This window comes from Bos javanicus, chromosome 26 (genome assembly GCF_032452875.1).
Source record: "Bos javanicus breed banteng chromosome 26, ARS-OSU_banteng_1.0, whole genome shotgun sequence".
Lineage (NCBI taxonomy): Eukaryota > Metazoa > Chordata > Mammalia > Artiodactyla > Bovidae > Bos > Bos javanicus.
This window is the reverse complement of record NC_083893.1, coordinates 31,416,538-31,560,716: the sequence shown is the minus strand read 5'-3', so window position 1 is coordinate 31,560,716 and position 144,179 is coordinate 31,416,538. Positions and strand designations below refer to the sequence as shown.

Genomic DNA, 144,179 nt, shown 5'->3' with positions numbered 1-144,179 from the left:
TACTTAATTACTTAAAAACACATTAAGTATATTCTTATAGTATATCCCAAGGAGGTAAGGTGAGGTATACCCTATATTCTAAAGAGTATATCCCTATTAATTCCATTTTATAGAATAGAATTGAGTCCAATATATATATTTTTATCACTCTGTTGTTCTACCTCTCAAGGCACATGGCAGTACAGTTCTTGGGGACTATGTGATGTTTGGACTCCATTTGAGGAAATGTGTAGACTGTTATCGATCAAGTATTGTTTCTGCCCCTTTCTCTCTCCTCTCTTCTGGGTCTTCCATTATGTATAAGGTGATACACTTTATGGATTTCCCAAAGATTCCTGAGAATCTGTTAAAAATTTTTTTTTCCTTACTGGAATAACTTTTCTTACCCCCCCCCTTTTTTTTTAAAATTTTATTTTTAAACTTTACAACATTGTATTGGTTTTGCCAAACATCGAAATGAATCCGCCACAGGTATACATGTGTTCCCCATCCTGAACCCTCCTCCCTCCTCCCTCCCCATACCATCCCTCTGGGTCGTCCCAGTGCACCAGCCCCAAGCATCCAGTATCGTGCATCGAACCTGGACTGGCGACTCGTTCCATATATGATATTATACGTATTTTAATGCCATTCTCCCAAATCATCCCACCCTCTCCCTCTCCCACAGAGTCCAAAAGACTGTTTTATGTATCAGTGTCTCTTTTGCTGTCTCGTATACAGGGTTATTGTTATCATCTTTCTAAATTCCATATATATTTGTTAGTATACTGTATTGGTGTTTTTCTTTCTGGCTTACTTCACTCTGTATAATAGGCTCCAGTTTCATCCACCTCATTAGAACTGATTCAAATGTATTCTTTTTAATGGCTGAGTAATACTCCATTGTGTATATGTACCACAGCTTTCTTATCCATTCATCTGCTGATGGACATCTAGGTTGCTTCCATGTCCTGGCTATTATAAACAGTGCTGCGATGAACATTGGGGTACATGTGTCTCTTTCAATTCTGGTTTCCTCAGTGTGTATGTCCAGCAGTGGGATTGCTGGATCATAAGGCAGTTCTATTTCCAGTTTTTTAAGGAATCTCCACACTGTTCTCTATAGTGGCTGTACTAGTTTGCATTCCCACCAGCAGTGTAAGAGGGTTCTCTTTTCTCCACACCCTCTCTAGCATTTATTGCTTGTAGACTTTTGGATAGCAGCCATTCTGACTGGCATGAAATGGTACCTCATAGTGGTTTTGATTTGCATTTCTCTGATAATGAGTGATGTTGAGCATCTTTTCATGTGTTTGTTAGCCATCTATATGTCTTCTTTGGAGAAATGTCTATTTAGTTCTTTGGCCCATTTTTTGATTGGGTCATTTATTTTTCTGGAATTGAGCTGTAGGAGTTGCTTGTATATTTTAAAATAATTCCCTTTTTATTTTTCAGAATAGATATCTCAATGGACCTATCTTCAGGTGTGCCAATTTTTAATCATGCCTGCTCAAATTTGCTGTTGAATCTGTCTAGCAATTTCTAAAATTTCAATTGTTATACTTTTCAACTTCAGAATTTCTATTTGACTTATTTTCTTCCTAAAATTTGCATCACTTACTTGCTATTAGCAGAATAATTCCTCTTTCCCCCAATGATGTTCATGTCCTATTTTATGGTACTTTATATGGCAAAAGAGACTTTGGCAGGTATGATTAAGGATTTTGTGATAGGGAGAATATCCTGGATTATCCAAGTGGGTCCAATGAAGTCACAAGAGTCCTTATCAGAAGGAGGTAGGAGGTCACAGTCAGAGATGGAGATGGGACTATGGAAAGAAAGGTCAGATGCTAGATACAAGGCCATGAGCCAAAGAATGTGGGCAGCCTCTAGAAGCTGGAAAAGACAAAGATTCTCCCCTACCACCTTTAGAAGTTCTGTTGACCTGTTTTAGATTTCTGACTTCTAGTGCTGTAAAATGATGTTTTTCTTGTTTTAAGCCTCTAAGATTTTGATAATTTGTTATAGAAGCAGTAGGAAACAAATACATTATTGATGTTCTCTATTTGGTTGGACATCATCCTTATACTTTGATCGTTAGAGATAATAAAAATTTGTTCTATGAACATATTTATAATAGGTGATTTAAAGTCTATGTAAGCCCAGCATCTGGCTTTTCTTCAAGGTAATGTCTATTGACTGCTTTTGTTCCTGTGTTTAAAAATATTTTTCTGTTTCTTTGTACATTTCATAATTATTTTGTTGAAAACTTGACATTTTAAATAATGTGCAACCCTAGAAATTATATTTCCCCCCATTTCATTGTTGTTGTTCTTGCTGATGTTTGTTTTGTGTGCTTATTTAGTGACATCCTTGGACTAATTCTGGGAAGTCTGTTTTCTTTACATGTGTGTCCACTGAAGTCTCTGCTTAGTGACTGGTAATGACTGGACAGAGATTTCCTTAAATGCCTTTAACCAATAAGTCTGCCATCTTCCATCCTCTTTTGAGTGTGTGTGTGTGTGTGAGAGAGAGAGAGAGAGAGAGAGATGTGTGGTGTGCTGAGATGTGTCTTCACTGCTCTGGCAGTTTACAACTCTGCCTCAGCCTTCACTTCTGCTTACACTGGGACAGAGAGGGTACATCTCTCTCCACTGTTTCCTGGGCATGCAGACAGCCCAGCTCATGTGCATAGCCTTCCAGATCCTAAGATTTTTCAGAGCTTTTTCAAATCCCTCTAGGGACATCTCATTCCTCCAATTTTCCTTTTAAGTTTTTTCACCACCTCTTGTTTATCACAAGCTGATATTGACTCCTCATGTAGATTCCAGTGTTAAGCCATTGATGCTGACCATTTTTGACAAACACCCTGAGATTGAAAAGCTTTCCTCACTAAATGACCTCTGATTCAAATCACATAAAAATTAGCCCATGGCATGGGACTTTCCTGAAGAGCTGTCAGGTAGGTCAAGTAGTGACAGTGCTGTGAGGAGGGACTTTTTGAGGGGCCCTATTCAGCCCTGGGATTTCTTTGGAAGGACTGATGCTAAAGCTGAAACTCCAGTACTTTGGCCACCTCATGCGAAGGGTTGACTCATTGGAAAAGACTCTGATGCTGGGAGGGATTGGGGGCAGGAGAAGAAGGGGACGACAGAGGATGAGATGGCTGGATGGCATCACTGACTCAATGGACGTGAGTCTGGGTGAACTCCGGGAGTTGGTGATGGACAGGGAGGCCTGGCATCCTGCGATTCATGGGGTCACAAAGAGTTGGACACAACTGAGCAATTGAACTGAACTGAAATGAACTGAAACCTGATATGCCTCCTCCTATGGTTACAAGGCTATTGGTCTTCAAGGCTAACATGGAACTGAGGAGAGAGAGAGAGAGGTGGAAATAAGGTAAGGTAAAATGTCACAAAGCTCATTGTTCTTAATGAGATCCAGTCATTTTTCTTAGATGAACATTCCTTGTATGTTTGAAAGTCCTTTATTAATTTCCAGAGTTTTGAACATTTTGATCTTCATCATTTTTGTCAGTGTTCCTATTGCTTTGTGGAAGAGCCAATTTCTGGAGTTCCTTACTCTGCCAGATTCCAAAAGAGCTTCTCAAGGCTTTATTTTGGTAACAGATTTTTCCCTCCCTATTCCTGATGAGAGTTGAATCTAGACCCTTTAATTTCATTGTAAAAAATGCCTCACTAGATATATAAAACTGCATATAATTAGAGATAATCTATTCCCTATCCAAGCCATTTTTTTTTTATTCTTTATAGAATAATGCTGTATGTATTTGATCACCAAAGTGAGACAATTTGAGACCATAGATGGTTTTGCAATCACCTAAGTGAGACTATAGATGATGTTCTATCCCCAAAACAGTCTATTCCTGGGACCTAATATTCTGTTCCTATTTGTTTTGATTAAATATTGTTGAATCTTCCCCTCAATCTAATATAGAGATAAAAACTTCCCTAAAAGGCTGCATTTACAACTGAATAGATTTGGGGGAATGATCTCTGAACTATAAGAAGATACAAATTGGGACTCTAGATGAACAAAGTGGTTGGAAGAACTTAAGAGAGGCTAAAGGAACAGAAACCAGTGTACTTACTTCACAAATTTGATTGGGTATACACTTTGCAATTTTACTGGGACCATGGATCTAACAGAAAATATGGTTCTTGGATCCCATTTTTTCTTTCCTCTTTTCCATTTCAATCTGAGACCATGTTATTTCTTTGGGGGCAACAACTTACATTTTAATAAAAAACAACGTGGCCTGAAGCAATACTTTGACAATCAAGGTCTAAGAGGGCATTGAAAATCCATCATTCACGTTTCCTTATCCAGAAACCTGCCTTTTTCTCAGAAATTCAGAGAAAATGATTACAGAAATGCCATGTACTTCATATTCTTTAAATGTTGATGAAACTATCACCTCTCATTTTCCTGCCTGCCCTCCCCACCCCTCATCCACCCCCTCCACTTCCGTTTAACAGTTCAGTCAACACACTGCTGTCATGGTCAGTCAGTCAGTCAGTTCAGTCGCTCAGTCGAGTCCGATTTTTTGCGACCCCATGAATCGCAGCACGCCAGGCCTCCCTGTCCATCACCAACTCCCGGAGTCCCCTCAAACTCATGTCCATCTAGTCAGTGATGCCATCCAGCTATCTCATCCTCTGTCTTCCCCTTCTCCTCTTGCCCCCAATCCCTCTCAGCATCAGAGTCTTTTCCAATGAGTCAACTCTTCGCATGAGGTGGCCAAAGTATTGGAGTTTCAGCTTTAGCATCAGTCGTTCCAAAGAACACCCAGGACTGATCTCCTTTAGAATGGACTGGTTGGATCTCCTTGCAGTCCAAGGGACTCTCAAGAGTCTTCTCCAACACCACAGTTCAAAACCATCAATTCTTCGGCCCTCAGCTTTCTTCACAGTCCAACTCTCACATCCCTACATGACCACTGGAAAAACCATAGCCTTGACTAGACAGACCTTTGTTGGCAAAGTAATGTCTCTGCTTTTGAATATGCTGTCTAGGTTGGTCATAACTTTCCTTCCAAGGAGTAAGCATCTTTTAATTTCATGGCTGCAATCACCATCCACAGTGATTTTGGAGCCCCCCCAAATAAAGTCTGACACTGTTTCCACTGTTTCCCCATCTATTTCCCATGAAGTGGTGGGACCAGATGCCATGATCTAAGTTTTCTGAATCTTGAGCTATAAGCCAACTTTTTCACTCTCCACTTTCACTTTCATCAAGAGGCTGGTTAGTTCTTCTTCACTTTCTGCCATAAGGGTGGTGTCATCTGCATATCTGAGGTTATTATTTCTCCTGGTAATCTTGATTCCAGCTTGTGCTTCTTCCAGCCCAGCGTTTCTCATGATGTACTCTGCATAGAAGTTAAATAAGCAGGGTGACAATATACAGCCTTGACATACTCCTTTTCCTATTTGGTGCCAGTCTGTTATTCCATGTCCAGTTCTAACTGTTGCTTCCTGACCTGCATACAAATTTCTAAAGAGGCAGGTCAGGTGGTCTGGTATTCCCATCTCTTTCAGAATTTTCCACAGTTTATTGTGAACCACACGGTCAAAGGCTTTGGCATAGTCAATAAAGCAGAAATAGATGTTTTTCTGGAACTCTCTTGCTTTTTCCATGATACAGAGGATGTTGGCAATTTGATCTCTGGTTCCTCTGCCTTTTCTAAAACCAGCTTGAACATCTGGATGTTCATGGTTCACATACTGCTGAAGCCTGGCTTGGAGAATTTTGAGCATTACTTTACTACCGTGTGAGATAAGTGCAATTGTGAGGTATTTTGAGCATTCTTTGGCATTGCCTTTCTTTGGGATTGGAATGCAAACTGACCTCTTCCAGTCCTGCGGCCACTGCTGAGTTTTCCAAATTTGCTGGCATATTGAGTGCAGCACTTTCACAGCATCATCTCTCAGGATTTGGAATAGCTCAACTGGAATTCCATCACCTCCACTAGCTTTGTTCGTAGTGATGCTTTCTAAGGCCCACTTGACTTCACATTCCAGGATGTCTGGCTCTAGGTCAGTGATCACACCATCATGATTATGTTGGTCATGAAGATCTATTTTGTACAGTTCTGTGTATTCTTGCCACCTCTCTTAATATCTTCTGCTTCTGTTAGGTCCATACAATTTCTGTCCTTTATCAAGCCCATCTTTGCATGAAATGTTCCCTTGGTATCTCTAATTTTCTTGAAGAGATCTCTAGTCTTTCCCATTCTGTTGTTTTCCTCTATTTCTTTGCACCGATCGCTGAAGAAGGCTTTCTTATGGCTCCTTGCTATTCTTTGGAACTCTGCATTCAGATGCTTATAGCTTTCCTTTTCTCCTTTGCTTTTCACTTCTCTTCTTTTCACAGCTATTTGTAAAGCCTCCCCAGACAGCCATTTTGCTTTTTTGCATTTCCTTTCCATGGGGATGGTCCTGATCCCTGTCTCCTGTATAATGTCATGAACCTCAGTCCATAGTTCATCAGGCACTCTATCTATCAGATCTAGTCTCTTAAATCTATTTCTCATTTCAACTGTATAATCATAAGGGATTTGATTTAGGTCATACTTGAATGGTCTAGTGGTTTCCCCTACTTTCTTCAATTTAAGTCTGAATTTGGCAATAAGTTAATGATCTGAGCCACAGTCAGCTCCCAGTCTTGTTTTTGCTGACTGTATAGAGCTTCTCCATCTTTGGCTGCAAAGAATATAATCAATCTGATTTCTGTGTTGACCATCTGGTGATGTCCATGTGTAGAGTCTTCTCTTGTGTTGTTGGAAGAGAGTGTTTGCTATGGCCAGTGCATTCTCTTGGCAAAACTCTATTAGCTTTTGCCCTGCTTCATTCTGTATTCCAAGGCCAAATTTGCCTGTTACCCCAGGTATCTCTTGACTTCCTACTTTTGCATTCCAGTCCCCTATAATGAAAAGGACATCTTTTTTGGGTGTTAGTTCCAAAAGGTCTTGTAAGTCTTCATAGAACCATTCAACTTCAGCTTCTTCAGCTTTACTGGTTGGGGCATAGACTTGGATTACTGTGATATTGAATGATTTGCCTTGGAAATGAGGCTGAGATTGTCTTACACTTACCATACCATAACAGAATTCTATGCATGGAAGGGGCTTAATAGGATTAACAGATAAAGTGATTTCTGGTTGTTGATCACAATTCTTGAACAGTGGGGAGGCCCTTGTGACAACTGCCATGAGTTTACCATTCAACTCCAAGTCTAGACCAAGTCAAGCAGCATAGAAGCTTCCCAGACTGTCACAACTTATGAATATCTTGAATCTGTGGACAGAATAGGTATGATGGCCTCTGGTCTCTCTTCTATTATTCTCCCCTCACTGCCTCTGTTCCAGGCACACTCACCTCCTTAAGTGAAAAAAGTGAAAGTGTGCTCACTCCTGTCCAACTCTTATGGCTCCATGGACTGTGGCCCACCAGGCTCCTCTGTCTATGAGATTTCCCAGGCAAGAATACTGGAGTGAGTAGCCATTCCCCTCTCCAGGGGATCTTCCAGACCCAGGGAGCAAACCTGGGTCTCCTGCATTGCAGGCAGATTGTTTACCTTCTGAGACATTAGGAAACATTCTTAACTCTTCATGTAAAACTGCTTCTGGGTTTATGCTGTTCCTTCTGCCTGGAATGCTCTTCCTCACACATCCATATAGCTCCTTCCCTTTCTTTATTCAAGTCTTTGATCAAATTTCACCTTCTCCCTGACTGTCCTATTTAAAATGGTGAGCCTTTCTCCTCCCCTTATCAGCATTTTCAAGCTCTAATTTTTGTTCTCCCAACTCTATTTTTTCCTATTACTTTTATTGCCTTCTAACATGTAATATAATTGGTATATTTAAAATGTCTTTTTTCTTTCCTGCCCCACTAGAAGGTAAATACCAACAGCACAAACATCTTGTCAGATTTTATTCACTGATATATCCTCCATAATTAAACAATGCTTGGCACATAGTAAGTAATCAGTAAATTTTTGATGAATGGAGAAACTTTGAATGAGGGCTCTGTGACAGTTAATTTTACCTGTTAACTTGGATACCTGGACATTTGGTGAAATATTATTCTGGCTGTGCCAATGAGGGTGTTTCTGGGTGAGGTTCACATTTGAATCAGTAGATTGAGTAAAACAGATTTCCCTCCCTATCGTGAGTGAGCCCCATCCAACCCATTGAAGTAATGGACTAAGACTTTAATTTCCTTTTGTCTCAAAGTCCTCATCTGTAAAATGGAGACAGTGAAATCATAGCACCAACTGCTAGGATATTGTGAAGATTAAATGAGTTATTGTAGGAACTGAAGTATCAATATTAAATGATGTATGATTATATGCAGAATGGTATGAATAGGGCCCAGAATATAATGAGCCCTTCATTTTAGCTTCTATTATTCCGGTCTCATCACTTCAGTTTCCTGGACCATATATGGGAAAGTTGGACTACAAGAGCTCTGGGTGTCCCGCCCACTTTGAACACTCTAGGATTCAATGACTCCATTTTTTCTTGGTATATCTCCTGCAGAATTGGCAGTGCCCTGTCTCCCTAGAAAGCCGTCTATTTCCACCAAGGCAGGCAGCCTTTCTGAGCCCTCTGTTCTCACTGGTATTTCCTTCCCAGGTGCTGACTCACTGCATTGATTAAACAGGCTGCCACAGCTCAGTCCTTCCCTGGGACTGGATGTCCTAGTGGAAGGTATCTTTGTTCTCTTGGGCTACAAGCCCCCCTTTCTCTCTTTTCACCAGGAGAGATTTTAATATAAAGTATAATGCGTGCTGTTTATGCTTTCATTGATGCGTGCATTTATTCCAAGACGATGCTTCCTTTGGTTAACGGTTGCAAAACCGTGATGTTATAGAAGGTGATTTTTTGACTGTGCCTACTTAAAGGTACAGAAAAGCCACTCTCCATAATTACCTTCAAATTCAGAAGAGAATTCTACCTTATGAAAAACTGAAAAAAGTGAGTGCCTTTATTTATCTCCATCTGGCTTTGAATGGGCTCTATAAAAATTGTATTGGTTCATGCTCAGAACCAAAAGGAACAAAACGGTTCCTCATGGGCTTCCTACTTTTCTTTTTTTTTAGAACATGCAATACAGTTCTACCTCTAGATGTACTCCCTTTGTTCAGCATTATTGCCTCTGCCACCTGCCTTGAAATGGCTCCTCAAGGGTTTTGATAAATCAGTTGCAAAGGTGTCTGATTTCACTGGAACATCTATAAGTGCCTTTTCTGAAAGGCTCCTTTTATGCCACCTAGAGAAATTCACCTCTGTGAGTCCTAGGAGAACCCTCAAATCAGTTATAATATATCAGAAAGAAGAGAAAATTATTTTTCTCTATCTATGCTTTGGAAAGACATTGAGGGCATTTCCAAGGAAGGAAAGCAAGTAATGAAAGGAAAAATGATCATTTTGAGAGAGACTTCTGCAAATGTCTTTTTCTTTTCTTTTCGATACTGTGAAGCTAAGAAATTTACATGGGACCTTGGGGACCTAGCCCAGCATTCATTCATTCAACCCTGCTGAAGTGTTTCCCCTTTTCACTTAAGACAGCTGAGTGAGGAGACTGAACAGACACTGACCCCCCAACCCCAGCAACTGATGCTGACATTTCTTCTTTGTCAGGTCACCTCCAGGAGCACAGGGCAGAGCTCCAGGACAGATGCCCCTGGCAAGGTTGGAAGGAACTAAGGGTACCATCTTACTGTCTAGGGTTCTCAGGGCATAATGGTATGCATAGGTCCACCAGATCATTCAGATCAACTTACAGATTACTGGTGTCCAGCAGAGACCCACAGAACTTTAACCAAGTGGCTGTTTGTTATTGTTCAGTTGCTCAGTCATATCAGACTTTTTGCGACCCCATGAACTACAGCATGCCAAGCTTCCCTGTCCCTCACCATCTCCCGGAGCTTGCTCAAACTCATCTCCATTGAGCCAGTGATGTCAGCCAACCATTTCATCCTCTGTCATTCCCTTCTCCTCCTGCCCTCAATCTTTCCCAGCATCAGGGTCTTTTCTAAGGAGTTCAGCTCTTTCCATCAGGTGGCCAAAGTATTGGATCTTCAGCTTCAGCATCAGCCCTTCTGGTGAATGTTCAGGATTGAATTCCTTGATTGATTGATTTCCAGGATTGACTTGTTTGATCTCCTTGCAGCCCAAGGGACTCTCAAGAGTCTTCTCCAACACCACAGTTCAAAAGCATCAGTTCTTCAGTTCTCAGCCTTTGGTCCAACTCTCACATCCATAGGTGACTATTAAAAAAACCATAGCTTTGATTAGATGGACTTTTATTGACAAAGTCATGTCTCTGCTTTTTAATATGCTGTCTAGGTTTGTCATAGCTTTTCTTCCAAGGAGCAAGTGTCTTTTTAATTTTATGGCTGCAGTCACCATCTGCAGTGATTTTGGAGCCCAAGAACATAAAAGTCTCTCACTGTTTCTATTGTTTCCCCATCTATTTGCCATGAAGTGATGGGACCAGATGCCATGATCTTCCTTTTTTGAATGTTGAGTTTTAAACCAGTTTTTTCACTCTCCTCTTTAACTTTCTACTATAAGGGTGGTGTCATCTGCATATCTGAGGTTATTGATATTTCTCCCGGCAATCTTGATTCCAGCTTGCGCTTCATCTGGCCTGGCATTTCTCATGATGTTCTCTACAAGGATTATACCAAACTATCTAGACATTAAAAAACCAGCTAATCCTGGCTGGTCTGTGATTTTCCAACTGATGAGTCCCTGAGGGTAAGACCAGAAAAATAGGGAGAGATGGCATTTTCTCCCTGAAGGAAACAGAGATCAACTATACTGAAAAGCTAATAATTTAGGGCCAGGAAATTAGGCAGTCCATGAGACTAGAATATGGAGAGACTGTCTTCTTTCTCAGCCCGGGCTTCTGAGGTAGGGAGAGAGCTAGGCCACATAGGCACATCACGGCCTTCATACACAAAGTACAACTAGATAGCACCTCAGCACTAAGCTTGTGTTAAGCTTCATTCATTGATTAACCAAATAGCTAATCTATTTGTCAGGAATTAGCACAGCATTCGGAGAAGGCAATGGCACCCCACTCCAGTACTCTTGCCTGGAAAATCCCATGGACAGAGGAGCCTGGTAGGCTGCAGTCCATGGGGTCGCTGAGCGTCGGACATGACTGAGCGACTTCACTTTCAACTTTTCACTTTCATGCATTGGAGAAGGAAATGGCAACCCACTCCAGTGTTCTTGCCTGGAGAATCCTAGGGACAGGGGAGCCTGGTGGGCTGCCGTCTATGGGGTCGCACAGGGTCGGACACGACTGAAGCGACTTAGCAGAAGCACAGCATTAATGAAGTAAAGGTATAAGATGGTTGTGCGCATACATATATATATATATGTATATATACACACACATATACATATCAGATTATAATCTGAAAAAATAAATTAATACTTAATGAATCTAAATTTTAATAGTAAAAATTCTAATGAAAAGAGGAAATAGCCCTTGAGTTAAAGAAGCCACAGAGACAAATTAGAAGTCAATGGATAAGAACGTATAAAAAGGCAACACTGTGGCTCTACTATGTAGGCTTGACTTAAATAGCTGTGGTAGGAGTTGTACAATCAGGCAGATATCCCCAGGGAATGTTCCACCACCACCACCACCACCCCCTCCCCCGACTCCCCGCCACCCCGCCCCTGCTCCACCTAGCAGAAAGTCACACTCTCCTTTACATCTACCCACACTGTATTTCTTCATGGGCCAGAGGATCAAAATTTGGACTCACCACAAAGAATATGTTCAAATACTTGAGAATAATCACAGCTCTTTTCCAAGAAAAAGATACACTTTTTTCCAGCAAGTCTGTGCTGAAATAAGACGGTCTCTGGACAAGACAACAATTCCACATCTTAACCTCCTACCCTAGAGGGCCAACCCAGCCTTTCATGACTGGCCATTCAGAGTACATTTTGACTAATAGTCTCCACTCTCTGCGTTCTCTGAGATTTGTACTTTCTGAAATTGACTGCAAGTCAATGCCTACCAAAAGCTCGCTTTAAGGAGTTGTAATTTGCTAGAAAGGATCTAATGGGCATAAGAAATGTCTTCTTTCTTCCAAGTCCTTTAAGTGGATTCCCTATCATAAAGCAAAGTACGTTCCCTATCATAAAGCAAAGTACGGGGACCACAATATCTCGGCTTCCTACAAAAATGGCATTGTGGATTTATACAGCTCTTAACTTCTGCAGATAGCAGGCCCAAGAAACATTTCTTAAACTACATCTCTGTCTTTCCTTTAATATTTTTACAGATCACATTGTCCATTAGATAACCAATGTCTCTTATACAAAAATCTACAGCATAAATTCCTCTTTCAGTGGGGTTCAAAGCAAAAGGTTTGTCTCTACAGAGTGATTCTGATATTTTCTTGTTATCAGATAATAAGCATCACACCACTCCCCTTCTTTCCTCAGTTCCCAGGAAATTCAGGGACAGAATTCAGTCAATGAATTTGTCTATTGTAAAGTCATTTCCTTCTGAGGGATAAAGAGATTTGTACCCTCTTTTCCCTTCCCTTTATTGCTTTATTTTGTGCAGTATTTAATTTTTGAAGTGGTCTCAAATGCCTCTGTAATATGTGGGGGATAAACTTTAAACCAAAACAGATACAATTTCTGATCCTTCTTGCATTAATTCAAGCTTCTGTAAAGATCCAACATCAGGGGTAGTATCTCCTTGAGTGCTTATTCAAACACTATTTGGCATTGGGGAAAAGTAAACTGTGTTTTACTTTCTTGGAGATGCAGCCAATAAAACCATTTGTGCATCAATAACAATTAGATCTTAACTGTAAAGATATGTGCCAAGAAACCTTCTGCTCCCAAAGGACAAGGGTAATTTAAACCTCAGATTCTTTTTGTCATTTTCCATGAAAGTCATGCTGAAATGGATTCTAACATTCAAAGTGATGAGGCAAACGTATGGATCCTGAGCTTATGTCAATCCATTGAAGGCTCTTTCCATTAATTAGAACCAAACATACAGAACAGAAATGTTATGTGCTTCCTGTTTTATTATGTTCTTTTTGCATGTAATTATATGTGTAATTCAGAATTATAGAATAATTATTCTGTAAGATTAGCCATTTCGTGTAACTCAAACCATTTCAGGCTCTTTGCTCATCTCTCTTGACACTTAGAATAAAATCTGAATGAACTCTCTGTCATGGCTGACAAGTCCGTGGGACCTAGCCCCTGCCTGGCTCTCCAATGTCAGTTCTTTCCACTACCTCTGACTCACTTGGTTTATTCATACTGCAATCCCTTTCTGTTTCTTTAATTTTGTAATCTCTTTCCCATCTCAGATCCTTGTGTGTTTACTGTTCCCTGTGTTCTCAGTTGCTTATTATGTCCGACTCTTTGCGATTCCTTGGACTGTAGCCTGCCAGGCTCCTCTGTCTGTGGGATTCTCCAGGCAAGAATACTGGAGTAGGTTGCCGTGCCCTCCTCCAGGAGATCTTTCCAATGCAGAGATCAAACCTGGATCTCCTGCATTGCAGGCAGATTGTTTACTGTCTAAGCCACTAGGGAAGCCCTTACTGTTCCCTAGTCTTTCGTTTATTCTCCTATCTCTCTCTTTCAACCTCAGCTGAAACAACACTGCTGCTTCTGAGAAGATGCCTGATCATTACCTATCACAACACTGTCTTATTTCCATCCCAGCTCTCATTGCATCTGTTAATTCATCATCTCTCACTCCCAGCAGACAGTAAGCTCCATGAAGACAGTGCCTTATATACACGTATATCCTTGCACCAAGCTCAGAGCCTTGTTCCTCTCCTTTGTTTACTTTGTGGAGTGATACAATTTGATCTCTCCAACTCTCCAAGACAGAACAACCCACAAATCAGAAATTATATTAGCACTAGAACATCCCTTAGAGTAATCAGGTCCCTCACCTCAGAGGGAGAGAAATTTAGGCATCTAGAGGTGATGTCACAATGATGAAACTAGATCAGGCTCTACTTACCTTTCAATAACGTATCTATTTCCTTACTACATGCCACCTTTGGTCTTTCAATAGGTGAAACGTGGCCCATTTAGGGTGATCTGCTTGTACCAGTTGCCCAGAGCTTTCCTGGTTTTAGCTCTATGTTTCAGGACAACCCTGAGTCCTGGGCAAATTACATGCTTGGCCACCCTAAAGAGGCCAGGGTGTGTGTTGATATATCCTCCCTTCTCCCAGGTGTATGTGTTACTACAAGTAGGATAATAAAAAGCCTAAGACATATGTGCTCAAATTGACTGAGATGGATATGTCCTTGAGAGCCATAACTAGCAACTGATCATTGACAGATAATCAACACGTCCAGTGCCAGCAGACAAGCTTTGAATTCAAAAATGTCCCCTTTCTTATCAAGGTTCTAGTTTCCAATAGTCCATTCTCCTTGGACAAATATGTCTTAGTCTGCTTAGACTGTTATAACAAAATATCATAGATTTTGTGATTTAAGCAACAAAAATTAATTTCCTTAGTGTTTTGGAGGCTGGAAGTCCAAGATCAAGGTTCAGTGGGATCAGATTCTAGTGAGCACTCTATTCCTGGCTTGCAGATAGCTGCCTTCTCACTGAGTCCTCACCTGCCTTTGCTCAGTGCACATGTGTGCTGCTGCTAAGTCGCTTCAGTCATGTTTGACTCTGTGAGACCCCATAGAGGGCAACCCACTAGGCTCCTCTGTCCCTGGGATTCTCCAGGCAAGAACACTGGAGTGGGTTGCCATTTTCTTCTCCAATGCATGAAAGTGAAAAGTGAAAGTGAAATCGTTCAGTCGTGCCCTGACTCTTAGCGACCCCATGGACTGCAGCCTACCAGGCTCCTCCGTCCATGGGATTTTCCAGGCAAGAGTACTGGAGTGGGGTGCTGTTGCCTTCTCCGTTGCTGTTGCCTTCTCCACACATGTGTAGAGAGATCCATCTCTCTCTTCCTCTTCTTATAAAGCCACCAATCCTATCAGATTAAGACCCCATCCTTATGACTTCATTTAACCTTAATTATCTCCTTAAAGATCTGATCTCCAAATACAGTTACATGGAGGTGAGTAGGGCTTCAACATACAGCAAAACGCTACCATATTTCTAAGTGGTGATCACATCAAGTCTGCAGCCTGTGAGTTTATGTGGCAGTGTTAGCTTCTGGCTTCAGGTTCCCCAGCACCAGGAATGGTTGCCCTGCAGCAGTGGGTTGGAGCCCACCTCTTACAGGCCAGAGAAGTCGGATGAACAGCGTTGGAAGGGAGAGCAGGGGACTTCAACGGAGCCTGCCCCAGAGTGGCATATTTCTGACAATAGCAGCAGTGGCAGCCCTGGCAACCTTTTCCACCTGCAGTCCAGACACAGTTTACAACCACAGTGGGTACTGTCTACTGTTGCTAGTGAAGGGTGAGGGTGAGGTCTGTGACAAGCCCAAACCTCTTTCTGTTGTCTGTATCCTTTCCCCTTGGCTTTATTATTCATGAGGGAAATGAAGCCCCAAGTGTAGACTCAAGCCCTGGCACAATGTTTTCATCCTCCTTAAACATCCATCTGGCTTAAGCAATGTTTATGAGAAGCACATCTCAAAATTTCTTGGGCATGGAAATTACCTGGGGGTCTTGTTAAGATGTAGCTTCTGATTCATTGAGTCTGGATGTCTGATGAGCTCCCAGGTTTGCTGACGCTGCTGGTCTGAGACCCCACTCTGAGTGGCAGGGCTTCCAAAGATGTTAACAAATCGCCGCACAGACTCTCCCTAGATTGGTTTCTGGAGCTGGAAGTGGCCTGATAATTGTGCGCATAGATTTCTCTTCCCTGCAAGCCTTGCTACTGTTCTCTCCTTTGCTTACTCTTAAGATGACCTTCACCTGCAAACCCAACTTCTCTTCCCTAGATAGCCCCTGACCCTTTCTCCGCCTCCCTGTCTGATTCTCCAGGGAAGAGCATATTTTTGGAATTCAATTATGACTCATAGGATTTGGGCAGGACTCTGGGAAAAAACGTGAAAACAGTTAATCCCAAGCCGATCCCAGATTGCTGCCCAGGCTCCAGAAGGACCCAAGGGCAATGCCAATCCCAGAATATCTTCAAAGTGTTTTGCCCAAAACCAATCACACAGCAGCTCTTGGGATCCCACACTGGAATGGCATACCTGAGCACGTGGGGCTTATTTGAACTTCATTTTAATGTCTTCAATGAAACAATACACCCATAATTAAACTGACACAGAATTCTTAGGTCTTGATGAGTCAAGGACTTTAAGGAAATGCATCCAAATTAGACAGTTTTAATAATTTCCTAAGCACAGTGGTCTGGAGAAACATTCAAAAATTAGATTTTCCAGCTTCTATATATGGCATTGGATATTTTCTGAAAATCAGATTTTAAGAGGAAATAAATCTTTCAGCAGGACTTCAGCCAACCAAGTCTTAAAATTTGGAAAACATCACCTTCAGTGCTCCAGGTCCCTCCCCCGACCATACACCTCTTCAGAATCCCTTCTGTTACCAACACTCAGTTCCTCATTCTTTTTCCCATTGCTTACAGCTTGCTCTCAAGAAAATCATTTATACCTGCATATGAATTTGAACTATTGCTCTTTGTTTTTCTGCTGCGGGTGTGTGTTTAAACCTCACCTCTGACTATAGAAAGGACATGATTCCCAGAGATTATCATACTGAGTGAAATCAGACAAAGAAGGAGAAATATTGTATGATACTCCTTATCTGCAGAATCTAAAAAGAAATTATATAAATGAACTTATTTACAAATCAGAATTAGACTTACAGACTTAGAGAACAAACTTATGGCTCCAGGGGGGAAGACTGGGGGAAAGGGACAGTTAGGGAGTCTGGGATGGGTATTTTAAATGGATAACAAGGACCTACTGTGTAGTACAGGGAACTCTTCTCAATGCTGGGGATGGGGGGAGTTGTGGAGTTTAGGGCAGAATGGATACTTGTGTATGTATGGCTGAGTCCTTTTGCTGTCCACCTGAAACAATCACAACACTGTTAATAGGCCATACTCCAATATAAAACAAAAAAAAGTTTGTTTTAAAAAGGACTTGGTTGCTTAGCAAATAATTTCAGGGAGTAGGCAGCTCATAGCAGGTGACCTCTTGGCCGAGTCTTTGAAAGCAGCAATGAGCATTGATTCTTATTTGATATATTGTGTTGGTGCCTTGGAGTAGTGTTCTCAGGCTGCCATAACAAAATGCCACAGACCAGGTGGCTTAAACAACAGCAGCTTATTTTCTCACAGTTCTGGAGGCTCAAAGTCCAAGACCAAGGTGTGGGCAGGTTTGTTTCTCTCGAGGCATCGCTCCTTGGCTTGCAGATGGCCCCCTTCTGTGTCCTCACATGGCCTTTTCTCTGTGTACAGGCATCCCAGGCACCTCTTCCTTCTCTTATAAAAACACCAGACATATTGGATGAGGCCTTCACACTTATGACCTCACATAAAGGGCTGGGGTTTCAATATATAAATTCTGGAGACACAACTCAGTACACAATATGATTCTGTTCATGCCCTCGTCACTCATATGACTGGTTAGTGTTTCCTTTTGGAAAATAACTGTCTACTGCCTATTGTTTCCCAAACTTCTGAACTTGTTGGCTTGTGGACTCCTGGATGAGTTGGTTGATAGATTCCACCTCAATTAAATCAGCAAAAGATAAGCACCAGCTTGTTTCTATTGCTTTGACTCAAACCTCCTTTTCTCTTTAGGATAAAGAGAAGGGACAGAGAAAACACTGGAAACAGCAATGTGGTATATCACTCCCCTCAGAGAGTCTTCCTGCCAGTTGCCTCTGTTTGTTAGGGACCTGTTGAGTTGAGAGGCACAAAACCAAAGAAGTTGGTAAAGATAATTGTATAGGTCAGTGCCTGTCTGTCCTTAAATCCATTCTCTATGCTTCATCTGCCCTGTGTTTCAGGGAATCTTATTTCCCAGGGTCCCTTGCTCCCTGGCTCCTAGGTAGGTCCAGTTAATGAGATGCACTGGTGGGAGGCTGGATGGTGGGGGCTGGAGAGATGTCAAGGTATTCTCCCCCTTCTGTCTCTCCACTTCCTGTCAGATCTCTGGAAATAGCAGTATCTCTTCCAGTGTCAGTTCATAGAGGGCCCCTTCCTCTCAGAGGGCCCCACTTTTGAACTCAGTGACACCACCTTCTCTTGTGCCTCCAGCCCCACAGGGAGTAGAGAAGCAGCTTCCTGTTGTTGATAATCTCTTGAGTTGACTTCCTGCCCCCTTATTACTTTCTTAGCTCTCCCACTCTGATAGAACCAATTTCCCCAGTCAAATTCCTTCTGCTCAGAATCTTACAGTGGTTCCTGTTTCCTAGCTGATATAATGTTCATTGTACCTACTTTACATTGTAAGAGTTAAATGAGAGAGAGAGCGCTCAGCATATAAGTGCTTAAAACACAGAAAATGCTAAAAGAAACTGCAGAGCCATTAATGAAATTTGTCATTTTAGAAGAGTAATTTTAAAAATAATGAATTTCATCTATAAAATATTATTCAGAAATAGAACCATTAAATATAATTCTATGTATAATTCACCAATAATTCAAATCACCTCTGAAATAGTTTCATGCTTCTGAGTTTTGTCATTTCTAGAAAGAGAAGAATATAATACAAAAGACCCTGGATTTGGGGTTTCAAGGTGTATGATTTTGAGTTTCTCATTTTGTTTAATGGGCCTCAACCTTTACATCTGTAGACTGAGATGGTTCAGTGTGACAGTTTTTTAAGCTCCTGGAGCCCTAACTACTTATGATTCTGTAACTGGTGTGAGTTACTATTCAGCTTTGGGGAGAGTGGGGAGTGAAATAACATTTTTCCTTTACAAATAAAATGGCAGAGACTCTGAAGATTCACATGGCTAGGCTGGTAAGAAATCCAGATTTTTTCTGAGGATCTACTCATCAAATATTTCTAAGGATGACCCCCCATTCTCTAGCAGGGTTGGCTAAACTGGTCCATGCATTAATCCAGAATAGCACAAGATGTGAATTGGCAGAGAGGTAAAGGCTGAGTTGGGGAGAGGCATTCCCGACAAATGACTGTGCAATGAGGTGAATGAGAAATCAGTACATCTTCTGCTTCTGATGGGAGGACCTCAGCCTGTTAGTCCAAATGATGTATGTGGGGAAGGGAAGAAGTCAAGTTTGAATATGCAATAAAGAATATTAATTCAAGAGTTTAAAGACAAGCAAATCTAGGCTGATATCTTCACACTGTCCTTTACCAGCAAAGTACCTTTGGGCTAGTAACTGACTTCTTCAAACCTTGGGCCCCTTATCTGTAAATTCTGTCTAATGCAACAGTGTTCAACTGGGTACAGTAATGAAGCCCATCCACTCTAGGGACAGTGTCTGAAAACACTTTTGATTGTCATAACTGAGGGTAGTGAGAAGTTACTGGCATATCTGGGATGCTGCTAACCAGTCTAATGAAGAACTATCTAGCCCCCAAATGTTAATAGTACCAAGGCTAAGGCTAAGAAACCCTAGTCTAATGGTAGCACCTACTTTTTTTAATTGCGGTATAGTTGCCATACAATATTATAGAGTTTCCGGTGTACAACATACTGGTTTGACATTTATTACAAATTATTACAAATATTATATATTAAAAATATTACAAATTGATCATCATGGTTTAGTAACCATCTGTCATCATACAAAGTTATTACAATATTATTGACTGTATGCCCTATGCTATTTATTACATCCTCATGAATTATTCATTTTGTAACTAGAACTTTGTACCTCTTATTCTCCTTCACCTATTTTTTCCAACCCCATACTCCGCTCCCCTCTGGCAACCACTAGTTTGCTTTCTGCATGTAAGCGTCTATTTCTGTTTTGGTTTTTAGATCCCACATATAGGTGAAATCATATAAGTCAGAGAAAGAAAAGACCATTTCAATTAGAGTAATACCCTTTAGGTCCATCCCTTGCTGTCATAAATGGCAAAATTTTCTTCTTTTTATGGCTGAGTAATATTCCATATATAGGGCTTCCTTGGTGCTTGGTGGCTCAGTTGGTAAAGAATCTGCCTGCAAAGAAAGAGATGCAAGTCCCATCCCTGGATTGGGAAGATCCCCTGGAGAAGGAAACAGCAACCCTCTCTAATATAAATATGTGTGTGTGTGTGAGAGTGTGTGTGTGTGTGTGTTGAGCTTAGTCACTCAGTTGTGTCCAATTTGCTGCCAATGCGGGAGACCTAGGTTCAATCCATGGGTTGGGAAGATCCCCTAGAGAAGGGAAAGTCTACCCACTCCAGTATTCTAGCTTGGAGAATTCCATGGACTGAATAGTCCATGGGGTCACAAAGAGTTGGACACGACTGACCAACTTTCACTTCACTTCATATATATGTGTGTGTGTGTATATATATATATATCTCCAACCAGCCCATTCTGAAGGAGATCAGCCCTGGGATTTCTTTGGAAGGAATGATGCTAAAGCTGAAACTCCAGTACTTTGGCCACCTCATGCGAAGAGTTGACTCACTGGAAAAGACTCTGATGCTGGGAGGGATTGGGGGCAGGAGGAGAAGAAGACAACAGAGGATGAGATGGCTGGATGGCATCACTGACTTGATGGATATGAGTCTGACTGAACTCCGGGAGTTGGTGATGGACAGAGAGGCCTGGCGTGCTGTGATTCATTGGGTCGCAAAGAGCTGGACATGACTGAGCGACTGATCTGATCTGATCTGATATATATATGGATAAAGAAGATGTGGTATGTGTATATATAATATATAAAAGATGTGGTATGGGTATATATATAATATATAATTATCTATATTATACTATGCATTATATATTATATATACACCCATACTGCATCTTCTTTATCAATTTATCTACCAATGGATACTTAGGTTGGTTCCATATCTTGGCTATTAAAAATAATCTTGCAAAGAACATAGGGTGCGCATACATTTTAAATTAGTGTTTTCGTATTATTTGGATAATTACCCAGAAGTGGAATTGCTGGATCATATATTAGTGCTAATTTTATTTAAAATGGAGCCTCCATACTGTTTTCCATAGTGACTCTATCAGTTTACATTACCACCAACATTGCACAAGGGTTCCCTTTTCTCTGCATCCTCCCCAATACATTATTTGTGATCATTTTGATGACAGCAATTCTGACAGGTGTGAGATGATACCTCATCGTGGTTTTAGAATGCATATCTCTGATGATTAGTGATGTTGAACATCTTTTCATGTGTCTGGCCATCTGTATGTCTTTCTAAGAAAAATGTTTATTCAAGTCCTCTGCCCATTTTTAAATTGAATTGTTTCCTTTGATAATAAGTTACATGACTCCTTTATATATATTTTAGACATTAGCCTCTTTTAGATATATTATTTGCAAATGTATTCTCCCATTCAGTAGGTTGTCTTTTCATTTTGTTAATGATTTCCTTTACTAGGTAAAAGCTTTTCAGTTTAATGTCATCTAGTTTGCTTATTTTTGCTTTTCTTGCCTTTGGAGGCAGATCCAAAAAAATATTGTTAAGCCCAATGTCACAGAGCTCAAAGAACCCAATAGCAAAGAGCTACCTACTATTTCATGTAGTTGGAGGATTAGATAATGGGTATAATAAGCATCAGTGCGTTCTTGGCAAGAAAGCAATTCATAAGATGCCACTAGTAAGTCCTTCAGTTCAGTTCAGTTCAGTTCAGTCGCTCAGTCATGTCCGACTCTGCGACCCCATAAATCGCAGCACGACAGGCCTCCCTGTCCATCACCAACTCCCGGAGTTCACTCAGACTCACATCCATTGAGTCAGTGATGCCATCCAGCCATCTCATCCTCTGTCGTCCCCTTCTCCTCCTGCCCCCAATCCCTCTCAGCATCAGAGTCTTTTCCAATGAGTCAACTCTTCACATGAGGTGGCCAAAGTACTGGAGTTCCAGCTTTAGCATCATTCCTTCCAAAGAAATCCCAGGGCTAATCTCCTTCAGAATGGACTGGTTGGATCTCCTTGCAGTCCAAGGGACTCTCAAGAGTCTTCTCCAACACCACAGTTCAAAAGCATCAATTCTTTGGCGTTCAGCCTTCTTTCACCTGACAATAATTACTCTAAATTAACATTTCTAATCAAAAGATGCAGAGTGAACGGATGGATAAAAAATAAGAAACAACTAAATGCTGCCTATAATAGATTCACTTCAGCTTTAAAAATACACACAGGCTCAAAATGAAGAAATGGGAAAAGGTATTTCATGCAAGTGGAGACCAAAAGAAAGTGGTAGTAGGTATACTTATATCTGACCAAAAAGGCTTTAAGCCAAACATGGTAACAAGAAACCATTGTTGTATTAAAGGGGTCAGTTCATCAAGAAGATGTAACAATCATAAATATATAAACACCCAACATCAGAGTACGTGAATATATTAAGCCAAACTAATAGATCTGAGGGAGGAGACATACACAAATAAAATAAGAGTAGAAGACTTCAACAGGCTTCCCTGGTAGCTCAACTGGTAAAGAATCCTTCTGCAATGCAGGAGATCCCGGTTCAATTCCTATTCCTAGGTCAGGAAATTCCTCTGGAGAAGGGCTAGGAAACCCACTCCAGTAGTCTGGGGCTTCCCTGGTAGCTCAGATGGTAAAGAATCCACTTGCAATGCAGGAGACCTGGGTTGGATCCCTAGGTTGGGAAGATCTCCTGGAAAAGGGCATGGCAACACACTCCAGTATTCTTGCCTGGAGAATCCCCATGGACAGAGGAGCCTGGTGTGCTACAGTCCATGGGGTCACAAAGAGTGAGACATGACTAAGTGACTAAGAACAAGTAGAGGACTTCAACACCCTATTTTCAAGAGTAGACCATTCAGACTGAAAATCTATAGCAAATGTTGGACTTGAACCATTTTTGGGACCTAACAGACATGTATAGAACATTCCACTAAATAGTACCAGAATACACATTCTTCTCAAGTGCACACAGAAGATTCTCCAGGATAGATCACACAAGGGAACAAAACAAGTCTTAGCAACTTTAAGATTGAAACCCTACCAAGTATCAAAAGGAAAATCAACAAATAAATGAAAATAAAAGCACAACTTACCAAAACTTATGGGATGCTACAGAACAGTTCTAAAAGGGAAGTTTACAGCAGTAAATGCCTGAAATAAGGAAAAAGATCTCAAATAAACAACTTAACTTTACACTTTAAAAAACTAGAAAAAGAAGAACAAACTGAACCAGTTAGTAGAAGGAGGGAAATAACAAAGATTAGCGCAGAAATAAATGCAATAGAGACCAGGAAAAAAATAGAAATGGCCAATGAAACTAAGAGCTGATTATTTGAAAAGATAAATGAAATTCAGAAATCTTTAGCTAGACTAAGAAATAAAGAGAGAAGACTCAAATAAAATCAAAACTCAAAGAGGATGCATTACAACTGATACCATGGAAATACAAAGGATTGTAAAAGACTGTTATAAATGATTATACACCAACAAGTTAAATAACCTAAAAGAAGTAGACAAATTCCTTGAAGAAAAAAAAATACAATACACCATGACTAAATCACTAAATAGAAAATCTGAACACATTGGCAACAAGTAAGGAGACTGAACTGATAATCAAAAACCTCACAGCAAAGAAAGCCCAGGACCAGATGGTTTTGCTGGTGAATTTTACTAAACATTTAATGGAGAATGAATGCCAGTACTTACTAAACCCTTCCAGAATTCTGAACAGGAAGGAACACTCCTAAACTCATTTTACAAGGCCAATGTCACCCTGATACCAAAACCAAACAGGGACATCACAAGTAAATAAAATTACAGGCCAATACTTCTGATGAACATATATTCATCTTTCATGTGAAACTGCTGCTGCTAAGTCGCTTCAGTCATGTCTGACTCTGTGCGACCCCATAGACGGCAGCCTACCAGGCTCCCCCGTTCCTGGGATTCTCCAGGCAAGAACACTGGAGTGGGTTGCCATTGCCTTCTCCAATGCATGAAAGTGAAAAGTGAAAGTGAAGTCACTCAGTCATATCCAACTCTTAGTGACCCCATGGACTGCAGCCTACCACGCTCCTCTGTCCATGGGATTTTCCAGGCAAGAGTACTGGAGTGGGGTGCCATTGCCTTCTCCACATGTGAAACTGATTATCTTCAAAAGGATTGTAATAGAGGTCCAGTTGTTCTCTATCCCCTCCAACACTTGGTCCTGTCAGTTCTTCTAAATGTAACCATTCTTTTTTTTTTCTAATTTTATTTTATTTTTAAACTTTACATAATTGTATTAGTTTTGCCAAATATCAAAATGAATCCGCCACACATATAACCATTCTTAAATGTGTGTCCTGTGTCTGTTTGCCTTAGGAGGAGAAAACTGTTTCCAGAAACCTCCTAGCAGACTTGCTGGTATAGACCATGGCTAAGTCTCATGCTTACACCTTAGCAAGTCATGGTACTTTCAGTCTCTGCAGTGGGAGAGGCTTCTCCAGCAAAAGAGAAGGGGAATGGAATGAGTGTTAGTTGGACAACCAGTAACGCTTCCCTGTTATACCGTGGTTCACTGGGTTAGCTCTATTGCAAGCTGCTGAATGCAATGATAAGGACCTCATAACTAAGTTCCTTTGAAGAAAATAGGAAAAATGAAAGCAGACCTAAGTTTTGAGCTTGAGTTATTAGAGACAGGTGACACTGGTGGGAAAGGTATGGAGCCAGGTTTGTTTCTGCAAACACTCTTTGCAGAACCTGACCTCTTTGATCCACTGCCTTTTCAGTGTTTCCTAGGATTTTGAAATAGTAATACAATTCAGTCTTCCTGGGTCTTTCAAGAACTTTGCAAGTCATCTGGAGCGGACAAAATGACCCCTACCTTGGAAAAACTGGAGAAAATGTGTGGACCAGAATTGGTAGTGAAAGTGTTAGTCATTCAGTCACATCTGACTCTTTGCGACTCCGTGGACTATAGCCCACCAATCTCCTCTGTCCATGGAATTCTCCAGGCAATACTGGGGTGGGTAGTCATTCCCTTATCCAGGGGATTTCCTGACCTAGGGACCAATCCCAGGTCTCCTGTATTGCAGGCAGATTCTTTACCATCTGAGCCACCAAGGGAGTGATCACTGTGTTAATTCAAGCAAGAGATACAGCAAGATTTCATGCCCTCCCTCCCAAACCCTTTGAGTCCTGACGAACACTAGGCCTCTTTCATATAAAAGCACTGACATTTGAATGAAAACCTCAGGAAAAGCTAAGCTGAAATTCTTTCAACAATTTCCTGTGTGTTCCCCAAGTTTTAAGCCAAGGATTTGCAGAGAAAGACTGCACCTACCTTGCTACTACATTTCAAGTCAATCATCTCTCTCTTTTCAGGATGTTTCAAATGATGGTGACAGTGTAATGTAAAAAGCAATCATTAAAGTTCATGTCACATTAAAACTATGAACATAAGAGTAAATGATCTCTATTAACCAGAGTTCGATCTCTAGTTCTATTTATGCAAATACAAAGGGCTATTTGGATTAGTAATTATGTTTTTGGCATTTCTTGGTGTTTCAGATTACTTACTGGAAACAGCCTGCTAATTCAGATACTGGATTCTAAATCCCTTATTCTTCTATAAGCCATTGCTCAACATGGATAATAGAAATGCTGTTACCAGTAAGTAGCGACTTGGAATGGAAAGAGGTTCGTTGGAATTCAGCATGGATTTTAGGATTTTGGTAATAGCTTCTTGAAAAACTTAAGTGGATGTTCCCTGTGACTGAGATGGACTTGGAAGTTTTAGTTTATTTAGTTTATTTTTTCCTTCTTTTTCACTTCTGTTATTATGAAATTATTTCTGGGGAAAATCCAGGATTTTTTTTCAAGTCTTGCCAAGGATATATTTGCTGTACTTAACTTACTGCAGTATGCCCCAGTTCAGTTTTCAAGTCTCCCATCGTGCATAGTGCCCTGTCAGCTGTGTGTGTGTGCATGTGTGTGCAGAGAGAGTTTCAAAATTGCCTCGAGAAGATGCTTAATATCCAGCCAGAAATGAAGGATGAAAGCCAATTTCTTGACAGGGAAATAGATAATTATGAACATACCTATAGCACGGTGGGACTTCCTTCTCTCAAATCCCCTGGAAACTTGTTCTCAGAGCCCAGAGGGAGATTTTTGTCCCCCACTCAGCATGCCCTCTACTAACAGGCAGACTCTGGGATAAGGAAAAACATCCTTCCTCAAGCGGTCCTCTCTCTACCTCCTGTTTATGATAATGGCAGCTTGGACTCGCTTTAATAATCTACTCTGAGAGGCATGTGTGTGTGACTAGCCTCTGCACAAAATGAAAAACTGTAATGTCACTCCTTTCCTCCCATTACAACTGGGTCCAGTTTCCTGGGTGAGAGAGAGGGAGGCTTCTTAATCATTGGAGCATCAGCTCTAGGCAAAATATTAATGCCATTGCATTTTAATTGTTGTCCCTTTTTTCTGCTCCTTTCTCTTCTCCAGTGTTCTGAGCATATACATCCTCATTCTCCTTTCCCCTATTACTAGGGGTCTATTCAAGTACCCTTTCCTGTCATAGGTCCCAGTGATGACATTCCCAGATTAGACACATCCTGCTGAGGATAAGAAGGGCTATACATAATCCCCAGCCCACTAGGGAGCTGTAAGTCCTCCCTTTTATCTCAGAAGCATAAAAGAAAATCTAAATGAAAGTGAATAAGAGAAAACTATTGCAGGGGTAATGTTGAATCTGCTTTAATTTACAAAAGAAAGTAATTTGCAAACTGCTTTACTTTAAATGTGATTAGCGACAAATTACTCCTGACTCAGCCCTCCTGCTGACTAAGTCCATCTGCCTTTCCAGATCCTCTGTCCACTCTTCCCTGTCCTGTTCTGTGCTCTGGGAAGGGGCACTTTTGCATTACTTCACCCATGTAACCTTGACCTCTGGCCAATGGAGACATCAGGGTACTGGAGGGCAGGAGGAAAGAGAATGTATTTGTTGTCATTCTTTCTTTGCTGCCTGAGCTCCTCTTCCCAAAGCCTCCCAACTTCTGGCAGGCAGTCCTCTTCCATATCTGCAGCCTGAGTTGCAGCTATAACTCTCTCAGGGATCCAGGCATGGTTTCCTCCCTCCTCATTCCAGGGGAGCAAAGGGAGAACATGGAAAAGAGACCTCCCTCTTACTAAGCCCAGGGTACTTAACCAACCCTTATCATTTCCTCTTAGCTTTGCTCACACCTTTGTAATAACTCCCAGTTGAGTGTGCCATCATACTATCACTCTCTGGTCAGAATCCTCACAAACCATGTGGTTAAGAACTCATTCAATAAATTTGTTACTACTCCTAAGATTTCAGACACTTACTAGGACATTCTTGTTGATAGCATAAAGACCAAAAACCCTTGATGACCAAATGGAATAGCTTTCAAATGGAGGATCTCAGCTTTTTGCAACTAAAAGTGAGCTGCTGCTGCTGTTGCTGCTGAGGCTGCTTCAGTTGTGTCCAACTCTGTGCGACCCCATAGATGGCAGCCCACCAGGCCCTGTCCCTGGGATTCTCCAGGCAAGAACACTGGAGTGGGTTGCCATTTCCTTCTCCAATGCATGAAAGTGAAAAGTAAAAGTGAAGTCGCCCAGTCGTGTCCGACTCCCAGCGACCCCAGGGACTTCAGCCCACCAGGTTCCTCCACCCATGGGACCTTCCAGGCAAGAGTACCAGAGTGGGTTGCCATTGCCTTCTCCAAAAGTGAGCTATTTGGGTGCAAGATACACATTCTTCACTAATACTGCCTATATGGCACACTTCTTCATAAACTCTCAAGACACTCCAAGGAACACATACAAACACATAATGATTATAATTTTCACATTCTAAAAATATAACTATCACTATTTGCCAGACTTTAGGACAAGAACAGTCATGGTCTAAATTTGTATCTTATGTAAACTAGTTTCATAATCTAAAATTTAAAAGCGTGATGTGAAAGTCACTCAGTCGTGTCTGACTCTTTGCAACCCCATGGACTATATACAGTCCATGGAATTCCCTGGGCCAGAATACTGGAGTGGGTAGCTTTTTCCTTCTCCAGGGACTGAACCCATGTCTCTCACATTGGGCACAAGGGAAGCCAAAGAATACTGAAGTGGGTAGCCTATCCCTTCTCCAGTGGATCTTCCAGACCCAGGAAGTCTAGGGTCTCCTGCATCACAGATTCTTTACCAACTGAGTTATCAGGGAAGCCCCTGACAAAAGCATGATACTGACCTTAAAGTCACATGGACTTCATTCGAGGCTTAGATCTGCTGCTAGCTACTGTATATGTACACACTAGTATAGAATTTTTCCATACCTTAGTTTCCTGAAAGGAAAATGATACAGTGTTCTCATAGAACAGTTGTAAAAACTAAATGAGATATTTGTCCTGCTGTTTAAGCATGTGGTGGTGGTTTAGTTGCTAAATCATGTCATACTTTTGGCAACCGCATGGACTATAACCCGTCAGTCTCCTCTGTCCTTGGGTTTCCCAGACAAGTATACTGGAGTGGGTTGCCATTTTCTTCTCTGTGAGATCTTCCCAATCTAGGGATTGAACCTAGGTTTCCTGCATTGCAGGTGGATTCTTTACCAACTAAGCCACTAGGGAAGAGTGCCTGTTGCATAGTTAATACTAAGCATTGGGTTGGCCACAAAGTCCATTTGGCTTTTTCTGTTCCCTCTTATGTAAAAATCCAAATGAACATTTTGGCCATCCTAATAAATATTAGCTAAAACAAACCTACAAAGACCAGACTGTGGTGCTTCCATTAAGCTTCTTGAAGGTAACAGCCTGTCTTGACATCTTTGTATTCTCCTCAGTAGATGTCCAGTATATATTGAGATGGATGGATGATGGATGATGGCTAGATGGATAGGGGGATGATGGATGAATGGTGGATGGATGATGGATGAGTGGATGAGACTGACCTCAAATGAAAGTTTCTTCAGGCTACTTAGAGTTTACTTGGAAGAGAGACATTAAGATTTCCAACGAGTCCTTTGGATCTCTGGATGTGAGGGTTTTTTTCAGCTTAATTCATTCAAATCATGGAAGTACATCCCTGTGTTTGCAGATTATTTTTTCATTTTTCTTTCAGTAAGAAGTTTAAAATCTCTCCTCCACGTTGTGCAATCTTCATTTTAGTTCTTTGGGCGCTTCCACAGGTATTTGTTCCCCTTGAGAATTATTTTGTGTTCCTTTCAGAACAAGGGTTGCAGTTTCTGCCAAAGCTAACAGCAGGAGGAGATCATTAGTTGACTAAATATTTCCACAACAAAAGTTGGGAAATTTAACCTTGAGGGTATTGGTATTTCCAACCATTCTCTATGGATCAACAATTAGGCCAAGTTCATCTATCAGTTATGAAACAGCCCAGGAAGAATTTGGACTTTTATTTTTGCCATGCAGCAAAATAAATAGAAAAGTATCAAAAATACCACACAAAAGCCCAGATTGTCTGTTCCTACATCTATTACCCTCTTAACCAGTCAGAAGTTACTTAATCCAATTACATTTTTTGTTAACCACAATGTGATAGGCATGCTGTATACCTGTTAAAATAATTCTTTTGCAACAAAATTTGGTTTTAATTAAAACAATCCCTATGACTCATTTGAATTATTTGACATATGTAATTACTTTTTCCTTTTTTGACCAGAATGACATGACTGACAAAGGCTTAATCTCCAAAATATACAAACAGCCTATACAACTCAACAACAAAAAATCGAATCAAAACACTGGCAGAAGACCTTAATAGACATTTCTCCAAAGAACATATACAGATGGCAGTAGGAACATGAAAAGATACTCAACATCACTAATTATTAACATCACTAATTATTAGGGAAATGCAATCAAAACTAAATGAGATAATCACCTCACACAAGTCAAAATGGTTATCATCAAAAAATCGAGTATGAAGAGAAGGAAACCCTCCTACACTGTTGGTGAGAATGCAAGGTGCTGCAGCCCCCGTGGAGAGCAGGATGGAGGTTCCTCAGAAAACTAAACATATAGAGTTTCCATGTGATCCAGAAAATCCACTCCTGGGCAAATATGTGGAGAAAACTATAATTGAAAAAGATACATGCACCCTTATGTTTATAGTGGCACTATTTACAAAAGCCAAGACATGGAAACAACCGAAGTATCCATTGGCAGATGAATGGATAAAGAAGATGTGGTGCATATATACAATGGGATACTCAGCCATATAGTACTATGGCCATAAAAAAAGAATGAAATAATGCCATTTTCAGCAACATGGATGCAAGTAGAGATTATCATACTAAGTGAAGTAAGTCAGAAAGAAAAAGACAAATACCATATGATTTCATTTATATGTGGAATCTAACATATGGCACAAATGAATCTATTTATGAAATAGAATCATAAACATAGCAGACTTGTCATTAAGGCGAAGTGGGGAGGGAGAGGAATGGACTGGGAGTTTGGGGTTGGTAGATGCAAACTATTGCATTTAGAATGGATAAACAACAAGGTCTACTGTATAACACAAGGAACTATATCCAATCTCCTGGGATAAACCACAAGAGAATATTTTTTTAAAGAAGAATGTATATATGTTTATAACTGAGTCACTTTCACTTTGCTGCACAGCAGAGATTGGCACTACAATGTAAATTAACTACTTCAATAAAAAATGAAATTAAAATATGGCACAAATGAAACTATACAAAACAGAAGCAGGTTCACAGACATAGAGATCAGATTTGTGATTGTAAAGTGGGAGAGGGGTGGTATGTAAGGGATAGATTAGGAGTTTGAGGTTGGAAGATGCAAACTGTTGTATTTAGAATGTGTAAACAATGGTCTTACTCTGTAGCACAGGGAATTATATTCAATCATAATAGAAAAGAATATTTTAAGAAAGAATGTATATATGTGTATAACTGAGTCACCGCTGTACAGCTGAAATTAGCATAACATTGTAGATCAACTATATTTCCATTAAAAAAAAAAACACTTATACAACCATACAGTGGATTTCTATTCAAGAATAAAAAGAAATGAGCTACTTTACCTGCTCCAACATGGGTGGGTGAACATTAAGAACATTATTCTAAGTGAAAGAAACCAGATACAAAATTGCATTTATATGAAATTTTTTAAATGACAAAATTACAAGGGCAGAATCGAAGGAGAGGATACAGGATTGAGCACAAAGGTGCACGTGGAAATATTTCAGGGTGATGTTAGTTACATAAGTGATTGTCAGAGCTTATGTAACTGCACACCCCAAATTTTGAATTTTGCCTTTGTAAGTTTCATTTCAATAAATTTGACTTTATGTAAATAAAGTAAAAAAAGATAATATGTCCCTAAAAGTGAATAGTTACGAGGTTTAGAGATCATCTATTTAAAGCATTCAGCCACACTCTTGCTCTGCTTGGTCCTCTCTGCTCCTCCTCACTCATAGAAGAAAAGAGAGAAGTCAGGATAGTTACTCAAGCACAAAGCAGGAAGTTACAAGAAGCAGTTTGAGTAAAGTTAAAAGTTAGCTCTCAATGGTGAAAGAAAACATCAATGTCAAGAGGAAAGGGCAGAACTCAAGCAGAGAGGAGGCAGAGGTGTGGTATCAGCAAAATTTCTGTATTGATACTAAAGCCATTTAGCATTGGAGCCATGGGAGAGGCTAGGAAAGGGATCAAAGGCAAGAGAAGTCACTTTTTACAGCACACACACTGTGCTCTAAGCTGGATGCTTTACTCACATTATCACACTTAAACTATACAACCATCCCATGAGGTAGGGATTTATTCAGCTATTTCTTCCACTATTACCCTCACTGTGTGGAGAGTGAAACTGAGGCACAGAGAGGCAGTGAGCAGGTTTCTTCTGACCGCAATTCTTTTGCTTTCTGGATTAGGTGGCAGAAAATTACTTCATCCATCATCCCCAGAGTATATACTTCTTTCACTCAAGAAAGCAACTAGGGACTTCCCTGGTGGTCCAGTGGCTAAGACTCCTCAATCCCAACGCAGGGGGCCCAAGTTCCATCCCTGGCTGAGGAATTAGATCCCACACGCCCCAGTTAAAGATCCCACATGATGCAACTAAGACCAGTACAGCCAAATAAATAAAAGCAACCAGCCTTGGATAAGAATTATTTACTTCCATTTCAGATTTTGAGTTTGGGTCAGGTGCCAACCATGGTCCAGACAATACTGATGAGGACAGGGAGGGAGAGAATGTGGTCCATCTGAATAAACATAGATGCTCTGCTGAATCCATATAGGTGGTTGAGGGGTGGGGTGCAGCAGCAATTTCAGGAGGCCCCATTCAATTTGATTCTGTTAAGAAAAATGAACCAAAATTACTAATAGATAACTTCATGTGCCCTCAGTGTCACACTTAGGCATTGTTTCCCTGGCTATTTAATCATCTGGGTAGGAGTTGGCAAGCTATGAACATCAGCCATATGTATGTGTACATAAAATTTTACTGGAACAACCACATCCATTTGGTTATTACCTAAAGTAGTTTGGGGGCTACAGTATCCAAGGTAGTAGCTTCAGTAGAGGTTGTATGATCTAGAAAGCCAAAAATACTTGCTATCTAGACCTTTAAAATATTTGCTACATCTGTGACCTGGGAGAATCTGCCTGTGTTTGAATTTTCTATTTACTAGTATTTGATTGACTTCCCTGGTGGCTCAGACAGTAAAGCGTCTGCCTACAATGCGAGAGACCTGGGTTTACTGACTGGTCAATTTCTATAAGATAGAAAACCAGAAGGCTATAGTTTTATTGCTCTGTAAGTCATTAACCAGTTTTATAACTTATTAACAAACTCATTTCAGTATCTCCTTGACTGAGTGACTGTATAAATTCCCTTCCTGATTCTCATCTGAACCAGATTTGCCATCCTAATGATCTCCTCATGAATTAATAAGCTGAATAGATTTTTGATTCAGATTCATTCCATTTGGTGTGAGTCATGTTTTTAACTTTTGTAACATTATACTTTGACAACTCCAAGGGACACCATTGAATACAATATGAATGGTGATAATTCTCAATACAGGAATGGTAGTACCACACAGACAACTCTATTTGTACCCACTATAATAAGCTGAAGCTCCAATACTTTGACCACCTGATACTAAGAGTTGATTCATTGGGAAAGACCTTGATGCTGGGAAAGACTGAGGGCAAGAGGAGAAGGGGGCAACAGAGGATGAGTTGGTTAAATGGCATGACCAACTCAGTGGACATGAGTTTGAGCAAGCTCCAGGAGATAGTGAAAGACAGGAAAGCTTGGTGGGGTAGCAAAGAGTCATATACGACTTAACAACTGAACAACAATAACAATATTGTAGCTCATTTAATCCACACAACAGTCCAAAAAAGTATGTTACCTTACAACATGGAGAAATTAAGGCAAATAACAAAGGAGAAGAAAGTAATTGGAATAAACATCTTGAACACACAGAATCAAAAGAATAGCTAAGCAGCTGATCCCCAGGGCTCTGTCCTGTCCACAGGGACTGAGGCTCAGACATGAAAGAGCCTACCATGTCTAAATATACAAGCACCTTGGTTTTGGAGGACTGTAAACCTTGATCAGGCAGGGAGCTGGCCTCATTTCTTCTACCCTGTAAAGTGAAGCAGAGACTTCAATGTCCTCACCTTTGTGTCCCCGTGTTTCTCAGCACAGTGCCTGCTACATGGTACACGCTCGATAAAAGTTTATTGAGCTAAATTACCAGCAGGTTGATGGGGATGATAAGGAGATATGACTGGCAAAAAAAAGTCGAGATTGTCCACAGAAATAGTAATACATCTGATCTGCTAGGCCAGTTGGAGGCCAGGTTAGGAGGGAGGGGGCTTCAGTGGTAGCCTAAGGCTACATTTCCTCTTCACCAACTATAAAATAAAATGAGGATAACATTTGCCATAGTCTGAGCATGCAGAAGTCATTTTGCGCTCTCTTCTTTGTCAGTGGAATCTTCCTCTGCTTCTGGGAGGAGCTGGGAGATAAGACCTGTTCCCCTAAGCCCCTCGGGGCACAAAGCCGGCCAGCTTTATTAAGTTACAGGAGCTGTCTACCTCCATTGCACTGACAAGCCGTGCCAGGCCTGTGCATACATCCTGAGCCTTCTAATCCCTTTAGTTCCATCACCTGGACATTTTATTTGAAATTGATTTTTAAATGTCTGAGTAATTGAGGTTTATGTGTAGTTGCCTCTCTGCCACAGAGGTAAGCAGAGGCCGCTTATATCCTCATTAAAGGCTGATTAAAAGTGATTGCATTACTGGAGGCCCCAACTGATGCCATTCCTCAGGGCTCCCACCCGAGAACGGCTTCCATACTTGGCAGGTATGACAGTCTGGAGAGCAGAACTTTGCACCCGCTGTGTGTCTTCAGTAGACGACCAGCTCTAACAGGTGGAGCTTCCCCAGCAGCTGAGTGCAAAAGAATCTGCCTGTCAATGCAGGAGACCTGGATTCAATCCCTGGGTGGGGAAGATGCCCTGGAGGAGGAAATGCCACCCACTCCAGTATTCTTGCCTGGAAAGTTCCTTGGACAGAGGAGTCTGGTGGGCTACAATCCATGGGGTCACAAAGAGTCGGAAATGACTGAGCATGTAGAGAGAGCTCTAACAGGAGGTTATTTTCCAGACCTCCCATGGGTTCCATCTCCGTTGGTCAGTTGCAAAGACGTGCCTGACTCCTCTGAAACCCCATGGACTATAGCCCACCAGGCTCCCCTGTCCATGAGATTATCCAGGTGAGAATACTGGAGTGGGTTGTCATTTCCTTCTCCATCTTGCAGACCTTCCATGGGTTCCATCTCTGGGACACATATAAACCATCAGGTTCTGGGGCAGCCAAAATATCCACTTTTCCCCAGAAACATGAGACTCTCACTGAAGTCAGTCTTACAAGCAAATTTTTGAAGTAGGAAATCTAATATCCTTCGATGCTGATCTTTTAACCTTAGACAAGTCCTGGAGCCTTCTTTTCTCTCTTCCCCTCTTTCCTGTTCCATCCATCCCCCACCCCAACCAGTGTCCTACTCACCGTGTGTGTGTGTGTGTGTGTGTGTGTGTGTGTGAGTGACAATAGACTTGTTCTTTACCAAAAATATTGGCTTTCATTTTTGGCACAGACCAAGGAAAAAAGAGACTAATAGGAAGGGTTGTGATCTTAAAAATGTCCTCTGTCTTCCATGCTCTTGAGAGTAGCTTTGCCACTGACCATTCCAGGAGAAATAGAGTGCTAGGGTGGAGGTGATGACAAGCTCTGATGCCGAAGTCAGAAAGACCTGGATTTGGGACTTCCCTGGTATTCTATTCCAGTGGGTAAGACTCCTCACTGTCAATGTAGATGGTCCAGGTTCAATCCCTAGTCAGAGAACTAGATCCCAAATGCTGCAACTACAGGCTGGCACAGCCAAATCAATAAATAATTTTTTTTTTTTAAATAGAAATACTGGGTTTGAATCTTGGCTCAAACCATTAAAACATAGGTAATCGTGGGCAAAATCCTGAATCTCTCTTGGTTCATTTTCTTCATCTGTGAAATGGGTATATCAAAACCAACTTCCTAGAGTAAGCATGAAGACATAATGAAATAGTGGACAAAGGAATGGGCATAAGAAAAGAGTTCACTCAGTGTGAGTTTCTTTTTCCCTGAAGGGATTGTTCAGTTCAGTTCAGTTCAGTCGCTCAGTCGTGTCCAGCTCTTCGTGACACCATGATTTGCAGCACGCCAGGCCTCCCTGTCCTTCACCAACTCCCGGAGTTCACTCAAACTCATGTCCATCGAGTCGGTGATGCCATCCAGCCATCTCATCCTCTGTTGTCCCTTTCTCCTCCTGCCCCCAATTCCTCCCAGCATCAGACTCTTTTCCAATGAGTCAACTCTTCACATGAGGTGGCCAAAGTACTGGAGTTTCAGCTTTAGCATCATTCCTTCCAAAGAACATCCAGGGCTGATCTCCTTTAGAATGGACTGGTTGGATCTCCTTGCAGTCCAAGGGACTCTCAAGAGTCTTCTCCAACACCACAGTTCAAAAGCATCAATTCTTCGGTGCTCAGCTTTCTTCACAGTCCAACTCTCACATCCATACATGACCAATGGAAAAACCATAGCCTTGACTAGACGGACCTTTGTTGGCAAAGTAATGTCTCTGCTTTTCAATATGCTGTCTAGGTTGGTCATAACTTTCCTTCCAAGGAGTAAGCGTCTTTTAATTTCATGGCTGCAGTCACCATCTGCAGTGATTTTGGAGCCCCCCCCAAAAATAAAGTCTGACACTGTTTCCACTGTTTCCCCATCTATTTCCCATGAAGTGATGGGACCAGATGCCATGATCTTAGTTTTCTGAATGTTGAGCTTTAAGCCAACTTTTTCCCTCTCCTCTTCCACTTTCATCAAGAGGCTTTTTAGTTCCTCTTCACTTTCTGCCATAAGGGTGGTGTCATCTGCATATCTGAGGTTATTGATATTTCTCCTGGCAATCTTGATTCCAGCTTGTGCATCTTCCAGCCCAGGGTTTCTCATGATGTACCCTGCATATAAGTTAAATAAGCAGGGTGACAATATACAGCCTTGATGTACTCCCTTTCCTATTTGGAACCAGTCTGTTGTTCCACATCCAGTTCTAACTGTTGCTTCCTGACCTGTATATAGGTTTCTCAAGAGGCAGATCAGGTGGTCTGGTGTTCCCATTTCTTTCAGAACTTTCCACAGTTTATTGTGATCCACACAGTCCAAGGCTTTGGCATAGTCAATAAAGCAGAAATAGATGTTTTTCTGGAACTCTCTTGCTTTTTTGATGATCCAGCAGATGTTGGCAATTTGATCTCTGGTTCCTCTGCCTTTTCTAAAACCAGCTCGAACATCTGGAAGTTCACGGTTCATGTATTGCTGAAGCCTGGCTTGGAGAATTTTAAGCATTACTTTACTAGTGTGTGAGATGAGTGCAATTGTGCAGTAGTTTGAGCATTCTTTGGCATTGCCTTTCTTTGGGATTGGAATGCAAACTGACCTTTTCCAGTCCTGTGGCCACTGCTGAGTTTTCCAAATTTGCTGGCATACTGAGTGGACCACTTTAACAGCATCATCTTCCAGGATTTGAAATAGCTCAACTAGAAGTCATCTAAAAAAATAATAACAACCCACCACCTGGCCTTGAAGACTTTTTAAATCTTACATTTTCCACTATGGATCATGACCTCTAAATTTTATGAAAGGACATTAACAAAATTCTGAAAGAAAAAGGAGGATGAAGAGTCAGGACTCTGATATCTCCAACCTTTCCTAGAACATACACTCTCTGGAGCTGCTCACTCTTTATCCATTTATATACCAAGGTTCTATGTAACTCTTACTTCGAAAAATTCACACTACTTTGAAAAGAACTGACTATGATTATTCTATTAGAAAATTCATGAAGTCCACAAGATTCAAGTAAAATCACCATTTCCCATCACACTGCAATGTACTCTGACCATACCAGCAGGCAGAAGCTCCTCAGCATGTGTGCAGGGAAATCTCACAACCTGTCTGGACTATTGTATTACTAAAGCTTTTGCAATAGAAAAAGGAAGATGCATACAGATCCAGATAATAAGGGCTAAATCTCTAGGACTTGAAGGTCCCCCTCTTCTTTTAAGCCAAAACCTAGAGCAGCAGAGTTCTCATTGTGTTTGGTCTTTTCAAAGTTGTTCCTAACACATTGTTAGGGTCTATTCCAGCACTTTGCACTGAGCTAGGCATTTGGTAGGAATTTGAAACATGTTAGTCAAAAGACCAGTCAATCCTAAAGGAAATCAACCCTGAACATTCACTGGAAAGACTGATGCTGAAGCTCCAATATTTTGGCCACCTGACGCAAAGAGCTGACTCACTGGAAAAGACCCTGATGCTGGGAAAGACTGAGGGCAGGAGGAGAAGTGGGTGACAGAGGATGAGATGGTTGGATGTCATCACCAACTCAATGGATATGAGTTTGAGCAAACTCCAGGAGATAGTAAAGGACAGGGAAGTCTGGTGTTCTCCAGTTCATGGGTCACAAAGAGTTGGACATGACTGAGTGACTGAATAACAACAAAAGTCAATAGAAGAATCTCCAGTCCAAGTAGATCAGACCTATGTCCTCATGGCCTGTGCTGCTCTGCCCTGAAGGATCCAGGAAGTGTATGGTCTGCACTGAATGTATGCCAAAAGAACAAAATAAGTCAAGGAAATCTGCCAGAGGTGGGAAGTAGCAGGCAGGATCTCACAGAGGGGATGAGATTGAAATGGGCCCTGCCAGAGGGTTAGGTAGGACCTGGGAGGCCAGATAGAAGGTAAATGATTCTTAGTTGGATGCAGAGTCAGAGCAAAAGTAAGGAGCAGGACTAAACAGAGTATGTAAGAAAAAGATGACCAGGCTATGAGTGAATGGGATTCAAGAGAAATATAAATATGTATCTCCCTAAAAGATGCTAGAAAATATTGGGTCCCTGTCCTCACTTCTGATCAGAGAATTCATAGTTACCATTAAGAAGTGCAAATATGGATCTCCTCCTCCAGTATCTAGCCACAATCTGTGCCCCTTCCCCAGTTGAAAAGAAAGAAGTGGGCCCAGACATTTAGTCCAATAAATTTTTTGGACCTTTGTATGTAGACACTTTAAAGTGGGCTCATTGAGCCCAAAGAACAATCCTATTTATCAGTTCAGTTCAGTCACTCAGTAGGGTCCAATCTTTGCAATCCCATGCGACGCCAGGCTTCCCTGTCCATCACCAACTCCTGGAGCCTACTCAAACTCACGTCCATTGAGTCGGTGATGCCCACTAACCATCTCATTCTCTGTCATTCCCTACTCCTCATGCCTTCAATCTTTCCCAGAATCAGGGTCTTCTCAAAAGAGTCAGTTCTTCGCATCAGGGGGCCAAAGTATTGGAGTTTAAGCTTCAGCATCAGTCCTTCCAATGAATACTCAGGATTGATCTCCGTTAGGATGGACATGTTGGATCTCCTTGCAGTCCAAGGGACTCTCAAGAGTCTTTCCCAACACCACAGTTCAAAAGCATCAATTCTTCGGTGCTCAGCTTTCTTTATAGACCAACTCTCACATACATACATGAATATTGGAAAAACCATTGCTTTGACTAGATAGACCTTTGTTGGCAAAGTAATGTCTCTGCTTTTTAATATGCTGTCTAGGTTGGTCATAGCTTTTCTTCCAAGGAGCAAGCGTCTTTTAATTTCATGGCTGCAGTCACCATCTGCAGTGATTTGGGAGTCCAAAAAAATAAAGTCTGTCACTGTTTCCATTGTTTCCCCATCTATTTGCCATGAAGTGATGGGACCAGATGCCATGACCTTAGGGTTCTGAATGTTGAGTTTTAAGCCAACTGTTTCGCTTTCTTTTCTCATTTTCATCAAGTGGTTCTTTAGTTCTTCTTCACTTTCTGCCATAAGGGTGGTGTCGTCTGCATATCTGAGATTATTCATATTTCTCCTGGCTTTTCTCCTGGCAAACTTGATTCCAGCTTGAGCTTCATCCATCCAGCATTTTTCATGATGTACTCTGCATACAAGTTAAATAAGCAGGGTGACAAAACACAGCCTTGACATATTACTTTCCCAATTTGGAACCAGTCTGTTGTTCCATGTCTGGTTATAACTGTTGCCTCTTGGCCTGAATACAGATTTCTCAGGAAGCAGGTCAGGTGGTTTGGCATTCTCATCTCTCTAAGAATTTTCCACAGTTTGTTGTGATAACCCTATTTATACATTTATTTATTCATTCAACATAACTATAGGCAATGTTAAATTGTTCTGGGCTGTGGTGATACAACACTGCATAAATCACTCCAAGTCCCTGTCCTTGTGGAGCTTATATTTACAAGGGGAGAAAAATAAATAAAACTTTATAGCATTAAGACTTGTGAGGTCAGCATGTTTCTCCTTTCCTTGGGGATAGGAGACTGAGCCATGGAGCATTTATACAAAATACCCAGGGACACCCACCATCCACAGCACACCCAGATATAGATGCCTTTCAATTCTGTACTTTTAAACACATGCCTTCTCATAACTAGAAAATTTCTAGCCTTCTCCCTTGAAGGAGAGGATGAATGAATGAATGAGGAGGAATGGATGAATCCTTTCATCCATTAAGCCAAAAGAACTAGCCAACATCCACCTAACACCTGTGAGAAACATGTCAGACCCATGCCTGCCCCTAGGATGATTTTGAGTCTAGAGGTCTTACTTCTTCCTGAAGTCCTGAACACGACTTCATTTTCCCACATTAGATCAGATCACATCAATGCTTTTAACCCATCTCAGCTCAACTCCAGGTATTAATTTACAAAATTGCTGCTTCTGGCCTGCTGTGGTGTCACAGTGACTTAATGACCTGATTTCATGGTGATTCTGGTTCAGTCACTTATTTGAGCTTTTCAGTGTTCTATGCCTGACCCACTTCTTAAAGGAACATGCTCATATTCCAATACAGAAATAAACACTTTAGAGTTGAAATCTAGACAATTAGGGGATCAAGGGTTCCCCTTTGCAGGCTCTGTCCTGGGAGTGAGCTTTCCACTCAAGTATCTTTAATGAGAATTTGATTTGACTGAACTAAACTGAACTTCCAGAAAAGAGATCTTTAAAATAAACAAGAGAGCAAATCTACCCTTCTCCTTCAGTTCAGTTGATCAGTCATATCTGACTCTTCATGACCCCATGGACTGCAGCATGCCAGGCTTCCCTGTCCATCACCAACTCCTGGAGCCTATTCAAACTCATGGCCATTGTATCACTGATGCCAGCCAACCATCTCATCCTCTGTCATTCCCTTCTTCTCCCACCTTCAATCTTCCCAGCGTCAGAGTCTTTTCCAATGAGTCAGTTCTTCCCATCAGGTGGCCAAAGTATTGGAGTTTCAGCTTCAGCATCGGTCCTTCCAATGAGCACCCAAGACTGATCTCCTTTAGGATGGACTGGTTGGATCTCCTTGAAGTCCAAGGGACTCTCAAGAGTCTTCTCCAACACCACAGTTCAAAAGCATCAATTCTTCAGCGGTTAGCTTTCTTTATGGTCCAACTCTCACATCCATATATGACCACTGGAAAAACCATAGCTTTGCCTAGATGGAACTTTGTTGGCAAAGTAATGCCTCTGTTTTTTAATATGCTGTCAGGTTGGTTATAGCTTATTTTCCAAGGAGCAAGTGTCTTTTAATTTCATGCCTTCAGTCACCATCTGCAGTGATTTTGGAGCTCAAGAAAATAAAGCCTCTCACTGTTTCCACTGTTTCCCCATCTATTTGCCATGAAGTGATGGGACCAGATGCCATGATCTTCATTTTCTGAATGTTAAGCTTTAAGCCGACTTTTTCACTCTCTTCTTTCACATTCATCAAGAGGCTCTTTAGTTCTTCACTTTCTGCCATAAGGGTGGTGTCATCTGCATATCTGAGGTTATTGTTATTTCTCCTGGCAATCTTGATTCCAGCTTGTGCTTCATCCAGCCCAGCATTTCTCATGATGTACTCTGCATATATGTTAAATAAGCAGGGTAACAGTATACAGCCTTGACGTACTCCTTTCCCGATTTGGAACCAGTCTGTTGTTCCATGTCCAGTTCTAACTGTTGCTTCTTGACCTGCATACAGATTTCTCAGGAAGCAAGTAAGTATTCCCATCTCTTTCAGAATTTTCCACAGTGTGTTGTGATCCACACAGTCAAAGGCTTTGGCGTAGTCAATAAAGCAGAAGTAGGTATTTTTCCGGAACTCTTTGACTTTTTCAATGATCCAGTGGATTTTGGCAATTTGATCTCTGGTTCCTCTGCCTTTTCAAAATCCAGCTTGAACATATGGAAGTTCATGGTTCATGTACTGTTGAAGCCTGACTTGGAGAATTTTGAGCATTACTTTGCTAGCGTGTGCAATGAGTGCAAGTGTGCAGTAGTTTGAACATTCTTTGGCATTGCCTTTCTTTGGGATTGGAATGAGAACTGACCTTTTCCAGTCCTGGGGCCACTGCTGAGTTTTCCAAATTTGCTGGCATACTGAGTGCACCACTTTAACAGCATCATGTTTTTTAGGGAATTTTTTTTTTTTTTTTTTTTTAGTTAGGCAAAAATTCACAAATTTTCTAATATATATATTATACATACCAAATATGTGTATATAAAAGCTTTTGTATTATGCTTGAGAAACTCTTGAGAAAGAACATAAAAAGATAGAGAAATTGGAAAGCATAAGCTAAATGAAATGGGAAAATATATTGATAAAAGACATTGTAAGGGGCTTTCCTGATGGCTCAGTGGTAAAGAATCCATCTGCCAATGCAGGAGACATGAGTTCAATCCCTGATCTGGGAAGAAGCCACATGCCGCAGGACAACTAAGCCCAAGTACGGCAACTAATGAGCCTGTTTTCTAGAGCCCAGGAGCCGCACCTACTGAGCCCATGACTACTGATGCTGCTCACCCTAGAGCCCATGGTCCACAACAAGAGAAGCCACAGTGACAAGCCCGAGCACTGCAACTCGAGATTAGCCCCTACCATCTGCAACTAGAGAAAACCCCATGCAGCAATGACAACCCAGCACAGCCAAAAATAAATGAATAAAAATTTTTTAAAAACAAGACATGCTAAGACATGCAGTATTTTAAGAGAAAAAAACCTTGTGTTAGACTTAATGTAGAACATTCAAAAATCATTGTCTCTGTCTACAAAGACTGGCCACCTAGCAGACCAGCAAATTCTATAGAAAGTATCAAGGAAGATACTTGGGTAAAGAAACTAAAAGCATTTATTATATTGAGGTATGTTCCTTCTATTCCTGCTTTCTGGAGAGTTTTTATCATAAATGGATGTTGAATTTTGTCAAAGACTTTCTCTGCAACTATTGAGATAATCATATGACTTTTATTTTTAAATTTGTTAATGTGGTGTATTACATTGATTGATTTGCGGATATTGAAGAATCCTTGCATTCCTGTGATGACAAACCCACAGCAAACATTATCCTAAATGGTGAAAAATTGAAGGCATTTCCCCTAAAGTCAGGAATAAGACAAGGGTGCCCACTTTCACCACTACTATTCAACATAGTTTGGGAAGTTTTGGCCACAGCAGTCAGAGCAGAAAAAAAAAAAAAAATAAAAGGAATCCAAATTGGAAAAGAAGAAATAAAACTCACTGTTTGCAGATGACATGATCCTCTACGTAGAAAACCCCAAAGACTCCACCAGAAAATTACTGGAGCTAATCAATGAATATAGTAAAGTTGGAGGATAAAAAATCAACACACAGAAATCCCTTGCATTCCTATACACTAATAATGAGAAAATAGAAAGAGAAATTAAGGAAACAATTCCATTCACCATTGCAACGAAAAGAATAAAATACTTAGGAATATATCTACCTAAAGAAACTAAAGATGTATATATATAGAAAACTATAAAACACTGGTGAAAGAAATCAAAGAGGACACTAATACATGGAGAAATATACCATGTTCATGGATCGGAAGAATCAATATAGTGAAAATGAGTATACTACCCAAAGCAATCTATAGATTCAGTGCAATCCCTATCAAGCTACCAACGGTATTTTTCACAGAGCTAGAACAAATAATTTCACAATTTGTATGGAAATACAAAAAACCTCGAATAGCCAAAGCAATCTTGAGAAAGAAGAATGGAACTGGAGGAATCAACCTGCCTGACTTCAGGCTCTACTACAAAGCCACAGTCATCAAGACAGTATGGTACTGGCACAAAGACAGAAATATAGATCAATGGAACAAAATAGAAAGCCCAGAGATAAATCCATGCACCTATAGACATCTTATCTTTGACAAAGGAGGCAAGAATATACAATGGATTAAAGACAATCTCTTTAACAAGTGGTGCTGGGAAAACTGGTCAACCACTTGTAAAAGAATGAAACCAGAACACTTTCTAACACCATACACAAAAATAAACTCAAAATGGATTAAAGATCTAAACGTAAGACCAGAAACTATAAAACTCCTAGAGGAGAACATAGGCAAAACACTCTCCGACATAAATCACAGCAGGATCCTCTATGACCCACCTCCCAGGATATTGGAAATAAAAGCAAAAATAAACAAATGGGACCTAATTAAACTTAAAAGCTTCTGCATGACAAAGGAAACTCTAAGCAAGGTGAAAAGACAGCCTTCAGAATAGGAGAAAATAATAGCAAATGAAGCAACTGACAAACAACTAATCTCAAAAATATACAAGCAACTCCTGCAGCTCAATTCCAGAAAAATAAATGACCTAATTAAAAAATGGGCCAAAGAACTAAATAGACATTTCTCCAAAGAAGACATACAGATGGCTAACAAACACATGAAAAGATGCTCAACATCGCTCATTATCAGAGAAATGCAAAGCAAAACCACAATAAGGTACCATTTCGTGCCAGTCAGAATGGCTGTTATCCAAAAGGCTACAAGCAATAAATGCTGGAGAGGGTGTGGAGAAAAGGGAACCCTCTTACACTGTTGGTGGGAATGCAAACTAGTACAGCCACTATGGAGAACAGTGTGGAGATTCCTTAAAAAACTGGAAATAGAATTGCCTTATGACCCAGCAATCCCACTGCTGGGCATACACACCGAGGAAACCAGAAGGGAAAGAGACACGTGTACCCCAATGTTCATTGCAGCAGTTTATAATAGCCAGGACATGGAAGCAACCTAGATGTCCATCAGCAGATGAATGGATAAGAAAGCTGTGGTACATATACACAATGGAGTATTACTCAGCCATTAAAAAGAATACATTTGAATCAGTTCTAATGAGGTGGATGAAACTGGAGCCTATTATACACAGTGAAGTAAACCAGAAAAAAAAAAAAAAAACACCAATACAGTATACTAACGAATATATATGGAATTTAGAAAGATGGTAACGATAACCCTGTATGCGAGACAGCAAAAGAGACACAGATGTATAGAACAGTCTTTTGGACTCTGTGGGAGAGGGAGAGGGTGGAATGATTTGGGAGAATGGCATTGAAATATGTGTAATATCATATATGAAATGAATTGCCAGTCCAAGTTCAATGCATGATACTTGTTGCTTGGGGCTGGTGCACTGGGATGACCCAGAGGGATGGTACGAGGAGGGAGGAGTGAGGGGGGTTCAGGATGGGGAACACATGTATACCTGTAGCAGATTCATGTTGATATATGGCAAAACCAATACAATATTGTAAAGTAATTAACCTCCAATTAAAATAAATAAATTTATATTAAAAAATTTTAAAAAAAAAGAAACTAAAAGCAAAACAAATATCCACAGCATCTCCCAGCTACTATACACACTTGTCTTAGCATAACTGTAAGAGGTCCCAAAGAGGATATGGTCCCATCAAGACCTCCCCCTTCAAGCACCACACAGATGCACCTGGAGAGCCTCCAAAGTGGTCAACTCTGTGCCCTATAGTGATTCTCAACTGTAAATGGAATAAAAGCTCAACTCTTCCTCCCAACCTGTAAAGTTTTCAAGGTTGAAATCCTACCTCTCTTCCTCCTTAATAAACTTCTCCTTCCTGAACTGCACCTTCTGTCTATCCTGTGACTCAGGCTTCAACCACCCCACTCCCTTACCTGCCCCGAGGATATCACTGTCTTGCAGATTCTCTGTAGCTTTTCCTACCTCTACTCTACATTATTCCCACTCATGAAATACTTTCTCTCTTCAACTGTCCCCTTTTCCCACCAAACAAGTTCATACACATTCACCTTGATCCATCATTCAAACTGCCTGGAACTTTAAATAAAATCTCTCTTATTCCCCTCTGTCTGACTCTACTGTGAGCTGCCTCTGCAGCATTTAGCAAATTCTGCTCTCTCAGACTCTTATCTCCAGGGTGTGAACCCTCAAAGGACAGTCACATTTCTTACACCTCTTGACATCTCCCATAGAATCTAGCACATTTCTCACTACCTAGAAACCTAAAAGAAATTGGCTTCACTGAATTCTGGAGGCCAAGGACAAGCTCAAAAGGATAGCTGTATAATATTATTGACCCAAATGTCCATTAGCAGAAGAACAGATGAATAAACATCCTATAACCACTCAATGAAATATAATACAGCCTTGAAAAGAATGGCAATACAAAAGATTGGAAGCAGTTTGACACACTTTCTATAAAATTAAAAACCAATCAAATAAAATACATGCTTTTATGCATGCCTAAGGATTTAATAGACTGATACAGAAAGGAAAGCAAAAGAAAGGTGAACACAAAATTTGGACTACAGTGAGCCTGGCATGAACCAACCATGAGAGGGTGTCATTAGCCACAGATTCTGATGACTCCAATGAACCCAAGGTCTGTTTAAACAGTGACAACAACTGTTTAAAACTTTTTTAAACCAGAAAAACTCCTGGCTCTTAGCCGCCTATGACCATTTGGAATAGACATTTCTATCCACTTGTAGAACATCTTCGTATTTTCTCAGGAGAAAAGGAAAAGCAGATGTAGTCTTTCTCAGATTTTCTCCCAAAATGATCTCCGCTGATCCTCATATGGCATACACATACCATCCCTTCATCTACTTCAGATTTGTACATGTTCTTAAAGAACACATGGGCACAGGATTCTCAATAAGAGCAAAGAAATCAATTGAGTCACACAGGACGATATTCGTGCATTTTTTCATTCAAAAATATTTATGTATCAGGCACAGTTACTCACTGCAAGCATATGGTGTTCAGAATGGATATGAACCCTCTCTCCCAGAGCTTAGAGACCAATGGAGAAGAAGGAGGCGCACATAGAAACACACAAAATGACGACATAATTACATAATAACAGGTTCAAGAGTTCAGTAAAAAAAAAAAAAGAAGAAGAAGAAGAGAACTGGGAGCCAAGGAGAAGGCAATGGCAACCCACTCCAGTGTTCTTGCCTGGAGAATCCCAGGGACGGGGGAGCCTGGTGGGCTGCCATCTGTGGGGTCGCACAGAGTCGGACACGACAGAAGCGACTTAGCAGCAGCAGCAGCAGCAGGGAGCCAAGAGAGAACAAGAGAATTGTCTTTTTTGCTGTTTGAAACAATGCCTTTAAGAAAGGATAAAGAGAAAGATTGATGTTGCTGTGGTGACCTGCAGTTGACGATCTGTGCCCCTGCATGAATACACACATCTGTCAATTTAAAGAGTGTGTATCAGAAGGGGCTTAGCTGAAGCATCATGGTAACCTTGTGAAGTTCTCTCACCACCCTCGCCAATGCAGTTGATTTTCCTATTCTCCAATATTCTGATTCCTGCTTAGTTTGGCTGGGGAAGAGAATGATAGAATACAGGATACAAAAGTAGGTCAGAGTAATGAAAGTGAAAGTGAAGTCACTCAGTCGTGTCTGACTCTTTGCAACCCCGTGGACTGTAGCCCACCAGGCTCCTCCGTCCATGGGATTCTCCAGGCAAGAATACTGGAGTGGGTTACCATTTCCTTCTCCAGGGGATCTTCCCGACCCAGGGATCAAACCCAGGTCTCCCGCATTGCAGGCAGAGCTTTAACCTCTGAGCCACCAGAGGAGCCATTATGGGGGCGGGGAGTGAGAGGATAAGCAAGAAGATAACATGTTCTCATTTACATCCTTAAGATTTTTACCCTAGATGTTGTTGGAAAGATGGAGTGAATGGAAGAAGAAATAGAAGCAGGAAAGCCAATTGAGAATGCAGAGATAAATCTAGAGAAGAAGGGCTGGGGTATCTGTGGAAAGAGAAAAAGGAGGGCAGGGTTGGGGTATGTTTTGAAGTCAATAAATCTTACTAAAGGATTAAAAGTGAGAGTTAAGGAAAAGAAGAGAAACCAACAATGATTCCTAAAATCAAGGCTTAAGAAATTGGATAGTTTATGGTAGTAAGTACTGAAATTTGAAAGAACTGGGTGAAAGGAGGATTCATGATCAGAGAATGCTGGAAAGATGTATTCTGCTTTTGAGAAGTTAAATTGTTAGATACTTGTTAAACATTCAAATGTAAGTTCAGGCAAGAAGGTAAAATTTTAACTTGCTAACTTTGAAGAAATTAGGCCAGAAGACATAGATTTGAGAGCTAACTATGCATTTTCATTGTTGTTCAGTCACTGAGCCATGTCCGACTCTTTGCAATCCAATGGACTGCAGCATACCAGGCTCCCCTGTCCTTCACTATCTCCCTGAGTATGCATGATATTTAAAACTTGCACCTTGGAGAAAAAGTTATGACAAACCTAGACAGTGTATCAAAAAGCAGAGACATCACTTTGCTGACAAAGTTCTGTCTAGTCAAAGCTATGATTTTTCCATTAGTCATGTACGGATGTGAAAGTTGGAGCATAAAGAAGGCTGAGCACTGAAGAATTGACACTTTTGAACTATGGTGTTGGAGAAGACTCATGAGAGTCCCTTGGACTGCAAGGAGATCCAACTAGTCCATCCTAAAGGAAATCAGTTCTGAATATTCATTGGAAGAACTGATGCTGAAGCTGAAGCTCCAATATGTTGGCCACCTGATGCAAAGAGCTGACTCATTGAAAAGACCCTGATGCTGGGAAGGATTGAAGGTAGGAGGAGAAGGGGATGACAGAGGATGAGATAGTTGGATGGTAACACTGATTCAATGGACATGAGTCAAGCTCTGAGAGGTGGCAAGGACAGGGAAGCCTGGTGTGCTACAGTTCATGGGGTTACAAAGAGCCAGACATGACTGAGAAACTGAACAGCAACAAGAGATTAGGTAAGCACACAGGGAAGCAGAAGAGACCCAAGCTGAAGCTCTAAATAGTGGCCACTCCAATATGTGGAGGTCAGTCATAGCAAAAATAAAAAAGAGAGAGAGACTGAGGAAGAGCTAGGCCTGAAAGGAGAGGAAATATAGGAGAATATGGATCTCAGAGGCCAAGAGAAGACAGAATTTTAAGAAGCAGGGAAGGTCAGCTGTCAAATGATGCTGAGACACCAAGAAAAGTGAGAAAAGAGACATGCCGGTTGGCAGTGGTAACATGTACATCACAGAGTTGTTGTCACAGGATGTGGGAGCAGAAAACCCAACCAGGAGAGTTGGAGGGAAAAAGGCAGATGAGGAAGTGGGGTTATCTTAGGAATTACACTGCATGGGGCTGGAGAATCCCAAGGACAGGGGATCCTGGCATGCTATGGTCCATAGGGTCACAAAGAGTCAGACCCAACTGAAGAGACTTAGCATGCACACATGCATGGGGCATTTTACAGGACAACCAACCATAGCATAGAAAAACAATATATGTTTTTGATTGAACTTTTTTAAGACTGAATTCTGTTTAAAAGATAAAGATCAAATGCATTGTAGGAAACTTGCTTGGGTTGTTTTTCAACTAAACCAACATAAGCTATTTGGGGAATAATTGAGGAAATATGAATCTAAGCCGGATATTAGTTGACAGTAAAGAATTTTTGTTCATTCTGTTAGGTATGGTTATGTAAGAAAATGCACTTAAGAGATGCACTAAAATATTTATAAGTGAAACGTCATAAGGTCTGATATTTGCTTTAAAGTGTTAAAGCAAAAAATAATGAAGAAAATATGACCAAAAGTTTAAAATTTTTAAATATGTATGGAGAGTACACACAGGTTCATTTTGTAGTTCTTTTATATATATATCTGAAAGTTTTCATAATACAAGTTGCAAAACAGTTGTACTGTGAAAGAAAGCAAATAGACAGTAGTTAGCAGAAAATGTAGGTCAAGGAAGTTTGGGGTTTTTTTAAATGACTTTTTTACAGAGAAATTTTTGATTCACAATAAAATTAAGAAGAAGGTACAGAGGTTTTCCAAATACACCTATCCCCTCACATGCATAGCCTCCCCCATCTTCAACACTCCACCCGCCCCCCTCCCCCACTGCCAGAGTAATGCATTTGTTACAAGTGATAAGCATACAATGACATATCATAAGTGCCCAAAGTCCATAGTTTACCGTAGCGTTCACTTTTGATGTTGTACCTTCTGTAGGTATGGACAAGTATATGACATGTCTATCATCATATCATACGGAGTTTACCGTAAAAGTCCTATGTGCTCTCTGTCCTTCATCCCCCACCACCCCTGCCCAACTATGGAAACCCCTGATCTTTTTACTGCCTCCATAGTTTTGCTTTGGAATAGTATTCTATGTAGCCTTTTCAGGTTGGCTTCTTCCACTTAGTAACAAGATCCTTCCAGGTCTATTCATGGTTTGATAAGCTCACTTCTTTCTAATGCTAAACCCATTTCTGAATAAATGAGTTGTACCAGTTTTTGGTACAACCAAAAACTGATGTACCAGTTTTTATTTATCCATTCACCTACTGAAGGGTATCTTGGTTGCTTCCACTTTTTTGCCAATTATGAATAAAGCTACTATAAATATCTATGTGTAGGTTTCTTGTTTGGACATACATTTTTAACCCCTTTAGGTAAATACAAGCAGCACAATTTGCTGGATCCTATGGTAGATGTTTATTTTTCTAAGAAATCCCACACTATCTTCTACAGTGGCTTTACTAGTTTGCATTTCCACCAGCCGTGAATGGGAGTTCATGCTAATCCCTACCTTGTCAGCATTTGCTGGTGTTGGTATTTGGATTTTGGCCATTCTAATAGGTATGTAATGATATATCATTGTTGTTTCTTTTCTTCCTTTGCTTTTTTGTCTTGTCTGATTGCATTAGCAAGGGCTTCCAATATGATTTAGGGGACAAGCTTGCTTTGTACCAGATCTTAATGGGAAATCTTCAAGATTTTCACTATTAAGTATGTTGTTAGCTGTAGATTTTTTTGTAGATACTCTTTATCAGTTTGAAGTTCATCCCTATTCCTAATTTACTGAACGCCTTTTTTAATATTTTAATTTTATTCAAGTATAGTTGATCTGAAAGTGTTTATCATGAATAGGTCTGGATTTTATTTAAATACTTTTTCTGCATCTATTGATATGGCCATGTGATTCTTTGTCATTAGTCTGTTGATATGACTGGATACATTAACTGATTTTTCCAAAGTTGAAAGTCTTGTATCCCTGGGATAAATTCTACTTGGTTGTGGTGTATAATTCTTTTTACACATTGTTGGATAGGATTTGCTAATATTTTGTTGAGGATCTTTGCATCTATGTTATTGAGAGATATTAGACTGTAGTTTATTTTCTTTTAATGTCTTTTTTCAGTTTTAATATTAGTGTAATGCTGGCCTCTTAGAATGAGTTAGGAAGTGTTCCCTGTGTTCCCTGTCCTACTATCTTCTGAAAGAGAATTAGCATAATTTCTTCCTTTAATATTTAGTAGAAGTCACCAAGAAATCCATCTGGGGCTTTGAAAGAAGTTTTTTTTTAATTGTTCATTACAGAAGAAACACTAGACTATTTCCATGATGACAATGATCTGAGAGGGAGAAAGAGAAATTGATGATATAGGAAAGACAGGGAACTATTATGGTCCCAAGTGCCTAAGGAGACTAGAGGGGATTCAATCAGGCTGACACGCCTAATCGGCCTCTGAATCTTGAGAACAGAAAAGAGTCAGTGTAAGCACAGAGGCAAGTGAAGCAGGGGATTTGGTGGTGGAAAAGAAGATAAAATTCCTCCTTGTTGATTCTGCTTTCTCAGTGATCCATGAAGTGAAGTCATCAGCTAAGGAATAGTCCATGATGGCCGTGGAGGGTAAGAGGAGAGAAGAGCATGTATGAAACAGATAATTTGGAAACAAGAAAGTGCAGTTAGATTGCCAAGTGGTGTTATGGATTTGTTAGAGATGTTGATTCATGAACTGCAGCTGAATAGAGTCAGCACTCTCGGTGGTTTCCACCTGCAGTCTTCCTTGTTCACGTGAAGTCATAAAGCTGGTGTTTGGTTCTAATCAGCTTGGAGCTTTGCTACATATGTACACATATATATTAGGGATAATAGAACGAAGGGATTAAGGTGTTTGGAAAGAAATAATTATAAAGATGGACAATGCAATTTACACTATTTAAGAAGTAAACTATGGACATACAAGAGTGAGGCTGTGGAGAGTGAGAAATATTAGCTCCCTCCGTGAACTGGAGAACTTGAGGTGGCCTCCGCATTTACTGAGCAGATGACACATGCCTGGCACTGTTTGAAGCATTTTATATGAATTAACATATTGAATTGTTTCAGTAACCCTGAGAGGTAGTTGTTATTATTGTTTACCTCTTGAAAATGAAAGTGAAAGTCTCTCAGTCAGGTCCAACACTTTGCAACCTCATGGATAAACAATCCATGGAATTTTCCAGGCCAGAATACTGGAGTGGGTAGCCTTTCCCTTCTCCAGGGCATCTTCCCAACCCAGGGATTGAACCCAGATCTCCCACACTGCAGGCAGATTCTTTACCAACTAAGCCACCAGGGAAGCCCAAGGATACTGGAGTGGGTAGCCTATCCCTTCTCCAATGGATCTTCCCAACCCAGGAATCAAACCAGGGTATCCTGCATTGCAAGCGGATTCTTTACCAACTGAGCTATCAGGGAGTAAACTGAAGGAAAGAGAGACTAAGAACTTGTATACACAACCACTGCTGTTCAATGCTGGAATTTGAAGCCTAACAGACCAGGTCTCAAGCCCCCATTGTACTACTAACAATACAGCCTCATTCACAATTTTTGGAGTCAAAGCTCTGAAGCAGGCAAGTTGGGAGGCTAGGAGGTGATGGTCAGAGAACAACATGCTTGAAATAGGGAATGAAAGAGTTTAGACATAAGAAGATGAGGACAAACAGAAAAAAAAGATCACTAGAGATTGGACGGTTAAGAAACTAAAGAGCACAGATGTTTAGGTGAACAAGCATCAGAGATACTGGGGCCTTCAGGAAGGATGATAAGGGTTAAGGAAACAGATTTCTCTACTGCGGGACTTTTGAAAGAGAGTCTTCTTACCAACTTATTTTACAACAGGCCAAAAAAGAGGAGCACAAGTTGGCTTTCTCATATTTATTCACCCTGATAGCCTTCCTCTCAAAACACATAATAATATATTCATAGGAATCTGGTCCAAGAGACAATGTAGAGAAACAAGCTCCAGGGCAAAGCTCAGATCACATCTCCATACACCTAACCTTTATCCCCCTGAAAATTGACCAAGAAACAGTTATGAAAATATTCATACCCCACTGAAGGGCAATCATGTGCCTTTGAAGAATTATTCATTACAAGACTGCATTTTTTCATCTTCCTTCATCTGAGCAGCTTCTCTGTCCACATTCAGCTTTAGCCCAAATGGTGACATGAACTGCAATTCTGATTGCCAGAAAAATCTCAGCTGCAAGCCGTTCTTCTAAAGCAATCCTGGCCAGCTTTCTGGGCTTCAGAGTTTGAGATGAGGCAAATAATCTGCAAAGTCAACATCTGACATTCTCCCTTACTGAAGCCAACCTGAATCCGTGCTTTCTGAGATTCACTCAGCACCAGTCATTTATGGCTACAGAACTCTGCACTGTCTTATACTTGGGAGACCCGACCACACGTCAAATAATAAACAAAAACAACCTGCTTTTTTCTCCCCTTTCCTCTGTGAATGGACACCTTTCAAACTGAACATTTATTGGCTATTTGTTACTGTCATTTGCCATTGTCTGTTCCCAAGATGATGCATCTGTCACTAAATCCACATCTCCCTAAGCCTTGGTGGGAATTGAATTGACATTCAAGTGCAAACGGCCCAGCTGCTGACCACAGGACAATTTCAGTCACCATGATCCCACGTCCAGATTCATTTCAGTCATTTGGAAACAATAGGTGAGTGGTAAAGTTGAAGTCACTGAACAAAGAGGATAATATTGACACTATCCGGAATTGATCATTCCCTCAAGCCACTCCCAGTCTGCTCCCCTTCCTTGCTACATATCATATCACCAACTAGAATGCATTTTGTCTCCACAGTTTCTTGTGGTATCAAATTAGCTTTGAATGGCCATTCTTCATACTGCTGTGCAACAATTACAATCACAGTATAACTCTATGTTATGGCTACATTTTTATTGGAATTTCTAAAACATAATTATCTCTCTTTTATGTTTCCACCAAAGAGGAGCCATAGAAAACCTCTAATAAAAAGTATTGAACTGCATTTCATAGAACTGGGTCAATAGAAATGTCTATCAATAATTTCTAGCAAATAAATCCAATGCCGCTGGTTTCTTCACAATGTTTTTTTTCTAACAGCAAACCACTGTGAATCAGTCTATGTATCTTCCTATCTATCATTTTGTTAACAGTCATTGACAGTATATTGGGAAAACTACACTGAACACAGAATTCAGCTCAATGATCTCAATGAATTCTGCTGTCAATATAGGATGGACTTCAGTTCAGTTCAGTCGCTCAGTTGTGTCCGACTCTTTGCGACCCCATGAATCGCAGCACGCCAGGCCTCCCTGTCCATCATCAACTCCCGGAGTTCACTCAGACTCATGTCCATCGAGTCAGTGATGCCATCCAGCCATCTCATCCTCTGTCGTCCCCTTCTCCTCCTGCCCCCAATCCCTCCCAGCATCAGACTCTTTTCCAATGAGTCAACTCTTCGCATGAGGTGGCCAAAGTACTGGAGTTTCAGCTTTAGCATCATTCCTTCCAAAGAAATCCCAGGGCTGATCTCCTTCAGAATTGACTTAGAATTGTCAAAAAAGCTTTGTGGAAAGAAAGTCCTCTAATATTCCTCCACAGGAAACATTCTAAATCATATTTTGAAATCAACATTGAAAGTGTTAAGTCACTCTGTCCTAACTCTTAGCAACCCCGTGCACTGTAGTCCACCAGGCTTCTCTGTCCATGGAATTCTCCACACAAAAATATAGGAGTGGTAGCCAATCCCTTCTCCAGGGGATCTTTCCAACCCAGGGATCAAACCCAGGTCTCCTGAATTGAAAGCAGATTTTTTACCATCTATGCCACCAATTAACACTATTGAGATGCAATTGACAAACAATAAAAAGCCTATATTTGAAATATTCAATTTAGTGAGCTTTGAAAAATATGTAAATCTAAGCAACCACCAGCAAAATCAGGATAAAAATATTTCCTATCATCTCAGAAAATCCCGATGTCCTTTTCCAGTCAATGTCTACCCCCAAAGGCAACTGCTACTCTAAATTCTGTCTCCATTGAATATTTAGCCTGTTGTTTTGCTTGTGGCCCATTTTATATAAATGAAATCATATAATATATACTGTCTTATATCATGACTCACCATGATGCTTGATATTGTTGCTTAGCTTTGACTTTAAGTCCATGTTCTATTCTGAATTAATCTTTTTATATGGTGTGAGGGCATGGTTAAGGTTCATTTTCTTCCCATAGGAATAAATAACATTTTCCTTCTGTGTAGAATTATGTTAGTACCTTTGCTGAAAATCCATTAACTACATGTGTGGGTCTATTTCTGGAATATCTATTATGTTCCACTGATATAAATGTGTATTTTTTTTGTAGATCATTGCAATAATGGTTTTATTGACTTTTATAATACAAACCATTCTTTTATATTTTGTTCTGCTTTTAAAGTGCTAAAATCACAGTGGAACTTTTTTTCCTTCTTCCCTACCCATTGGTCACTCTTCTAACTTGGCTTTGCTTCGTCTCAACCCGAAAAGAGCAATCTTTTATTCCAATGATTTAACATATGGAATGCAAACCATACATTGTTAGAATTCACAAATTCTAAATATGTTCATGACATATTAGAGGATTTTCTAGATTTCTACTTATGTCTCATGAGTTGCTTGATTATCTATTTTATACTATTTTTTAAACTAAATATGTATATTTACAGAATATCACACTGCCTTGATTACTATAGATCTCTGCTGCTGCTAAGTCATTTCAGTCTTGTCTGACTCTGTGCCACCGCACAGATAGCAGCCCACCAGGCTCCCCCGTCCCTGGGATTCTCCAGGCAAGAACAGTGGAGTGGGTTGCCATTTCCTTCTCCAATGCATGAAAGTGAAAAGTGAAAACGAAGTCACTCAATCATGTATGACTCTTTGCCACCCCATGGACTAGCCTACCAGTCTCCTCCATCCATGAGATTTTCCAGGCAAGTGTACTGGAGTTGGTTGCCATTTCCTTCTCCAATAGATCTCTGCTGCTGCTGCTGCTGCTGCTGCTGCTGCTGCTGCTAAGTCGCTTCAGTCGTGTCCAACTCTGTGCGACCCCATAGACGGCAGCCCACCAGGCTCCCCCATCCCTGGGATTCTCCAGGCATCTTAAAATCAGATAACATAGGCACTCCAACTTACTTCTCAAGGTCATTTTAGCTATTCTAGATCTTTTGCATTGCTATGTAAATTAACTTGTCAATTTTAAAAAAGCTGATAGAATCATGATTGTGATTTTGTTGAATCTACATGTCACTTTGTTAAAAAAAAGAAAATATCTACTTATCCTTTAATTTTGAAGGATGATTGACAATTTTGAAGAAAAATTGACAATAATATTGTATTGTCCAATCCATGAATATGATATAATCCTCCATTTATTTACTCTTCTTTAATTTCTTTCAGCAATCTATTATATTTTTTTACTATAGGGTTTTTTGTACATATTGGGATATTTTTATGATACAATTTTTAAATTTAAAAAATTGTTATTTTGTTTATTGTGAATATATAGAAATACAGTTCATTTTTGTATTATGACTTTATGTCCTGTGGTGTCATTGAATTCCTTCATTCACATAGCTTTTTTTTTTTTTTTTTTTAGATTATTTAGGAAGATAGTGGAATGACAGCCTGAAGAGTATCTTTCAGGTTTGATGATGATCAATTCTCACAGCCTTTATTTTTGTGAAAATATCTATAGTTCACTCTTATTTATGAAGGACATTTTCTCCATATATAGAATATGTGATGTCAGGTTTTTCTATTTTCACCTTTAAAATGTGATTCATCTTCTACTTCTATTTTTCTAACGTTATCAGCTTTCATTTATTCTTATCATTCTCCTGTATGTATTTTGCTTTGTCTCCTCTCAAGATATTTTGGTTCTTTACTTTTAATTTCAGCTGTTTGAGTCTGAGTGCTTACATGTCACTTTCTATTTCTCTTGTTGCGAGTCCATCAAGCATCATAGATCTGTAACCAGTGTTTTTCAACAAATATAGAAAATCTTTGGCCATTAATTTTCAAAGTTTCTGTGCTGCTGAGGTGTTAATTACATGTTTGAAAAAGTGTCTAATATTCCAAAAGTTCCTAATGTTCTATTAATTTTGTTTTAGTCTATCCTTTTAGATTCTGCGAAGGCAGATCTAGAGTGAACCTTATTTTAAAATACAACCCTTACTTGTAAGGGAAGACTTTTCTGATGTCTTAACCAGATGCTAGAGTGTTAACAAGACTTCTGCACTCTAACTGGGCTGAAACTCCAATGTTACCCAGCACTGCTTGATATCTAGAATCTCTATTCTTTTCTCAATGCCATTAACATCCAGTTTTACATATGCCCCACCATGTAATCTCACCCTGTCTTCAATCGAGGATTCATAAGGAATGCCTATGCAAACAAACTTTCACCCCCAGCCCACACACCCACCAAGGTGCAGCTTTCTTCTCTATGATGAATACCCTGGAGAATACGGCTCTTTTAGCTGCCCTGAATTCTCACCTTAGCAGTTTCATTTTTCTCAGGGATTGTGGTTTTCCATGCCTGGCATCCAATGCTTAAAAACAATTGCCTTGTATATGTTATTCAAATTTTTTGTGTGTATCTGTGTGTGTGTGTGTGTGTGTGTGTGTGTGTGTGTGCTGGTTGTTTATGCAGACTAATTTGGTATCAAATTAGTCCATCATAGCCAAGTGTTAAGTTTCTCTCTGTGTGTATGTGTGTGTGTGGTTTTAAATCAAACTGCCTAGAGAAGAGGTCCCAAATAAAAATCTTTATTCATTTGCTATCTAGTTCTTCAAATCATCTTCATGTAAACTCAAAAGTATAAGATAAGATGGCCAAAGTGTTCTTATCATGAGAAGAGAAAAGGAAAACCAAGAAATGTTTTTAGCTTATACCCTCAAAATGACTATGTTTCTATATGTATTCCCCATCCTCTGCAGCAAAAGAATGTGTAAGTTTTCCATACAGTGACTCATTTTTTAAATTTTTGGTTGTCAGTTTTCTCTAGAAATTCTAAGAGTCTATTGGTCTAAGCAGGACAGATTTACTGCTTTTGTAGTTTCTTTTAGATTTTCAGTAGCATTTTCCCTTTTTGATAGTTCAGGGCCCTCTTCCTGGAGATGTCAGTGCTCCTTCCTAAACCTTATCCAGAATGTTGTAGGAAAAGGAATGAGTGGCTATTTCTTTTGAGCATTTTGTTTGAATAAAAAAAAAAAAAAAAAAACAATATTCTTGAGGTATCTCTTCAAACAATAAGAATAAGGACAACATTCTTGACTAATTGGAGTCCTTTCTCTTGTGGTGTTTTGTTTTGATCACAGTATCATTGGATAGATATCAGGACATTTAAGCAGGTTTCAAGTAGGAGCTAATTATGCTGACAGTCACCTACTCATCAATAGACAGTGGAGCGAAAGCCAGCAAAAGACAAGACTCATTGAGTATCTTCATCAGGCCAGATGGTCAAAGCGGAAGGTTGAGCCACCTGAATACACTGTATTATTTTATTGCCCATTAAGCAAAGTGAAATTTTGCAGTAATATTTAACAATGTGTGTGTGTGTGTGTGTGTGTGTGTTTTTTCTCTCTCATTTAAAACCACCAGGCCTAAAATGTGTCAAATGAGATTTCAACGCAGTGTAGTCTGTGTTCCAGGAAATGTCACTAAGGGTTTTGAAACAGCTGTCACCGTCATTGCAGTTTTACAAGAGCAAGATTCTAGAGTTCAAGGATTCCCTGCCTGATCAGATGAGACGCATATATGTGAAATCTCCAGTGTTGATTTTATTATTACTTCATCTCCAAGAAAGAGACCATGAAAGTACCCCCTAACATCACCCTTACTAGAAAAAGACACAAACAGAAATTCTAAGACTTTGTATCACTTGAGACTGAAATAGAACCCAAACTTCAGCCATTCCCTTTGTGCAGCTACTGCTCTCTGCCTGCACCCAAATGACAATCATGGGATTTATGTTATATATCCCAGACCTCCCTAAAGTCTCTTTCACCAGAATAGAGAATGTTTGTGTCCTTTTCATGTTGATGTTGTCAAAAGGATTGTTCCCAAGACGATGCTCGAATTGGCTTCAGAACTACCATGAAATATCAAGAGGGCTGCTAGGATCTGGATATTCTGTTTCCTGCCACTCTCCATGCCATGTGTTTTGATCGTTCTTCTTGTGCTGCCGCTTCTCTGCTTCCCCTCTTCCTCTCTGGGACGTCAGGGTCCTCACCAGCTGGTCCTCATGGTCACTTCTATCTTCAGCATGAATCCCCTTAGTCATCTTTAAGCGGCTTCAGATACTGCCTTCAGGTAAACGTCTAATGTGTATGAAAGACGGGAAAGTTTTCTATCTTTATACTTTCAGTTTACTGAGTTGGAAATTCAAATTTCTAGCCAAAGACCAAGAGGCTCCAAGTGTCAAACAATGATATGAAAAAAAAAGAAAAAAACTTTTCTGAAATTTCACCCAATTCTCCTGCCCAGAGAATGTACCCAGATTCTGTATTCCTGGGTTTGGATTCTGGATAGCATCCATTCTGGCTAGCATCCATTCTGGCTAGCCCATTATCAGGGGCTATTTTTTCTCCTACCTCATCCTCATCTGTAGAATTCCAGGCTGAAAAGAGAATAAGGAAATGAATGCCTAAGTATGAATTTTATGTGCCATGTTAAAATGCAGAACCTGATTATTCATACTGATGATAACTTCACTGACTGCATTCAAGTTTCTGGTGCAATTTCAATAAACATTCTAGCACCAGCCAGCCAGTGTGATGCTGGTGCTAGGGACACCAAGATGAATGGGATGGAGTCCTTGCCTGTAGAGTGTCCACACATAACTCACCCATTCCCTGTTTGACAATAAAAGTTCTAAAACTTTTTATTAAGTCTGTTTGAGTGTACAAGAGATAGGAATCTGCAGAAAGAAAAGCCCTCTGCTGGATCACATTATTTTTATACTGTCAGATGCCTCATGCCTCCCGCCTCCATCCTAAGAGCTTCTAGGTTCAAATTTGATATGCTACATTTGCCCTATCTCAGTTTTCCAGAGTGAAATTGCACTCATCTTTATCATCTAATACTCAGCCAATGTTGTGCTACCCGACCACTCTGCTCCAGAGCAGAAAATTGCTTCTGCTTTCTTAGAAAATATAGAGACCAACATGGCATGCTCTGAAACCATCTTAGGATTTCATAGGTTCTTTGAATAAGGAAAGCAATGCAACTTAAATGGCTGTGTAATGCCTGTGGCTGGTTAGCCAGACACCAGTGCTAGGCACCAGAGTGGATGAGGGCATGAATTTCCCATGAAGCTCATGAGGTTTACACCTCAGCAGCCCTCACTTGAGTAGTCTTGGCAGAAGTCCTAATAATATCTCAAGGTCACTATGTAATTTTCTCTCTAAAATAAGGCTATCCACAAATGTGTTTCTGTTCCTACAAAACCTGTGTCTATGATTAGGTATGTGTAAAATCAAATCAATAAGTAGTCTCCATTCTTAAGGAGACTTTTTACTTTTAGCAAGTGAAAAATAAAAACATGAATGCAACAAAATAAGGGGACCCCAAGTATAAGGCAATGCTTCCATTTTCCCACTGACAGTGTTTGATGAATTTTAATCTTTAAATGCTTAGAGGGTGGTTGAAATGATCAATATTTCATTTCTAATTTTACTTACAATAGATATTTAAATTCATGTTACCTAATACAGTGATACAGAAATAGTACTTTTTCTATGCTCAAACTTCATGGAACAATTCTATTCAAACTTTTCATATGCACCTTTGACATCACTGTCCTAATCATCACTAGTATCCCTTTTGAATCACCTAATGAAGTTTTCTCGCATGTCATACTCACTGCTGCCTAAGTTGTTCCAACTATGGCACTTTCTGATTCCATGCATAATTCTGCCACTGGAGATTTATCCTATGCCACCAAAACCATCTAGCATAATATAAGAATGTACTTTTCATTTATCCTGCGGATGTATGTTTGAGCTTTGTACAACTTATAATAATGATATTTCCTATCAAACTGATTTTTTTTAAAGCTTTTTTTTTTAAAGAAATAAGTAATGATAGCCACCATTGGCAATGATGGAGACTTTCTCCTCAGGAATACTCACTAAACCTGTGTTGAATCCCTGCTTCCATCCGATGACCTTTATAAACATCAAGCTCCAGCACTAAGTTTGTTTCAGGTTAACAGTAATTTTCAGAATTACTGCTACTGAATCACCTGCAGAGCATTTAAAAAACACTAATACCAGCCCCAGGCTTCCCAGGTAGCACAGTGGTAAAGTACCCACCTGCCAATGCAGGAGACGTGCGTTTGACCCCTGGGTCAAGAAGATATCCCTGGAGAAGGAAATGGCAACCCGCTCCAGTATTCTTGCCTGGAAAATCACATGGACAGAGGAGCCTGGAGGGCTATCATCCATGGAGTCACAAAAGAGCCGGACACGACTTAGCGAATAAAAAACAACGATGCCAGTACCATGCTGTCTTAATTACTGTAGCCCCGGCATTAGTGTTTTTTAAATGCTCTGCAGATGAAAAGACAACCCTCAAAATGGGAGAAAATGTTTGCAAAGGATTAATCTCCAAAATATACAAATAGCTCATGCAGCTCTATTAAAAACAAACAAACAAAAAAAAACAACAATCAAAAAATGGGCAGAAGACCTAAATAGACATTTCTTCAAAGAAGACATAGAGATGGCAAAACAAAGCAAACAGAGGAAAGGATACTCAATATCACTAATTATTATAAAAGTCCAAATCAAAGCTACAATCTCCTCACACCAGTCAGAATGGCCAGCATCACAAAATCTACAAACGATAAATGCTGGAGAGGGTAGGGAGAAAAGGGAACCCTCTTGCTCTGATGGTGGGAGTATAAATTGGTACAGCCGCTACAGAGAACAGTATGGGGGTTCCTTAAAAAACTAAAAATAGAACTACCACATGACCCAGCAATCCCACTACGGGACATATACCCAGAGAAAATAATTCAAAAAGACACATGCACCCCAGTGTTCATTGTAGCACTATTTCCAATAGCCTGGACATGGAAATAACCTAAACGGCCATCAATAGAAGGATGGATGAAGAAGATGTGGTGCATATACATACAATGGAATATTACTCAGCCATAAAAAGAAATGAAATTCGGTCATTTGTAGAGACCTGAATGGATCTAAGATTGTTATACAGAGTGAAGAAAGTCAAAGGGAAAAACAAATACCATATATTAATGCATATATGTGGAATCTGAAAAAAAATTAGTGTAGATGATATCTACAAAGCAAAAATAGAGACACAGATATAAAGAACAAATATTTGAATACCAAGAAGAGGGAGGTGGGATGAATTGGGAGATTAGGATTGACATATATACACTATTGATACTCTGTATAAAATAGATTGCTAATGACAATCTGTTATATATAGCACACAGGACTCTACTCAGTGCTCTGTGGTGATCTAAATGGGAAGAGAATCCAAAACAGAGGGGATATATGAATATGCATGGCTGATGCACTTTATGTTAGCAGAAACAAACATAACACTATATGCCTATAAAAATTTAAAAACAACAACAACAAAACCCACTAATGCCAGGACACACTTCCATAGATTCTGATTCAATAGCTTGCGATGCAGCCTGGACACTGCAATTTTTAAGTCCTCTGAGTGATCTGAATATGCAGCCAAGGTTGAGATGCCTTGTCTTCCCCAAACAATCCTTTGTTATTCAAAATAAAATAACTGGGAGAAGGACAAACATTCTAACATGAGACTTCATAAGGACTCAAATAGGAAATAGCTATCTCTTTTCTAAGTGATAATTCAAAGAAATATGTCACATAAAGACAAATATGTATAATATATAGAGACATATAAATATATTATGCATATACATGTATATATTATACCTTTACAGTATACACAATACTTAGGTACAATGTTTTTATATATGTGTATATATATACACAGAAATTATTTTTTAATATAGTAAAATTTTAATATTTTAAAAGTTACACATTTTCTAAATAAAATTCAGAAAAAGTCAGACTGGGAGGTGGGTCATAGAGGATCCTGCTGTGATTTATGTCAGAGAGTGTTTTGCCTATGTTCTCCTCTAGGAGTTTTATAGTTTCTGGTCTTACGTTATGACCCACCTCCCAGAATATTGGAAATAAAAGCAAAAATAAACAAATGGGACCTAATTAAACTTAAAAGCTTCTGCACGACAAAGGAAACTATTAGCAAGGTGAAAAGGCAGCCTTCAGAATAGGAGAAAATAATAGCAAATGAAGCAACTGACAAACAACTAATCTCAAAAATATACAAGCAACTCCTGCAGCTCAATTCCAGAAAAATAAACGACCCAATCAAAAAATGGGCCAAAGAACTAAATAGACATTTCTCCAAAGAAGACATACAGATGGCTAACAAACAATGAAAAGATGCTCAACATCACTCATTATCAGAGAAATGCAAAGCAAAACCACTATGAGGTACCATTTCACGCCAGTCAGAATGGCTGCGATCCAAAAGTCTACAAGCAATAAATGCTGGAGAGGGTGTGGAGAAAGGGGAACCCTCTTGCACTGTTGGTGGGAATGCAAACTAGTACAGCCACTATGGAGAACAGTGTGGAGATTCCTCAAAAAACTGGAAATAGAACTGCCTTATGACCCAGCAATCCCACTGCTGGGCATACACACCGAGGAAACCAGAATTGAAAGAGACACGTGAACCCCAATGTTCATCACAGCACTGTTTATAATAGCCAGGACACGGAAGCAACCTAGATGTCCATCAGCAGACGAGTGGATAAGAAAGCTGTGGTACATATACACAATGGAGTATTACTCAGCCATTAAAAAGAATACATTTGAATCAGTTCTAATGAGGTGGATGAAACTGGAGCCTATTATACAGAGTGAATAAGCCAGAAAGAAAAACACCAATACAGTATACTAACGCATATATATGGAATTTAGAAAGATGGTAACGATAACCCTGTATGCGAGACGGCAAAAGAGACACAGATGTATAGAACAGTTTTTGGACTCTGTGGGAGAGGGAGAGGGTGGGATGATTTGGGAGAATGGCATTGAAACATGTATAATATCATATATGAAACGAATCGCCAGTCCAAGTTTGGTGCATGATACTGGTTTCTTGGGGCTGGTGCACTGGGACGACCCAGAGGGATGGTATGGGGAGGGTGGAGGGAGGGGGGTTTGGGATGGGGAACACGTGTATACCTGTGGCGGATTCATGTTGATATATGGCAAGACCAATGCAATATTATAAAGTAATTAATCTCCAATTAAAATAAATAAATTTATATTAAAAAAAAAGAAAAAGTCAGAGTGCCTCAGTTGAGGATTCAAAGATGGAGGCAAGTATGATTTCAGTTAAAAGAATCTGACATCAGTAAATTCACCTGGATAAAGCATTAGGATTCATATAGGCAGAGATATTAAGGGGAGGCAGTTGTACCAGGCAGAGGAAATAAAAATATAATACTCAAAGTCCCCCAAACTGCAGTAGTTTTGAGGTGGTAATGAGAATTCCTTTAAAAGAATAAAGACATATGTTTTATTTATGAACAAAGTTACGTGCCAGCTTATGGAGATGACTATTACTCCAAAATGACTAATAAGTGTGGGCAAACTAACATAACATCTGGAAATGATCAACCAATCATCAAGGGTGCTATTTACTGCTTTACCCATGACATAAATGCAGTTTCCTGCCTGGACAGCTCTGAGTTCATGGGTAATGTCATCCTTTGGCCATTAGAGTATTAGAAATTTGTCTCCTTTCCTGCCTCTTTGCTTTGGTTTGTAAGACCAGTTGACAGCAAATGATAAAAAAGCGAGAACTGATCAGCCTAAATATCTAAATTGAGAAAAGTCATATCAAGCTTAGTCACTCCTAACATGACAGCAGATGTTCCCAGTTGAAATTCATTTAGAAAGAAAAAAAAAGGAGAAAATAAATGCTATGGGAGATCTATATATTGATTTTCTTTGTAAAGAGTAGAGACAAATAAGAAATAAGGATGAAAAGGGTTATAGTTCATAATGAATCAGTGTCCAACTCAATTGGCTTCATCTTCAAGAAGGAGTTAAAAGGGACAGTTTAAGCTTTAAAAAGGTAAAAACTTGAAACAGAAAGGTAATGTATGTTTGTAAATCACTTTATCATTTTCAAAGTCTTTATTCAATCTTACATGATGTACTTATTAGTTAATGAGGTGATCTGTCAAATATTGCTCTTGCCATTTCCAGGAAGAAACAAGAGATCAAAGAAGTTGAGTGAGTTTTCCAAGGTCACAGGGAAGGAGAAGACCCAAATCCCCCAACTCTCAGTTCTGTGCCTTTTCTACCACCCATAACAGATTTGTACAGTTTTTATTCTACCAGTGGGACTAATTTAATGAATACCCAGAGAGGTAACCTGTAAAAAGGATGAGAAAATGTAGGAATAATCATTTTCAATAAACTAAATGGTTTATCTTTATTGTTAAAATTTTTTATACTTATTAAAGAAATATTAATGGACTGAGAGAAAATATCTGCAAATGATGTGACCAACAAGGGCCTAATTTCCAAAATACATGAAGAGTTCCTACAATTCAATAACCAAAAACAGATAACCCAATCAAAAAATGGACAGAAGACCTGAATAGACATTTATTGAAAGAAAGAAATGAAGACATTTCTCTATGAAAAGATGCTTATCATCACTAATTATCAGAGAAGTCCAAATCAAAGTGCAATAATGTACCACCTATGCCTTTCAGGATGGCCATCACTAAAATGTCTACAAATGATACATGCTGGACAGGGTGTGGAGAAAAGGGGATCTTCCTACACTGTTAGTGGAAACGTAAATTGATTCAGTGACTAGGGAAAACGGTATGAAAGTTCCTCAAATAACTAGAGTTGCCATACAATCCAGCAATCTCATTCCTAGGCACACACCCAGACAAAACTGTAATTCAAAAAGATACTTGCACCCATATGTTCATAGCAGTAATATTTTTAAAAAAAACCAAGACATGAAAGCAATATAATCTGTCAATTCACTGAATAAAGAAGATGGATAAAGAAGATGTGGTACATCTATACAAGAGAATATTACTCAGCCATTAAAAAGAATAAAATAATGCCATTTGCAGCAATATGGATGGACCTAGAGATTATCACACTAACCAAAATAAGTCAAAGACAAATACCATATGACATCATTTATATGTGGAATCTAAAATATGACACAAATGAGCATATCTATAAAACAAAAACAACTCACAGATACAGAGGACAGACTTGGGACTACCAAGGGGGCTGAGGATGGCAGAGGGAAGGATTGGGAGTTTGGGATTGGCAGATGCAAACTATTACATACAGGATGGATAAACAATAAAGTCTTACTGCATAGTCATCAGGGAAGCCCATTGTACAGCACAGGGAACTATATTCAATATCCTGTAATAAACCATAATGGAAAAGAATAGGAAAAAATACATATATATATATGTATATATATGTATATCTGAGTCATTTTTTTGTACAGTAGAAATTAAACAGCACTGTAAATCAACTATAGCTCAATAAAATTGTAAAATTATTAGATAATATGAGAGACAAATACAAATCAGTACTACTACTACTACTAAGTCGCTTCAGTCATGTCCGACTCTGTGCGACCCCAGAGACAGCAGCCCACCAGACTCCCCCATCCCCGGGATTCTCCAGGCAAGAACACTGGAGTGAATTGCCATTTCCTTCTCCAATGCATGAAAGTGAAAAGTGAAAGGGAAGTCCCTCAGTAGTGTCCGACTCCTAGAGACCCCATGGACTGCAGCCTACCAGGCTCCTCCGTCCATGGGATTCTCCAGGCAAGAGTACTGGAGTGGGGTGCCATTGCCTTCTCCAATACAAACCACTATAGTTCTTTTAATAATACATTTTCATTTTGCATTTTTTACATATCCTTCAGTCCATTTTTCTATTTACAACTTTTTTTTTTTTTTAAGTGAAATCCTGGGCTTCCCAGGTGGCTAAGTGTTGTGAAGAATCTACCTGCCAATGCAAGAGACCTGGGTTCGATCTCTGGGTCAGGAAGATGCCCTGGAGAAGGAAATGACAACCCAATCCAGTATTCTTGCCTGGAGAATTCCATGGACAGAGGAGCCTGGAGGGTTACAGTCCATGGGGTTGCAAAGAATCAGACACAACTTAGCAACTTAACAACAACAACAAAAGTGAAATACAATATTGTTTCACTTTTACCATAGCATAAACACTTCTCCTTGCTTTTATACAGATTTCACAAATATTAATGGCACCTTACTAGCACTCATTTTTGAAATGTCCACCATATTCCAGGCACAATGCTATAGCCACAGGTAGAAACTACAATGACCTAATTAGGCAAGAGTTGTCCCATTAAAGAAATAAGACAGTCACCTCCCTGAAGGAGAGGTGTTGTAGAATTCATCCTCCAGGGTTTTGCTAACCTCACTCTCCTACATAATATAGAATCATGAGGATATTCTCTGGTCTATTCAAACATTCCCACAGAGTTTAACATTCAGATTGTTTCTAATATTACTTATTACAAATGATAGTGAAATAAATATTTTAGGACTGGTAATATTTTCTCAGTAAAGCTGAAGAAGCTGAAGTTGAACGGTTCTATGAAGACCTATAAGACCTTTTAGAACTAACACCCAAAAAAGATGTCCTTTTCATTATAGGGGACTGGAATGCAAAAGTAGGAAGTCAAGAAACACCTGGAGTAACAGACAAATTTGACCTTGGAATATGGAATGAAGCAGGGCAAAAGCTAATAGAGTTTTGCCAAGAAAACGCACTGGTAATAGCAAACACCCTCTTCCAACAACACAAGAGAAGACTCTACACATGGACATCACCAGATGGTCAACACCGAAATCAGATTGATTATATTCTTTGCAGCTAAAGATGGAGAAGCTCTATACAGTTAACAAAAACAAGACCAGGAGCTGTAAGAAGAGGTGGAAAGAATACACAGAAGAACTGTATAAAAAAGATCTTCACAACCCAGATAATCACAATGGTGTGATCACTGACCTAGAGCCAGACATCCTGGAATGTGAAGAGAAGTGGGCCTTTGAAAGCATCACTACGAACAAAGCTAGTGGAGGTGATGGAATTCCAGTTGAGCTATTTCAAATCCTGAAAGATGATGCTGTGAAAGTGCTGCACTCAATATGCCAGCAAATTTGGAAAACTCAGCAGTGGCCACAGGACTGGAAAAGGTCAGTTTTCCTTCCAATCCCAAAGAAAGGCAATGCCAAAGAATGCTCAAACTACCGCACAATTGCACTCATCTCACATGCTAGTAAAGTAATGCTCAAAATTCTCCAAGCCAGGCTTCAGCAATACGTGAACCGTGAACTTCCTGATGTTCAAGCTGGTTTTAGAAAAGGCAGAGGAACCAGAGATCAAATTGCCAACATCCGCTGGATCATGGAAAAAGCAAGAGAGTTCCAGAAAAACATCTATTTCTGCTTTATTGACTATGCCAAAGCCTTTGACTGTGTGGATCACACTAAACTGTGGAAAATTCTGAAAGAGATGGGAATACCAGACCACCTGACCTGCCTCTTGAGAAATCTGTATGCAGGTCAGGAAGCAACAGTTAGAAATGGACATGGAACAACAGACTGGTTCCAAATAGGAAAAGGAGTACATCAAGGCTGTATGTTATCACCCTGCTTATTTAACTTACATGCAGGGTACATCATGAGAAACGCTGGACTGGAAGAAACACAAGCTGGAATCAAGATTGCCGGGAGAAATATCAATAACCTCAGATATACAGATGATACCACCCTTATGGCAGAAAGTGAAGAGGAACTCAAAAGCCTCTTGATGAAAGTGAAAGTGGAGAGTGAAAAAGTTGGCTTAAAGGTCAACATTCAGAAAACAAAGATCAGGGCATCCGGTCCCATCACTCCATGGGAAATAGATGGGGAAACAGTGGAAACAGTGTCAGACTTTATTTTTGGGGGCTCCAAAATCACTGCAGATGGTGACTGCAGCCATGAAATTAAAAGACGCTTACTCCTTGGAAGGAAAGTTATGACCAACCTAGATAGAATATTCAAAAGCAGAGATATTACTTTGCCAACAAAGGTCCGTCTAGTCAAGGCCATGGTTTTTCCAGTGGTCATGTATGGATGTGAGAGTTGGACTGTGAAGAAGGCTGAGCGCTGAAGAATTGATGCTTTTGAACTGTGGTGTTGGAGAAGACCCTTGAGAGTCCCTTGGACTGCAAGGAGATCCAACCAGTCCATTCTGAAGGAGATCAGCCCTGGGATTTCTTTGGAGGGAATGATGCTGAAGCTGAAACTCCAGTACTTTGGCCACCTCATGCGAAGAGTTGACTCATTGGAAAAGACTCTGATGCTGGGAGGGACTGGGGGCAGGAGGAGAAGGGGACAACAGAGGATGAGATAGCTGGATGGCATCACTGACTCAATGGACGTGAGTCTGAGTGAACTCTGGAAGTTGGTAATGGACAGGGAGGCCTGGCGTGCTGTGATTCATGGGGTCTCGAAGAGTTGGACACGGCTGAGCAACTGAACTGAACTAAACTGAACTGAACTGAATATTTTCTCAATATGAATACTAACCAAGCATTTCCATAGGATAAATCATAGAAATAGAATTCTATGGAGATTAAAGACATAAAAAATGTAATGTGATTTGCCATTTACTTCCAAAGCATTAAAATAATACCCGTTTATATTGCCAGCTAAGAATCAGAATGCCCATTTCACAGAATGTGTGTCTACATCAGAGTTTAGGTTAATATTTCCTTACTTTTTCCCATCTGTTAAATTACTGGTTGAAAAAAAAGTAACTTTATTCATTTTTTTACAGTGGAGAGTCAACTCACTGGATAAAATCGTAATGCTGGGAAAGATTGAAAGCAAAAGGAGAAGAGAGCTGCAGAGGGTGAGATGATTAAATAGCATCATCGCCTCAATGGACATGAGTCTGAGCAAAGTCCAGGAGACAGTGAAGGACAGGGAAGCCTGGCATGCTGCAGTCCATGGGATCACAAAGAGTCAGACATGACTTAGTGATTGAACAACAATGAGGAACTGATATACAAAATATGCACATATTTTAGGTATGCAGTTTTATAAATTGGACATACACATAATCCCCATGATACCCTCACTAAAATCAAAGTAATAAACCTATACATTACCTCCAAAAATGTCCCTGCATACTTTTGCTTTTTGTGGGTTGTAAGAATACTTCCCTTGTGGCTCACCTGGTAAAGAATCCACCTGCAATGCAGGAGACCTGGCTTCGATCCCTGGGCTGGGAAGATCCCCTGGAGAAGAGAAAGGCTACCCACTCCAATATTCTGGCCTGGAGAATTCCATGGACTCTACAGTCCATAGGGTCACAGAGTTGGACACAACTGAGTGACTTTCACTTTCAAGAATACTTACCCTAAGATCTACTCCCTTAAGTTTTTAAATGCCATACTGTTAACTAGAGGCATGATGTTGGACAGCAAATCTCTAGAACTTTATTCATCTTGTAAAACTATAATTTTATACCCACAGAACAACAGTTCTCCATTTCTTGCTCCCTCCATCGCCTGGCAACCACCATTAGATTTTTTGATTCCATTTGTTTGACTATTTGAACTGCATATAGTGGAATCATGCAGTGTTTGTCCTTCTGTGATGGATTATTTCACTTAGCATATCTCCTAGGTTTGGTCACATGATTGCAAATGGGAGATTTCTGTCTTTGCTTAAGGTTGAATAATATTCCATTGTGTGAATATACCATATTTTATCTATTAACTTGTCAATGGAGGAAGAGAATGTGACATATACATACACTAGAATATTTCTTGGATTGTTTCTTTATCTTTGACTATTGTGAATAATGTTATAATGAACCTTGAAGGGCAAGTATCTCTTTGAGATCCTGATTTTGACACTTTTGACTATATACCCAGAAGACAATCACATGAAAGACAATAAAATGAGACCCCGTATCTTAAACCACACACAAAAATCAACTCAAAATGGATTAAAGACTTAAACACAAGATCCCAACATATAAAATTCCTAGAAGAGAACCTAGGGGAATATCTACATGACATGAGTCTTGGTAATAATTTCATGAAAATGACACCAAAAACACAGGCAACCCAAACGAAAATAGATAAGTAGGACCACATCAAGCTAAAAACTTTCTGCACAGCAAAGGAAACAATCAATAGACTGAAAAGGCAACCTGTGCAATGGGAGAAAATAACTGCAAATCATATTCTGATAAGCGGTTAATTTCCAAAATATATAAGGAAGTTCTACAACTCAATAGCAAAAAAAAAATCAAACAACTTTATCTTACAATGGGCAAAGGACTTGAAGAGACTTTTCTCTAAAGACACACAAATGTCCAACAAACCTATAAAAAGGTGCTCAACATTACAAATTATCAGGGGAGTACAAATCGAAACCACAAGGAGAACTTCCCTGGTGGTCCAGTGGTCAAGAATCTGCCTGCCAATGCAGGAGACAAGGATCAGGAAAATTCCACATGTTACGGGGCAACTAAGCCCATGTGCCATAATTGCTGAGCCCTGATGCCTCAAGCCTGAACTCTGCAACGAGAGAGAAGCCACCACAATAAGAAAGCTGCACACAGCAGCAAAGAGTAGCCTCTGCTGCACCAACTAGAGAAAGTCTGTGTGCAGCAAGGAAGACCCAGTGCGGCCAAAAAAAGGAAAAAGAGACTACAGTGAGATACACCTCATACTTGTTAGGATGGCTATTATAGGGGAGGAAATATCTTTTTCCTCTACCCTTCTAAATTCTTGACTGGGACCCCTGTAAAAAAAGACAGATTAACAAGAGAAAACTGTACCACTTTATAGTAAGCTTTATGTGACATGGGAAATTTCGTAAAGAAATGAAGACCTAAAGAAATGGTTAAAGGTGAGTGTTTTTCTGCTTAGGTTTGGTGAAGAGCTGTGGAAACAGATGATAAAGGATAAAGGTGAGCTCAGTATAGTAAACTCAGGAAAATTTAGCAAAGACCATTCACTCAGATTCCTCTCTGTGTCCCTTTATCTTGGAAGATAAGGATGCTGCTTCTCTGAATATAGGAGGGCAGCTGTCACATGAGGACTTTACCACCTGCTTCAGGGGAAGGTCAGAAAATCCTTTCTGTCCATGCCATTTCTCAAATTCTTTCAGCCTGAAATACTGACTCTGCCAAGGTACCATATGTTGGGGTAGTGTGTCCCGAACCCCATCACTATTAAAAACAAAAGATTCCAGTGACTGATTCATGTTGATGTTTGGCAGAAATCAACACAATTCAGTAAAGCAATTATCCTTCAATTAAAAAATAAATAAACTTTTAAAAAAAGATAGCAAGTGAGGATGTGAAGAGGCAATGTTTGTGCACTGTTGGTGGGAATGTAAATTGGTGCAGCCACTGAGGGGGAAAAAAGTTATCGAGATTATACAAATAATTAAAAATAGAACAACCATATCAACCCGCAACCCCACTTCTGGGTATTGCTATTTATTTAAAATATATATATTCTGACCTAAGTTGCCAGCATCAGCACTTGCCTTTTCCTCCCACACATACTTTTATCTCTTTTACTTAGGATTTTTTTTTTCTCTACTCTTCTTATCATTGTGAACAAAAATCGTTTGCTAATCTACTATTTGCAAGGTTTTATGGACGATGCAATTTGAGGACAGTTTGATATATAATGCAGCCACCAGCCTGGAAGAACTTAATGTTTAGTTGACATAAAGGAAGAAAACTGGGGAAATGATTGCCCAGAGAACTCATAGTGCTCCTCACTCCTCCTCTCCCTCTCTTCTCTTCTGTCAAGGGCAAATTTCCTCCCCTCCCCTCCTCCAACCTCCTTCCAAACTGCTGAGTCACGTTCCTAAATAATTATGAAGCAGATGCCAAATGCCAGGAGATTATGTATATATATATGATTACGTATTTTTCTAATTGGGAGAGGGTGAGTGTGAGAAGGGTGATTGGGAGGTCTGCTCATCATCTAAGTAAAGGTTCTGGAAAACTCCTTAGTATAATAGATGCTATTCATAATAAGAGGTTATTAGAATAAGCTCAGAAGCTTTCCCTAGTGAAGTATAGCCCTTAAGAAGTACAGATTATGCCAAACTCAATTGCAAATTGGAAAGTGTCTATAAGGCCACAGGAGAAAAGATGTTGCTGGGGGTAGGGAAAGGTTTTCCTAACTGTCTTCATTACAGAGAGCAAGGACAGTAAGTGGGGCTATTATGATGATTTAGCATCCCAGAGCAGCCTGGGGAAGATAAGCACCCTTGCTGTTACAAGGGCATGGATTGGCACACAGGAATCAGCCACTGTAAAAGAAATTACCTAAATATGGAGTGGCGTCACTTATTTCGCTCTCTTTGGATGGTGATGGGATGTGAAAGGAGGAGCAAGTCATTTAGAGTAGAAATGGGGAGACAGCAGAGTCCAGGGTCTGTGGCTGTACTGGACGAGGGAGGGAGCCTCTAGGGAACAGGCGAAGGAGTCAGGGGTGATGGTCAGAGGCAAAGGAAGGAGAACAGGCTGACGAATTCTAGTCTGAGTGGGGAACAGATGAAGACAGGGATGCACGCCTTTGTGAGGGCGGGTCTCCCAGGGGCCCATCACAGTGCTGGGCACAAGGTCATCCCCACCATTATCTGGGTACAAGGTCTCCCTCCCCTGTCTCTTGGTTTACAAACTTTTACTCATCTTTCAAGTATCTGGTTGCATGTTTTAATTCTCTTTTCCTTAAAGAAGCCTTTTCTGACCCCCAGGAATAGGCTTGTTACCCCCTTAGGATCCTACCCCCATAGGATGCTGTATGTCCAGTACCATGACAGCACGTTTCACACAGTATCTTCACGCTTTCATTGCCCTTCATCCTCTCTAGACTGTGAACTCATAAGAGTATGAGGGTCTTGTACATGTGTCCCCTAGGGCTTAGCACATTGCCTGACACATAAGGGCTTAAGAAATACGTGTTGACTAAGTGGAGTGGTTTATGCAGCTCAGTTGTTCTCTCTATAACCCACTTCTGTGACCACAAGGGTGTGAGCAGCCCAAGGGGGAGGTCTTATGGGACTCATATTCACCCCCGAGTTCCTGCTGTTCTTCCTGGGACCTGGCAGGCACTCAGCGATGTTGCTGAACCAAACTGAACTTGTGGCAGCTCAAGGATGTGATGGGGCAAACTACGACAGTTGACTACCTACTTTACTTTTCCTTTTAAAATTCAAACACCAGATTTTCCAAAGATTACAAAGCAAAGTTCTCTGGACAGTTTGCGCCTGGTTCGGCAGGTCTGGTGAAACCCACAGAAACGGAGTGAGGAGGTGCTTTAAAAGAGACAGCCATACTAAAGTGCCTCTTCCCACAGATAAGTTTTGCCATTATTGATTTTGCACAACGTTTTTGTTTTGCAAAGAAAGTGCTGAGCAAAACCAGTTTTTAGGTATGGTCATTCTGGCTTATTTGACTGTATAATTAAAAGTCCAATTATTTTGGCTGAAGGCTAGATTCTATTCAGTGATGTGATCAATATTAGAGAACTCAGGATAATGTAAAAAATCTGGTAAAAAATTAGTGTGAAATAGTAAATTCAAATCTCTGAAGAGCTGAAATTTTTTAGTAATTTTAGGAGACCTAAAAATCTTTTAAAAGATTAAAAAAATTTTTTTTAATTTAAAAAAGATAAGAAGAACTCTCCTATATCTTCATAAAAATGAATGTGAGTCAGACCTGAGTTAATGATCTACACATTAGCCAAGGTCTGGATGTGAGATGCAACATCAGCTATCCTTTCAAGTAATTGTATACTCAGAAATGTACCTAATTAACTAACAGATCAGTCTCTGGCATTGACATTTCCAAGGATAAATCCTAAAAGGGGAATAAGAAGATTGCTGGAAAGGAGGAATGCACAATTATATAATGTTAAAAAAAAATGCTTAGATCAAGCTCTTTGTAGGCATGAGCCATAATCTTGTATACTTGTGTGCTTAGATTTTTTACTTACATCTTAAGCAATTTATTATTGTTAATCATACAAGTGGGCTTCCCTGGTGGCTCCGACAATAAAGATGCTGCCTTCAATACGGGAGACTGGGTCAATTTTCTTACAAAAATCAAACAAATAATTCTACCAAAAGATCGTCTTTGCTACTCCAATCTCACAGTCTTCTTCAGAAATAATTTTATGCACTTTGGTGTGTGTGTGTATATATATATATATATATATATATACACACATATATACACACACATATATATACATACATACATACATAGGAGAAGGAAATTGCAACCCACTCCAGTATTCTTGCCTGGAAAATTCCATGGACATAAGAGCTTGGCAGGCTACAGTCCATGGGGTTACAAGAGTCAGACACTATTTAGAGACTAAACATCACCACATATATATACACATATATATGAACACCTTGTTCTACACATTCATATGTAGATACGCTTCAACTTAGAATTAGGTATTTTCATTTGCTTTTTATATAAACAGCATTATATTGTGAATTGTTTTATGAACTGCTTTTTATTTCAAATGACTATGTGTATTAAGAGATCTATGACGGTATACATAGATACCCCATTCTTTTTCATTACTGTACAATGGTTCATAGAATGGATGTGTTATATTTCATATATTACTGTACCTACCTGATGGGACAGTTAATCATACACAATTTGTCACTATAATAAGGAATATTGCAATGTATACCTTGCATTGTGTACATGTGGAAATATATTTCTAGGAAAATCCTTAGATTTAAAATTGCCAAATAAGAGGAAATACATATTAAGTTTTGAAAAACATTGTGAACTCTATCTCCAACAGAGGCTATGTCAATCAATATCAACACCAACAACAGTGTATACAAAAATCTTCATGGTCTTCTTTTCTCCCTATCTTACTTCTTTTCCTCCTTGTTTTCCAAATTGGTGGGGTAAAATTGACATTTCATTGCTGTGTAATTTGTATTTTTCTAGTGATAAGTGAAGTTTTCTATCTTTTCATGTTTCTGGTCATTGAATTTCTTTTTCTATGTACTACCTGCTCATATTTCTTGGCCTCTTCATCAATTTTTCTTATTAATAGAAATTCTTTATATATTTCAAGTATTTACCCACAACCCTGAAAGAAAATGTTTGCAACATATACGGTATTGAATTTTGTTTAGTTAATCCACATAAAGTCAAATTAATGAACTTCTGTGTTTACCTTAAAATCTTCCATGTCCCAATATTTATTTTTAACTCTTTCCTATATTTTCTTAAATGATGCTTATAAATTTTTATTTTCAATTTATCTGGAATTAATTTTGCACACTGTTTTAGATATGGATCTAATTTTCTTTTTTCTCAGATGGCTAGCCAGTTGCCCCAAAGTCTTTTCTCAGTTATGTGAAGCATTATCTCTAGAATATCTTTATCCCTAGTTTAATTTATCTCTGGATCCTTATGTATTCCACTGAACTTTTTAAAAAGTCTACCTCCATCCCAATATCATATTTTATTCATTATTATAGTTTGATAGCATATTTTGATGTCTAACAAGACATATCCCCGTCACCGTTTTCCTTTTTCAAAAAAAAATAACTCATACATTTTCTATTCCACAAAGATGTTAGAATTAATTAGTTGAGTTCTATAGAAATTTGATTGGGAATGTACTAAATGTTTAATTTATGAAGAATTTATTTAGTCTTCCTAAGCACAAACATGGCATATTTCTCTTTCATCAAGTCTTCTTTTCCATCCTTCAATAAGTTTTATAATTTCCCTCATGTTCATATTAGAAAAGTATTCTTTATAACTATTACCAATGTATAGAAATAGGTGATAGATGAACAGTATCCACTGAACTTGCTAAATTTTCCTGAGTTCTAATGGAAGATTCAAAATTACCTAACAACTACTTAGATTTTCACATAAATTCCAGATAGTATCAGTTGTATCTCTTTCTTTTTAGTAATTATTACCTATTTTCCATGTCTTATTGTATTGTCTAGAACTTCCATTATAATGTTGAATAGTAGCAATCATAATGGCCAAACTTCTCTTATTTCTGATTTTAATAAGAATGCTTCTAATATTTCAATATTAAGTGATATGTGTGCTAAAGTACACATACACTTTAAGTGTATGATACACTTAATATTGTACACTTAATATTGTGTACACTTTACACAATATTAAGTATATTAAGTGATATGTAGTGCTAAACTACACTAGTCTTTGTGTAGTTTATGTCCCACAAAGGAAGGCAACCCTGTGCTGGGGGGGCGAGGGGCGGGGCAGAGGGAAAGAGGAAGTTTGACTTCAGTCTCACAGGCAATATTGGAAAATAATTAATTTTGAAAAGTTTCCCAATCTTCAGCCACATCCTTTCAGCACTCTGTGAAGACAGCCCTCATTAACAAATTCTACCACTTCTTAATGTTCTAAATTCTTTTCCCATGAACCCATGGACAAATAAGCATCATTCCCCTTTGATTAAAATCACCAGAATTGACCTCATATGTTGTTCCGTCTATATTTCAGATCTGTTAGCACTTCAACTTAATGCTTTAAAGCACTCTGATGGCATCATTGCAGGAGCCCTCCAGACACCATTCCCAGTCTCCAAAGAATCCCTCCTCCACCACTGTTATGACTCTTGAATTTTTTAAAGAACTCTCCAAGCTATGTCTGGATAGACCTGATGGTTATCTCCCTGACTCTGGAGAATCTCTGTTCTTCACATCTCACCATTCTAGGCAGCTAGCTTTGATGTATACATGACCTATTGTTTCAAGTTATCTATCAGGGAGATTCATTCTGCATGCGTATCTCATCACTCACTGTATGCCCGATACTACACTAGAATATTTAGTGGATAACAAAGACATAAAAGACATTGCCCTTTTTCTACAACTTTTTCTACAACTGCTTAAAAAATGCAAATAAGACCTGTTTCTGTGGCTAGAAAATTCTTCTTGGAAGAGGGGCATTCTTGAATTAGGTCCTAAAGAGCCAAACCAACCTAGTTCAGTACAAAAGGTCTGGAAATGTGTTGATTTTTTATCTTAATTAGTGTGTCTTGGCTACAATCTGACTGGGATACACATTACTATATATGTGTCTCTCCATATTGAAGCCCTCTCTGTAAACCACTTCCACATAATCAGACACTCAGTCCCATATTCTTATCTCCTTCGCATTCATATTCTGACAGGCACCCATCCAGCCTGCTTAGGGCATCGCAATAGAAAATTTATTTCTATAATAACATTTATCCTCACCTGAATTGTTTCAGTGCCCATCTAAGTGGCCTCTCCACCTCCAATTTCTCATCTCTCCAAGCCATCAAACACAGCTAGCATCTCAATGTTAGACAGAAACTACAAGCATCCCAATCCACTCCTCAGAACCTTAATGGTTCCCCACTGTCTTCAGTATCACACTAATTTTTAAAATCTTGGGTGGCTTTTCCACCTCCTTACTAAGAGCTAGTTTTCTATGATCCAACCACATGTAACTTTTCAACTAAGTCCTATCTTTTGGAGTAGCCTCCTCTCTTATCATTCTAATGACTAATCTAATATCAAAGTATTTTCTGTATTATTTCCATCTCTTAGTAATTCCACCTTTCACTGGATTTTACAGCCCACTCTAACTATGTATGGCAATTAAATTATTAACTGCATCACTACTATATTTTTAGAATGATCACAGTACCTAGAACACAAAGTAATAAATTCCTTCTGAATTGAATTAATCATGCTAAAGAATAACTGAGACGATAAGTGGTCATAAGTCTACCTTGTTCTGGGTAAATTTCCATTCATAAGATGTTGTGTTTGTGCTCCAGAAGAGTATGTATAAGCCAGTTTTAGACACTGAGTAATTCAAAATCAGAATTGTCAACTTTTCCTACAATGTGCCTAGACCAATCCTTGTTTATTTCTTTTTCCTTTATTTTTCCCTAGAATATCTACAACATTGTCCTTCCCTCATCTTTAGGGAATGCCACAGCTTCTTTCACTAGCATTCTAATTTTAATTTTAAAAAACCAACTATTCATTTGGAGAATCAGTTGCATTTCTTTTCTTTTCAAATTTTAATAATACTCAGTACAATACACAGTTCTAAAAACAAGACAAACACTAAACCCAGAAGGAATCAGAGAGAACACCTTGCACCTATTTAAATGTCATTCTGGGTGTTATTCAGACATGCTACACAGAGGATGGACACCCCAGACCATGCCAACAACACTGGCTTTTACCCTCTTCCTTCTAACTGTGCCTCAATCCCAGAGAATCCCATAGCCACACATTTGTGTTGTTCAATACAAATGAAAAGGAAATGGTTAAAAGGGACTTCTGAGTTCATTGCTTCTCTTCAAGTATTTATGAACAAAAAGTTGAAAAAAATTCACAGCATAAGTGTGTTTAGAGAAGACTAAGAGCAGCAGAAAACCAGATGACACATTCTGGAATGGTAGCAATCAAGGTTCTATTCAATCCTTCCCCCCAACCTCATGCATCAGAATATTTTCGTCTTTGAAACTTCTTGCACAGTTGCACAGGTGTATTGAATTCACACTGATCCACCAAAAAAAAGGCAAGAAAATTGTTCGTATGTCAACAGCATCTAGAAATTTCAGCAAATTCTTTAAAATGCAAAGATTAAAAATAATCCACTAAGGATTATTTCCTACTATCATAACAATGGTGATGCTTTTCAGCTGTGAATAATCTGTTGCTCTAACCTTAAAGTATTTGTAGAGTGGGGCAAAAACTATGGCTTTTCCTTCACCAGGTACTGGGAAGGTACATGACTAGGCCGGAAGTCAGCAAACTTTCTATAAAAGGCTACAGGTAAATATTATGGGCTTGGCAAGATATACAATCTCTCTTGCAGCTACCCAACTCTGTCTTGTAGCTTGAAAGCAGTCATAGACATAGTAAATAAATGGGCATGTCTGTGTGCCAATAAAACTTTATTAACAAAATAGCCAGACAGCCAACAGTCAAAGTTTGCCTTGGGTTAAACTGTATATTCTTTAACTATAGTGATATCTTTCTTTATGATATGTAACCATTGCATCTCCAGTGCCTGGCACACAGCAGTTGCCAAATAAATACTTGTAAAAATGAAAATGAATTAATTTTTAAAACATATTTCTTGTCCTAAAAAAGCTTAATATCTAGTTTTTTATTGAGAACAAAAGCAAGAAAATACAGAAGAAGAAGAAGAAAAAGATGACTGTAAATTTAAGCTGCTTGACTCACCAATTCTACCAACTATAATGACAGTTTATATTTTAACTGATCGTGTCTTCATATCTTAAGGACTCAGTTTTCCTAACTACTAAGGTTAGGTTTAGGGTTAGGTTATAAAGTCACAGTACTTGATAGCTTTTCAGGTTGCTTTTGTAAATTTCAGTCAGAAACTGAAAAGAAGCCCCATGAAATTTACAAGATAAAAAGGAAGAGAAAGAGAGAGACTGAGGTTGACCAGATAACCAAATCCCCCACTCTATTCACCTCATCTGTCATTTCTGATATCATGTACTTTTCCCACAGCATGGAAGATAAATAAGACACCATTCCAATCATCAACAAATCTCTCTAGCCAGAATACTAAGAGGCCTAAGTAAAGGAGATACAGCAAGAAAGAAGGCATATTCAGAAAGACAGTGTTACTTTATACAGGATTTGCTTCCTAATCAACACAGTTTACCTCTAGCTAGATCTTGGTTTGACACAAGGTGATGACCAGTGTATCAGTTAGAGTCCCAAAATAAAGTACATGGCACACTCAGGATAATTCCAAAGATAGTTCATTTACAAAGGGAGTATTTACAAAGATGTGGACAGGATCTAGGAAACCCACAAAGGATGTTATAACACCCCAAGGTAAAAAGAAAAGAGTCCAAAGTGGAGAGGGAAGGAAAGGCTGTGTTGGCTCCAAAGGACAGAGTCATCTAGAACAGGTCACCTTGTGAGGAGCAGTCACCTTGTGTTGAGCCACATGGCTAGATGGAGGCGACCTCACATAGAGAGAAACCATTCACTATTTCCACTTTTCCTTCTTCTCTCTGATTTCCCCCTGGGGCTCTTGATTGGTTGAACTGAACCATAAGCCAAAGGGCAAGGAAGCCTACTGGTGTGGTCTACACTTCAGCTTCCAGGTCAAAGAGCAGAGTGGGGATGAAAGATACCAGATCTGGAGGGACAAAGAGAAGATGACCAGCACAAATGGAGCCCAAAGGAGTTGAAAGCTCATTACACTGAGGCTGTCCTCTACGAGGACTAACATCAGGGTGGCACCAGATTGATCACCCACACACTCCCATTTTTCTCCTGAATGAGATTTTCACCACTGTCTATGAGGAAATGAATTGAGCAATTTTCTGTTCCCTGCAGCATAAGGAGAATCTCTTGCCAACCACTCTTATTTAGCAGATGGTAGGTGATACCGTGAGGCCTGTTTGGCTCCTTGTAAGGCAAACAGCCAGGCAGAGAGCTCTGGAGATGGGAGTCCCAGTTCCCAGCTCTGGCTCTGCTCCTAAGTGACTAAGTGACCATAAGGGGGTAACTTCTCTTGGGGCTTAGTCCCATTTTCCTAAGCTAAAAAAAAAAAAAATAAGTCATTGGATATAATGACCTGTACGTAAGCATCTTAACCTAGAGTTTTCATGAAATTATGTAAAATTTTTGAAAAAAAACTGTGCATATGAACATTTTCCACTAGAAAACCACTATCAATTAGGCACTCAGGTGTTGTGCTTAGTTTGTTCATTCTTTCTCCCACTCTCTCTTTAGAAAAATCTCATTGACCTCACAACAGCCTAGGAAATTCAAGACTCTTTTTCTATTGTATCATTGAGCGATTTGCCCAAGACACCCAGTTAGGAAGTGGCAGAGCAGGGATTCTCACCATGCTCTCTAAACACCAAGATCATGCCCCACCCTCTCGCCTGAGGTCAGACGCACATGGTTAAGGATGTCAACAAGCTCTTTTATTATTAACTGCTCTTACAGGACCAGGGCATCATGAGACGGCTTTGTCCTAGAGTGAGAAGGCTTGAGAGTTTGGGTGCTGAGGTTCTCACCTGTGCCTCATAGTGTGGGAAAGGTTAGGGAATGGAAAATTTGGACTAAGGGAGTCATGTCCTGAGAAGAGTTCTGATGGTAAGACAGACACCACAGACAGTAGACTCAAAGGCCAAGAAGGCCTTGAAGCTGAGCAGGAGTGCTCCCTCTCTCATTGAACATGATCACCCCATCCTCTCTGTAGTAGCCTCAGAAGGCTCCAGAGGAGAAGCTCCTCTATCCTGAAGGGAAAACTCATCCAGACTTTCAAGAGAGCAGAGGCAGCAGAAGGTTGGGGTTCTTGGTGCCCTGTGATCTGGCGTGTCCAAGCTTCTTGAACGACCAGAGTCCCATGCCTGGAGCACTCCTGGCTTTTTTTCCACCATCTGGAGAGCCTCTCCACCAGGTCTGGCTGCCCTTTGAAAGCCAAGCTGCTCTATTGTTTATTCCAAATGGGGAGAATGCTTAAACAGCAACTGTGGGCCAAGATGTCCCATCTGGTCCCAAGACACTTTGAGACCAAGAAGGGCTCTTCTGACCTATCCTCTAAGCTCTGAAGTGGGAACAATCCCTCTGTTCAACATGCCAATATGCAGCCTTCTTGCTAGCCTGGTCAGTGAACATCACCTTCTGTGAGACACCAGGGACACAATTCCCCTGAAGAAATCTCATTTCAGGGAGGAAAGGATTTACTGGCCTCCCTGAAAGGGCAACGAAGACCTTAGAGTTGATCAGCCCCACACGTTGGGAGTGGGTACTCCACTGGGCGCAGGCAGCCAGCAAGCCAGGCTCATTTCCTCTGTGCTGGCACAGCCAGGACAACAGCAAACCTTGGCAGCCCTGTCTGACCTGGATCACAGATGTGAAATGCTCTGCATGACCTGGCAAGGCCTCTAGATCCCACTTTGTTCTGCCAGAGGCCTTCTCTGCACAGCTCATCAAGCCCTGTAATCCCTCCCTTGTTGCCTGGCTGCACGGATGGCTTCGGTTGCCTCTGAGCTGCCTGAAGCCTGCAGTCTGCTTCCAGAACTGGTGCCAGAAGCCTCAGTCTAGTACCCAGGGGATGAGAGACTCTGAGGCTCTCCATCTGCATGCCAGGATGGGAAAGAGATTCCTGGCATTGCCCTTCTTGACCTAGAGAAAAATGAAGATCTTTTTGAATAGCCCAACAGTAAGGAATCAGTTGATGTATCAATATATATACTGGCGCCTGATAGCCTGCACTGATGTGGAAGCGAGAAAAAGATTTTCTTTCAGCTCTTTGGCTGATTCCCACAGCTTCCTCCCAAGAACAGTGACTTTGAGATATTTGGGGACTTAATTTCATCTGTAAACTTCAGCACCAGGCTACTCAAATTCTAGTTGACCCTTGAACAATTCCAGGTTTGAACTACATGGATCCACTTATCCATGTCCTTTAAGCCAACTCTGACCATCCTGTCTGTGAGAGGCAGCAATAAGGACCCAAAGGAAGAGGCTACATCCTCTAGACGTTTTCAAGTAGCTGAAAAAACACCCAGAATTTCCACTCCCGTAGGAACTCTTACATGTGGGAAGCAGGAGACAATTTCAAGAATTGCCAGTGGAGCATGAAAGTGATGTTTTTAAGTGAAATAGCCCAAATATACCAATAATAGAATGTACACATTCAGTGCAAGAAAACAATACATGTAACATGACCCAACTGTGACAGCTGAGTTAACTACAACCCTAGGGATCAGTGAAGATCATCTCTGAAGCCATAATGTCGAGTGCAAGGAGTCAGAGAAAATATATAGATAATACATCCATATTACATTGAAAGTATGGTGTTGAAATAGACAACTGAATTGAAATAGGATCAAGTCCAATATGTAGATGGTAAAACTGTAAGGAAAAGCAGACACATGATTAGCATACTGGCTAGGATGACTGGTCCCTCTGGGCTTGGGGGAACTGGAGCAGGTGTGACTGAGAAGGCACACTGAGGTCCTTCTAAGGGAAAAACGTTCTACCTCTCTTCACTTGAGAGGTAGGTACCAAGTTGTCTGTCATATTCTCTCTCTCTCTGTTTATTGAAGTATAGTTGATTTACAGTATTATGTTAGTTTCAGGTGTGCAGCAGTGACTCAGTATTTTTATAAAGTATATTCCAGTAAAAGTTTCAGGTAACGGATATAATTCCCATCGCTGCATAATACATTCTTGTTACAGATCCTTCTATGCCTAGCAGTTTGTATCTCTTAATCCTATACCCCTATCCTGCCCCTCCACACTGCCCTCCACCTCTGGTAACCACTAGTTCATTTTCTATATCTGAATGTGTTTCTATTCTGCTATATACATTAGTTTGTACTGTGTTTTAGACTCTGCATATAAGTGATATCACATTTGTATTTCTCTGTCTGACTTATTTCACAAAACATAATATTCTCTAGGTCTATCCATGTTGCTGCAAAAGGCATGATCTCAGTCGTTTTTATGACTAATAGTCCATTGTGTAAATATACCACATCTTTACCCGTTCGTCTGTTGATGGACATGTGGGTTGCTTCCATATCTTGGCTATTGTAAATAGAACAGTGAACAGGGGGGTGCAGGTATCTTTTCAAGTTAGTGGTCTGCCTTATTCTTTAAACTTCACACCTATTTTTGCACACATTTTTATGTGTGTACATGTATCTACCTCATCCTCTATAGCAAGTACCATGAAGGCAGTGTTTTACCTGTTACCTCTTTTGTCTATTGCCAGATCATCAGCATATATGGAAGTGTTCATATACAGCTGATATTTAAATACATATCTTTGAATAAATGAATAAATTCATTACTTAATGAATATTTTCACGATGCAAATTTTAATAATGTTTGACATAATAAAGTTCGTAGACAAGAGCACTTTTGCCATAAGGTCTGCACATGCTGATGAGAAACATAAAGAAAATGGAATGAAGGGAGGGGAGAGGTGTTCACTGTGACCAGGGCCATCCAGGGAGGACAAGCCAGGCAAGGAGGATGGGGAGAGGGGAGGCGAGGGGGAGTTCTAAGTCAAAGGACCAACACAATAATTATTATTATTAACTGAACTTTTACATTGGGCCAAGATCTTATTTGCTATTCATTACAAGCCATTAAGGTAAATGCCATTATTACCTTCATTTCACAGACGAGCTCATGACTGTCAAAGATCTAGGAAGTAGACTCCTGGCTTTGGCTGACTGTCTGACTCAAGGGTAGACACAAGCAGGGGCAGGACGTCACTCCGAGAACTCAGCTGGAAGGTAGGGAGTGGCTCTTCCTAGGCTGGGCTTCAGCGTTCAGCTCTAACCCCACTCTAACCTCCCTCCCCAGCGAGGCCCCATGGCTCCGTGCTCAGAGCCCACTGTGTGTGGGATGCCTGGCTCCTCTGTAGTGAAAGTGAGTAAGTAGCGGATGCTTGGTGGTGAATCACCTGCCTCTCATCCGGTGGCACTATTATCTCAGCAGAGATCCTCTTCCTGCAAAAGGCAGATGCAGACTGAGGCACTGGGGTTTTGCAGCTCAGATTTCCAGTGATGCATGAGCACCAGCTGAGGTAAATGGAATTGCAAGCCAAGTCCATACTTAGAAATAGTCATGGAAACTTCCACTCTTCGAAGATAAATCCTCTTATGTGTCCCAGGGAAAATTAACAATAATAATGAAAATAATAATGGCAGCAGTTACCCAGTACCAGGCTCTATACTAAGTGCTTTATACTCTCAGAAGAATGGTGCGCAGTATTTAAAAGCTCCATTTTTCCAATGACTCACCCAAGCTGATATGACCTGTAATCTATATGCAGAACTCAAATCCTGGTTGATGGCCTACATAACCTGAGTTTTAACCACATCCTTGTACTGCCTCTTGCCATGAAAGGGTCAGTAGATCCCTGGGAAATTGTCAAATTAAAGATGGATGGTATTGCCCTTTACATTAAGGACCCTGGATAGGGATTAGTTTGGTGTCCTTAGATCACTTTACCAAGAACTATTTCTCTATCTTCATCCCCTCCATCTGCTCCTACCTACTTGCCAGACCTCTAGAAAATGTACCTAAGTTCACCAGATTAGCAGGGACCAGCCTTAAGGTTGGGCCTCTCCTTGCAGAATTAACAAGGATGCATGTTAAATTCCTCCCGAGGAGCTCACTATGTTTCCCTTTTGCATTAAGTTAAAATGCAGACACATTTTCATCTTCATTTCACCTTGAGCCTTACTGGCAGTGGTTCCCACTGCCTTAGCTTTCAGTTTCTCTGTTCTTTCTCTGTTCACATCACCCCAACTCCTGTAAGACTTGAGCAGAAAGTTAATGCTCCGAGACGGATACGCAGGGCACCCAGGAGAATTCACAACTTTAAAAGCTACTTTTAAAAATCGAGAATAAAATGAAGAAGCAAATCAACACTTTCTGATTGCATCTTATTTGTAAGTTTGGATTTTCTTAACTCGGGACTCCTTTAGAAATCAGATCACATTTGTGTTATGAGAAAAATATAATTGGAAAAAGAGATCCTATAGGTAAAGAAAAAGGATATTCCAGGCTTATAATGCAAAAACCCTAGTCCCTCTCCAGACTGTATCTTATATCCCTGAAATGCTAAATTTTATTAAATTGCTTCCATTTTATACATTGGAAACAGAGTCCAGACAGACTCAATTATAGTCCTTTCCAAATTAGGATTCATCTAGTCACCCTGGGCTCAGATGAAATTAGGTCTCTTAGCCCTGCCCCCACCCCCGTCCCCCCATGCTCACAGCATTCACTCCAGTTCTCTGGTGGGCTTCACGGCTGTGGTCGGAGGATACCACACCTGGGCAGTTACCCCAGGAGCGGCAATTATCTCCACGCAGTTTACCCCATGCCCTGTCATTGCTGGAGTTTGTGAAACAAACTCCAGGTAAAAAGAAAAGACTGAACTGGCCTCAACCTGCCTATCCTCAATGCCAAAGAGGGCTTAAAAAAGATGTTTTTGGTACCATGTAGCAAGAAAATTGCCAAGAGGAGACCTTCAGAAGAGTCTCTGAGACACTTAACACTGATCAGTGGGAAAGCTATAAAAATGGAAGAAGAAAATCAAAAGAGAAGGTCAGACAGTACAAGCAGGGAGTCTCAAGGTGGTGTTAGATGAAATTTTAAAACACTTGAACGTGGCTGGTCCAAAAAAGCAGCATCATTGTAAGAATATACTGAAAATATGTACCGGGACTGCATTGCAAAGAGAAGAGAATTCTCTAATAAATACATGTTTATAATACTTCGTGTGTCATTGACAGGTACAGGGTTCTGTAATGAAATTTCCACCTTTCCCCACCTCCCCCAGTTCATCACTCTCCTGTATGCCTATGAAATAGAGAGAGACTTGATCCTGTCTACTAAAATTCATTCCTTCCCTTTGCTATCTCTAGAGTTTCCTTTCTAGTCTCTTGATTCTCAGATACTTACTGCATACAATTAGGAATTAGATGATGTTACTACTATTGCTGCCCATAATAACAACAGAAGCAACTAAGAATATTGAGTGTTTACTGTGTACCACGCACTGTTTTTTTTTGGTCTCTCATCTTGTTGAAGCATAGTTGGTTTCCGATGCTATGTTTCAGGTGTACAGCAAAGTGATTCATATATATAGTTAGATAAATTTTTTCTTCTCAGATTCTTTCCCATTATAGGTTATTACAAGATATCAAATACAGTTCCTTGTGCTATAAAGTCGGAGAAGGCGATGGCACCCCACTCCAGTACTCTTGCCTGGAAAATCCCATGGATGGAGGAGCCTGGTAGGCTGCAGTCCATGGGGTCGCTAGGAGTCGGACACGACTGAGCAACTTCACTTTCCCTTTTCACTTTCATGCATTGGAGAAGGAAATGGCAACCCACTCCAGTGTTCTTGCCTGGAGAATCCCAGGGACGGGGGAGCCTGGTGGGCTGCCGTCTATGGGGTCACACGGAGTCAGACACGACTGAAGCGACTTAGCAGCAGCAGCAGCAGTGCTATAAAGTAGAACCTTGTTGTTTATCTACTTTATATTTAGTAGTGTGTCTGTTAGTCCCAAACTCTCAATTTATCCCTCCTGCCTTTTACCCTTTGTAACCATAAGGAAGAAAAAAAAAAGCCAGATGGGTTAAACATTAAGAAAGACTTTGGTATAACCAGAGAAATAGCAAGTGGGAAGGAATTAAAGAAAGAGAAGATACTTTCCAGAAACATTGTTATAGATTATTAATTGGATCAAATTTAATGTTCTTCAAGGGACACAAGTAAAAATTGAGCTTTCTTTTATAATACTCAGTGCTTTGGACTGGGTTCTCAGATCACAGCTACATAGAGCATGGAACATATAAGGACTCCACTTTTATAAGGATTACACATCTAAAGTGCTTTATGGCTTCACGTATGAGACCTAACCAGTTAAGCACAATAATCTCATGAGGATAAAGTATAGTAATGTATATTTGCAGGAAGAGAAGAGGGAGGAGGGAGGTGCTTCCAGTTAGCTTAGAAACAAGATGGTATCTCTGATAATTAAGCTATGAAATCAACAGTGAATTTATTCATTGAGCAAATATTTATGGAGCACCTACTGTGTAGCAGCAACTGTTCTACACAAGGGATATAGTAGTGAATGCTATAAACATTTTCTGGAGCATACATTCTAGTAAGGAGAGCTTGAGAAATTTGTATGCAGGTCAGGAAGCAACAGTTAGAACTGGACATGAAACAACAGACTGGTTCCAAATAGGAAAAGGAGTTGGTCAAGGCTGTATATTGTCACCCTGTTTATTTAATTATATGCAGAGTACATCATGAGAAATCCTGGGCTGGAGGAAGCACAAGCTGGAATCAAGATTGCTTGGAGAAATCTCAATAACCTCAGATATGCAGATGACACCACCCTTATGGCAGAAAGTGAAGAGGAACTCAAAAGCCTCTTGAGGAAAGTGAAAGTGGAGAGTGAAAAAGTTGGCTTAAAGCTCAACATTCAGAAAACGAAGATCATAGAATCCGGTCCCACCACTTCATGGGAAATAGATGGGGAAACAGTGGAAACAGTGTCAGGCTTTATTTTGGGGGGCTCCAAAATCACTACAAATGGTGACTGCAGCTATGAAATTAAAAGATGTTTACTCCTTGGAAGGAAAGTTATGACCAACCTAGATAGCATATTGACAAGCAGAGACATTACTTTGCCAACAAAGGTCCGTCTAGTCAAGACTATGGTTTTTCCTGTGGTCATGTATGGATGTGAGAGTTGGACTGTGAAGAAGGCTGAGCACCGAAGAATTGATACTTTTGAACTGTGGTGTTGAAGACTCTTGCGAGTCCCTTGGACTGCAAGGAGATCCAACCAGTCCATTCTGAAGGAGATCAGCCCTGGGATTTCTTTGGAAGGAATGATGCTAAAGCTGAAACTCCAGTACTTTGTCCACCTCATGCGAAGAGTTGACTCATTGGAAAAGACTCTGATGCTGGGAGGGATTGGGGGCAGGAGGAGAAGAGGACGACAGAGGATGAGATGGCTGGATGGCATCACTGACTCGATGGACGTGAGTCTCAGTGAACTCCGGGAGTTGGTGATGGACAGGGAGGCTTGGCGTGCTGTGATTCATGGGGGTCACAAAGAGTCGGACACGACTGAGCGACTGATCTGATCTGATCTGATTTACCATAAAGTCAATTAGTAGCTGACCCAGTGGTTCTGAGCCAAGATCTGCAAGGTCATCCTATGAAGACTGGATATAAACCAGCTCCACAAGCTCACATTTTCACCTATAGGATTTAATGTGTCATCCAACAGGGAGGGAGGAGGTTGGAGAGCTATAGAAGAATGGAAAGTTATAAAAGCCCAATATGAACAGAGCCAACAAAGAAAGAAAGAAAGAAACCTGCAAATGAAACATATTTCAAGTTCTACCCCCTCCTAGCTGTGTGACTTTGGGCCAGGTATTTACCCTCTCTGTACCTCAGCTACCTCAACTATAATCATTCCACCTGTATCTTAGAATTTGGGTCTGCATTAAGCAAGGCACTGTTGGGACATCCTTGGTGGTCCAGTGGTTAAGAATCTGCCTTCCAATGCTGGGGACACAGGTTCAAACCCTGATTGGAGACCTAAGATCCCACATACCAGGGGGCAACGAAGCCCACACATCACAACTATAGAAGCCTGCATGCCTCAACAAAGAAATGAAGACCCAGTGCAGCCAAAAAAAAAAACATTTTTTTTAAGAGGACAGGGTGGTTAAAAAAAAAAAAAAGATACTATAAAATATTTACCATGGTGAGCCAATGTTGCTTGTTATCAGTCTTATTGTGTCCCTACTGATGAGGCTACTCTCTCTAGGAGAATCATGGAAACTCATTGATTTGATGGCAAAGACTGGCTAACACTTATGACAAAAGTCCAGCTTGGTGACAGTGGTCCTTCTTGCTGATCACAAGCCCCAAACACTTAGGTTGGGGGTTTGTACGGAGCTCAGCTTATACAGGCACTGATAGAAAATGTCCTCTAAAGATACCAGAATTGGGTTGTCTGTACATTTCTCTATATTCAAAATGCTTCTCATTTAATTTTCTTACTAACAGAAAGCATCAGAAGTCATTATCAAACACCAACCAGTTGCCAGCACCAGCCCCATGTTCTAGAGAATGCAAGGACAACAATAACAAAAGGCTAAACTCTGCTTCCTGCTTCAAGATGCTCACCTCTTAGACAGGAAATGAGATCTATATGAACTCTTAGGTCGATGCTCACCTCTTAGACAGGAAATGAGATCTATATGAACTCTTAGGTCGATGCTCACCTCTTAGACAGGAAATGAGATCTATATGAACTCTTAGGTCGATGCTCACCTCTTAGACAGGAAATGAGATCTATATGAACTCTTAGGTCAAAAATCCCAAAGCAGCACAGAATCAGGGCGAGCCTTGGGTCCCCCTTTAAGCACCACCGGGGGTTTAGTTGCTAAGTCATGTCCAACTATTGCAATCCCATGGACTGTAGCCTACCAGGCTCTTCTGTCCATGGGATTCTCCAGGTGAGAATACTGGAGTGGGTTGCCATTTCCTTATCCAGGGGATCTTCCCGACCCAGGAATTGAACCTGGGTCTCCTGCATTGCAGGCAGATTCTTTACTGACTGAGCTATGAGGGAAGCCCTAAGCATCACGGGGGAGATTAAGAAAGCTGTTTGCTCAAGAGAAGACTGGGCCATAACAAGAAGAAGAGAGGATACTTTTTCGGAGTGCCTCCTAAGTGCCAGCCACCAAGACGCACATGCCCCATTGGGATACTTTCTTCAGTCCCTTTTAGAGATGAGAAAACTAAGTTTCAGAGAAGTTGAATGACTGGATCAAAGTCATCAGATACTCAGAGAGTGCCCCAGGATACCAGTTCGCATCTGACCTATAACTTTTTGTTATTCTCCCTATTACAGGAGGCCATATATGGTAGCACTGAGAATGTGGAGGGGTCTGCAGACAGAGCTGGGATTTTAGTTCATCTAAATGTGTGATTTGTGCAAATTATTTTATCTCCTTATGCCTGTTTTCTCAGATACAAAATATATCTCCTGACGGAAGCCATTGGTAACATTTCCAGAGCCCTTGTAATGGAGAAGAGGTGTTGAATATCACATTATAGTGGGTTGAAGGGTGATTTGAAGTGTGTAGACTGGGGGTTAGCAAACTACAGCCAAATCTGGCCCACTACCTGTGTCTGTAAATAAAGTCTTATTGGAACACACAGATGCTAATATGTCTCATGACAACATCTGTCTCATGATGTTTTGAGAATTAAATGACCTAATCCTTGCTTAGCACACAGGTGGCACTCATAAGTGTTGGCCATGATATTGAATACGATGATGCCAGGGCGTCCCCCTCCATGCCAGGGTACTCTCCTCCGCGCTGCCACCTTAAGACAGCTCTGAGACCTGAAGACTAGAACCCTGAGGCCAAAGCGGCACCTGAGAAGGAAGGCTTAGTGGCCTTGGGGGCAGGGGGGAGATTGGGGCAAAAGCTTGGACAAACACTTCCCAGGGCCAGCACATCCCACCCACCAGCTAGTCAGTTTCCCTGCTCAGAATGGACTCTTAGAAACAATTGTCCTTATAGCCAAGCTCACCATGTTCAGCCCCATCATGCTCTGCCTAAGGGCTTATTCTGGCTGGAAGGGCAGGGGAGGCTCCTACACTGAGGAGCCTGAAGCAGGTAGATGTCGCCTCCAGCTTCCTCGCTTCCTGGAGCAGGGCAGGTCTGAAGCATGGATGGCCTCTACTATGCACCAGACGTCCCCGCAGGACTGAATTCCAGGTGCCCACAGGTAATCAGTTAACATGTCCTTCCTTATTCCCTTTCCTCTCTCACGCCCCCACTTTCCTACTTGTGCTTCCTGAGATCACGTGAATCCCAGTTTCCGGGTCTGCTTCAGTGAGAACCCAGCTCACTAGCTCAGCACACATATCTAGGTTAGGTCACCACATTATCCATCTCTTAGTCTTATAATGACAGCCCTGGGACTTTTGAATTGACCATAAAAAAGGCTGAGTGCTAACAACTGTTACTTCTGAACTCTTGAGAGTCCCTTGGACAGCAAGAAGATCAACCCAGTCAATCCTAAAGGAACTCAATGCTGAATATTCATTGGAAGGACTGATGCTGAAGCTCCAACACTTTGCCCACCTAATGCGAAGAGTGGAATTGTTGGAAAAGACCCTGATAATGGGAAAGATTGAGGGCAGGAGGAGAAGGGGGCACAGAGGATGAGATGGTTGGATCGCATCAGTGATTCAATGGACGTGACTTGGAGCAAACTCCAGGAGATGGTGAAGGACAGGGAAGCCTGGCATGCTGCAGTCCACAGAGTTACAAAGAATCAGACATGACTTAGCAACTGAGCAGCTTGTTACTCAAACCCCCAGTCTGCTGATAACAGGGACTGGAGCTACATCAGCATCACCAACCAGTTCACTGGTTTTTCAGCATCACCTTGTTCTCCACTGGTCCCAGCTCCACCATCAACCTGACCACCTGCTCAGGTCGGTGTCCTCACATCCTCAGTTACCTAGATGCTCTTCTCAGCAGAAGACTGAAGGAAGCAGTCAATTTCTCTAATAACTCTGAACTAAGGAATGTTTAATCTGAGGATGTGAAAAGAAAATGGATTTCCTGAATCAGCAAAGATTTATGCTAAACAACCTTTTTATGAAATGACCTACCAAGAAAGGAGTCTCCCTGTAGCACTTTAAGAGGTTTCTTGAGGGAGGAGAGAAGAGTCATATTCTGTCTCATTAGCTGACTCTAAATACTGAGGAAAGTGTCCCAAGCTGCCAGCTGGACTCTAAGTAAAGTGCAAAACAGCTCTTTGTAAAGTCCTATCACATATCACTGACCCATTTAGAAAATATTTATTGAGCACCTACCACAAGCCTGGACAGGCTCTGAACTAGGTAACAGGGAGAGGGTACTGAAAAAATGACCAGAACAACAGTAAGACCACAAAGTCTCTGCCCTTATGAAGCTTTACATTCTGTGTTGTTTATTGCTTCATAACAAGTGGCACCAAAACTTCATGGCTTAAAGCAATAACCATTTCCCCTAAATTCTGCAGGTTAGCAATTTGGGTAGGGCTCACTTGGCCTGTTCTGCCTTTCTCATCTGGGGTCACTCATACAACTGTAATCATTAGGGACCTCAATTAGGACTAAGCTGGCTTGACTCCCATCTGGAAGGTGGTGCTAGCTACCAGCTGCTTTGTCTAGAGGGCTTCAGTGGAAATGACTTCTGTCTGTTCTACCTGTCCACTCTTCCTCCACTAGACTAGCCTTTGAAGGTCCACAGTGTGGTGTCTGTAACATCTGTGGATCGAAGTCAGTCACAAGGCCAGCCCAGAGATAAGGATTACTCCATCTCTGGATGGAAGATGCTTCAGAGATATAATGGCATGGTTACAGTTTGAGGGAGAATGTGTGGCCATTTTATTGCAATCTACTGGGTACTGGAATGGGTGAGACAATATATAACAATGCTCATCGTAACAGACACTCTGTGGTCATTTCACAATACATACAAATATCAAAACATTATGTTGTACACCTGAAGCTGTCAACTATATCTAAAAATAATAATAACAAGAACCCACAGTGCTTAGAAGTTCTCAATGCTGTCTCCACATAAGAATTACCTGGAGAGCTTTTCAAAAAACTACCAGACCCTCCAGCATAGACCCATTAAGTCAAGGATTAAAACTTGGGATTCCACATGATTAGCCAGCTTCCCAAATGAGAGTTAGACTATAAAGAAAGCTGAGCACTGAAGAATTGATGCTTTCAAACTGTGGTGCTGGAGAAGACTCTTCAGAGTCCCTTGGACTGCAAGAAGATCAAACCAGCCAATCCCAAAGGAAATCAACACTGAATATTCATTGGGAGGACTGATGCTAAAGCTGAAGCTCCAATACTTTGGTCACCTGATGTGCAGTGCCAACTCATTGGAAAAGACTCTGATGCTGGGAAAGATTGAGGGCAGGAAGAGAAGGGGCTGACAGAGGATGAGATGGTTGGACGGCATCACCGACTCAATGCACATGAATTTGAGTGATCTCTGGGAGATAGTGAAGGACAGGGAAGCCTGGTGTGCGGCAGTTCATAGGGTCTCAAAGAGCCAGACACGACTTAGTGAATGAATGACAAGAGGAACCTAGAGCAGTGAGAGAATGGTTAAGATGAAGACACTGAGGAAAGACTCTCTCTAAAGAGGAAACCGAGCTAAGACCCAACTGAATCAAGAAAAGCCCCTGAACCTTGGTGCCATTTAAACAGGAGAGGGAAGCAAGTGAAAAGACTCTTGAGGCCAGAGGCAGGGAGGAGGCTGTGGTGGCAGGAGCAGATGTGGAGGAAGACACATTGCAGGAATGGTCCAGACCATGCAGGCAGTGCCTGGAAAGAATGTTCTGTTCACTTTCCCAGAGTCAAGGTCTTACGGTTGATCTGGTTTATCTGTCATCTCGCTTGGGTTTTGTAGAGAGGCAAAGCAATAAATAACTGATTGAATATTCTGCTTACAGAAGGGCACACAACTTTTAAAAAGTCTTTTTTAAAAAGAACTCACTAATTCTCCTGCAGTTTTTAGGAAAATAGGAAACAAAGCTGGAGAGGTAGGGAATGTGGGATGGGAGAAAACAACCACACACACAAAAAAAGCATTGCTTCAGAGAAGACAAGTGTGGGGAATAAAAGAACTCAACAGTGAGCACTCACCGGCAGCAGGTTCTTCATTTGCAGGAGTAAATGACAGCCGTGGTCCCAAGTCCCACAGCTGATTAAGAGCTGAGAGAGATAAGGACACAGATCCTGCTTTCCTCCTCCATCCTTGCTTGCCACTCCCCTTCCTCTCAGTCTGTCCTGGCTGGTGCACATTTAGGAACCACCAGAGGGGTCTTCAGCCTCTTACCTCCACCCTCTTCTCCAATAAAGCATCTAAGTAGCTACGAGTCCTTGGGAGAAACCGGCTTAGTGTGGAGTTGTTACTTCACACACCTCCATGTGCCTGTACAGGAGACAGCTGCATCTGACCCCACCGTGGAGCCACCTTAGGACATAAGGGGAAACTTCCCTGGTGGTCCAGTGGTGAAGAATCCCCCTGCCAATACAGGGGACACGGGCTTGACCCCTGGTCCAGGAAGACCCCAGATGGCTCAGGGCAACTAAGCCTGTGTTACAACCAGTGGAGCCCACACACTCTAGAGCCCATGTTTGCAGCAACAGAAGCCAACAAAATGAAAACGCTGCGCACCACAACTAGAGAAAGCTCGCTCACAGCAACAAAGACTCAGCACAGCCAATGAGTAAATAGATGATATAAAAAAAAAAAAAAAAAATGTAAGGGGGATGTGGTGTGGCCAGTGTCAGTGTTTCCAGCAAGAAGGAAGAGTCCCAGGGAAAAGGAAACTCAGGTGCAAACAGAATTTTAACCCACTAAGTGAAAAATGGTCAGTGTCCCCCCACTCCCCAGAAGCTATGTGGCTGGAGATTCCACCAACCCTTTTTCTGCTCCTACAGGATCCAAGTCAGCCACCGAGTTTTCCCTGCACTGAGAGCTGCCAGCCCACAGCCTTCCCCAGGCCAGGCCCTCCCTGAGGCTCTGAAGGAGAATTAAGCAGGAGGAAGAGGGCTGTTCAATAGGCAGAATCGCAGAGACCCCTCCAAACCCAGTGAATCAGAGTCCATGGAGCCAGGACCTTGACCTGCTCATTTTTAAACCAGCTCCCCAGGTAATGCTGTTGCCAGTTAATAGTCACAAGTTTAAATGAAAACTTAAATGAAATTCTCAACCCTCCCAGCAACCAAGTGAATTTCTCTCTTATCAGCCTGATAGGAGACCCCTGACCCCAAACCCTTTTCCAAAAACCCCTCCCTTTTCCACTAAATAGGAGGCCCCAGAGCAAGACTGTGAGGCTCAACTTAGGCAGAAAGAGGACATTTCCCCAAGGAGGTGCCTTCAATAAGCTTGAAAAACAATTTACTTTGCAGCCCACACAGCCTGCAGGAGTCTCCTAGCTCTCCGTGGATTAAAAGGATCTTGCGAAACTCAAATAAGGAGCCCCCCACGACCCTGGGTCTTAGCTGGCTCAAACCCACTGCCATCAGTCTGGACGTTGACACTGTTGCTGGAAATCCTAGGTCACAGTTCTGCGAGAGGAGAGAAGCAGGGCCCAGGCTTGGCACATTTCTTGTAGATGAGGAGGTTTGGCCCAAGCTAGTTCTGTTGGAGACAGAATTTAATTAAACGGGGTGTCGTGTAGTGATGGGGGGAAGAAGGGGTGAAGGAAGAGAAGGACATTGAGACAGGCAGCCAGCGGGGCTGCCCTGATCCACTTCCTGGGCAACCCAGCTCTGTTCAGTCTTTCTGTCTCTCCACTTCTCCCTTCTCTTTCTCCCCCTTTCCTTTGCCCTCTTCTCTTTTTACTTCTCTCTTCTTGTCTCTCCCCCCCTTCCCTTTCCCTTCAATTTTCAGCAAACATTTACCAGGTGCTCCCTCTGTGAGCAGCCCTGTGGATAGCCCTGAAGTGATGCAACCACACCATCAGGGGTCTCTAAAAGCTCCCAGCTCACAGGGAAGATCCAAAGAATAGGCAAATGTGTTCAGTTACAAATGGTAAGGCAGGGACACCTAAACCAGGCACCTATCCAGGCTGCAACTTAAGAAAGTGGTGTCTGAGCAGACATTGAAGTGAAAGTGAAGTCGCTCAGTCGTGTCTGACTCTGCAACCCTGTGGGTTATAGCCTACCATGCTCCTCCGTCCATGGGATTTTCCAGGCAAGAGTACTGGAGTGGGTTGCCATTTCCTTAATGTCTGAGCAGACATTAGGGAGGTGAATGTGCAGCAGGGTAGCAAAGTGCAGGAGGGGGTGGGTGGAGAGTGCTCCAGGCTAGGATAAGTTCCTGATTCAAGAGAAACATGTCAGGGACTTCCCTGGTGGTCCAGGGCCTAAGATTCTGTATTCCCAAAGCAGGGCGCCCCAGTTCAATCCCTGGTCAGGGAACTAGATCCCAAGTGCTAAAACTAAGACCTAACACAGTCAAATAAATAAGTAAAGAAATAGCATCCCTGAGGGGCTGTGAGGAGCCAGGACTGCCATGCGTGGTTGTGCAGGTTGCATTCTGCACAGGACACCAGGTCCCAGAGCCACCCTGGAGCAAGGACCTTTCTTTCTCACAGTGAGCCTCCTGTGTTTGTCTCCTATATTGACAGAAATGGCGTGCCAGATTCTTCCACTGTTACTCTTCTCCATGATATGCTGGCAAAAGATTGGGACAAGACCAGTAAAGCAGGAGAGTCGAGCATCTTTCTCTGCGTGTTCTGGGAAGTGCATGATATCCTTGGCCTCTACCCAGCCTGAGGCTCACCAGATCTGACCAAGTCTGGAATTGCTTCCCCAGCACTTTGTCTCTACTGCTGTATCTGGGTCCTCCCTTTTCTTCAGATGAGTCTCTCTTCCCTGAAGTCACCCACGCCCTTGGATTGGACTGCATGGAAATGGTTTATTTCCCAATGATTCCCAGCCAACATTTACCTAGTGATGCCTCATTACCATTTAGAGAACAACCTTCATGATGTGCATCAGGAATCATCAGTTATTCTCTCCCTTCAGGAAAAAGAGGCATTTAATATATTAGTCTTTTCCAGAGTTTGGCTCCATCTCTGATCAAAAGCTCTTGAAACAGATGCACTTAAGAAATGTTTGCCTACATTCCTAGTAATTAAAGCTCATTTAACTGGTCAGGGAGTTGACTCTCATCTGGGACAAAGATGGCTTCAAGATACCAACAATAACTTCCTTCACCCTCAGAAATAAAATAAAATCCTTTACCTTTCCTTTAGAGGAAAACTAAAGGTTGCCTCTGAACATCATTTCCCTCACAGTTGAACCCCAGAACAGACTTTATTCTGACTGAAGTAGTATTGACTCCATCTTGCCCATTAGAGTTCTTTGAAGGAAGGGTTACTTGGCAGTAACCTTCAGAATCTCACTCAGAAATAAGATTCTGAAAAATTTAGGAAAAGTAATATGTATTACTATCTTTGGGGAAGATGGCAAAGGTCATGAGGAAGGAGGCTCGGCATACGCAAAGGCGGGATCAAGCCTCAGGAGTCCCCCTGGAAATTCTTGAGCATCTACCCCCAAAACCAGAGTCTGCCTACTTTCTGCTTTGTGCTTTCACCTACACCTCTGACTTTACGGGGGGCTGTCCCCCACTACCTCTCTCTGAAAAAGAGTTAGCTTACAGCTCCAGTTAATAATTCCTGGGTGTGACAGTGCTTCAACCTACAAACTCCTTTGGAAATCCTCTAGCCTGCCTGAATAGGTTTTTCCAGCCACATGTGATTGTTCAGAGCCTCCCAACTGTGAGAGGCAGGAGATGTTCTAAACTGTCTAAACACAGATTTCTTTGAGTAGTTAAAAGATTGATTAGAAATTGTATTGGTGAAAGGTTTTTCACTTGTTGGGCCAATGTTTGCTGCTAAGTCTCCATATCCCTTACCTACTGTGTCCCTGGCAGTGTATTGATTAATATAATTGGTGTAAGTAGTAGCGTTAATGTTTGTAACCTTGGACCCTTGAGTTAATTCTTTTTTGTTGTAGCCCACCACACCTTTGCCCTATAGGAATTCAACTTTAATGCTTTTGGAGGGTGGCGCCTGCCTAATCACCTTTAGAGAAAAATAAGTTTTCTGAAGAAAGGGTCTTAAAATGTTAACAGGCCTCCGGGCCAGAAGATGATGCAAATCACCTAAACCTTTGCATATGATAAGTTTGCAGGAAGAAAGCCTGGCTTACTGCATGACTCTACCCCTTCCCCCATTATCCTCTATGCATAACTTAAGGTATAAAAACTATTTTGAAAAATAAAGTGCGGGCCTTGTTAACGGAAACTTGGTCTCCCCATGTCGTTCTTTCTCTCACCTTCTGGCTGAATTATTCAGCCTCTCTCTTCCACTGAATTTCCTCACTGAGCTATCCTTATTCTATTACTCTTTATATCCTTAATTAACGTTTAATTAAGCAGTTGTTTCCTGATCCTCACCAACGCCGTCCCCGCTTCGAATTCCCTGGATCCACCGGGGCCGGACCCCGGCAAGGAGACTTCATCTTCTTTGTATAGAAGAACCTATTTCTTTGCAAAAAGAATAAATGGGAGAAGAGACTCCTTTAGATTTTAAAATCTGCACTATCAGAAATGGCAGAAAAGAAAAGGTGCCTTTGCCCTGCAATGGGGATGTCTAATGAGAGAGGCATACTAATGCCAAGAGCCTGTCCCCAAGCATGGAGACATGCTAGAAGATACCATAGTCTCAAAGGCATGGCTGAAGGCCATAGACCCAGAGACTGCAAGACCTGGAGGGCGGTCCTGCTCAACTTCTCATTCTAGAGGTGAGGAAACTGGGGCTCAGTAAAGCTAAGTCACATAAGTACTCAATGGTAGTGCTGAGATGAGTCCCTAACCTGCTGCGAAGAACCTTCTCAGCACCAGTATGCTCCCTAATTTGTTGCATTTTATCTCATTAATTTGTGAGGGCACAGCTCTTTGGGGATCCAGAGAAAGTAAATGGCATGGTCCCCATTCACAAATAGAAATAGCTTTTGATTCTTCTAATCATACTAAATTAATGTCATTACTGTTTTTGAGATAGGCCACTGACCTGATCTCTTTAGACTGTGTTGAACACAAAACCTTTCTTGTCTACAAAGAAATAAAATTAACTCACAACTACTGCTTCCTGAGCATTTACTAGAATTAGTGGGAGATGGTGGACATGGAGGACGTGAGCTGACAGAGAAAAGAGGTTCTTTCTTCTCCACACAATAGATCAGACACAGGATGTAGTAAATTGTGGGTGCAGACCTGTGTGTGTGTGTGATTTTAGGCTGGATTTTTATATCAGACAGACTGGACTCAAAGATTAACTCTGGTAAAATTTACTGTGTGATCTTGGCCAAAGTAAGTAACCTCTCTCAGCACCAACTTCTTCACATCTAAAGTGGGAATACCCTCATCACAGCTGACTTGGAACCTTGGTATGAAGATGGAACAAGGCAGAGAATGTGAAGTTGCTGCATCTGAGGATAAAGGAGAGGTCAGTTCCTCATTTAGGAAGTAATTTTGATTGGAGAATGTGGAGAAAGGAGCTCTCTACTTTCTATTTTTCCATATTCTTTCAATTCTCCAGGATTAAGATGTTAGCAACTGTGAAACAGAAGGGAGAGACAGGAAGGAGACTTTATTAAGGATGAAAAATGGCTGCGATTTTGAAAACAGTCTTGTTGACAGAATGTGAGTACATTTTCAGAATAATTAACAGGAAAACCAGGACTGAGGAAATTAACTGCTGTTGATACAACTGAGGCTTCCTTCCCTGGTGGCTAAACTGGTAAAGAATCTGCCTACAATGCAAGAGACCTGGATTTGATCCGTGGGTTGGGAAGATCCCCCAGAGAAGGGAATGGCAACCCACTCCAATATCCTTGGCTGGAGAATGCCATGGACAGTGAAGCCTTGTGGGCTACAGTCCATGGGGCTGCAAAGAGTCAGACACGATTGACCAACTCACACACATTGATACAACTGCCTTCCAAGTGGCAACCTCAAAGCTGACACACGGTGAGGCCTCAATTTCTCAGATTCACAGAAGCACTTTGTCATGGAAGGCCTCTGTTGATAAGCTGCTCACTGCCTTGGGAGATGGAGGAGGTAGATCTGTCCATCATAACAAACTCTCCCAAAGATGGGAATGAATATTTCTAAGCCCCTAACACCCATTCAGCCTGTACTAGCTCCCTTTGCATGCACAAATTTAAATATTTTGTCAATTTTATAGATTAGGTATAATTAACTCTCTTTACTGATATTCAGAGAGCTTAACTTGCCTAAGGACACATGTGTGGAAATTGACATTTAGAACCCAAGTGTGCCTAACTCCAGAGCTTATGCTTTTTCCTCTCTGTAAGACTGCATTCCGTGAAGTGAAGGGGATGTGAAGGGAGGTAGGCTTATGACAGTAGGTGCTAGGGTGACTTTTTTAATGTTATTTCAATTGTGCTAAATTTTAGAACCACCACTGATTGAGTAGTTCAGTGAATGGCAAGTTACTTAATGTGTCTAATGTGTACTTCAGTTTCTCCATCTGTAACTATTTTTGTGATTCTGAAAACATCATTTCCATCCTACAGGGTTGCTGAGAGATTTAGAACCAATAGACCCTATAGAACCACCTATATTTATCCATGATGCTGCCAGATCTTACCTTCACTGAGTCAAGAATGAGCAGAGATGTCTATAGGATGGATATGTGTGTGTTGGAACAGACAGTATAAAACTCAAGTTCTATATTACTTCCTCTCCTTAGTGTCAACTCAGTCCTCATCACTAATCTGAGTTAAACCAGTGGAAGCAGTGACAGATTTTATTTTCTTGGGCTCCAAAGTCACTGCAGATGCTGACTGCAGCCATGAAATTAAAAGACGCTTGTTCCTTGGAAGGAAAGCTATGACAAACCTAGAAAGCATATTAAAAAGCAAAGACACCACCCCACTTACAAAGGTCCATATAGTCAAAGCTATGGTTTTTCTGGCAGTTTTGTATGGACATGAGAGTTGGACCATAAAGAAGGCCAAGCACCAAAGAACTGATGCTTTTGAACTGTGGTGCTGGGAAGACCCTTGAGAATCCCTTGGACAGCAAGGAGATCAAATCAGTCAATCCTAAAGGAAATCAACCCTCACTATTCATTGGAGGGGCTGATGCTGAAGCTCCAATACGTCAGCCACCTGGTAAGAAGAAATAACTCATTGGAAAAGAACCTGATGTTGTGGAAGATTGAAGTCAGAAGAAGAGGGCAGCAGAGGATGAAGTGATTAGATACCATCACCGACTCAATGGACATGAATTTGAGCAAACTCAGGGAGATAGTGCAGGACCGTGGAGGCTGGCATCCTGCAATCCATGGGGTCACAAAGTGTTGGCTAGGACTTAGCAACTAAACAACATGCTCCTCAGTCTTTTTTATCCAAGTTTTCTAGAGTCTCCTGACAGCAGGGGAACAGAAGAGCTGAATATGTGATGAGAGTTGGTTAAGACACAAGATCCAGGAGTTGTGAACTTGAAAAACAATACAACCTTGAGTCTAGTTCTATGAAAACCACAGAGAGAAGCCCCAAATGGCAGGGGACTGCCAGTTCTAACTAGTGGAAGAAAACTTACAGCAGCTATGGTGGAATGAGAACAGCATGCACTCTGGATACTCCAAGTTCAAATCTCAACTTCAAGGTCATTGGCTGCATGGCCTTAGGCAAGGATTCTTCCAATGGGTAACCTTGCTCAGGGACTCCTTAATGGTCTGGCCAGAACTTCACTGTTGGTACTCTTTAGCCTTAATCCTCTTTTCTACCCTCTTCTTTCTCAGATGTCAGCCCTGTATTGAGGTCTGAGGTCTCAATCTGCTCTCTGCTGCTCCTTCCTTCTTTATCCTTCCCAGTTGTTTCTTCCAACAAATCTCTTGTGTACATCTAATCCCATCTTGGTGTCTTACTCTCAGAGAACCTGAACTGACCCAGGTGGTGCCGGAAGTGATCTGAGAAAGCTGGGGATGGGCACAATCACTACCTACTGATAATGGGAATCTCATCCTCAGTGGGACATGAGATGTGAATAGTCCCTGGCAGAAGCTGGTGGCCCAACTGTTGAAGATTCATCGTGGTAACCTGAGAAAATGTCTTGATGGAGAAGGATGCCCTTGCTAGTGTAATAATCCAGGCACTTCAAAGACATGGGGGAACCAATACCTACAAGGACAGCAGAGTTGGCTAGATACCAACAAGTTGTACTGATATCCTGCTGGGGATGAAGAGAAACTAAAAGTGGCCAACAAATAGCTAAAGTTGAGTGTGAGAGTCAGAGGGACTATATGCAGAGGAAAAATAGACAATGATACTCAGAGTTTTGCCCTAAGCCTATATTAACTCTTTCCCTCTGTAATAATACAGTCTAAGGAGAGCTGGACTCTAGGGATATCCTACTGAATGTTACGCTGATCTATTACATTGATGTCATCACATTGACTGAGCAGTACAAGCAAGAAGTGATAGCAGTGCTAGAGGTGGTGGCAAGATATATTGCTAGGGATGATGGGAGATAAACCCTATGAATTTCAAAGATCTCCCATTTCAGAAAGGTTTCTAGGTGTCTAATGATCAAAAGTATACTTTTGGATTTCCCCTCAAAGTAAAAGACAAATGGCTTCATCTTGCATCCCCTACCACAAAGAAGCACAGCATCTGGTAGACCTCTTTGATTTCTAGAGAAAGTACATTCTACACCAAGCATATTGCTCCACCTGTAGACTGGATGACATGGAAAGATGCCAACTTTAAGTACAGCCAAAACAGGAAAGAGCCCTGCAGCACATCTAGGCTGCAATAAAAACATCCCTGTAAATTGAACCATATGGCCCCATGGACCCTGAGGGAATCAGATGTATCTATGTAGAGGGAAACATGCTGTGTGGATTTTATAGAAGGTATCAATGGGAAAACCACAATCCAGGCCCTGGGGTTTGGGAACATGACATCCACAGGGAAACATACACATTAGGATAAACTATTCTCACATTACTGGGTCCTGGTAGAGATGGAATGTTTGACCATGGGGCACCAAATGACCATGTGTCCATAACTGCCCACTATGAGCTTATTATGCTAGTCCAATAAGTCATAGAGTCAGACAGATGCAGCAGCAGCCCATCCATAATACAGGAGTGATACGTCTTGGACTAAATCAGACAGAGCAGGACAAGCAGCACAAATAATCTGCATAGGCAGGTAGTCCAAAGTCCCACGTTACCTACCACAATTGGATAAGTGGCACCTCTAGTTGCACATATGGCCACAGAGAAGGTCCTATATAGCCAGCAAAAACCCAAGCTTAGATTCTAAGTGGGTCAACTTGGTATGTGGGTGCGTGCTAACAACGGGCAATTGCTACACTACAGGAGTGGCCTTGACAGACAGAAAAGAGTGAAAATTTTCTCATTGGGTGAAACTGTGATCAATGTACTTGGTTATCCACTTTGTGTGGAAAAAGAAGCGGCTCAAGATTAGGACATATTTCTTGGATGGCTGCTCAGAAGCACAGTAGGGAAAAAATTGGAAAGATTGATAATAAGGATATCCATAGTAGAGATATGTGGATGGACCTCTTGGTGTGGAACCAAAGAAACCTGCATGTCACATTGAAGCCAAATAGAAAGCATTCACCATGGAAGAGGCACCGAGCATCCAAGTAGACAAATGACTCAGCCATTGACATCAGCCAGACCTCCACTCCAACCACCCCAGACCTGGGATGATGGGCACATGAACAGAGTGGCCTTGAGAGCAGAGGTAGAGGTCACACATGGGCCCAACATGAGAGTCTCCCACTAAGGCATCCCTTTTTTGTAACTTTTTCTTTGGCTGGGGTATGCAGGATTGGCATCAGCATGCAGGGTCTTAGCTCCCCAGCCAGGGATGGAAGCCATGCCCCCTGCAGTGGAAGCACGGAGTTCTAACCAGTGGAGCACCAGGGAAGTTCCAGTGTAGCCCTTTTAATTCACTCCCATGACACTTCATATGTCGCCTGTGCTGCACTTACCACAGTCATAACTAAACCGTCCCCAAATGGAGACTGGGGTGGAGGATCCCCTTCTGGACTAGACATTTCACAGTGTTTCTTTGTGTAACTGAGAAAGCCTTTATGCAGAGGCATTTGTTATTTTCCTTATTCCAGCAGGCCCCAAAGGTTTCCATCTGAAAGGAGGAAAGAATCATAATTGGATTTACTAACTGCAGGAAAGGAAGGACTGTGCAGCTTACAGGTACTGCAGAAGTTACTTTTTTCCTTTCATAACTTGAGAATGTACAGTCCTTGAGAACTAATAATGTCCTCAGAGATGGAGGTATGCATGTGGATCCACACCTATGAAGTTAATTAAGCAGATGTATTTGCAAACCATCCTGCCAGGAAAAGCATGAAGGAAGATATCATCTGTCCCCACCCAAGCCTATGAGTCCAAGAGCCTCTAGTTTCCTTCCCTTCCCATTCCATCCTGGAATGCCAGCAGGTATCTCCATTTGTCCCACCAAGTTTCTAGCAAACCATTCCTGACACAAGGACTCAGGCTTTGGAAATTCTACCATAAGACAGAGGCAACTAAGTTGCCAATCACCTAACATTAAGAGGAGTGGAGTTCCTCATAGGAAAAGATAGAGAAAGAGTAGGAATCCAAGAGCAGAGAAACAGAGGGAAGAACCGGAACCCCTTTAGGAAGGGGCTTCCCTAGTGGCTCAGACAGTAAAGAATCCACCTGCAATGCAGGAGACTTGTTTCAATCCCTGGATCGGGAAGATCCCCTGGAGGAGGAAATAGTGACCCACTCCAGTATTCTTGCCTGGAGAATTCCTTGGACAGAGGAGCCTGGTGGTCCATGGGGTCACAAAGAGTTGGACATGACTGAGTGACTAACACTTTCACTTCACTTGCCTTTAAAGCTACTTTTCATTGGAGTTTTGAAAACCTATTCAGCACATAACTTATTTTTTTCCTTCTGTGTATTGTTTTTGTTTTGTTTTAAATACATATTTTATTGGAAATATACATGCCAGAACATATTTCCCTGATTATACAACACAATTAATTTTATTACAATGAATAGACCTCTGTAACTCCAACTCCCGTGTTAAAGTCAGACACTCTTCCCATATCACCTATCAGTCACAACCCATCCCTCCCCTTGAAAGTAACCACTGATCTGGCCTCCTGAAAGCATAGAAGAATTCATACAAGCCCTCAATCCCATGGAAAATAAGAAAAACTTGACAGGCTTGTTGCAAAAGTCATACATTTAAAGGCATTCAAGAACTGCAGAAACCATGAAGACTGGAAGGAGTGAAATTCAAAGGGGTCATACATGGCAGAGTTGAGCTAGGTTTTGCAGCTGCCCCTGAGGACACTGGCAAATTCTGGGTGTTGGCCAGAGGCTGATAACTTGGATTTGACCCAGGAAGAGGGCTGATGCTGAGACAAGTGCAGGAAAACTGGTGGGACAGAGCCTGGGGCAGACATACAAGGAGGGAGTGACAGAAATGGAACACCTAGGGGCTTCAAACACATGACATTTTTCTACTGAAACATCTACTGAATTTTGAAGATGAATAAAGCAGGGATAGAAAGACCTGAACCTCAAATCAGAAAAGCACAGTGGAATTCGCCATAGCCTGTCACTGCCTGGGAGACAAAAAGTCACTCTGGGGAAGGGTCCTGAGAAATATGGACAGGAGTAGAAAGTCCTTGTTATGGGCTGAATTAGTCTCAGCCGTTCAGTCATGTCTGACTCTGTGCGATCCCATGGACTATAGCCCGTCAGGTTCCTCTGTCATCAATGATAGAGTGGACTGGGTTGCCACCTCCTGCTCCAGGGGATCTTCCTGACCCAGTGATCGAACATGAGTCTCTTTCATCTCCTGTATTGACAGGTAGATTCTCTACCACCAGTGTAATCTGGAAAACCCCATGGGCTGAATTACACCCTCCTAAAATTCATATGTTCAAGTCGTAGCCTCTAGTACCATAGAATGCGACTGTATTTGGATATGGGGTCTTTGAATAGGTAATTAAGTTAAAATAAGGTCATTTGGGGAGCCCTAATTGAATGTGACTGGTGTTTAATTTTTTTTTTCTTTTTTTTGCCATGCCTTGAAGCAAGGTGGATCTTCATTCCCCAACCAGGGATCGAACCCATGTCCCCTGCATTGGAAGTGTGGAATCTTAACCACTGGGCTACCAGGAAAGTCCTGTAACTGGTGTTTTTATAAGTAGAGGAAATTAGGAGACAGACATATTCAGAGGGAAGACCATGTGAAGAAACAGTGAGAAAGCAGCCATTTATGTGCCAAGGAGAGTGGCCTCAGAAGAAACCAACATTGCTAACACATTCATCTGAGACTCACAGATGCCAGAATTGTGACCAAAAAAGTGATTTCTTATTTAAATCACCCAGTCTGCGGTACTCTGTTATGGCAGCCTTGGCAAGGCGACACTGATTATCTGCAACTGCTTTTCCCAGAGTACTTACTTATCTGGACACCTCTACAGTCTACAAATCCAGCCTTGGTATCTGGCAGAGGGACACTTCTGTGGGACAGATAAACTAGTAGAATAAGTCTTGGTGGTTATTATTAGGCCAAAGTGACAAAGTCTAAGACTCAAGGAGCCTCAAACTACTACCAGTCTACTTGTTAGTAGACATGCCAAGTCTGAAGCTTCAAAGGTGGGGAATCAAAATGCCAAGCCACAAATCTCCAGAGAGTGGAGTAAAATTTTCTGCCATTAATGAGTTGAAGAAAAGTTAGGCTCTTGATTGAAATTCCTGATAGGAAGAAATCAGACTGAGGCTTAGACTTAACAAAACTAACCCAGCTTGAACTCTGTGACCTGTGGCTAAATTAAGTAGATTAGCACCCCGCTATTTGCCTATCAAAGGAAAGGGTAAATTTACCTGTCAAAGACAATGTCATCTAGAATTATACAGTATTTTAAGATATTTAATTAAAATTTACTATGGATGTAGAAATAGAATCATGTAACCAATAGCGAAGGGGAAAAATAAATTATAAAAGTAGATCCATAGATGATTCAGAAACACTCAATCCTCATTATTTGTCATAGTTCTGTTCTATAAATCTGCCATGAACACTGAGTGCTGAATACTAAACTGTTTCTCCAAGTGAAAACATGCAGATAGGTTCTTTTCCAGCCTCTGGTAATTTTTTTCAATCAAAAATGCCTTTTACATTATTTGGTTTGATGGACAATAGTCCTATAAAAAGAGCCAGCCTCAGGGGCATTGAAAACTTGCTCTTCCATGGAACTCTTTTCCTGTATAAGATTTAGCAAGTGTCTTAAAATTCTTTCACAGCCTCATTATCTACAGAACTTCTTCGCCTACAAATTTGACATTTTTCATGCCACATTGCCTTTTGAAAGGTGTGAGCCACCAGGAGCAGCTAAGTGTTTCATATCTAGCTAATTGTTACACCCTGAGTAACATGATGGTAAATTTCATTGGTATCTAGCATCACAATAGTGCTATACTTTTTCACTACACTTTTGAATACACAATTTTAGCTGCTTTTCCATCATGTTCTACACATATCATGCCCAAAGTTTGTACCACACACCTATTTTTTCCATGAGGTACATCACAGCCTTTTTTCACTTAGAAACACTGGACAGCACCTTAGCATTATGCTTGGGGATCATTTGAAACTGCTAAGTCACCAAATAAAGCACAAAAGCACAAAAATAAATGTAGCAAGTAAATCACAAAAAGTACACTTGCTTACAGTATGAGAGATAAAACAAAAAGTCAGAGCACTACCTTTTTCTACTTTATCTGGGAGTATGTGCACCAAATGACTCAAACATTTCACCCCTCTGCACATAGCCACAAATGACTATGAAAGTGCTGTGAGTATTGATTGGTGGGTTACAAATAAAGTTTAGAAAGTAAGCAGGTTCACAGAAGAAATCCACAAATAATGAGATGTACTTTCTGGGTGTGAGCAAAGACTTCAAAATAACTATCATTAATATGTTCAAAAGTATAAAGAAAAAAAGAACAGAAAAGGAATATAATTTCATCAGAGAATAGGAATCAATTAAAAAAAGAACCAAGTGTACATAAAATTGGAAACTTGAGGAATAGATTTAACAGAATACTGGATCCAGAGAAGATAGACTCATTTAACTGGAAGAAAGAAAAAACAGGACAAATACCAAGCATAGTGGACATGTGAGGAACATCGAAGTCAGATTGACAAAAGTGAAAGACAAAGAGAAAATCTTGAACGTAGAAAGAGAAAAAAGCATTACCTCCAAAGGAGTATTAAATTTTACAGCTGCCTATGTAATGGCAACTATGGAAATCATGATTCAATTGAATAATATGTTTAAAGTTCTGAAACATGATGATAATAATCCTGACTTCTACTACCATAGATTTTTTTTTTTTTGGTTGCTTCCAGCTTGTAGTTAATATGCAAATTACTGCCATGAACAGACTTAACTGTGTCTTTTGGTGCCACATTTACATGGAGTATATTTGAGCAGTGGAATTGCTAAATCATGAAATAGGCAGATGCTGTGAACTAAAATGCGTGCCCCTCAAATTCATGTGTTGAAGCTACTGTACTGAAGATGCAGCCTTTAAAGAGCTAATTAAGGTTAAGTGAGTTTATAAGATGTGTTCTGATAGAACTGGTGCCATTATATGAAGAGCAAGAGATAGCCAAGTTCTCTCTCCACCCTGTGAGGACACAGCAAGAAGGCAGCCATCAACAAGCCAGGAAAATCTATTATCAAAACTGAAAACAGAACGGCCCTCACAAAATCCAGCTTTGAATCAACCTAATTTCTGACTGAATTAAGATGATCTGCTCTGATGTTAACTATCAGTCTGAGGGAAATCAAATTCTTTCTGGAGGAAGATATCTAGAGTCGCAGAATATCCCTACAATTTTTCACACAAAATGTCTGACAAAAAAAATTACTAACACCAAGAGACTAAACCAAACGACCAAAAAAAAAAAAAAGCCCAAATGACCAAAACCTAAGAGAAAAAAAATAAGATAAGTTTACCATGAGATCCAAATATTAGAATTATCATAGTATTTGAACAATCCTGATTAATATGTTCAAAACTTAGATGAAAAGATAAAATTTTATAATTTCTAATCTATAAAGAACTAGAAAATTTTTAAAGAATCAGATGGAAATTCTGAAACTGGAAAATACAATAACTGAAATTAAGAACTCAGCAGATACAGCGAGAATATAAATTAGCACAGTCACTATAGAAAATAGTATGGAAGTACCTCAAAAAATTAAAATAGAACTATTATGTCACCCAGCAATTCTACTTCTAGCTATCGGAAAAAACAAAAACTCTATCGTGAACAGATACCTGCACCACCATGATCACTGCGGCCTTGTTTACAATACTGACATGAAAACAACATAAATGTCCATCAACAGATGAATGGATAAAGACAATTTGGCATTCATATACAATTTAATATTACTGAGCCATTAAAAAGAAAAGGAATTCTGCCATTTGAGACAATATGGACCTTGACAGCATTATGCTAAGTGAAATAAGTCAGACACAGGAAGCCAAACACTGTATGATCTCACTTATATGTCAACTCTAAAAAAAAAAAAAAGTTACATGATACAGTAAGTATATAATTACTGATATTTCTGGATTTATATTTATCTTTCCCACCTATTTCAAGTCTCTTTTCCTTTCCTATCTTACATTGTTTAGGATTAACCAAGTGTTCATTCACAATTCTGTTTCCCTTCTTTATTAGCTTATTAGTTGTGCCTTCTTTTGTCAATTTTGAGTGGTTATTCTGTCCAGATATTCTAATTATCCTTGGCTTCTTACATTCCAAGTTGTTCTTTTTATCACTTTCTAGGTGATGATGTATATATATATGGTGTGTGTGTGTGTGTAAAATCTCCACAATACATTATTATTGTATTGTAGTTAGCACTTATTTAGATTTACTACTTTCCTGATAGCTCAGTTGGTAAAGAATCTGCCTGCAATGCTGGAGACTTGGGTTTGATCCCTGGGTTGGGAAGATCCCGTGGAGAAGGGAAAGGCTACCCACTCCAGTATTCTGGCCTGGAGAATTCCATGGACAGTATAGTCCATGGGGTCACAAAGAGTCGGACACAACTGAGCAAATTTCACTTCATGTCACCAACCATTTTTAGGGATATTTTTTCTGGTTGTTGAATTTTAGGTTGGCAGTTATTATCCCTTAGCACTATGAAAATATTATTCTGGTCTCAATGAGGCAGGAAACACAGCGCAGACCCAAAGACCACTTCCTCATACATAGACATTATGCAAAAGGCACCTTCCTGTTTTGCACTTAATGAGATCGTGAACGCGGAGAAAAGGCATCAGCAACAAGAACATAAATTAAACTCTGGTTAAACTTTGTGACACCTGAAAAGGGGAACCCTACCCATTAAACCCCCGCATAGCACTGCTGAGCACGGCAGAGCACGGCAGTAGAAGCAACCAGGCTGCGGATGCCTGCTGAACAACTTCCGTACCTGGTACTTGACTAGGAGAGGAAAACTGAAGGGAAAATGGCTTTTAGAGCACATGTACTATGGTTTCAGGAGCCCAATGCTCAAGAAAGAAGGCTGATATAAACAGGTGAAATCATAGTCCTGCCTCCACTTTCCAATTAAGGAATATTCTACCCCTAATCTAAGAAACCCCCACCCAATCAAGGAATTGAAATAAAAAGGGGCTCAGAAAACACATAAGGATGTGTCTCACTGAGAAAGATCCTCACTCTTCTCTGAGTGCATTCTTTGAGAAGTTTTGGCCTTTTAATAAACTGCTTGTTTCTCTCTATGCCTTCCTCTCTGTATCTTACTCCTTTGTGTAGAGCAAGAACTTTGACATTTAATTTAGATTTAGCCTGCCCAGCATCACTAGGTCCCTCAAGCAGGCTCCCCCACTACCCCCACCATGGGCACACACCCACGTGTTGCTCCTGCCCCTTGCTCTCATCCTCTGCCTTTCATTTCCCAGCTGCCAAGATCCTGGAAGCTTTGCAGCCCAGCAAAGAAGGGCAATCCATTGAGAACAGTCTGTAGAGTATCAAGCGGTATCCAGATTACCCGTGAAACAGGACAGAAGGGGGAGGGCACAACCTTTAAAAGAGTGGCATAGCATTGAGGATATGACATAACGGGTTAGAATGAATTAGGCTCAAAATGGTGAAAGATTCATCTTCCAGTAGACCTTAATTTAAGCCTCATTATGCTCTGTACTCAGTTGCTCAGTCATGTCTGACTCTTTGTGGTTCCACGGACTGTAGCCCGCAAGACTCCACTGCCCATGGAATTTTCCAGGCAACAATACTGGAGTGGGGTTCCATTTCCTATTCCAGGGAATCTTCCTTACCCAGGGCTCAAACCTGCCTCTCTTGCATCTCCTGTATTGGCAGGCAGGTTCTTTACCACCTGGGAATTCCAAGCCTCATTATACACACATTGTAATAGATTAGCATGCTAAACAACACACTCACAGGGGCCATGATAGCTTCAAGGCTAACCAAAAAAGGCCAAGAAGCAGGCAGTAGCCCAATTCCTGGAAATCCCCATCCCTTCCCCAAGGTAGTTGGAATAATCCTCCCCCTCATTAACCTATGAAATTACCCAGCCCACAAAAACTAACCGCCCTGTATGTTGAGGACTCTCACATTTTGAGATAGCCCACACTCTGTCTGTGGAGTGTGTTCCTCTCCAAGCCCTCTTGTCTTTTGAGACAGACTGCATTCTGTCTCTGGAGAGTATACCACTCTAAATAAATCCACTTCTTACCCATTACTTTTGTTCTTACAGACTTCTTTCTGCAACAAGACATACAGAACCTGAGCTTCATTAAGTCCTGGATTCAGGTGTGTGATTTCAATTAAAAGACAGTGAGTTCAAGTCCCAATCTGAGTTAGGCAGTTTCACCTGCACTCTGCCTGTCCCGTACCTTAACCTCGGGTTCCTCCATAGGGACAAGATGGCAAAGTAGAAGGATTGAGCTCAATCCTCCTGAGCACACCAAAAGTACAACTAATTGCCGAACAACCATCAATAAAAAGACCAGAACCTACCAAAAATATATTCTACATCCAAAGACATAAAGAAGAAACCCAATGAAATGGTAAGAGGAATGCACGCAGGATATAATCAAACCTTATGCTCCCCAGGTGGGCAACCCACATACTGGAAAACAATTACATCACAGAAGTTCTCCCACAAGAGAGTTCTGAACCTCACAGCAGGTTCCCCAACCTGGAGGGTCTGATTTCAGGAAGAGGAACCCCCAGAACATGTGGCTCTGAAGCCAATGGGGCTTGAGCACAGGAGCTCCACTGGACTGGGGGAAACAGACTCTACTCTTGGAGGGTGTATGCAAGGTCTTGGGTGCACTGAGACCCACAGCAAAAGCACTGACCTCAGGAAAGCCTGGGCCAGACCTACCTGCTGGTCTTGGAGCATCTTCTGGAAGGCAGGGTGGCTGTGGCTCACTGTGGGGACAGTGACACTGGCAGCAGAGGTCCTGGGTGATAGTCATCAGCTTTAGCTTTCCAGGAGGCTCCAGTGCTGGGACACCTTGGGCCAAACAACAAACAAGACAGGAATACAGCCTCACCCAGCAGCAGACAGCTTGCCCAAAGACTCTCTGAGATAGCCCTCTAGAAATGCCCCTTGACCTGGCTGGCCCTGCTCACCAGATAGCCAAGACACCACTCCACCCACCAATGGGTGGTATTGATCACTCCCACCGGGAAGCCCACACAAGCCTCTAGACCAGCCTTCCCAACCAGGGGGCCTACATCAGCAGGAAGGAAATTACAATCTGGGCAGCCCAATGAACCAAGTCCACAAAAGCAGACCAGAACCTTCCTGGGGAGTGTACAGCTGGGACACATAGGTCATCCCCCACAGAGAGCCAGTTCTTCAGGGTCAAGAAACATAACTAACCTTCTATGTACATAAAAATACAGAAATTAGAAAAAAAATAACACAGCAGAAGAATATGTTTCAGAAGAATGATCAAGATGAAAATATTATTCTGTTTTGGGGGGACTTTCATTGTTTCAGTAGACACATTTGCTGTCATGCTTTGTTGATCCTAAACGGTGACTTTTTCCTGATCACATTTAATATTTTCTGTTTCCTTTAATCTTCAGTGGTTTTTCACTGTCTTTTATCTATAATATGTGGTTTCACTTAATTTTATCCTGCTTGGGGTTAGTAGAGATTCTTGAAACTATGGCTTGCTGTCTGTCATCAACTTTGATCAATTATCCTTCATTCTCTCTTTAAATAAGGCTTCTGCCCCCATTTCCTCCTTTCTGCCTTTTGGTGCCTTGAGTTACATGAGTGTTAGACTATATGCCATGCCCTTGATGTCTCTTATTCCATTTTTATGCTCTATGTTTTATTTTTCTATGGCCTGAAAGGATGCTTTCTATTAAAATTCCTTCCAGTTCACTAATTACTAATATATTCACCCTTTCCTCTTGGCAGGTAACTGGAGCGGTGGCATAAAACCTCAATCCAGTGAGGGGAATTTATTAACACTTCTGTAAGGCTCAGTTTTAGACTTTGTAAGGCTTGGTCTAGCTTTAATTAAGTGCTACTTTTATCTTGCAGTTCTTGAAGAGTCCTACCTAAAGACCTTGGGTACTTTGCATGATGCCTCACCTTTAGAGGGTCCTGAACTTCATTTTTTAAAATCTCTTTTGTAGTGTTAGATTGTTGAAAGTGCCACTTCACTTTTCAACTGCACTGTGCTGTGTCCCTAAAGCACTCTCTCTCCAGCTTTAAAAAAACAAAAAGGGAAGTGCCTCAGGGGAAAAACTATGTCAGATTCACATTCCTACATCTTGACCTCTCAAGTTCTTATAACCTTAGAATATCCCCAGTGCTTTCAAATAGACTATATTTTAAAATATTATACAACTTTCCCCACCATTCTTGGTGAGAGTATTGATCTGTCACAAGTCATATAAATAGCCATCATACCACATTTTTTAAATCATCTAAAAAGTAGATGTTCAGCAAAATCTTCAGTAAAAATTCCATACCTATGTAAACTGGAAGATTTAAAAGACTGAGCAACAAAGCTAAAGGATACTGTGGTCTCCAGTACATTTGAAGAGGGCATAGCCTCCTATTGAGGCTATTTCTCCTATTTCTCCAAAGTTCTAAGTTCAGTTCAGTTCAGTCGCTCAGTCGTGTCCAACTCTTTGCGACCCCATGAATCGCAGCACACCAGGCCTCCCTGTCCATCACCAACTCCCGGAGTTCACACAGACTCACATCCATCGAGTCAGTGATGCCATCCAGCCATCTCATCCTCAGGGTCACACAACAGACATGGGAGAAACCAAGCACAATTTCTTATGTTAAAAAGAACAACAACTTTCATGTGCACCGCACAGAAGAGATGTAATATCAAAACCTCTCTGGGAATTCCCTGGTGGTGCAGTGGTTAAGACTCCTCACTTTCACTGCGGAGGGCTCAGGGCACGTCCCACAGGCTGTGTGGCACAGTGAAATGGTTCACACTATATCCTGAGGCTCTGATTTCTGATGGTCAGAAAAGTAGATGTTTAGCATAAAAGGCTTCCCAAGTGGCGCTAGTGGTAAAGAACCCACCTGCCAATGCAGGAGACATAAGAGAAAGGGGTTCTATCCCTGGGTTGGGAAGATCCCCTGGAGGAGGAAATGGCAACCCACTCCGGTATGTTTGCCTGGAGAATCCCAGGGACAGAGGAGCCTAGAGAGCTACACTTCATGGGGTCACACTGAGCCGGACATTACTGAAGCCACTTAGAACACAGCACATTAGCACAATGAATTAAATGTGTGATTCTTTCTTGCTATCAATTTGTCTGACAATAATATAACCTCCCTGAGGGCTGGGACAAGGTTGCCTTTTGCACTACCGTAATCTGCTTAAATATTAATAGTTAAGTGCTTAGCATAGAGTAGGCATTCAGCAAATTTTAGCTAGTTTTTTGGAAACAAAGGAAAGAAGAGAAGAGGCACCTTTTAGAGAAAGCACCCTGTAGAGAAGCAACAGCAAAAAACAAACCACAATTATCAAAGATTCTGGAAGCTGAATGTGCTTGACTTGTGTGTCACTGTCAGACTGCCCTGGAGCAGGAATCAAGCCTTTCTGAAACTTATTGGGTTGCTCATTCTCCACCTTCCATATCCCTCTGTTCCAGGGGAAAGAGGAAGGTAAATTTTCTCATATCAGAGGCTCCTGGCCTCGATGAGTTCCATGTGGTACTGAGTGGGTTGTTAAAATAAAAATCCAGAGAGACCAAAGTAATGGTTTATGTGAAGTAACTGTAATATTCAAATGAAAGCTATAAATCAACTATGCAAATGAGCCTATGCCCAGGGCAGAATTGCAATCAAACAGCCTGCGGAAGGAAACTTAATAAGCCCTGCCTCTCCCTCTATTACCTTGTGAGTAAGTTTCCTGAGAGTCCGGGTCTTATGGGGACATGGAGAGTGTAGCTTCAGGCAGTCCGGTAGTTCTCACAGCAACTGTACTGGGACCTGGCAGCATTCGAAAGCTCCAGGAAGGCTTGAGCAGTTTGCATCTGTGTCTCCATCACAAGGCATTAAATATGCATCTGATCAAGACAGTAGTTAGGAATATGAAGTGCCTGTGGGGGAAATTGCTGGAAATGATGGCCATATGTACATGCTTTCCCTCTGAAATGACTCTGGGACTAAAATTCTCACAGGAGAGTTGATTAGAGAACTAGAGATTATTCCAAAGAGATTGATAGTCAACAGTTTTGGAGAGGGGTAGACCAAAAGTCAAGGTTAGTCACCAAAGATAGGATCCAGTCTTACCCATGGAATTTAATGTGCACCATTTTCTGAATCATAGAAGCCAAGAGAGACCATCCATCCTGGTCTGTCCAAGAGTTGCTTTTAAAACTATTGTCCAGCATAATTGTTACTATTTCTCCCTTTCACTCTTAACATTTCCTGGTTAGGATGATAAATTATATGGTCAACAAAATAAGGATCTTTAAAATGGTGACCTAAAAGGTCACCTTTCAGGTAAGCCAAGCACTCAGTCCAATAACACAGGAAGTCTCATATAGCCCAGATTTATGATTATCACTAATGATGAGGCTGGTAAATTTCTTGTCTCTAAAACTTTTCAGGCACAAGCCGGATAAGGAGATGAGGTAAAGGAGATTCAGAGGGCAAGCAGGAGCCTAAGATAATGATTAAGGGGTTCTTTCTTTGCCTGAAATTCAGCAAGAATCAGAGGTTTAGCAAGAAATATGCTCAGAGGGAAAATGGTTTCTCAGGTTTCTGCAAGGAGATGGCAGCTGAGGAAGGGTTCTAAGCACAAGTTCCTCACTTACTTTATTACACCCTGATCAGGGGAGAAGTGAGACAGAGGAAAAAGTCAGTGTGGTTATAGGTACTGCATGCCTTCCCTCTCTGCCAACTGAAACCTGGACTCAGTCTCTAGTTTGGACTGAAGGACAGAAAATTCTTGCTCTATGTGTCAGCACCTAGAGATCTGTCTCAATCAGGATAAGGTAGGTTTTGCTGGAGTATTAAAATTGTCATGACTTAAAACAACAAAGTTGTTTGTTTTTTTTCCTCTGCCACACTTTACATCATGTATTGGCTGGGAGCTCACTCATGTCATACTTACTCTAGATCGTTGAAGCAGGAAAAAGGGGATATGGCGACTCACTCACTAGCTCTGAAAGTTTCTTCCTGCTCTGACACTCATTACTTCTACTTACATTTCATTGGCCACAGAAAATCACATTCACATGGCTCCACCTGATTTCTTATGGATACACCTAATTTCTTACCTTGTTCATGGAAGGCAGGGAACAAGAACTATCTGGAGAATAGCACCAACTACAGGTTTCTGGAAGGGAGCCCATAGCCGGCATGTCCAAGTGCTTGGTACATAGCAGAAGCCTTGCATATGCCAGCTCCCCCCAGAGAAATGTCACCTTCTTTTGAAGTCCTTCCCTCCCAGCTCCATTGTTCTTTCCTTTCCAGAAGACTCCAGCACTGGAGACTGTTTAGCCTGGGGACTCAGGAGGGGAATAAACCTGAACAGTAGTCCTCAAACAGGTGAAGAAGTATAACATGAATCATGGGCAAGGACTTGCTTGCTACATTCTGGCCCCAGTACATCAAACATCAGCCGTGGCGGAAGAAGTAGCTGCAGGGGAACTAGTGTTTACTTACATGATATTTACTAAGGGCCAGGTACTGTTGAAAGGGCTTCATGACGTATTTAATCCTCACAACAGTTATTTAAGGTACACTTTGAATGTCCTTTTTTTTTATGATGAGAAAACTGTGGCTAAAGTGGTAAAGTCACATCCCCAAGGTCAGTGGTGGTTGTGTGTCAGTCACTCAGTCACGTTCAACTCTTATGACCCCATGGATTGTACCCCACCCAGCTCCTCTGTCCGTGGAATTCTCCAAGCAAGAATGCTGGAGTGGGTTGCTGTTTCCTTCTCCAGGAGAACTTCCCGACCCAGGGATTGAACCTGGGTCTCCCGCATTGCAGGCAGATGCTTTACCATCTGAGGTACTAGGGAAGTCCGAGGGATGCAAAACCAGGCAGTTTGCTCCAGGGTCCATGGTCCTTTACTTGTATCTAGACTAACTGACTGGGAAATCAAGACATTCCTCTCTAGATCCCATTGGATGCTACTGGATAACAAGAGATGCTGTTGGGTCTCTGTCGTCACACAGTTGTGTCCGGCTCTTTGCAACTCCATGGGCTGTAGCCCAGCAGGCTCCTCTGTCCATGGGATTTTTCAGGCAAGAATACTGGAATGGGTTGTCATTTCCTCCTCCAGGGGATCTTCCTGACCTAGGGATCGAACCCGCATCCCCCGTATTGGCAGCAAATTCTTTACCACCGAGCCATCTGGATGTCCCTTGCTATTGAGTAACCATAGCATCTAATGGCATAACATGTAATAAAATGGTGTTTCCCAGGTAATGGAACTCCTGGGGGCATATGAAATGATTTACTGATACCTTGAGAGCATTAAGGGACTTCCCTGGTGGCTCAGACAGTAAAGCGTCTGTCTACAATGCGGGAGACCAGGGTTCGATCCCTGGGTTGGGAAGATCCCCTGGAGAAGGAAATGGCAATCCACTTCAGTACTTTTGCCTGGAAAATCCCATGGACAGAGGAGCCTAGTGGGCTACAGTCCATGGGGTCGCAAAGAGTGGGACACGACTGAGCGACTTCACTCATGCACTGAGAGCATTAAAATGCACTGAATCACATGGTTATAAGTGCATTTCTCTTTCATGGCTTTGTTCTTTGTTTCCCAATCCTCCTAATTATGTCAAAAAGCAGACTCAGATGTCGAGGACATGCTGGCACCAACCATCACTTGTTAATCTCACTTTGGAGGAAAACAGCAAAGGTCTCCCTTGGGCACAGTCTTCTGCGAGCAACAGCATCTGCCTAGAATTTAAAGAACCCTGTTTTGTTTGCCTTGTATGTATTATTGTTATTTTCTATGATTGAAAAGGCTTACCTGATAGGTCAGTTGGTAAAGAATCTGCCTGCAATGCAGAAGACCCTGGTTCAATTCCTGAGTCGGGAAGATTGCTGGAGAAGGGATAGGCTACACACTTCAGTATTCTTGGGCTTCCTTTATGGATCAGCTGGTAAAGAATCCACCTGCAATGTGGGAGACCTGAGTTTGATCCCTGGGTTGAGAAGATCCCCTGGAGAAGGGAAAGGCTACCCACTCTAGTATTCTGCCCTGGAGAATTGCACAGACTACATAGTCAAAGTAATGCTAGATTTCCATTGTTTTATTTTTAAAATACATTCAAGTAAAAAAGTGAGTTGATGTGGTAAAATAGAAAATAGCCTGGGTGGTATTCAAATGGGTGCAAGCAGTGGGTCAAAGACTAGAATTTGGGAAACAATAGTCTATGCAGATAAGTTTTCAAGGTAGCAAGTGGGACATGGATTGATGATAAATTATTTTTCTTAAAGAACTGGGGTTTCCCTGGTAGCTCAGCCAGTATAGAATCTGCCCACAATGTGGGAGATCTGGGTTTGATCCCTGGATCAGGAAGATCCCCTGGAGAAAACAAATGGCAACTCCCTCCAGGATTCTTGGCTGGAGAATTCCATGGACAAGAAGCCTGGCGGGATACAGTCTGTGAGAGGAGTCTGGTGGGTTACAGTTCATGGAGTCGCAGAGTCAGACACAACTGAGTGACTTTCACTTTCCTTAAAGAATTAAGGGGAACAAGTGGCCTAAGATGGTAACTAGCTGTGTGACCGCGGGCAAATTTCCTTCCATCCCAGTCTCCATCATCCACAAGCTAGGAGAAAAAAAACTTGGCTCTCAGAGTTCTTGTGATTATTAAGGCATATCCTGGGGAAAATAGTGCTTGGCTTACCTTCCTAGGTGTTGTGAAGATCAAACTTTCATTCTGTTTTAAGAAATCTACCACTGCTGGTAAGAAACTGGTGGGCAGTTAGAAGAAAACCTCAGCTTTCGCCCTTGCAGAGTTTGGTCTTGTGAGAATTTACACAAAAAATAGCAACAAGAGAAACAAAATCATGGAACTGCCATTTATCAAGGATTCACCCAAGGCCAGGTGTTGAGCTAAGTGTTCTGTTCAGTTCAGTTCAGTCGCTCAGTCATGTCCGACTCTTTGCGACCCCATGAATTGCAGCACACCAGGCCTCCCTGTCCATCACCAACTCCTGGAGTTCACTCAGACTCACATCCATCGAGTCAGTGACGCCATCCAGCCATCTCATTCTCTGTCATCCCCTTCTCCTCCTGTCCCCAATCCCTCCCAGCATCAGGGTTTTTTCCAATGAGTCAACTCTTCGAATGAGGTGGCCAAAGTATTGGAGTTTCAGCTTTAGCATCAGTCCTTCCAATGAACACCCAGGACTAATCTCCTTTAGAATGGACTGGTTGGATCTCCTTGCAGTCCAAGGGACTCGCAAGAGTCTTCTCCAACACCACAGTTCAAAAGCATCAATTCTTCGGCACTCAGCTTTCTTCATAGTCCAGCTCTCACATCCCTACATGACCACTGGAAAAACCATAGCCTTGACTAGATAGATCTTTGTTGGCAAAGTAATGTCTCTGCTTTTCAATATGCTATCTAGGTTGGTCATAACTTTCCTTCCAAGGAGTAAGTATCTTTTAATTTCACGGCTGCAGTCACCATCTGCAGTGATTTTCGAGCCCAGAAAAATAAAGTCTGACACTGTTTCCCCATCTATTTCCCATGAAGTGATGGGACCAGATGCCACGATCTTCGTTTTCTGAATGTTGAGCTTTAAGCCAACTTTTTCACTCTCCTCTTCCCGTTTCATCAAGAGGCTTTTTAGTTCCTCTTCACTTTTTGCCATAAGGATGGTGTCATCTGCATATCTGAGGTTATTGATATTTCTCCTGGCAATCCTGATTCCAGCTTGTGCTTCTTCCAGCCCAGTGTTTCTCATTATATACTCTGCATAGAAGTTAAATAAGCAGGGTGACAATATGCAGCCTTGATGTACTCCTTTTCCTATTTGGAACCAGTCTGTTGTTCCATGTCCAGTTCTAACTGTTGCTTCCTGACCTGCATACAGGTTTCTCAAGAGGCAGGTCAGATGGTCTGATATTCCCATCTCTTTCAGAATTTTCCACAGTTTATTGTGATCCACACAGTCAAAGGTTTGGCATAGTCAATAAAGCAGAAATACATGTTTTTCTGGAACTCTCTTGCTTTTTCGATGATCCAGCAGATGTTGGCAATTTGATCTCTGGTTCCTCTGCCTTTAAAACCAGCTTGAACATCAGGAAGTTCACGGTTCACGTATTGCTGAAGCCTGGCTTGGAGAATTTTGAGCATTACTTTACTAGCGTGTGACATGAGTGCAATTGTGTGGTAGTTTGAGCATTCTTTGGCATTGTCTTTCTTTGGGATTGGAAGAAAACTGACCTTTTCCAGTCCTGTGGCCACTGCTGCGTTTTCCAAATTTGCTGGCATATTGAATGCAGCACTTTCACAGCATCATCTCTCAGGATTTGAAATAGCTCAGCTGGAATTCCATCACCTCCACTAGCTTTGTTCGTAGTGATGCTTTCTAAGGCCCACTTGACTTCACATTCCAGAATGTCTGGCTCTAGGTGAGTAATCACACCATTCTGATTATCTGGGTCATGAAGCTCTTTTTTTGCACAGTTCTTCTGTGTATTCTTGCCACCTCTTCTTAATATCTTCTGCTTCTGTTAGGTCCATACCATTTCTGTCCTTTATCGAGCCCATCTTTGCATGAAATGTTCCCTTGGTATCTCTAATTTTCTTGATATGCATTATCCAATTTCATCCTAACAATAGTTCCAAGAGAAAGAAGATAGTTATCATCATTCCCATTATAGATAAGAATCTGGAAACTTAGCGGGATAAGGAGCTTACAAAAGGTTATGAAATTGGTGAATGATAGAGCTGGGATTCAAACCCACAACTGTTTTCTTCTTAAAACAGATGTCATCCAGGAAAATAGAGGTGGGATGGATTTTAGCAAGGAGGATGGAGCTGCAATAGAATCATGTAACAGACTCTGTCCTGCTTCCGCCCGAGCACTTTGTGGATAGCGAAGCATTAATACGCGAAATGCGTTGGTCCTCATTATTCCTACTGCATTATTTTTAGAGTCAAATCTTCCCCAAGGGACATTTGAAGTTCTCTGAATTCCACGGGCAAGCGTGTGGGGGACTTCCATTATTAGAACATTGCTTCTCCACCCTTCCCAAGCTTTCCCGCACACAGGAATCACCCCAGGGATCTTCTTAAATGCAAATTCTAAGTCTGGAGGGGGACCCAAGATTCTGCATTTTTAATAAGCACTCCCCAGGAATCAAAGCCAGGTCCCCTGCATTGCAGGCAATTCTTTATCAGCTGAGCCACAAGTGAAGCCCTGCTAACTCACAGACCACAGTTTTTCTAGCAAGGTATTAGAGCTCTCAGAGCTCACGGCTGGGGGTGGGGGGTGAGTCTATCCCCCATCCTCCCATGCAAAGTGCCCTCTTAGGCTCTAAATCAAGGTGTGGTCCACGCAGCAGGGTGGGCAGCCTCCCTGCCTGAGGGGAAATGGGCAAGACCGCATAGGGTTGAAAGCCCAGCTTCAGCTGGGAGCTTCAGCTCTGTCCTAATAGGAGGGTGGGGAACCTGCTGGCTCATCCATCCCCACCAGCAATTAGCCAGAGGCAAGCTGGTCTGAGGAGCCATTAACATTTACAAGTCGCTCCAATAGCCCTTCCCACACTCACTCAAGGGCACCACAAAGTGTGTGTTATTGAGGGTAATGAAAAAGCCTATAAAATGAGCAGTTAAATGGCACTTACTCAGGGCCTGGGAGCTCATTTGGGCATGGGCGTCTCCCTCCCCTTGGCTTAGTTCCTCAGTTGTTTTCCTATCTGGCTGTCTTGGTGCTGGGGTGGCGCACACTGAGCAGCCAGGCACATCTTCTCGGGGGTCACCTCCTTCTACCCAGGTTGATAGAAGAGGTTGCTGCACCTCAGACAAGTTAAGCAGGCGATAACTCAGAGTCAACCACATGCCTGTGTCCAAATCCTGATCTGGAAATGGCCTGGGGAATGTGAGGAGAGAGGATATCTGTGAATTTACTGAAATCGTATACAAAGCTGTGCGTGGGTGTGTGCGTATAGCCTTTTTGTGTGTGGAGAGAATAACTATATTTCCTCAGCTTCTCAAAGGCCCCTGTGATTCTCCCAGAAGGTAACAGCTCCCCGGCTAGATCCTTCACCTGAAAAAGAAGTGCCCTGGGGCAGTGGTTCTCAGTCTTTTTTAGGTTTTAATGTCAAAATTTTCAACCATCCCCTCATGAGATAGTTGGGGTTTCAGAGTCTATTACTTGAAAAACACATAACAACAAAAGGAACTCTGAATTCAGGCCTGTTTTCAAGTGAATCTGTATTTTAATCATTATACAGTCTTCCCTCCACAGCCATGGGGGACAGGTCCCAGGACCCAGCCCAGACACCAAAATCTGCTGATGTTCAAGTCTCTTATATAAAAAGTCTAGCATTTGCATATAACCTACAATATACTTTATCCCTTGATTACTTATAATACCTAATACAATGTAAATGCTATGTAAATAATTGTAAATATAATGTAAATACTATGTAAATAGTTGCCAAAGTGCAGTAAATTCAAGTTCAGCTTTTTGGAACTTTCTGGACTTTTGTTTTTTAATATTTTCAATCCACAGTTCATTGAATCCGTGGATTCAGAACCCTGCAGATACGACGGACCAATTGTACCAGCATCAGCATGCTTTTGGTAAATAGGAGTAAGTGAATGTGGCAAATATTGTTCTTTTCCTTCACCCTCTATTCCCAACCAGTATACTTTAATTGGGCAGGAATGAGTCTCAATGTCAAAGATCCCTCTCTCTAGCCCAAATCACGCCACAGAGTTGTACACCTATAAAAAGCACAGGAGGACAGCCCCTGTCTTAATCACAAGAAGCCTCAACAGCCCCAGCTGTGTTTGGAGGCAAAATGCAGTGGTATAACCATTGGCCAATCAATTCAGCTTATCAGTCTATAAAGTGGGGATGAGAATAGTATTAACTGCATAAAGAGTGCTGTAAGGATGAAAGAGATGATGTACATAAAACATTGCTACCATAAATTAAGCACTTTCAAGGTTCAGGCCACTTTACATTATCTCATTTAATAGTAAGGTTTTGAATGTTTAAGTAGCTTGTTCAAAGTCCCCAGAAGAGCTGTGATTTGAGTCAGGTCCGTCCAGAATCTAAATCCATAGGTGATATGCATTCTACTCTCTGAACCCTGAATGCCACTATATAGCCAGGCTAGACACACATAAGGCACTTAGATATTTGTTCATTTAAATTGGCCTAGGTTTCTAACTTAATCTAAACATGAAGAATTAGCTGGAGGCCTTCTATGAATATTGGCTTGAGGCACACACACTGTGGGCTGCTACGAAACAACGCGCTGTTTTCAAACCAAGGTGTTGACTGGTATAGCAGTAAAAAATCTGGGGATGGCATCCGATCTTGCAAACCCTGTCTTAAACTAGTTGATATGGCTGTGATTTCACCTCTCTGAGCTCAGCTGCAATAGAAGAGTATCAATAGCTGCCTTGTGTGCCTTTCAGAGCTGGCTATAAGGAGTCAGTGAGATCACTTACATGAACCTGTCTGACACTGTAGTCGTGGTACATACCAAGGTTTTCTCATCATTGGTATCACAGTCATAGTGACAGGTAGAAAAGACCTAAGAGAACTCCAAATAATTCTGCTTTGGAAGAAAGAGCATGGGACAAGAAGGAGCTGGGGCTATGGAATGACTTTTTGTCTTCAATGAAAATCTAAAATTAACCAATTTTAGGTCTTAAGGCTACTGTGGGAGAAAGAAAAAAGAAGTGACTAAAATATTGGCCTTTCCAAATTCATCTTGTAGGAAGAATTAAAAGTGATTTAAATAATATACTTACCAACATTTACCTTTAACCATCAAACTGACCTAGTTTTCCTTACAGCATTTGTAGTCTAGCATAGAGAACAGACTTTTAGACACGATGGGGGAAGGAAAGGGAGAGACAAATTGAAAAAGTAACATTACATATATACACTATCATATGTAAAATAGATAACCAGTGGGAATTTGCCTTATGATACAGGAAGCTCAAACCTAGAGCTCTGTGACAACCTAGAGGGGTGGGATGGGGTGGAAGGTGGGAGGGAGGTTCAAGAGGGAGGAGACATATGTATGCTGCTGCTGCTGCTGCTGCTGCTAAGTCACTTCAGTCGTGTCCGACTCTGTGCGACCCCATAGACGGCAGCCCACCAGGCACCTCCGTCCCTGGGATTCTCCAGGCAAGAACACTGGAGTGGGTTGCCATTTCCTTTTCCAATGCATGAAAGTGAAAAGTGAAAGGGAAGTCTCTCAGTCGTGTCCAACTCTTAGCGACCCCATGGACTACAGCCTACCAGGCTCCTCTATCCATGGGATTTTCCAGGCAAGAGTACTGGAGTGGGGTGCCATTGCCTTCTCCACATATGTATACCTTTGGCTAATTCGTGGTGGGCAGAAACTAATGCAATATTGTAAAGCAATTATCTTCCAATTAAAAATTTTGAAAATAAATTTTTAAAAAGCTCTGAATTGGATTTATACAGTTCAAGAGGTAACAGAGATAAGTAAATGATTTCCAACAGAAGACATCAGAGTCTGCCTTTTAAGCTGACTGAGCAAAGTCCTCCTAAAATGTCCATGACAGCTGGGTAAATGTTCCCAGAGAGAAGAAACAGGAGGCTGAACCCAGGCCAGAAGGCAGCCTCCTGGAACACCCACGTATGTCCCCAGGGTTGGCCAGGCCACCAACTCTGGTAATCAGACTGCGAAGACTGCAAAGCCCCTCCCTTGGGAGGCTTCCCCAGCAGGCAGTTACGAAGCAATGTCTTATGAAGAGCTAATGGAATGAACCACTGACTTGCCTGGTAATTCATTTTCCAAGCCATGCTTAGGTATCAGAACAAGCAGATCTGCATCCAATTTGTCCCTCTGTTTTCCAAGCGGAGCTCTCCTTGGAATTAAAGAAGCTATAATTAAAGTACCTTATTTGGGCATGCTGTAATTAGTCACCAATTCAGTGTGCCATCAAATGTAATCCAAATACAAACACCAGGACTGTAGGTGCCAATCCCCTGGTGAGTTCGGGGAACTAGGGAGCCCAGCCTGCCTTTCTCATAAGACCTCGTTACTCCAGAGTGACTCACTTTGTGGGGCCAGTGAGAATGAGCCCCAAGGTAGGCTGTCTTTCCAAAGTTTCCTAAGACTTGTGCACTGGATTTCTAGAGAGCAGATTTTATCTCATTACCACAGAGAGAAACTTGGGGTGAAGGCAGTTTTTCGATCTACACTTCAAAGGGAACAGTGTGGCTTTGTGATTAAACACCAGCTTTGGGGCCACTATTTATCCAATCAACAAATGTTCACTGAGCCCCTGCTGTGTGTAAGCCAGTGGGGATTCAATAAGGAATGAGACAGGATGATCTGCTCTAAACTCCATGAGAGCAGAAACCATGCACTCAAGCTGTGTGACCTTGGATAAATGAGTTGACCTCTCTGAGGCTTAGAGTGTTTACTAATAAAATGGGAATAACAATCTCACAGTGTTGTGGTGAAGATTAAATGTGAGAAAAGATGTAAACATCTACTACTTTTGCCCAGCACAGAGCTGAGCTGGGACTGGAAATTCAGTCTCTCCAGATGAGTCCAGCCCCTGATTCTAATCTGCCCCCACTGACAGCTCTATTGCATCTCAAAGCAGGGTAAAGATGAAAAAAGGACCTAAAGCTATGAGCCAGAGTCACGTGACTACTCTCTTCCATTTGGAACTCAGCATTTTTCTGTCCCCACTAAAAGGGTGTGGAGTTGGCCGTACAGGGGCAGATGTCTGCTTTGTACTGGAAAAACCTCCACCTGACATTATTTATGTGCATAGCTACGTTCCACTGCACCCTTAGCTCCAGAAATCCCCCTGCCTGTCCTGCTTTTCACTGATTAGGGCATCTCCTGATTCCCCATAGAATTTTGCCCAGTGTCCTGTGCTGCAGGGAATCAAGCCAGGCTGCAGAAATAAGTGAACATCTTCAGCTAGCCGAAGGCAGCATCTCTCCATGTATTTTCATGCACCTGGGTACCTTTTCCTTTCAGGTTTGTCTAGTCTCCTCCCTACCCCAATACTCACCCCACTCACTCAGTCCATATTAACTGAGGCACTATGTCACACATTCTCAGGACGGCTTTTACATACATTATTTTGGTTCCTCCTCAACACATGGCATTGTCAACTGTCGATTGTTTAAACTGAAAAGAAACCTCAGATTCCATCTTTGATTTCTCTGCCTTCAGCCATCACACGCAATCCATCAGCATGTCCTGGGGACTTCACCTTCAAAACATGATCTGTCCATCTGTCTTCACAATCACAACCAAGTCACCTTGCAGTCGCCTCCCAGCCAGGCTCTCTGCTTCTTCTGATCTGTTGTCCACACAGGGGTCAGAGAGATCTTTTAAAAAACGCAAATGAGATCAGGTTACTCTCCTAGTCAAGACACTCCAACAGCTCCCCTCACATTTAGAATCTAGTCCAAACCCCTTGCTCTGACCTCATGTTCCAACGTCCTGCTTGTGCCGCCCCCCGCCCCACACCCCCTTCTGAAGCCCCAGGGCTTCAGGGCTTTTGCATTAGCTGTGGACTGTGCCTAGCACCTACTCCATAGCTCTCAGCATGACTAGAAGCTTTCTTAATGTCAGCTCTTCAGAAAAGCCTTTCTTGACCAATATAACCCAAGCTCCTCTCAGCCGTTCTCTATCACATCAGCTTTTTAACTTTAGTATTCCATCAGTGTCTGATAATTTCCTGTGTTTCTTTAGTCTGTCTCTCCTGCCTAGAACAGAAGCTCTCTGAAGGAGGTATCTTCTCTGTATTTCACTTCTTGGAGCAGAGTTTGGCACGTTATGGACGCTCAATGTATTTGTTGAGTGATTCATAACAATTATCTGTAAAACAAGAATAAACCAAGAAAGGTCAGGTGACTTGTTGTTGCTGTTCAGTTGCTCAGTCGTTTCTGACCCTCTGTGACCCCATGGACTGCAGCACACCAGGCTTGCCTTCATTATCTCCCAGAGTTTGCTCAAACTCATGTTCACTGAATCAGTGATGCCATCCTACCATCTCACCCTCTGTCACCTCCTTCTCCTCCTGCCCTCAATCTTTCCCAGCATCAGGGTCTTTTCCAATGAGTCAGCTCTTCACATCAGGCAACCAAAGTTTTGGAGCATCAGCTTCAACATCAGTTCTTCCGGATTGTTTTTTTCAAGTGACTTGAATGATAGCCAATGTGCCACAGAGCCTCAACTCAAACCTTAGACTCTGCTACTCTAAAGCGAATGCTTTTTCTACCCTCATAGTCATGATTCATTGATTTTTCCCTCCCTCTGCCCCCAGCAGTTAATGCAGTCTTACTTGACATTGCATGTTTGTGATAAATGCCTGGATATGACCTCAAGCCTTAGCCTCCTTTTTTCTTCAGAGGTTTATTGATCACACCCCAAATATTTGCATTTTCAGCCCCTGCTGCTTTTTTTTTTCCTTTTCCTTTTTTTAAAAAGTATTTATTTATTTATTTATTTAGGCTGTGCCGGGTCTTTGTTGCAGCATGTGGGATCTCGATCTTCGTTGCGGCATGTGAGGTCTTTAGTCGCAGCATATGAGCTCAGTTGCAGCATGTGGGATCTAGTTCCCTGACTAGGGATCGAACCCTGGACCTTGCATTAGGAGTGCAGAGTCTCAGCCCCTGGACCACCAGGGAAGTCCCCCCTTCACTGCTGCTTTTCTAAACTAACACTTACGCGTGCTTAGTCGCTGAGCGTGTCCAACACTTTGCAACCCCATGGACTGCAGCCTGCCAGGCTTCTCTCTGCCCGTGGGTTTCTCCAGGTGAGAATACTGGAGTGGGTTCCCACTTCCTCCTCCAGGGGATCTTCCCGAGCCAGGGATCGAACCTGCATCTCCTGCACTGGCAGTTGGATTCTTTACCACTGAGCCACCTCAGAAGCCTCTTCTAAATCAATAGGAAACACTTATTCAAAGCAGATCCAGCCATCATCCTTTATCTTTTATAAGAGATGCCCATCACTCATCAAGCATCTGGCATTTCTGTCCACCATCCCTGCAGAAAAGTGGTGTCTGATGCACTATAGATTAGAACATGGGTGGGGAATTTCTCTCCAGGAAAGATTCAGCGAAGATTGCCACCCAGGGCTGGTTGACCAAACTGTCTGGAATGGAGGCACCAAAACAGCTTCAAAGTCCACGAGTGGGGCTGGGAGCTAGAAACGGGGGCCTGATTTGGGGTGAGAGCCTGGTGCCCTTTGCACAGAGAACTCCTGAAGGGGAGATGAACATGCCTGTGAGGAGTGCCCGGTGTCTCTGTAGTGCAGACTGAGTGTGTGACTTGAGACAATCGGCACATGTATACAAACCATACTCACCTTTTCGACGTAGAAATGAATAGCACTGAACTGGGAGTTCGAGTACTTACCTTTGAGCCTTGTCTGCGGTTTGCTTGCTGAAAGGTCCTGTCCTTCGGAATCTTCATCTCATGTGGTTGTGGGCTCAGCACCCCAACCCTGCTCACCCCAGAGCTTTTGTGGTTGATAGAACAGGATCTGTGCAAGAAAAACCAATTGTTATTGTGATTCTTAAAGTATACCACACATTGCAATTCAACCCATGGGATGCAGAGAACAGGTAGGCAGAGGGGGAGCCGGCAAAGATGGGGACTTGGGATTTTCAACACCATCTCACTGTTCATGACTTTCTATCACTCATCCTCTAAAGGCCCTGGGCCTTACCTTCTGCCCCACCCGTTCTACAAACGTCCCTCAGCCTCTTCATTCATCTGGAATCTGGATAATTACAGTACTGTTCCTCAGGGGAAAAGACCTCCTTGGGCTGCTGAAATCACAGAGGCCAGAAATCAATCCAGTATGGAAGCAATGAAAATGGCTCTTCTGCAAAAGGAAAAAACGTGTCTACCCAGAAAGGCCACACAAATCAGGTGCATTTTTCTCAATGACCAAAAAGCTAACCCATCCCACGTGAGACCAAGGCTGACGTCTGTGGAGGCAAACGGGAGAAGACCACCATCATCACACATCTCATCGCCTTAGGAGCTGGGCTAATGATGGATATAAATCCAGGCTCGCATCTGGGTGATTTTCTTGGCATTATACTTCACAGTCCTCAAGTGATTTGGTTGAGAAAGGGCAAGGGCTTACATTATTCATATAGTTATAAAACTAGTAACAGTAACACTTCTGCCCTGACTAACATGTTTAAACCTCTGTGGGAGGTCTGGGCATGCAGCCCTCTGGACCACCTGCACCTGAGTTTGTGAAGTCATTTGAGCAACTGGTCTTCACGGGGCCAACACCAGATTCTCTGCAAAGAAATACCCAGCTTCTCTGCAAAGAAAACACCCAGTGAAGGGCTGTTAAAGCACTCTTTTATGTCAGTCTCATCCTGATGCAAAAAGACGACTCATTGGAAAAGAACTTGATGTTGGGAAAGATTGAAGGCAAAAGAAGGCAGAGGATGAGATGGTTAGGTAGCATCACCAACTCGATGGCATGAACTTGATCAAACTCTGGGAGATAGTGGAGGGGGACAAAGGAGCCTGGTGTGCTGCAGCTCGTGGAGTTGCAAAGAGTCAGACAGGACTTAGCAATTGAACAACAGTAACAGCCTATTGATAAGTGATGCAATCAGCTAGAAATGCCTGTGGGTGCTCACCAGGGCTCCATACTACTTGAGGGAGCCCCTAAAGACCCTTCTCCAGCCAGAGCCAGCATTGTGGCTAGACCAGCCTTTGTGGATCTTATTATGATTGTAAGATACAGCTCAGCAACAACCATTGGGAAACTTTGAAAAGATAAGGTTTTCTAGGCCTGGAGGGTACATGACATGCCCAGGGCCACACAGGGAGGTTGTAGGTAGAGAGAGAAAAGGTGTGGACCTGTGGTCCTACTTTTATTGAAGTCAAAGGTGGGGTGCCTAGGATTTTGTGTGTTCACTCTGTTGGTGAATTTAAAATGTGAGAGTGGGAATTGAAGCACAGGAAGGGAAAAGCAGGTGGTCAAAAGGTCACTTATGTAGGTCTCTAAAAGGGGAACTTCAGAGATGGGGCAGCTTGGCTTTTTATTTAGTTGTATAGATGCAAATATATTTTTTCCAGATGGATGTCTTTGAGTGGTTGCTTAGCAATCAAAGGCTTGATATCAGGCACTTACATTACAATAGAAAAAGCTAATTATTAGGTGTTTACACCACAAGTACACTATATTCAATGCAATTCAACATGTATTTATTGAGTACCTACTAGATGCAGGCTTGATGCTAGGAGGATGATCTTACAGATCTGTGGTCAAGAGTTTGTTCTGTTGCCTATTATACTAGCACGGGATCACGATCATGTATGTGACTTAACTTCTCCAAGCCTTAGCTTCTTCATCTGTAAAATGAAGAAAATGATAACATTTAATTCATAGGATTTAGATGGCGTTCCAAGAAAAATGTGTATGAAAGTGACTTTAAATAAAAATGCATTAGTTTGTTAAATAACCCCATATATGTCAGCAGCAGGAGTTGGAAGAGTATATTGATAGGGGAGAAGACAGTCTCTTCCTCAGCTGGCCAGAATGACAGAGTGTCTTGAGAAACCTCCATGATATCAGTAAAATTAAATGCTTCCAATTTCATTCTTTTACATGTAGCTGTCTAGTTTTTCCCAGCACCACTGATTAAAGAGACTGTCTTTTTATCCATTGTATATTCTTGCCTCCTTTGTCACAGATTAATTGATGATAAATGTGTTACTCTATTTCTAGGCTTTCTATTTTGTTCCATTGATCTGCATGTCTGCTTTTTGCTGGTATCATAGCTTTGCTTACTGTAGCTTTGAAGGATAGTCTGAAGTCAGGGAGTCTGATACTTCCAGCTCTATTTTTTCCCTCAAGATTGTTTTGCCTATTTGGAGTCATTTGTTTTTCTACATGGGCTTCCCTGAAGACTCAGTGGTAAAGAATCCACCTGCAAAGCAGGAGTTGTATGTTCAATCCCTGGGTAAGGAAGATTCACCAGGAGGAAGGCATGGCAACCCACGCCAGTATTCTTACCTGGAGAATCCCATGGACAGAGGAGCCTGATGGGATACTGTCCATTGGGTTGGAAAGAGTCAAACATGACTGAAGCGACACAATGTTCAATTCTTTACGATGCTATGGACTGTAGCCCACCAGGCTCCCCTGTCCATGGGCTTCTCCAGGCAAGAACACTGGAGTGTGTTGCCATGCCCTCCTCCAGGGGATCTTCCTGATCCAGGGATCAAACCTGAATCTCTTATGTCCCTGTATTGCAGGCAGATTTTTTACCACTAGTGCCATATGGAAAGCCTCATGCATACACGTATTTCCATATAAAATTTGAAATTATTTGTTCTACTTCTGTGAAAAATAACATTGGTATTATGATAGAGATTGCATTGAATCTGTAATATGCCTTGGGTAATATGGTTATTTTAACAGTATGAATTCTTCCAGTGCAAGAGTACAGTATATCTTTCCATCTCTTTGTGTCATCTTCGGTTTCTTTCATCAGTGTCTTATAGTTTTCCAAGTATAGGTATTATACCTCATTAGGCAGGTTAATTCCTAAAATGTTTTCTAATACCCTATATAAAAATAAATTCAAAATGGATTAAAGGCCTAAATATAAGCCCAGAAAACATAAATACCTTAAAAGAAAAGATAGGCAGAACACTCCTTGACATGAATTGTAGCATTATTTTTTTGGATCTGCCTTCTAAGGCAAAAAAGAAACAAAAGCAAAAATAAGCAAGAGGGACCTAATTAAACTGAAAGCTCTTGCACAACCAAGGAAATGATTGACAAAGCAAAAAGACTACTTACTGAAGGGAAAAAATATTCACAAATGATATGACTGATAAATATCAAAAATACATAAACAGCTCATACAACTCAACATCCAAAAAACAAACACCAGATTAAAAAATGGGCAGAAGACCTGCACAGACATTTTTGTGATGAAGACTTACAAATGACCTACAAGTATATGAAAAAGTTTGACATCACTAATCATCAGAGAGTAGGGCTTCCCTGATGGCTCAGCCTGTAAAGAATCTGCCAGCAATGCAGGAGACACAGGAGATGTGGGCTCAACCCCTGGGTCTGAAAGATGCCCTGGAAGAGGAAAATGGCAACCTGCTCCAGTATTCTTGCCTGAAAGGTCCCATGGACAGAGGAGCTTGAAGGGCTACAGTCCAAAAAATCACCAACAGTCATATATGACTGAGTGATTACATACTCAAAAAAAAAAAAAAAAAATCAGAGATATGCAAATCAAAACCACATAATATCTTATATTTGTCAGGATGGCCATCATCAAAAAGATCACAATTGTCAGTGAGAATGTGAAATAAAGGGCGACTTCTGTTGGTGGGAATGTAAATTGGTACAACCACTGTGGAAAACAGTATTGAGGTTCTTCAAAAAACTAAAAATAAAACACTCAAAAGATATAGCAATACTACTCCTGGGTATATATCCACAGAAAAAGAAAACACTAATTTTTTAAAGATCCACACACCCCATGTTCGTAGGAGCATTATTTACAATAGCCAATATATAGAAGCGCCCAGCAACAGATGAATAGACATATGACATATATATGAATGACCTATATATGAACTTTAAGGCTATTAGGCTTAGTGAAATAAGTCAGGGAGAGAAAGACAAATACTGTGTGACATAACTTATGTGTGGAACCTAAAAGATAAAATAAACTAGTGAATATAGCAGAAAGGAATCAGATTCACAAACTAATGGTTACCAGTGGGGACAGGGGCAAGGGGAGGAAAGGTTGGTGGTAGCAGATAAAGTGCAATCTATTATGTATAAAATAAACAAGTTATAAGGATGTATTATTGCACAGCATAGGCACTATAGCCAATACTTTATAATGAGTATATATAGAGTTTAAAAATCATGAATCACTATGTTGCATACCGGAAACTTACATAATACTATAATCAACTATACTAAAAAAATTTTTCAGAGACAATAGCATTATAGCTAAATTGTCACAAAAAGAAAGAAAGACATGCTCTCAATGGTGGACTTACTAAAGTGATTTTGGGTGAGTTGGTTACCCTGTCTGTTCCTCAGTTTTCTTATCTGTTAAATGGTGGTGTGAAAATTAGCTAAGGTAATAATATGTAAATACCTAGAGCAGTGCCTGACACAAGCAAGTTCTATATCTGGTTTGTTATTTGTTATTATCACACAGACATTTAAAATGCAAGTCGCTCCCAACTTGAAAAGGTCTTGGAAGACAGACTTTCCCAGACAATCCTATTTCATGTTGCACTCACTCACTACCCACTCTGTGGGTTACCAGATAAAATATAAGATGCTTAGTTAAATTAAAATTTCAGATAGATAATGAATCATTTTTAGTGCAAGTATATCCCATGCAATATTTGGGATATACTTTTACTGAAAAAAATTTTCTGTTTATCTGAAATTCAAATTTGACTGGTATCCTATATTTTTATTTGGTAAATCTAATAAACCTGCTGCTGCTAAGTTGCTTCAGTTGTGTCCGACTCTGTGCAACCCCATAGACGGCAGCCCACCAGGCTCCCCCATCCCTGGGATTCTCCAGGCAAGAACACTGGAGTGGGTTGCCATTTCCTTCTCCAATGCATGAAAGTGAAAAGTCAAAGTGAAGTCGCTCTCCCTTATCTTGCTAAATAATTCCAGGCAGTGAAAAGTATTTTAAAAGTGTCATTTTAAACTTGTTTATCCTAATGTCTTTCTCATTAGGATGTAAGCTCCAGGAGAGCAGAATCTTGTCTATCTTTTATCTATCTGTATTGCCAGGGCTCAGCAGAGTACATGGCCCATGGTAAGAATGGAACGTAACTGAAGATGTTTTTAGAATAACTGAATAAGGGATCCTTGCAGAGCAAGGGAGAGGCTATTGGAAGCATCCAGCTCTCTGCTTTTCTGGTCTTTCTCAAATGCTACTTTTGAAAAAAATCTTCTGAAGCAACATTCCAGTCCACGTACCTCAGTCTGAGCGCTCCGTGTTCACAGCCTGGGGATCACGAGCCTTCTCAGGGCTTGGACTTCAGTGTAGGCTTCGGCATGGAGTTAGGAAACAGTACATTTTTTCTTTGAACTGTGAACAATCAATTCTCTGCATTCCAATTCTGTCACAGTCCTGGGCTCCACAGACTACAAGAAATGGACTTGCCTTATGCTAATGGCATTTCATTTATCATTATGGTGCCGAATGAGGGGAGACCATTAAGCAGAGTATGATGTTTTATTAGTGTGTTTTTCTGAAGTCTGTGACTCTGCATAGCACAATGAATAAAAATGACCTAAATTGTGTTTCGTGAGACATTTTCAGGCTGTACTTGCTCAGTTGCCCAAGCCTGGTGATGTCTTTGGTAAATAGCATCAGACTCCATCTTCCCTTTTAAAGCATTATTGCAGGTGTGGCTGAAATTTAATTTAAATTGAATTTTTTTGCATTTGTAATAACTCTCATTTCCCGTAAAAGATGAAAACCATTGAACCCTTTATGAAGTTTAGTTTAAAACAATACAGACTTTAAGGACTTATCTACCCTGGGCCTGAAATTGGCAACACTTGCCACAGTGTTAAAAATGATGTTTCTAAATGCGGTTGAAGTTGTTCATAGTCCTTTCTGATTTGGTGTCCTATTTGGTGCCTGATGTTCTGCATTTAAACAGAAATGGCGCTTTCTGGTTTGCAATTCAGTTTTAAATTGAATGGGTGGTTATTTAAGCAGCACTATTATAGGAAAACACTGGCTTGTAAAGGATTGATGTGGGAAAGGGGGGGTCACTCTATCTTGCCTCCAGAATCTGGCATTATAAGGACTTAATTATATAAAAGCTAGCTACTTTGCCCTCAAACTCCTGTAACAATGTTTAAAAGAAAATAAAGAGGAACGCTAATATATGGGCTTGCCCAAGTGCCACTGTGCACTGAGGATGAGATGGTCGGATGGCATCACCGACTCAATGGACATTTTGAGCAAACTGTGGGAGATAGTGAAGGATAAGGAAGCCTGGTGCTGCAGTTCATGGAGCCATGAAGAGTCGGGCACGACTTAGCAACTGAACAGCAAGTGCCACTGGACAGTTTTCACAGGTCTCTCCAAAAGGGACAGCAGATAAGAACTGGGTCCCAAGTCTTCCTTTCTAGCTGGAAACCAGAGAGAACTCTGCAGCTTACACATAGCCATATTTCAAAGGATGTAAATATTGTTTCATGGACTCCAGCAGTCAGTTTCAAAACATATGATGGCTCCTTTTCCTCCCGTAAGAGTCAATAACTCATTAGAGGGGGAAAAAAGCAGTATGCATAAGCATGTTAATTAACAGCATTATCAATACCAGCAAGAAAAAAATTGGAAGCAATGTCTATGTGCAGCACTCTGGAAATTGTGAAGTAAATTATGGTGTATGAACCATGATGAAAGATAATTCATTCATTGAAATGATAATTAGAAAGATTTGGATACATGGAAGATGTTTAAACTAAAGTATAAAGTGAGAAAATAATATGGGAATTGTGATTGCAACCATATCAGTATGACTATGTAGATGAATACAAATTGAAAGAGGAGGCAAAAATGAAAATAATAGTTGCATAGAGTTCGTTAAAGGTAATTAGTTACCATTTTAAGAAATAATTTTGAAAAGCTATAAATTCTTTTTAAAATAATGATTTTTAAAAAAGCAATGGCAGAAATGTGCAATGAGCTTCAATCTTTAAATGCAGAGACTACGTCTTCTTAGTTCACGAGACCACTGACCTAATTAGTGGCAGGCCCTGGTCTAAAAACCAGGTTTGTCCAATTGTAAAGCCCATATTCTCTTTCAAAAAATTTTTATTGAAGGGTAATTGCTTTACATGGTGTTAGTTTCTGCTGTGCAGCAATGTGAATCAGCTATAAGTGTGCATATTTCCCTTCTCTCTTGAGCCTCCTTCCCATAACCCCTATCTCTAGGTCATCACAGAGCACCCAGCTGAGCTCCCTGTTTTATATAAAGCTTCTCACTAGCTGTCTAATTTTACACAGGGTAGTGTATAAGTGTCAGTAGCGTATATGTGTATATGTGACATAAATGTCAGCGCGGCTCTCTCAATTCGTCCCACCCTCTCCTTCCCCCACTGTGTCCACAGTCTGTTTTCTCTGTCTGTGTCTCTGTTCCTGCCCTGCAAATAGGTTCATCAGTACTGTTTTCTGGATTTCATATATATATGTTAATATGTGATACTTATTTTTCTTTTTCTGATTTACTGCACTCTGTATAACAGGCTCTAGGATCATCCATCTCACTATAATCAACTCAAATTCATTCTTTTTTATGACTGAGTAATATTCCATTGTGTATATGTACCACAACTCCTTTATGCATTCATCTGTCTACAGATTGACAGCTAGGTTGCTTCCATTATCCTGGCTCTTGTAAATGGTGCTAAAGCCTATATTCTTAACCACTAATCTGTAATACCTTTTTGCTATCAGTCGAATACTCAGTCCTGCCATATGTTATTGAAAAATGTGTCAGTTACACAAAATGTGTTTAATTCAGCGTACCAAAAATTTGTTTTTTTATTATGTGGGGTTTTCTTGGGTTTTTTTTTTGTTTTTGTTTTTTTGTTTGATTTGCTTTGCTTTACCTCTTTATCTTGAAATAGAGCATGCATGCAAGTGTATGTAGCTGGACAGAGATGGGAATGGCCTAGGAGATGGGAGAGTTTCCAGATAATAGAAGGCCCTGGTATTTAGATCTTCTGTGGCTGATGATTACTACAGATTCTGTAATCAAGATTTCTGGGACCAGGGAGCCTGTGGCTACCTGCCTCCTTTGAGGAAAGATTTGGTATTAAAGCATCCTTGCAAGGCTGTTTGACCTGGTTGTTTTGCCCTAAAGGGACAAAGACCATGATGACCTTAAACCCTTCTTCCCCTAAGCCTGACCTGATAAGAATTATCAGCTCTGTAAATCAGATTCAGACCCTGTCAGTCATTCTGGATTCAGTTTTGGAGATCTTATTAATGCAAATTTTATTTTAAGAATTGGAACAGAGGAAAATAACATATGCTTGTATTAATGGGAGAAAACAATAGCAATTGCTTCTGCATATTATGGCTGGGTCTCAGATTCAATGAACTCTGGAATGAGATGAAAAATATAATAAGCATGATTCTGAAAATTGAATAATCGGCATTCCACAGGGATCCAATTGTGATGGATGGCAAGACAAAAGTAAAATAAAAGGATTGTTTGCTCTTAAACTTTTCTGAGACTGCCACCATAAAAGTGGGCTTCTCTCTCCAAAGAGCTGCCAGTTGAGCTATGGAATAAGGAACACAACTCCCCAATTTGAAGTATCACATTTTAAGTCAAGTTTTGAAAAAAAAATACATCCAGACACTTTTAAATTTATAAGATTAAGCTTCGATCTTTCCTCTAATGACAAGTAAATTGAATCTGCAAAATTATGTCCAGTATATGATTTTCAACTGTGTAATTACTGTTTAAAGATACATGTCTTCAATTTCTTCTGTTTCCTTTCGAAACTCAAGTCCATTTCAAATCTTTTAATAAGCAATTTGGTTCTCAGAGAATAGTTTCTTTGTGTTTATAATTAAGTGTTATATTTACACAAAGGAAATAGTGAAATACAAGCTCTTCCAAAAAGAACATTCTAAAACATTCCAGTGAGTACAAAAGAATGACCCTGCAGTGTCAGAATTTCTTCTGGCAATGCCAACAAAAACTCCTTGAGCTATTTTACAAAGAACTAAAGAGAAAGTCTGATTCCTCTGAATGATACGCCCTGCCCCTTTTAAGTGTGATCCTTGAGGAAATATTCAAACAACTCAACAACAATTGTTATACAGCAAGTATAATTTTTAGTACTTTATACTTTGACTTGAGATCTTGCCACCATGGCATGAGTTTATTTCTTAGGCAACAAATACCTGCAGGAAAAGTATGTTTTCTGATCATTTGATAGAGTTACCTATGTAAATTCTTTCCCAAGGTGAAAAGTGGACATTAATTAATAAACCAACAAACATGTATCAGTCACCCCTCGACCAGGTGACAGGCACTCGGCCAAGTGCTGCAGGAGACACAAGTCTGAAACACAAGCCCCACCCTCACTAGTATCCAGTCTGATCAGGGAATGAGATGAATAAGACTTAGACAAGCAAAAGGAGGGGGAATAAGAGATTCCAGTGGAGGACAATGGGACTATAGGGGGAAGGAGGGGACTGTCAACTACAAATTGACACTTACCCAGAACATTGCCAATGACTGAACAACAAAGGCATTCGCCATCTGCCTCTGAACCCCATGCTGGCATAGCTGTTGAACTTCAACAACCCCCGAGGGAGTTCAGGGTGGAGTGAGGCTCTTTGTGCTCCAGGGAATCTGGTGGGACAGGTCTTTAGATAGTTCGATGTTTCTAGGAACAGATTTTATGATCTCAATCCTTGCATCTCCTCATATCTAGAGAAGCACTGAATTCCTTCATGGTGATATCAGATCCTCATGACTAACAAAAAGCCTTTTGTAAAATGAGTGCTTCATGGTATTGAACTCCCCCTTCACCAAAACCTTATATATTATCTTTCCCCCACTGCCACTTTGGAGCAGTCTCTGAGAGCTATCTGAGATGTTGCCTCCTGGGCTGCAGTCCTCATTTTGCCCCAAATAAAACTTAACTCACAACTCTCAAGTTTTACATCTTTTTTTAGTCAATAAGACAAAGGCTTGGAAAGTAGGAATATAGGCATGTTTAGAAAAGAAGTGAAAGTGAGTCTCTGTCATCTCTGACTCTTTGCAACCCCATGGACCATACCGTCCATGGAATTCTCCAGGGCAGAATTGTGGAGTGGGTAGCCTTTCCCTTCTCCAGGGGATCTTCCTAACCCAGGGATCGAACCAGGGTTTCCTGTATTGCAGGAGGATTCTTTACCAACTGAGCCGCAAGGGAAGCCCTAGAAAAGAAGAAGTAAATATAAATAATGATTGCTAGTCTCACCGGAGTGTATGTTCCTTGGTTCTTTGTCTTGTCACAACAAAAATTGGAGCGACGGACATCAAAGCCCTTGGCGCGTCACAGCTCTTGGGTCTTGGACAAACCGTGTTATAGCTCTTAGGCAAATCAGTGTTACAGCTCTATTTTATTTAGAAGATAGCAGGAGAATCCATCCTCGAAATGTGAGGACATGCCAACCTAAAGACTTGAAGAGAGTGGAGGAGTGTGCGGGGAGAGAGAGAGAGGAGAGAGAGAGTGAGAGTGGGGGGTGGGGGAGGGTTGGAGAGAGAGAGTGAGAGAGAGAGAGGAGAGAGAGAGAGCTCGCACATGCACGTGGCGGGGGGTGGGGGGCAGGGGAGAGAGAGAGCGATAGAGCGCATGCACGCAGGAGAGAGAGAGTGAGAGAGAGAGAGAGAGCACTTTGGCTCCTCCTTTTATACGTCTTTTCCTCCACCTGGGCCTGCCCTATGCAAATTGGGCTTAGCCAGGAGTGCTGTTTGTTCTGCCTGAAGTCTTCACTCTGGTCCTCGGACCTTCCTTTGACCTTCCTTGTCGTTTAGCCACCGCCATTTTGGACTCCTTTTCCCTATTCTACCTACCTAACACTAGCATCACATTTATTAAGTGCCAAACGTGGTGCTAAAGGTTTCACATGCAATGCATTGTATAAAATGACCAACTCATCCTAGTGGGGTGGGGGGCATTTTTCTTTCCTGTCTGAGCCCTGAGTCCTGCATACTAGGATGCCTCTTAGACCTGGACTGCTGCTGCTGCTGCTAAGTCGCTGCAGTCGTGTCCGACTCTGTGCGACCGCGTAGACGGCAACCCACCAGGCTCCCCCGTCCCCAGGATTCTCTAGGCAAGAACACAGGAGTGGGTTGCCATTTCCTTCTCCAATGCATGAAAGTGAAAAGTGAAAGTGAAGTCGCTTAGTCATGTCTGACTCCTAGCGATCCCATGGACTGCAGCCTACCAGGGTCCTCAGTCCATGGGATTTTCCAGGCAAGAGTACTGGAGTGGGTTGCCATTGCCTTCTCCCTGGACAGACTGGGCCTATTGGTAATCTGCATGCATTCCTTACAATGACTTTATGAGATCCACCTTACTATCATTCTCAGTTTCCAGAGGAAGGGATGGATGGTCAGGAGGCAGAGGAACTTATCCAAGATGGTGAAGTTGCTATTATATGGGGAGCTGAGATTTGACAAAAAGTGCAAGACATGAACTGTTGCTGTTCAATCACTAAGTCATGTCAAGTCCAACTCTTTGCAACCCCATGGACTACAACACATCAGGCCTCCCTGGACATGAGTCCTTAAGCTAAAATGGAACATTTTCATGGCATAGGTCTAGATGACCAAAACCAAAAAAGGAAATTGGTACATAATTGTGGTGGGATCCAAATTCAAGGATTTTTCCTGTTGGTACTAAAGGATCATGGAAGGCTTCTGAGAAGCAAAACATGATAGAAGCTTTCATGAATAATTTTATGTTTATGTCACCATAGCAATAGTTACTAAACAAACTGATGTCAGTAAAACAAACATACAAACTCAATCATCTGTTCAACCACTCTTCCCATCTCCAGAAATCGAAGCCTCATTTCTCTTAAGGCTACTTCTCCCAAACCATAAACAAACCAAAGAAAGCTTTTTGAAGATCAAAAAAAAAGAGAGAGAGAGAGTCCTCTTATCCCCAATTCATTTCAAGATGTTTTTCCTTTATTGGTTAGTGTTTCCTCCACATTTATCTATATAGCAGAAGCTAGACATACTTGAAAAGTTGTAAGTAGTTTTGCTTAAACATCCTTTTCTTATAGCCCATTATGCCTCAAAAATCTCATTTCCTTAGAGAAATAACAGGTAGAACAGGTGTTGCATCCAGGCTTCTCCCTGAGAGTTGAGAGCAGAAGTCAGGCGAAGATATGGATCATGTGGCGTGATTTAAAGTCTCTCTGTGTGCGCATCTTTTGTCATCTTACCAATTTCCTGTGAGCCTGTTTATTCCCTTTCACTGTGTTTTATTCTGAACCGATATGTGGTTATTTGAGAAGGGGTGAGGCGGGGTTATACTCTTCCTATCTATTGAGATGTATGCCATCTGAGATCAGCGTCATTCCACAGTCTAGTGCAAGACAGCCAAGCAGAGGAAAGTCCATTCAGAGCAAAGGTGGTAATTTCCACGAGGCGCTTCTCCCTGTCTGATTCAAGGAGATGCATTATGCAGAAACCCCAAACAGGGAGCCTCTGTGCTGGGAACGTTCATTTAACTGCATTCCATAATGTTTCCTGCCACGTCACCAAGTCCATACATTCTCAAGCTTCTGTTTTCTCACGATTGAAATCATTCCCTTAGCAGAAACAACCTATCCTTCTCTGTGAGGTCCCATCCAGTTGGTCAGAACGCCTTTCCAGGAGTTAATTTGGCGATGAATTATATAAAGAAATTAAACAGAAACCCCATTAGTAATGTTGACAATATTCCCCACATACATGAAATATTTAATGAAAATCAAAAGCTAGGGAGTTGACTTTGCACACAAAGAACCTGTGTAAGTTGGATATTCTCTGAATGCTAATGCAAGTGTGTTGCTATTTTTTCTAAAGACCTTCTCTTTTTAAAAGGTTACTTTCCATTTACAATTATTATAAAATATTGGCTATATTCCCCATGTTGTACAATATGTTCTTGTAGCTTAGTTTATAC

The 144,179-nt window shown here is 41.2% G+C and overlaps 1 long non-coding RNA gene across 1 annotated transcript; it reads right to left on the bottom strand.

Annotated features, from left to right (window-relative positions):
- Window positions 1–32,222: 32,222 nt before the first annotated feature.
- Window positions 32,223–129,719, bottom strand: LOC133239410 (uncharacterized). The gene is made up of 5 exons (XR_009733830.1): window positions 128,732–129,719; window positions 124,074–124,318; window positions 120,237–120,382; window positions 114,133–114,264; window positions 32,223–32,394 (listed from the first exon to the last, which is right to left on the bottom strand). It is a non-coding gene; the product is annotated as an uncharacterized LOC133239410 (long non-coding RNA).
- Window positions 129,720–144,179: the final 14,460 nt, after the last annotated feature.